This window comes from Erinaceus europaeus, chromosome 8, assembly GCF_950295315.1.
Source record: "Erinaceus europaeus chromosome 8, mEriEur2.1, whole genome shotgun sequence".
NCBI lineage: Eukaryota > Metazoa > Chordata > Mammalia > Eulipotyphla > Erinaceidae > Erinaceus > Erinaceus europaeus.
In genome coordinates this window covers 18,554,626-18,698,318 of record NC_080169.1, presented here as the reverse complement: position 1 = coordinate 18,698,318, position 143,693 = coordinate 18,554,626, and the positions used below count along the sequence as shown (strand labels likewise).

Sequence of the window (143,693 nt, the reverse complement as noted above, 5' to 3'; positions counted from 1 at the left end):
GAAAAGAAAGAGAGCTAGGGAGATAGCATAATGGTTTTGCAAAAGACCTTCATTACTGAGGCTCTCAGGTCCCAGGTTCAATCCCTTCTCAGTCAGAGCTGAACCGTACTCTCATCTCTCTCTGTGTATCTATCTCTCTGTCATTAAAAATAAAGAAAGAGAGAGGAAGAAAGGGAAGGAGGGAGGAAGGGAGGGCCAAAACATGAGGAGGAGGAGAGCTCTGTTCTCTCTGACCCCCTGAACCTCAGAGGAAGATGCGGGAGGAAGAGAGAATAGGTGGCCAGGGTAGCAGAAGCTCAGCTCGGCACAAGAGAACAATGCCCATGAGAGAACAAACAGCACAAGACAGATGCTTATCCAGAAGAACTGAGCAGAGGCCCCCAGAAATTCCTTGAAATCCTTGTTCAACCCCCTGAGATGCCAAAAATGTTTGGGGAAAGGGTCACTTCTGGGTGGGCTGGGATGGAGGGGGACAGGTCTTTACTATAAGCTGCTATGTGCAGCCCACATGCTGAGAAGGTTTTTCTCTGTCCAAAAGAAAGGAGAACACCCTTGCTGTTATGATTTTGCATCACCTCAAAACAATTAGTAATGGAAAAAACGTTTATTTCCCAAGGTCAGGGTCCCACTCCACATTCAGATTGTAGGCTCTCTGGCCTATTGGCAGAAATGGCCGAAAGAGAACCAAAGCTTGCTAAGCTGATTTTTATGAAGGATTAAAGCAGCAGAGCAGGTTTATTTAATTTCCATAATTTAAAAATTGTCAATTACATAAATTCCTTTCTAGAGCTACCAGGATGAAAACCATCCTGTTCATGAGAGGAAGAGAAATAAAATTAGAAAATAGTCAAACCAGGGCCAGGGAAATAACTCCATCTGTTAGAGTACTAGATTCACCTGTGTGAGGTCTCAGGTTCAATTCCTAGCACCACCATATGCCAGAGCTGAGTAGTAATCTGGTCTCTCTCATAAAAAATTAAATAAATAAATGTCTACACAATCTTGATAAAAAATAAAAAGAGCAAGAATAGAGGCATCAGACTTCCAGACCTCAAGCTATATTTTAGGGTTATTGTTACCCAAACTATCTGGTACTGGAACAAAAATAGATACACAGGCCAGTGGAATAGAATTGAGAATCCTGAAATAAGCCCCCACACCTACAGACATCAAAATATTTTAAATTTCTTTTATTTGGGGGGGGGGTTAATGGTTTACAGTCAACAATAAAATACAGTAACAAAAAAACACAGTAGTTTGTACATGAATAACATTTCTCAGTTTTCCACATAAAAATTCAAACCCCTCTAGGTCCTCTGACATCACGTTCCAGGACCTGAACTCTCTCCATCCCCACCCCCACCCCCACCACACACCCCAGAGTCCTTTACTTTGGTACAATACTCCAAACCCAGTCCAGGTTCTGCTTTGTGTTTTCTTATTTTTCAGCTTTTTAAAAATTTATTATTGGTGATTTAATAGTGATTGACAAGATTGTGGGATAAGAGGGTACAATTCATACAATTTCCACCACCAGAGTGCCAGGGACACAGAAGGTGGGAGGTCTGGCTTTTGTAATTGCTTCTCCACTTGACATGGACATTGGCAGGTCGAGCCATACCACCAGTCTGTCTCTACCTTTCCCTAGTGGGGTAGGGCTCTGGGGAGGTGGGATTCCAGGACACATTGGTGAGGTCATCTGCCCAGGAAAGGCAGGCCGGGTGTCATGGTGGTATTTTTCAACTTCTGTGTATGAGTGAGATCATCCGTGTTCATCCTTCTCTTTCTAACTTATCTCACTTAACATGATTCATTCAAGCTCTATCCAAGAAGGGGTGAAGAAAGTGAAATCTTCATTTTTAATACCTGAGTAATATACATGTATACATCCACAACTTATTCAACCATTCATCAGTTGTTGGACACCTGGGTTGCTTCCAGGTTTTGATTATTACAAATTGTGCTGCTATGAACATGGGTATACACAGATCAGCATGAGAAACTGCCGGGATAGCCTGAGGGTACTTCTTCCCGAGCTAGTGCTCTCTGGGTTGGAGAGAACTCAACTGGAGCCAATCTAGGCTGCTGTGTGGGAGAGGGATCAGGAACTCGTGCCGCACTAACTTTGCAGGAGATACACTCTGGAACTCTCGGAGCCGGAAAGCAATTTCCAAGTGTCTTTAATCAGAAGAGCAGCTGTTTTTATACTCTCCAAGTAGGGTGGAAACAGGATGTGACATAGAGAGGGTGGAGCGAAAAGTGACTGGTGGAAGATCAGGGTGTGACAAGGAGAGGATCAGGGTGTGACAAGGAGAGGGGGTGGAGCAGGTGAGAATTCTACCACTAAACCACCAATGCCCTGGAGGGAGTGTGGTGCTTTATGTAAATGTAAAAGTGATTTATGTAAATAGACCAAAGCTTTGAATGGGATTAAATCTATCCCTATATAGGCATATGGTTAAGCAGAAGCCAGGGGGAGCTGGCATACTATCCAACAAGAAACCATCAAATCTGCTGCAGAGAGGACCAGGGTGGGCTAAAATTCTAACCCCACTACCTCAGACAGGACCCAGTCTTGCTTGGAAATAGCGTCTTGACACAGGTCACCAAGTTAAAAATGGGGTTCTCCAGAGGCAAAAGGAGGTCCATCAATGGAGGAGTGGTATAGTGTTGTCTATATTTCTTTCTCTCCCTCATAAAAATATTTTTTGTGGGCTGGCAAGATAGCTCATCTGGGAGGTTGTCTGCTTTGTCCAGCATACAACCCAGGTTCAAGTCTGGCCCCCACCACACTGCAGGAAGCTTCAGTTCTCTGGGGTCCTTCTCTGTCTGTCTGTCTGTAACTGAAAAAGTCAGCCTGGAGCAGTGAAGAACTAACAACAGAAGAAAAACAAAACCGACTCAATGTGATCTCAGCCCTATGTCCTCCAACTGCCCCAGCAAGAACTCCCCAAGAGCTGGGAATCTTCAGGACGAGCAAGATAGCCCACCTGGCCAGTATACCTGCTTTGTTATGTCTGGGTCCAGGTGCAAGCCTGGCCCCGAACACACTGGGGGAAGCTTTGGTACTATGGTGCCTTTCCCTCTTTCCTGCTGTCTCACTATCTCCATCTCTGTCCTTGTCTCTGTCTGAAAACTTAATCCTGAAGCAGTGAATCCTGGCAGTGAGGACACACATACACACACACACACACACACACACACACACACACACAGAGAGGGGGAGAGAGAGAGAGAGGGAACAAAACAAAACAAAAGCAAAAGCAAAACTGGGATCCTCCTCTGTCATGCTCCTCCACATATCCCATGTTGCAGCTGCTCCTCTGGATTCTGCACACTCAGAACCACCACAGTCACCAGGTTCCCAATCATGAGCCTTCTTATTTTTTACTTTTTTTCCCAGGTGAAACCGCCTGCTTGCTTGGCTGCTCCTCCCCGCGCTGCCATGGAAACCAGTGACCCAGGGACTGGTTGCTTCTTCTCAAGTCAGAGGAGGTGGTGGCTCACCCCTCTCCCCCTCCCCAACACGCAGACCTGTGCCCAGGCCCCCCACACCAGGGGTTCAGATGCACTAGCTGGTCTCCCCAGCCTGCACCTTCCCAATTCTAGGAGCCCCAGGTGGAGTACCCTGAGGGGACTCATCCTGGCTGGTGGCTGCCCACACAGACCTGCTCTAGGGAGAGTCTCTCATGACTCAAAGCCCTTACTGCCTCCCCTGGCACCATTCCTTCTCTCTGCTCAGTAAAAGTAGGCATTTCTGGAGCCTTTGCAACGAACAGAGCACTTGACCTATATTACCCACAAGCCTCCTTGCACTGCAGGTTAGCAGTTATTTCCCATCACAGTGGAGGTGCTAAGGCCCTGGGAGATGAATCAACCTCTCCTGAGATCACAGAGCAAGTCAGGAATGGAGGTGGTCTTGCATCCAGGCAGCCAAAGCAGGACTCCCACCCTTACTGTTCTCTCCACCACTGTGAAGGCCTTGGATCCTGTTCCTGAAGAAGAGGAACAGAGGGAGGGGGTTGGGCGGTAGCGCAGCGGATTAAGCGCACATGGCACAAAGCTCAAGGACCAGCTTAAGGATCCTGGTTCAAGCCCCCGGCTCCCCACCTGCAGGGGAGTCACTTCACAAGCGGTGAAGCAGGTCTGCGGGTGTCTTTCTCTCCCCCTCTCTGTCTTCCCCTCCTCTCTCGATTTCTATCTGTCCTATCTAACAACAACAAAGTCAGTGGCAACAATAACAACAACGAGCACCACACAATGGGAAAAATGGCCTCCAGGAGCAGTGGATTTGTATTCTGCACCACTGACCCCCAGCAATAATCTGGGAGGCAAAAAAAAAAAAAAAAAATGGGAACAGAGGGGCAAGAAACCCAAGGGGCAGAAACCCTGAGAGTGAACACACATGGCTTGGCATGGCCTGAGAAAACTACCCCCAGAGTGGGCTAAGTTTCTTTTTCTCTGGAGTTCTTCACAAACTTCCAAGAGGAATCAGGAAATATCTCATCTGATAGATTTCAAAAGAGGGCAGGGTGGAGCAATGTGGCATCTCTAAGTCTCTCACCTTCTATCTGAAGAAAGAGGGAAAAAGGAGCTGGGCAGTGGCGCATCTGGTTAAGCACACAGCACTAAGCTCAAGGACCTGTGCAAGGATCCGGGTTCCAGCCCCAGGCTCCCCACCTACTGGAGGGAAGCTTCACAAGCAGCAAAGCAGTTCCGCAGATCTCTCTCTCTCTCTCTCTCTACTTTCCCCTTCCTCTCTTGATTTCTCTCTGTCCTAGCCAATAAAATAGGAAAAAATGGCTGCCAGAAGCAGTGGGATTCATAGTGCTGGTACCAAACCCCAGAGATAACTCTGGAGGCAAAAAAAAAAAAAAAAAAAAAAAAAAGGAAAGGGAGAAAGAGGAGAGGGAAGGAGAGAAGCAGGGCAGGGTAGGTGGGAGCACAGAGGACGACGGTCTGCCAGAGAGCAGAAGAATCACGCAGACACAGAACCCCCATGATAACCCTGGTGACTAAAAATAAAACTGCCAACAAGTGGAAACTCTCTCTGGGATGATGTAGCTGTGGTCATGCCTAAAAGCAGCGATTAGCTGACCAAGAATGGTCCCATGTAGCTTCACGTCGGTGATGAACTGTTCCTGGGTAGGCAGGCCATTTCATGCCTGGATGAATCTGTTTCTAATAACACTCACCCTAAGCTGGGCCATTGTCCAGCTGTGCAATAAAGGCTACATCTCCAGGGTACAGAGGGCAGCGGTGGGGATGGCTGATTTGTTCTCCAGCTTTGGGGCTCCCTGACTCACAAGTCAGCTCAGGGAGGGCAGAGAACTCAGGATTTCATGCAAATGAAGCTCAAGAAATAAGAAAACAAGAGCAAGGACAACCACTGAGCCAGAAAATGGCTTCATAAAGGAGCAAAGAGGGAGTTGGACAGTAGCACAACAGGTTAAGCGCAAAGCATAAGGACCAGCGTAAGGATCCCGGTTCGAGCCCCCGGCTCCCCACCTGCAGGGGAGTCGCTTCACAGGCGGTGAAGTAGGTTTGCAGGTGTCTGTCTTTCTCTCCCCCCTCTGTCTTCCCCATCTCTCTCCATTTCTCTCTGTCCTATCCAACAATGATGACATCAATAACAATAATAACTATAACAATAAAACAAGGGCAACAAAAGGAATAAATAAATATTTTTTAAAAAGATAGCTCATATGGATAATGTATTTGTTTTTTTAAAAAGGAGCAAATAAAGAGACCAGATGGTGGTACACCTGGTTAAGCACCCACATTCCAATGTGTAAGGACCTGGGTTCAAGCCCCTGGTCCCCACCTACAAGGGAAAAGTTTCACAAGTGGTGAATCAGGGTTGTGTGTCTCTCTGCCTCTCTATCTCCCTCTTCCCTCTCAATTGCTCTGCCTCTATGCAATAATAAATAAATAAAATAAATAAATAGAATCAGCGTATTGCACCAAAGTAAAAGACTCTGGGGTGGGTGGGGGGAAGATTACAGGTCCAAGAAGGATGACAGAGGACCTAGAGGGGGTTGTATTATTATATGGAAAACTGGGAAATGTTATGCATGTACAAACTATTGTATTTACTGTCGAATGTAAAACATTAATTCTCCAATAAAATTTTAAAAAAGAATAAATAAAAAGATTAAAAAGAATTTTAAAAAGGAGCAAGGAGATCATATTGTCAATGACAGACATATGTGCAGAGTGTGTGCGTCTCAAGCAAAGAATATGTCTATGATTAGCAGACCAAATTCATCTGTGACCCAGTACCCAGTGCATGACTCAGACACACTAAACATGAAACCAACGGTCCACCAATGCAGACTTTGGAAGACTAGGCAGAAATGAGCCCTGTGATGGAGACTAGGCCCCAGGAACTGCACAGGGACAGGAAATGTGTTAGGAGGAGAAGAGAGGGGCTGGGCTCAGAGAAGGTGCTTACACTGTGGCCGAGTGTGAGCAGTGTTCCAGGGCAGGTGGTCAGCTCGAGCCCCTCAAGCTGACAGAGTGACAGCACCTCTTCTCCCACCTGCTCTCGCCAGCACCTAGGTCTCTCTACATAGTAGCAAAGAAGGGCGGGGTCAGTGAGTGGGAGGACACCTACTTTGCCTTGTGAGTGACCTCGGGGCAAGCCAGTGGAGCACTATGGCCCTGGGAGAAACCTCAGCACTCAAGACTATCTTCTCTCCCTCTTTGCCCCCTACTTCTGCAAGATGCCCCGCCTTTCTCTGGCTCTGATAGTTATTAAAGTTCACTTGCTCTCTCTTTGGCAAGAGAGCTAGCTGTAAGCTTCCTGCAGGCAGAAACCAAGAATATATATGGGAGCCTAGAGAGGTGCCAAGCCTCCCTACACTGACTCCAGGGAAGTTTGTCAAACTGGGTTGAACCATGGGAGTGAAACCCTAGGCTCCCAGGGAATCTCATTATTGCCTGAGCAGGACCAGAAACGCCCACAAGAAAGGATGCCTTTGTGTCCCAGCCACTCTCACTGCAAGCTTCTCCCAAGAAAATGAGGGAGAAAGAGAAATCAGTCACCATCCAGAGCTGAGAACCTGCCTTTGTCTTTTTTTTCTTTTTAAGGCATGTTTGTTGTCATAATTAACCCCAGTATTTTAAGTTTCCCAAAAATGTGTCACCTCCAGTCTCGAGTGTCAAAATGCCTCAAGATCAAGTCCCTGAAGTAGCTTTGAACCTGTGTCAGCCTTCAGCACCCACACGCAGGCAGGCAGAGCAGGGAGCTAGTGGGGCGGGCGAGTGCAGGGGTGGTGTCAGAGCTCACCCTGTCACTCTGTTTCTGTATATATATATATATATATATATATATATATGTATATATATATGTATATATATATGCATATATATATATATGCAAAACAGTTATAAGAAGTAAAGCCATTGTCTCTGGTGCTCAAGCTCAATCGTGCAGAGATTCTGTCTTGCTGCTGCCTCAGTAAACCATCTGAGAAGGGCTTGTCTCCAAAATGCTGTTCTAGTCTAATAAGAAATAAGAAAGTATAGTATCATCTCCCTGCATCATCCTGCTGCTGCTCTTCAGCTTGTCTCCCCAGATATCTTTTTTGTTTGGTTTTAGTCCTACTGCATAATACTTTGCTCAGCAATGGTGGAGGTGGGGGTGGGGACTCGCTTTTAAACCTTGTAACCCTTAGAATTTCTCAACATGCAGGTTGCTTTCTGCCTTTTTTCTTTTTTTTTTTTTTTTTTTTTTGTTTTGTGTTTTTGCCTCCAGGGTTATTGCCAGGGCTCGGTGCCTGAACTACGACTCCACTGCTCCTGGAGGCCATTTTTTCCCATTTTTTGTTGCCCTGGTTGTTGTTGTTATTATTGTCATTGCTGTTGTTGAACAGGACAGAGAGAAATCAAGAGAGGAGGGGAAGACACAGAGGGGGAGAGAAAGATAGACACCTGCAGACCTGCTTCACTGCCTGTGAAGTGACTCCCCTGCAGGTGGGGAGCCGGGGGAGGGGGGGGGGCTCGAACTGGGATCCAAAGAATGCCAGTCCTTGCACTTCGCATCATGTGTGCTTAACCTGCTGTGCTACCACCCGGCCCCCTGCCCGTTTTGTTTTAATCTGATGATAGCTATGGCAAAAGAAAAGGGGGTTTTGAAGGGTCTTATTAAATATTTTATTTATTTTGGATACAGAGAGAAATTGAAAGAAAGGGGGAAATAAAGAGGGAGAGAGAGACACCTACAGCACTGCTTCACTACTTGTGAAGCTTTCCCCCTGCAGGTGGGGGTCAAAGGCTTAAGCAATTGCCCTTGCACATGGTTGAGTTTACTGGGTGTGCCACTATCTGATGCTTAGAGGGTCTTAACCTAGTAAATAAGTAGTTGGTCCCACAGTGTTTCCCATTACTTCTGACAATGCTCACAGGACAAATTCCCACCAGGGAGCAAGAGCTGTGCAATTATATGCACTCTGGAGACAGAGAACCAGGGGTGTTTGGAAGCTATAACTCTTGGCACCCTGGCTGGGTAATGTACTGGTAAATCCAAACATTGCGACTCCTGACTACTTAGAGCTACACATAGGTGGTCTAGATGTTCTCTGTCTGATATGTGTCTGCCTGGTCTTTCTTTTCAGACACAGGCTATTCCGCAAGCTCCCTGTCTAGCTAGGCCAGCGTGTGGTCAGAATTTCATGTTGGACTGTGACCTGTGGATGTGTGCCCTCTGCATCTGTAGTTAGATATGTGCATTCGGACATCTGTGTAGATAGGCATGTGAGCCCCCGTGTATGGAATGGGGGCAGAGTTTGCTGGTGCTCACTGAATGTACAGGCCCTCTGTATGCTTCTCACCCTGCCCTGGCCTTTATGTTGAAGCAATACAGCTGACTGGGCCCAATGAATTCATTGCAAACAGAAGCAGCTTCTGGGCCAGGACTCTGTGATGCAGCAGCTGTTGTAGACAGGGTATGTGTCTCCTGCCCTTTCTCATCTTAAAGCTCTAACTCCCCCAATGTGGCAGCCTTTGAGGGAGGAGCCTTTTGGAGGCTAATTGGCTTAAATGATGTCATATGGGTAAGGCATCCACAATGAGATTAATGCTCTATAAAAAGAACACAGCCAACCTCTCTCTCTCTCTCTCTCTCTCTCTCTCCATTGATCAGCTCTGGTTTATGGTGGTACAGGGGACTGAACCTGAGACTTCAGAGCCTCAGGCATGGGAGTCTCTTTGTATAATCATTATGCTATCTGCTCCCCCTCTTTCCCCCCCTTTTTTTTGTTCCTTTTTATTCCCTTGTTGTTTAAGGTTGTTTTGGTTATTATTGTTGTTGTTACTGACATCATTGTGGGATAGGACAGAGAGAAATGGAGAGAGGAGGGGAAGACAGAGAGGGGAAGAGAAAGACACCTGCAGACCTGCTTCACCACCTGAGAGGCGACCCCCCTGCAAGTGGGGAGCCAGGGGCTGGAACCAGGATCCTTACACTGGTCCTTGCGCTTTGCGCCATGTGCACTTAACCCACTGCGCCACTGCCCAACCCCCACCCTCTATCTCTAGCTCTCCCCTCGCTCCCCTCCTTACCTCCCTCCTTTCCCACACAGAAAGCCATGAAGTAGTTCCTCAATAAGACCAGCAAGATAGCTCTGTGCCTGCTCTGTGATGCGCTCAACTCAGGTCAGAGCCTTCTTCTAGCGTTTGCCCTTCTTCCGTAGCCAGTCAAGAGCGTCAGGTTGAGCCTGATGTAAAGTTTCAAGACCTCCTTTGAATCTGGAGAGGTGGCAGTCGTTGACTATGTGGGTCATAGTCTGTCTGGAGCCGCAGGGGCAGTTCGGGTCGTCTCAGGTCAGAGCCTGGGTCCCCACGACACTAGAGGAAGGTTTGATGATGCGGTGTCATCACTCCCCTCTCCGTCTTCATATCTGAAGAAAATGAACCTGAAGTGGTCAGACAGGGCAATGACAAAACCAAAACAGAAACCTTTCACTAGGGACCAAATCTGCCGGCACTTTGGCCTTGGCCTTCCCATCCTCTGAGTCAGAAATACTTATTCTTGAACCCACCCAATCTGTGCGTTTTTGCAAGAGGAGCCTGTGCTGGCTGAAACAGGTACAGAGACCATATACTAGTGTATAGATGTAAATCTAGCTGCAGCAGGACTTTAAAAAGACTTATTTATGAGAGAGAGAAGACACCAGAGCAGCACTCTGGCATGTGTGATGGATGATGCAGATCAAATGCAAGACCTCATGCTCACAAATCCAGCACCCTGCCCACTACACTGCCTCCTGGGCCACCAGATGAAGCAGTCTTGAGGTGGAAGAAAGCTGTTTAATTTATGTCAGATTGCGATGTCTAACTTCTTTTTTGAGTTATTGTTACTTTTTAACTATTATTTATTGGAGAGAGAGAGAAATCAAGCAGGTAGAGGGAGCTAGAAAGAAGAAAGGGGTCTGGGTTAAGCGCACGTGGCGAGAAGCCCAAGTACCAGTGTAAAGATCCGGGTCGAACCCCCGGCTCCCCACCTGCAGGGAAGGCGCTTCACAAAAGGTGAAGCAGGTCTGCAGGTGTCTATCTTCCTCTCCCCCTCTCTGTCTTCTCCTCTCTCCATTTCTCTCTGTCCTATCCAGCAACGACATCAATAACAACTATAGTAATAATAGCCATAACAACGATAAGACAACAAGGGCAACAAAAAGGGAAAAAACAGCCTCCAGGAGCAGTGGATGTGTGGTGCAGGAACCAAGTCCCAGCAATAACCTTGGAGGAAAAAAAAAAAATCTTTAAAAAAAGTAAATAAAATTTAAAAAGAGAGAGAAAGAAAGACACCTGCAGCACTGCTTTCCCCTGGTGAAGCTTCCCCCCTGCAGGTAGGGGTCAGGAGCTTGAACCTGGGTCCTTCAGCATTTTTAGTATGTGCCCTCACCCAGCTCTTGGGGTCTAACTTCTGAGTGTGTTAAACTAGAGAGATGTGGGTTTTACCTGCAGTCGCAGTAGCATTGCTCACCCTGTTCTGGGGTGCAGCACTGAACCACACAACTGAATGTCTCTCCTGCTGGTTGTACTGCCCTCGGAAAACCCTGCATGCACAGTAATGCCTGATCAATCCAAGCACCTCGTCCCCAGCACCTCGCCCCCAGCACCTTCAACAGTGCCCTTGTCAGTCCTAGGCGCCACCTCGCGGTCATGCTTGGGAACTGCACTATTTGGATCGCGGGAAGGAGCTCCGGGGTTTTTTTTATGATCAACTTTTCATCTCCATTCGTGATGGGGTGGGGGTGGGGGAGGGAATGCAGGGAATAATGGCCTCCTGGCTGGACACTGTCAGCTCTATATTCTTCCCCCATAAAGTCTCACAGAGATCGGACAGACACTCCTTTGCCCCTGTAGTCAAAGCTTGTAGAGGTCATAGCAAGAACGGGACTGGGTCAGCTGGGGAGGGTGGGGGTGTGGCCAGTATGTTAAAAACCTTTATAGGGGCCGGGTGGTGGCACACCTGATTGAGCGCACATGTTACAATGCGTAACAATCCAGGTTCGAGTCCCCCGTCCCCACCTGCAGGAGGACAGCTTTGTGAGTGGTGAAGCAGGGCTGCAGGTGTCTTTCTGACTCTCCTCCTCTCTATCCCCCTCTTTTCTCTCAATTTCTGGCTGTCTTTATCCAACAAATAAATAAAGGCAATAATTTTTTTTAAAAAAAACCTGTATAGATTAGGTCTGAACTCCACCACGAAGAAGCTGCATGACCCAAGGCAGTTCTCCCTCCACACTTAGCCTCAGTTTCCATTTCTAGCAAACCTCACAAAACTGCCATGGGGATTAAAAGTCTTTTTTTTTTTTCCTCCAGGGTTATTGCTGGGCTCGGTGCCTGCACCATGAATTCACCGCTCCTGGAGGCTATTTTTCCCCCTTTTTGTTGCCCTAGTTGTTGCAGCCTCGTTGCGGTTATTATTGCCATTGTCGACGTTGCTTTGTTGTTGGATAGGACAGAGAGAAATGGAGAGAGGAGGGGAAGACAGAGAGAGAGGGGAGAGAAAGATAGACACCTGCAGACCTGCTTCACTGCCCGTGAAGCGACTCCCCTGCAGGTGGGGAGCCGGGGGCTCGAACCGGGATTCTTAGGCCTGTCCCTGCGCTTTGCGCCATGTGCGCTTAACCCACTGCGCCACCGCCCGACTCCCGGATTAAAAGTCTTAAAACCAAATTTTAAGGGGCCAGGTAGTGAGGCACCTGGTTGAGCACATTTATCACCGTGTGCAAGGACCTCGGTCCTTCCGTCCTTCCGGTTCACACATGCAGGATGGAAGCTTTCAACAGTGGTGAAGCAGTGCTGTGTCTCTCTTTCTCTATCCTTCTTTATGTCCTCCTCCCCTGTGAATTTTTTTTCTGCCCTATCAAGTAAAAAATAAATTTAAAAAGGGGAAAAGTGGCCACCTAGAGCAATGGATTTCTCATGAGGCACTGAGCCCCAGTGATAACCTCGGTGGCAACAACAAATAATAAGTAAATAAGCAATCCAATTTTGAAAGGCCAAGGTTCTGTGAGTGACAGTGACAAGAGCTCAGCAAATGTCAACAGGAAAAAAAAAAAAGCCTCTGTGACACCACCTGAGTCTTGTAGCAAGATGGTGAGGTTATGTCCACTTTATTGACAAAAGCACTAAGTGACACATCTTGCGTGACTTGTCCAGGGTCCCTCAGTTAGAGGATGGCAGGACAGCCTAGTATCACTGAGTTCTGGTCAGTGAGCTCTCTTCAAGAGAAAAACAGAAGTCAGAATTAGTGACGGAAAGTTGAGCTCCAAAGAGAAGAGCAGACAGTTTTCTCCCTTTGTATATTTAGACTGCTTTCCCCAAAAAGTTGGTGGTTCAGAGAAACACTTACACCAGGGTCTTGGGTCTGTCTCTATTATGAGGCAGCTTCGTGACTGGTGGCTTTGGATGCATGACTTCCCCTCTCTGGGGCTCAGTTTCCTCCTCAGCAAAATGAAGGAGAGGTCCAGACAGATCACTGGTTCTCCCTCCTTGAGCTCCAAAAGCTACCCACCAGCCCACCCTGTGATGTCCACCAGGGGATGAGGTGACACCATTTGCCTTCAAGAACTTCCAGGTAGGGAATCGGGCGGTAGTGCAGTGGATTAAGTGCACGTGGTATAAAGCAAAGGACCACCATAAGGATCCTGGTTTGAGCCCCCGGCTCCCCACATGCAGGGGAGTCACTTCACAGGTGGTGAAGCAGGTCTGCAGGTGTCTATCTTTCTCTCCTCCTCTGTCTTCCCCTCCTCTCTCCATTTCTCTCTGTCCTATCTAATAACAACGACATCAATAACAACAACAATAATAATTACAACAGCAATAAAAAACAAGGACAACAAAAGGGAAAATAAAATTTAAAGAAAGAAATTAAAAAAAAAAAAGAAAAGAACTTCCAGGTAGCAGGCAGAAAGGACACAGGCATGGTGATAGACACAGATGGAAAGAATAACTCTTGATTCACTCACATGTGAAGAGATTAATGCTAATCCCCACTGGAACTGTAGCACTGAACCCAAAGAGGCCAGCCCAAAGGGCCAGGGAACAGCAGCCCCAGAGCAATGCAGGCTGTGGGTGTGGGGTGTAAAGAGGTGCTGATTTATAGGTGAGATTAAAGGATTAAAGGGGGGAAGCTTCAAAGATCCAAGCCGGGTGGAACAAGGGGAGAAGGCTTCCTGACAAGTCCTCTGGATTCAGAAAGAGAATTCTACCAGGGATACCCACTCCTTTCTGGGGAGAGGGGGCTCTGCGTGTGTGCTTTATTGTTTCGCTTTGGCTCAAGTTTTTCACCACAAGTGGGCCAAGTGGGAGACGTAATCGCAGGCCTTTCATAAACACCCAACGATGGCAAGACGAATGGCCTGGGTGGTGCCGAGGCTGTAAATTACAGCGGCATATCAGGGCAAAATTGAAGAGGGAGAAAAACAAGTGAAATTAATCTATGGGGACTCTGGAGCCATCTTTCTGAAGAAAACATCAGGATGAGCAAGCGATGACTCCAACGTCAGGCCAAGAGCCAAAACCCTTAGCTTTCGGCTCGTGGCGCTGAAACCATTGACCTTGAATTGCTTTGAGCTGAGTTCATGGCAGCGCATGACACGCTTGCCCTTGAATCCTGGTGGCTAGGATAGGACAGTGTACAAGGCCTTGATGGTGCAAATGGATGACTGATGGAGAATGCATGGCCTGACAGGCAGGTCTGAGCTCAGACTTAAAGCCATCCAACTTAGACCCCAACCCTGAATCTGTGTCTTTTTAGTAAGCCATGGACACTTGCTATGCCCTTCTCATCTGTAAAATGGAGAAATAATATGAATGGCTGTAAATACTAAATGAAATGCCACAGCACATGACGTTTAGGGTATAGGAAGTGCCTGCCGTTCCTTCTTGATTATCTCTAGTAGCTAAAGGAATTATCAGTAGTTGGAAATGGCACTAGGACATTACTAGTGGATGTAGTGAAGCTTATACACAGACTGAGGTATGAAGTTAACACTCCAGAAATAGAATATGTAAACCAATTTTAAGTCTATCAGTTAAAGTAAACAGGGCTTGGGCAGCAGCACACCTGCTAGAGTGTACATGTTAAAATGGTCAAAGACCGAAAAAAGGATGAATATGGGATGATCTCATTCATAGACAGAAGTCGAAAAGCTAGATCAGAGGGGAAAACACTAAGCAGAACTTGGACTGGAGTTGGTGTGTTGCTCCAAAGTAAAAGACTCTGGGGTGGGTGGCAGGGTTCAGGTCTTGGAACATGATGGCCGAGGAGGACCTAGTGGAGACTGTATTGTTATGTGGAAATGTTACCCATGTACAAAAACTATTGTATTTTACTGTTGACTGTAAACCGTTAATCCCCCAATAAAGAAATTAAAAAAAAAAAAAAAAAGTTCAAGGACCCATGCATGTACAAGGTCTCAGGTTCAAACCCCTTGTCTCTACCTGCAGCGGGGAGGAATTTCACAAGTGGTGAAGTAGTGTTGCTGGTATTTCTTTTTCTCTCACTCCCTATCTCTGCCCTTCTCTTCCTATTTCTCAGTCTCTATCCGGTAAAAAAGTGTGTGTGTGTGTGTGTGTGTGTGTGTGTGTGTGTGTGTGTGCACATATACATATATTTATTTAAAAGAAACTAGGACAAAAATTTCTTTTAAAACAATAATAAAACAAACAAACAGGTTTTTGCTATTTTTGTGTTTGAACAGAGCATTGCTGAATTCTTCTGACCTATGGTGCCAAGGATTGAACTTAAGACCTCAGAGCCTCAGGCATGAAAGCCTGTTGCATAAACTGCTATCACCCTCTCTCTTTCCCTCTGTCAACCCAATAGTTGTTAAAGAATCCATAAATAATGTGGTGTTTCTACAGAAAGTAAGAATAAATGAAAGTCCTCTCCATGTGTCAACCCAGGTCAATGAGCAGCTTCCACACTGGGAAAGCCACAGGCTGAGAAACCACTGGGGATTTATGAGGACGATAGCGCCATGTCGGTGTTCAGAGCTCTTGGGCCTCCTAGCTCACCTCTTCCCATTCACTGCTCCTCCTCAGACCTTGGAATGTGTCCACAGGTTCATCCTGAAACATGGCTGAGACACAGCCCTGGCTACCCAGCCCCACTGGGGATAAGTGAGCAGAGCCAGTCAGTCAGCTTTGCTTATGAGTGACACAGGTCCTGGGAGAAACAACCCCCCATGAGCCACCTCTTCCCCTCTGTGGGGCCATTATACTCACACTCATTGTTCTACTGAATGAGAGGCACACGAGGGGGTGAGGGATGAGAGTTGTGGTGGGAATCAAACTCCCACTCTGGGCTAAGAAACAGTCACTATCTTGTTCTCTCCCTTCTGTCCCAAAGGGACAGCTCTTTTTTATTTTTATTTTTTTATTCCCTTTTTGTTGCCCTTGTTTTAGTGTTGTAGTTATTATTGTTGTCTTCATTGTTGGATAGGACAGAGAGAAATGGAGAGAGGAGGGGAAGACAGAGAGGGGGAGAGAAAGATAGATACCTGCAGACCTGCTTCACTGCCTGTGAAGTGACTCCCCTGTCAGTGGAGAGCCGGGGGCTCAAACTGGGATCCTTATGCTGGTCCTTGCGCTTTGCTCCCCATGCGCTTTACCTGCTGCACTACCACCCGACTCCTGGGACAGCTCTTTAGGCCTTTCACAGGCAGAAAACCATGCAGGCCTTAGAGAGGCATTTTGTGACATGAGATACTTGGGCTTCACATGAGAATCCCAAGGTCCACGAGGTCTCTGGTCACCTGGTCATCTGGTGGGGTCCCTGCAGTTTGACCCCTCTCCAGTCATCACCCAATTAGTTTATCCCTCTTCACAAGGGTGAGTGCCACCACTGCTGTCCCAGCCAAGGTCCCCAGGGTAGAGGACTGAACTGACTCTTAGGCCACTCAGGCTTCAAATGTCTGATAGAGGTGGGCAGGAATGACTCGAGGACATCGGGATGCTTTAGGAACCCTAATGCGCACAGACATTCTGACTACTCTGCTGTTTCCTCAGGCCCTGTCTCTCAACACCAGCCCAGCTAGGAAGTTAGAAGCTGACTTCTCAGACACACAAAGGCTGAGAGACTGGGGCAAAACACCATCTGGGGCACCATGAGAATATCCCCAAAGTGTGAAGCTGGGGGAGCTTGCAGGCCCTCCCAGTGTACCAACACTGAAAGGGACATCTATTCAATGTTGAAAGAACTGCCTGATGAGAATATTCAGCAAGCAGTAACTAAGTCTTGCTGTTTAGAGCAAGAAACTTCAGACCTCACTAATTCATATTACCTAAAAAAAAAACGTGACATTCAAACTTGTGAAAACCCTGTGATTTGGGCAGTGGTGCAGTGGATAAAGCATTGAACCCTCAAGAATGAGGTCACAAGTTTGCTTGCATGTGCCAGCCAGTTATTCAGTCTCTCTCTCTCTCACTCTGTATCAATAAACCTTTTAGAAAAAAAAAAAAAAACCCTAAAATTTAACTACCTTGCTGATTCTCAGTCATGGTTCCATGAGTGACCTGTGTAATCCTGTAAGAAGATTAATAGGGGGCTGGAGGGGGTCGGGCGGTGGCGCAGTGGGTTAAGCGCACGTGGCACAAAGCACAAGGACCTGCATAAGGCTCCCAGTTTGAGCCCCCAGCTCCCCACCTGCAGGGGAGTCGCTTCACAGGCAGTGAAGCAGGTCTGCAGGTGTCTGTCTTTCTCTCCCCCTCTGTCTTCCCCTCCTCTCTCCATTTCTCTCTGTCCTATCCAACAACAACGACATCAATAGCAACAATAACAATAACCACAACAATAGTAAAACAACCAGGGTAACAAAAGGGAAAAAATGGCCTCCAGGAGCAGTGGGTTCGTGGTGTAGGCATGGAGCCCTGGCAATAACCCTGGAGGCAAAAATAAATAAATAAATAAATAAATAAATAAATAAATAAATAAATGTGTGCCTGGTTAAGCACACATACCATCTTGCGCAAAAATCCGGGTTTGAGCCCCACTCCCCACCTGCAGTGGGGATGCTTCACAAGTGGTGAAACAGGTCTGCAAGTGTCTGTCTTTTTCTCTCTCTATCTATCTCCCTCTCCTCTCTCATTTATCTCTGTCCTACCAAATAGAAAAAAAAAAAAAAGCTACCAGAAGCAGCAGTGAATTTGTAGTGTTGGTGCCGAGCCCCTGCAACTGGAAGCAAACAAACTAAATTAAATTTAAATTTAAAAAGAGATGACTAAAAATGACAGATCTCAGGGTCACACTGCAGATGCTCAAACATGTGTGCATTTCAATGCTTTTGGTGATAACCAGGTTAAGGAACCACTGCCCTGGTGCCCGTAGTGATCTTACCTTATTGCAGATAACTGGAAAGTCGGGGGTGGGGGGCTTGAAAGGGGCTGGGAACCTGGGAACCTGTATCTCTAACACTTTGGTCTCTAGGACTGCATCTGCAGTAGCAAGAATGCTGTCTGATCTCCCCCATTTCATTAAATAAAGGAGGAAGCTAAACTGGGAAAGAGAAGGAGATGAGGAGGATAAGTGGAAGACTTGCAAGAGCCTGGAGTGTAATGGGATAGATTCTCCACACAGACATCACAATACTTCACACCAAGTCAGGTGGTTAAGTATGAATTTTATTTAAGCCTACTCAGCTGAGGGTCCAGCCCAGGGCAGACTCACACAAGGAGCTACGCAAGGACTAAACACCTGAGCACCGTCACAAGCATCTTTTTATCCTGTTTGCAGCATATGCCAGCATTGCTTACAGACAATAGTTTTCCACAGGACTTGGCTTGTTTACCTGAAATTTAATGAGGGGGAGGGAGGGCTTTTAGGCTTGGGCCACATCTTGGTTCAAAAACATCTTGTTTCCCCAGAAACAAACATCTACCTTACTGATAGCAGCAGGGTGTATATATATATAGAAGCGAGAAGTTAGCTACTCCTACTCTAGGTCTGGTTAATTTGTAACATTTCTATTGTAGAAGTGAGACATTAGCGTTACTCCTACTCTAGGTCTGGTTAATTTGTAAACTTTCTATTGTTCTGGTGCCCAACCACCATCCAGGTCCAGCTTCTGAACTATGCTAGCCATTTCTTGATTATACCTGTAGCTATTTTTAACCCTCACATGAGCAGGAGAGATGGTGGAAAGATGATAGACGCCAAAGATGCGTCTTCACTTTCTTTCGTTACAGCACAACGTCTCACACATGCCTCTATCATCTTTCCACCATCTCTCCTGCTCAGGGCTCTTGAAAGCCTTCGATACCATGTTGAACTGCCTGCCCGGGCCAATTTTTTAATCCTGTTTTAGAGAAGAAAGAGACAGAGGAGAGACACTACAACATTTCTCCACCATCCATGGAGTTCTCCATAGTGCTCTCACATGCTGCTGTGGACTCAAACCCCCACGTCCTCTAACATGGCAAGGTACTGTGATCTGACAGGTGAGCTATCTCCTGCCCCCCAGATTTATCTCTCTTCTTTCTTTCTTTCTCTCTTCCTTTCTTTCCTTCTTTTTCTTCTCTTAATGGTATAATAATTAATGAAAGAGAGAGAGAACCAGAGCACCACTCTTGCACATGTGATGTTGGGCATCCAACTCAGGGCCTCATATTTGAAAATCTAACACTTTATTAACTACACCACCTCCCAGGCCCTCTGGATTATTTCCTTACCAGACCAGTCTTGGGTAGGGTTCAGTTCCACATGACAGTTGCCTAACAGAACAAAAGGAAGCACTGCAAAGCAGACTGGGCACTCTCACAGGGAGAAAGAAGAGTCCCTTGTACAGACATTGCCCAGCTTGACTGCTTACACAGCCAGACCCTAATCATCCCCCACGGACCCCCATGACCACTTTGACAAGACCCAATCTGAAAACTCCACACCAACTCCAGGCATTTGTACCAGAAGGCTCATTAAGCACCCCAATGCTCCCACACCCCACCCCCTGCAGAGACAACAGACAGAGTCACGCACACACACACCCCTCTGCTACAGTAAACAGTCTCCAGTGCCAAGACATCTCTCCCTAGGCGCCCTGCTGAGAACAGAGAAGCCCAGCACCCTGCACTTTCCTTGTACCTCTCTTTTCTGCCCTCGGGGTCACCTGATAGGTCTTCCAGGGGTACCACCAAGCAGACTCAGCCAGGCCAGCATTTATGCTAAGCTGGAGATACAAAGAAATGAACATTCCCGGGCAGCACTGATACCAAGAGCTGGTCAATAGATTCTCCTTCCCCTGTCCTAACTCCTATTTGTAATTGGGAGGTTTCCCTTTGTACTTCCTCACTGCCAACTGAGTAAGCCAGGCTGGCATAGCTTTTACCTCACCTCCCCACGGCACTCAGTCCTGGCACCACACCCCCTCTTCTTTCACTTCCTCCAATAAATTCACTGCAGGTAAGCTAGCCCAGGCCCTGCTTTTGAGGAAATCCATGCTGTGAGCAGTAGCAGCTAAAGCCTGCAGAGCAAGAGAAGGCTGTAGACTTCAGAGAGGGCCTGCAGTGACCCAGAACATTCCCTGCTCTCCCAGAGCCAGCAGCCTCTGCCCAAGGCTCATGCAGCTGTGCAGGGCTGTTCTGAGAGCAAATAACATCTTCTTGTCCAAAAAAAAAAAAAAAAAAAAAATCATTGAAGGCCCTTCGCAAGATGTTGGAAACAAGAGAATGAAAGCACTATAAATGAAGCTTGCTTAGCCTGTAAAAGGGAAAATAGGGCCAGGGTGGGGGGTGGGGTGGGGTGGGGAAAGCTTAATAACTGACCAAAACCCAAAGGCTGCTTTTCAATGTTTGTGGAGAGATGGGCTTAAACAGAGGCCGAAAGGGACAATTCACCCATGCTACCAAGGGGAAGGGGCATTTGTGGGTGAAGTAATGAGCCCTCAGTTTCCAGTGTATGATTGGAAAACAAACTCACTGGGAAATATTGTACATAGGATTAATTCTTTATATAAGAAACTTTAGAAACATTTCTGTTCTTGCGGGCCAGGTGGTGGCACAGCCGATTAAGTACACATAGCACTAAGTGCAAGGACCAGCACAAGGATCTGGGCTCAAGCCCCCAGCTCCCCACCTGTAGCAGGGGAAGCTTCACAAGCAGTGAAGCAAGTGTGCAGGTGTCTATCTTTTTCTCTCCTCCTCTAACTCCCTCGCAATTTCTCTTTGTCCTGTCCAATTAAAAAAAATAAGAAGAAGAAGAAAAAAATGGCTGTTGGGAGCAGTGGATTTGTAGTGTCAGCCCCAAATGCCAGAAATAACCCTGGAAGCAAATAATAATAATACTTTTTGTATTTGTTTTTCACTATCCTGAGACTTTTTTTTCTAGATAGAGACAGAGGGAGGGAGGGAGGGAGGGAGGGAGGGAGGGAGGGAGTGAAGTTCCCACAGCACCAAAAGCTCCTCTCAGTGAAATGGAGGCTGTGGTAAAACCTGGGTTATTTGGTAAACACACTATATAGGTGAGCTGTCTTGCTGGCTCATAAGAAGAGCCTTTAAGGTTGCTTCTTCTCTAGGCCCCTTTAAAAGTCACAAAGGGGCTGGGGAGATAGTTCACCCTATAGAGCACATACTTTACCATGTGCAAAGACCTAGGTTCAAGCCCTCGCCACCAAACAGGAGTACTATGCCAAGGGGAAGCTTCATGAGCAGAGGAGGGGTGTTGTGATGTCTCTCCTCCTCACTCTGACTCTCCCTCTCTCTCAGCAACAATCTTAAAACAGTCCACCAAAAGAGGTGGAATCACAAGCACCATGCTTCCAGTCCAAATGGGGGGGAAAAAAATAAAGATCGACTGTCAGGTTGTAGTGGACTCTGAGACAAAGTTTTCAGGTTCAAAAATAAAGATCAGTCTTTGCAAGCTGAGAGTTCCTGATATGAGTCAGTCCCCAATGAGAGAATATTAATTTCACTGCAACCTCCTCAACTCCCCTATTCCAGTGACACCCAAGTGAATTGTGTCCTGATATTTTTATTTTTTCTGTGCAAGATTGTTTTGTTGTGAGGTCTTGGCACCACCTAGTGGTTCATTTGCTTATTGCAACATATGCCTGGGTTAAAATAGCACTGAAAAACACTCTAAATGAAGCAATGATTCAATACTAAACACAAGCCTATGGGTGTGACTTAGTGAGACAAGATAGTCATACAATAATAATCAAAGCAGTCATGACTTCTCCTTCACAGGACTCACAGCCCAATGGAGCGAAATGGCAAAAACATTATTTGTTGTGCTATCTTCAGGAAATGAGCCCATTTTGTGAGAGAAAATGATGTCGGTCAAGACAATCCTTGTTTATAGGTTCCTTTGCTCATTAAAAATGCCAGCTACAAGGTTAGGGGTATGGGTTGACCTGTCAATGCCCATGCTCAGCGGAGAAGCAAATACAGAAAAAAAATCTCATAAAAATCTTTGTTCCATACCCTTGGAAGGATAAAGAATCGGGAAGCTTCCAATGGAGAGGAGGAGATATGGAACTCTGGTGGTGGGAACTGTATGGAATTGTACCCCTCTTATCCCACAATCTTGTCGATCATTATTAAATCATGAATAAAATAAAATAAAAACTGCCTATTAGTGAAGTGATCAGCCTCTTTCTTGTCTCCCGAGTATGAAAAGGGTTGGCTTCAGATTACACCAGGAAGCTCAAGGACATGGTCCAGGACAGCTCTTATGAATCCAAAGTTGAGTACACAACCCTCGTTAGTGACATCAGCAACTATAAGGGCATACTGGTGGCTCCAGAAGTTCCCCCAGATGATTCCCACATGCAGTTAAACTAATCTTGAAGAATACTCACCAACAGCAAGTCCCAAGTAGTTTACCTTCAAGAAATTGTTAAAGAAACCATGAATTAGGGCCAGGTGATGGTGCACCTGGTTAACTGTTCTCATTACAGTATACATGGATGCAGGTTCAAGCCCCTGGTCCCCACCTGCAGGGGGAAAGCTTCACAAGTGGTGAAGCAGGGCTGCAAGTGTCTCTCTCCCTCTCTCTGCCTCCCTTCTCATTTTCTCTTTATATAATAATAAAAATATTTAAAATTAATATAAAAGGACATACTTTGTGAAAAAGAAAGAAGGAAAAGAAACCATGAATTGTCAAAAAAAAAAAAAAAAATCAACCTGAAATCAGAAACCAACTTTCTGTGAGCTGAAGTCGCAACTCTGGTCTGATTCAGTGATAATGCTACCCCACCCCCCAAACTCCTGACTCTGTGAAGGAACAAAGGCAGAGTGACCTGAGACAAGAAAGACACCAAGGACACATGAAGTCAGCTCATGATACCCACCCTCAAATTGGTGACATCCCCTGCCCCCAAGGAACTGATTAATGTGTTCTATAGAAAATAAAATGACGGGAGTCAGGCAGTAGCGCAGCGGGTTAAGCGCACGTGGCACGAAGCTCAAGGACCGGCGTAAGGATCCCGGTTCCAGCTCCCCTGCTCCCCACCTGCAGTGGAGTCACTTCACAGGCAGTGAAGCAGGTATACAGTTGTCTATCTTTCTCCTCCCCTCTCTCCATTTTTCTCTGTCCTATCCAACAACAACGACAACAATAATAACTACAAAAATAACAAAAGGCTTTAAAAAGAAAAGAAAATGACCTTGATTGGTTGCCTTGGTGCATAGATAACTCAGTCAGAGCACTGCTAGTGTTGTAGAGGTTGTATATAAAATCTCTGTACCAGAATCCAAGCTTGGGGCCAGTTCTCAGAAAACAATCCAAAGACTCTTTCCAGATTTTAGACCCTCCTGTGTTCCAGTCCCATTTGATTCTTTAATAAACTCACTTAAATTCTCTGCTTTTTCAGGTGGGGAAGATAACAATAATGATAAAGATATTGTTATAAAGATAACAATAATGGCTATGCAAAAAAAAAGAAAAGAAAAACTCTTAACCGAGGCTCCAAAGTCCCAAATCTAAACTCCTGCACCACTATACCAGAGCTGAGCAATGCTCTGGTAAAATTAAAAAAAAAAATTCCCTGCCTTTCCTGTTAGCACAGCGAAGGTTGTGCAGGCATTAAGTGAGGCTGCTTTCCTTGCAAGGACAGACCTCGTCCCCAGGTGGAAGCTCAGGGTCACTTAGTGCTCATCAGTTCCCACCTGCCTACTTCATGCTGTCATTAATAAGACCACGGATGGCGCTGACACTGGAGATGTCTTTTCTGCTCCCCTCCCCCCCGCCCCATACTGGCCAAGAGACCTACAAAAGGAGTAAGAGTTATAAGGTTTCCTTCCACACCTCAATTATTCATTCATACTTTCCCAAGGGGGAAAAAAGGGGAGGGGGCTCATCTATGAAAGACAGTTTCCTGAAGCTATACCCTCTGGAATCTTGATTACATATTCCTAATATTCACTGTGAACCTGCAATGAGGGTATAGCATACAGCGCTTCCCCTGGATTTACTGAGCACCTCACAAAGTTAGGTGACTCACAAGGCATTCAAACTGTCACCCAGCTAGCTGAGCCAAAGTTGAAGCCATTTAGAACCTGGAAAACAAATGACTGCTCCAAGAAATACTCACAAATAAACACCAGGTGGTATTTAAATTTATTCTGCTTATAGATAGATATCACTGAGCGAGGCTGGTTTTTTTTCCAGTCTCATTTGTGTGGGACGCAAATACATTCATACATATTATTGAATACACAATATTCAATATACAGATACACAGTGAGAAGGAAAACATTAACCATTCCATTGGCTACTGTAACAATCTGATTGCTCCCCAGTACCTAACACCCCCTCCCGCCCCCAAGATACTTACTACCAGATCCTACTGCAATAACCTAATACATTTCCATGAAAGGATACCTCATTATGCATTTAAATATTCCTTTTAAATTTTCAAGATGTGTTAGAAAGGGTGGGAAAATAAGGAAATATTAGACATAGAAGACAACCAAAAGTTAAAACAAAAAATGACCTAGTTGCTCTACAAGAGACAAAAGACAACACCAACCCCACTCTTCCCACTCAACAGGAGAGCTTTTACACCCTGCTCAAATTCTCAGGTGGGTAATGTGACTGCACTGGTGCTTGAAAGCAGCATGCTGGGTTAGGCCAGCACCTCGCAGAGGTAATGAACACACCACACAGCCACATGTACTGGAGTCTGTTGCTTGAAAACACTGGCTCTACAAAGTGCTCTCACATTAGAAACTTCAGGAACAAAGACTCACACAATACTATAGCCAACAGGTCACCTCTTGGAGATTCAAAATGCACATGGAAGTGGTGAAAGGAAGGGTTCTAGAAACCCTTTTACAAGAAAACACTTGATAGAAACAGGCTGGAGGTATGGATCAAACTGCCAATGTCCATGTCCAGAGGAGAAGCAATTAGAGAAGTCAAACCTTCCACCGTCTGCATCCCGTAAAGAATTTTGGTCTATACTCTCAGAGAGGTAAATGTTAGGAGAAGATGACTACAGGGCTCTGAACTCCAATTCCATCAGGACCCAGAGAGAGAAAGAAAAAGAAAAAAAGAAAAAAAAAAAAAAAGGGTGGGGGGATACTCAGAATAGTAGGTGTGACTTTGAAAGAAAGAGAAGGCAAAATATATAGTTATAGAAGTAATAGTCACTCTATATCTATGATCTTGGGAGAACTAGTACAGTTTCCAATGGAGGGTAGTGGGAAAGGTATAGAGTTATATCCCTGCTGTCTTATACTTTTTTAAATCACACACACACACACAAAAAGTTAATTTTAACCCACAGCTTCCCAAACCTATCTAACCTTGGGATGTACTTATTTATTTATATATATTTTTAGGTAGCACATTTCATAGAACATATCTTGAGACATGTTCCTTTTTGGCTTCAAACTTTTTTTTTTTTAACAGAAACAAGAAAGCACAAAAGAAAAAAAAATCCTAGGATCACGTGTTGGTCAACAACAAAGAGACTATGGGGTCATAAAAATAGGACTCTATCTCTGTTTCCAGTCCAACACCAAGCCAGAAATGGAGTGTAAATGAAAAAGGCAGTAAAGTATTTTTCTAGGACTTCCCTCTTTCTGGGTAAAGTGTTAAATGTGCTGAACGAGGAGGAGGGGCATGGGGGTGATATTTCACATGCAGAGGCAGGTGTTAATCTTTCCTTTTTCTGTAACAATCAAACCATTAATTAACCCCTGGTTACTTATCACATGACAAAGATTTTCAAACTGACTTGACAAAGCTTTGTTCCTAGTAAAAAAGAAGACAAAGAAAGAGTGAGCTTCTGATTTACAGTGAGAACCACACAGACCAAGGTGGCAGTAGATAAACATGTTTGGCTAAATATGTCAGGTAATTTTAAACGACAGCAAGCACAAAGAGAAGCGAACAGCAAGGAGATTACTAGAATGCTGTAAACATTTCATTCATTTGCATAATATATCCCCCTCCCTTTTTTAAAAAAATGCTCGCTTCCAAGGAATTTTGCATATTTTTTAAACAGAAGACAAGGAAAACCAAGCTCTTTTCTGGGACTTGGCAAACTACAAGGATGAAAACGGCCCTCACACCTCAATAGCAATTCTGGCAAATCGGTACTGCAGAGAGGCAGGGGGCCTCAGCAGCACCAAGCCCCTCTCTGCTGCCTGCTGGCTGGACAGCGTGTCCAGCAAACCTGTCAAACTAACAAACCCCAGGGCTTCTCCATAGCCTACGGCCATGGAAAAATCACCCTGCGTGACAAAGCCGAGAAGAACTCGAGAGCAGTGAGAAGTCACAGCTGGGAGAGGACCGGGCCACAGGCCCTGGGTCAGGGCAAGCGACTCGCCATCAGGGCCCCTCCTTGCCAGGCCCTCAGATGCAGCCTGTCCTTGGGGCTGCCTGTTCCCTGCTTCCTTCTTTTCTTTCTGTTTCCGGATCTTGCTCTTGAATGGGTCGCTGTGCTTGGATTCCAGAGGCCCACAATAACCTCGATCCTGAAGGAGCTGTTGGAGGTCATCCTGGGTAGGGACACAGATCATGGTGTGTGGTTCAGGGCTGCCTTTTCGAAGCAGGGACAGGCTGACCCACACGAGGGCCCTAGGGAAGCAGTCTGACATGGACAGGCAGGTCTCTCTGGTCAGTTCTTGCTGCCCTCTGCCATGTGCTCGCTGGGCTGCCCAGCGGTTCCCAGAGCTGGGTCCACACCAGGCTGACAGCTGCCTCAGGACTCTTCTATTCCTACATCAAGTTGGAGATACAAGTTTAAGGAGATTTCATTCCAAGTAAATGTGCAATCACAGGACTGGGCATTGCCAGAGTTAATTGGACCTTTTTTCTTTTTAAATATTTATTTAGTCCCTTTGGTTGTTCTTACTGTTTTTTATTTTTGTAGTTATTATTGTTGTCATTGTTGTTGGATAGGGCAGAGAGAAATGGAGAGAGGAGGGGGAAACAGAGAGGGGGAGAGAAAGACAGACACCTGCAGACCTGCTTCACTGCTTGTGAAATGACTTCCCTGCAGGTGGGGAGCCAGGGGCTCTAACTGGGATCCTTAACGCTGGTCCTTGCACTTAGCCTGCTGCGCTACCTACTGCCCAACTCCCAACTGGGCCTTTTTTAATACCATATGTAGGATAGTATCAAAACTATAAAGATGTGCATTAAATCATTTTCTTAATTTTCCTCTTTTGTGGCCACTATTCTGCAACAGAAAAACTAGAGATATAAGAAGCCAAAAAAAAGAAGACAATGAATGATAGAGAATGTAAAACTGTAAAGGGTCATAGTAAAAGCTGATAGTTTGATGAAACAAGAAACTCTACAGGACAATTATACAAAAAGAATGAAAATGAAAGCATGAAGTTACTATACGGAAACGTAAGAATGAAGCAAGAGGGGCTGTAAGGACTTTTAAAAATCCAGGCAGGGGCCAGAAAGAAAGCTCCTCTAGATTGTGTGTCTGCTTTGTCATGAGCATGGCCCAAGTTCAAATCCAGCCTCCATCACACTGGTTAGTACTGTGTGTCATATTCATTTTCTCTCTATCTGAGAAAAAAAAAAAAAAGGCTCAGAGTAGGGAAGCTTAGTGCAACGAAAAAGCAACAAATGAGTAAAACTAAAAGCTTGAGCAAGGAGAGGTAGCTTAGCAGTAAAACACTGGCCTTAGAAGCATGAATTCCCAAGTTTAACCTTTGGCACTGCATCTGCCAGATGTTCTAGCCTCTCTCCTTTACCTATCCTCTTGTGAAAGAAATAACATGAATAACTTTTTTAAAAAAAAATTTATTTATTAATGAGAGGGATAGGAGGAGAGAGAGAAAGAACCAGACATCACTCTGGTACATGTGCTGCTGGGGATTGAACTCAGGACCTCATGCTTGAGAGTCCAACACTGTATCCACTGCCCCACCTCCCGGACCACATGAATAACTTTTATAAGTGCTTATGAGAGTACAGAATAAAGGGTAACTGAGAAGCAGAACTTCATACCCTGCAGCAGGTTTTAGAATGGAATACATTTTATAATTGTTTCCTCTAAGATGTGACAATATTACAAAGAAAAATCATCATGGGGGGGGGGGGACTTCATATGTGAAGCAGTCCTACAGGGGTCTCTCTCTCTTTCCCTCTCTATCTTTCCTCTTCCCTCTACATTTCTGTCTCTATCCAAATAAACAAAATATTAAAAAGAAAAATCAGACACAACTTTAGTTCATTCAAAAGAAGATAGAAACAAAATGCAATTTAGTCATTTAAAGTAAAGTCACTTGCTTAGAGCTCCTAGAGGTTGTCATTACCTAAGATCACATTTGTGAGGATACTGCACTGTAAGCAGAATAAATAAAATAGCTAATAAAGTAAAAGTGTCTTGGTGTAGCAGGGAGATAGCTCACCCAGTACAGTGCATATTTTACCATGTGCAAGGGCTGGGGTTTGAGCCCATCAGTCACACGGGAGCACCATGCAGAGGGGAACCTTTAGGAACAGTGGAGCAGTGCTGTGGTGTCTCCTTTCTGTCTCTCTCACCTTTCTATCTGGAAAAAGGGGGAAAGGGAGTGCCTTTGCTTACGTCCACTTGCTAATAATATTTAATTCTATTTTCAACTCTTATATTTTATTTGATAGAACAGAGAGAAGTTGAGGGGGGAGACAGAGAGGAAGAGACAGACAGAGAGACACCTGCAGCACTGCTTCACTACTCAGGAAGCTTTCTCACTGATGGTGGGGACCAGGGCCTTGAACCTGGGTCATTTGTCATTTTGCATGGTAATACGTGCACCAGGTTCATGGCCAGGTGCCCCATCACCCAGCCCCAACAATATTTTCAATCATTTGGTCAGTTATTATCAAGTCCCAAATCTAATGTTTGGGTTTTTATTTTATTGCCACCAGGGTTATCACTGAGGCGTGGTGCCTGCATGGTGAGTCCACTGCTCCCAGAGACCATTTTTTCTTTCTTTCTTGATTTGATAGGACAGAGAGAAATTAAGGGTAGACTGAGATGGTGAGAAAAGAGAGACACGTGCAGCACTGATTCACCACTTGTGGGGATTGGGGGCTTGGTACCAGGTCCTTGTGTGCCACCACTCAGACCCTCATGTATTACTTTAGATTTATCCTTCAAAAATACTGTGTCTATGTGTGTGTGAGAAAGACCAGAGTTACGCAGTGCTGGGGATCCAAACTGAGAACCTCGTGTATTCAAATCTAAAGTTACTTAGCTATTTCACTGGACCCGCTGAAGAACTGGCTTTCTCTTCCAGGCAAGCCCTAAACTCACTGGGACTTTACATTAAGGGGCAATATTAACAATCACATTAGTAGCCTGCTTAGTACTGAAGCAGGTGTCTTTATTTGGAAGTCGTGTGCACTTACCTGAGAACGCAGAGGCCACTGGTGGCCTCTGGGCTGCTGGCCTGCTCAGTCCTTGCCTGGTCTGGGCACTCTGTGTCCATGACGCTTTCGGCCTCGTGGGAGTCTTTAGTGGCTGGATCTGCACCATTGTCTGGGTGACGTGACTCTTCAAGTGCAGAGGCACAAGGCACCTGGGCTCTTTGGAAGTCACCCTCCTCACCCTTGAGACAGGAAATTCCATGAGATGCCTCCTGGGCCTGGACTCGTGACTCCCAGTCCTGGGTTAACTGCTCCCAGGGGCAGCAGAAAGGCGTCAGAGTGCCAAGCTTCACGTAATTGGGCCGTTTTGCAGGAGGATGCCTAATAAAAAAATCAAAAGAGCTGGTGTACTGTAACAAAGTAAAAGACTTTGGGTTTGGGGGGAGGGGAGGCAGAGGAGGACTTAGAGGGGGTTGAACTGTTATGTGGAAAACTGAGAAATGTTACACATGTACCAACTATTGTGTTTTACCATTGACTGTAAACCATTAATCCTTCATAAAGAAAATAATAGTGATAAAAATAATAAGGAGAAAGGAAAATAAAGGGGAAAAAAATCAGAGAGCCAACTTTAAACCATTTAGGCTGGTTACTTCGCAGGCTTTGACCAACTGGAAAATGAAAAACTGCATCCATGTATCAATGACTGTGCTGTAAAGTATTAACCTTCCAATAAAATAAACAGATAAATAAATAAAACCATTACAATCATTATACTCCACTGCAATTAAAAAGAAAAGTATTTTCCTAAGAAATAGGGTAAAGAATATTAACTAGCTCTTCTGGCCAGACTTGTCTCCTTCAGTTCTTCTTTACAAATATATTACAAATAACATGTCAACAGAATATCCGCATGTGAATGTATGTAAAACTCTTACTGAAGGTGTCTCTGTACACTTATTTACAAGGTTCTAGATCCCAAAGGCATGGAAAAGCAGCAGTGAAATTTCTCTCCTGTACTTGACCTTTTATGACTACATACCCTCCACACAGAACATATCATTATTAGTTTCTTTCTTTCTTTTTTAATTTTATTTATTTATTCCCTTTTGTTGCCCTTGTTGTTTTATTGTTATAGTTACTGTTGTTGTTGTTGTTGGATAGGACAGAGAGAAATGGAGAGAAAAGGGGAAGATAGAGAAGGGGAGAGAAAGACAGACACCTGCAGACCTGCTTCACCACCTGTGAAGTGACGCCCCTGCAGGTGGGGAGCCGGGGGCTCGAACCGGGATCCTTACACCAGTCCTTGCGCTTTGAACCATGAGCGCTTAACAGTATACAGTTTTGTTTTTTAAATTTTAGACAAAGGATAGCTTACCAGGTAGGGTATTTTTTACTTTTTTCCTTTCTGTTTTCACCAAACAGAATTTCTTGGAGGTCATGATATTGGCACATCATGAGGACTTCCATTCCTTTTGCAAAAGGCTGCACTTTATCCCACCATTTGACCATTTTGATTACAACGCTAACTGATTTATACCTTTCTCTACTGCAGGACACTGGGGTTATTTATTTGTTTAGCATTTGCTTCAATAAACAATGCTGCAGTACATGTCCTTGAACATATCCCACACGCAGTCTATCCACCCATGGAATATATCCCTGGGAGTAGAATTGCTAAGGCACAGTATTAGCATTTACATTTTTTGGTGTTTTCAAACTGCTCTCCCCAAGGGTGGTAGGTACAAATGGAGCTTCTTGGCAATGTAAGAATGAAGAAGAACGTATGAAGAACACATGAATGAGAAATGCCACTAGCTAGTGGCCAGGGCTTGCTCTGGAACTTGCTGACTTCAAGATTTCATGAACAACTTAGCTGTAGAACACTCTCTCTGCCCCCCCTTCTTTGATAGGAGAGAAATTGAGAGCGGAGAGAGAAGGGGGTGGAGGGAAGAGACCTGAAGCTACCCGGGTTATTCCTGGAGCTCAGGTCCCTGCACGGAGAATCCATTGCTCCCAGCAGCCATTCTTTCCTTTGCCTCCACACTCCCCACCCCGGCCCCTCTTCTTTTTGGGGGTAGACAGAACTTGGGAGCAAGAATGGTTGTTTCTGTGCCACAATGAGTGAGCTGCTGCTGGAGAGGAAACCTAAAGGCCCACAAAGCCACCTGCTTTAGAATCATATTTCTCTCTCTCTCTCTCTCTTTTAAATATTTATTTATTCCCTTTTGTTGCCCTTGTTGTTATATTGTTTTAGTTATTATTGATGTCGTCATTGTTGGATAGGACAGAGGGAAATGGAGAGAGGAGGGGAAGACAGAGAGGGAAAGACAGACACCTGCAGACCTGCTTCACTGCTTGTGAAGTGACTCCCCTGCAGGTGCGGAGCCAGGGGCTGGAACCGGGATCCTTATGCCGGTCCTTGCGCTTCACACCATGTGCGCTTAACCCACTGCGCTACCGCCTGACTCCCTAGAATCATATTTCTTGCAATAGGAATTATCATTAATATAATCCTAAATGGGGGGAAAAAATCAGGCCTCAAAATAGCACACAGAAAAAAAAAAAGATGATGTGTATCTATGAAATTGTACATAGAAAAGTTTAAAGAGTGGACAGGGGTAGACAGCATAATGGTTATGCAAAGAGACTCTCATGCCTGAGGCCTTGAAGTTCCAGGTTCAATCCCCTGCACCACCATAAACCAGAGCTGATCAGTGCTCTGGTAAAAAAAAAATAAAATAAAAATAAAAAAGAAAAGTTTAAGAGTATGAAATGATTATTATCATTCATTTAATAAACACAAAGTAGACCCTTATGCATTATGAATGCACAAGGAAATTAACACACAATAGCTCCTTACAGGGCCTATGCGTGAGCTATCTAAGGATGTATCCCCATTCACTCACTCCCTCACGCATTCCCCAGTCACTCAACAGGCAAGTTGAAAGCCAGGCGCTGCCTATCTCTATACCTAGAGCAGTGAAACAGATAAGCCCAGGGATCTTACTGTTGAGGAACTCCAGCATTCATTTACTCATACATCTACAATTCAACGAAGACAAGTTATGAATGTCCACTGTACACCACGTACTAGTAAGATACTGCAGACACAGCAGGTTGGTTTCTATCCTGTCGTGAGTCTAGTTATGTGAAACGCAATACAGGTTTCCACCATTAAAATGTACCTCACATGTACATTTCCTTTATTTCTTTTCTTTTTTTTTATTGCTACCAGGGTTATTTCTGGGCCTCAGCATGACCAATTCATTGCTCCCAGCAACCATTCTTTATTTTCCTCCATGACCTCCCCACACACCAAACACTCTTTTCTTTTTGGAGTAGAAACAGAACTTGAGAGAAAAGGGGGAGGTTGGAGGTGGGGAGAAAGAGAGATACCGGCAAAACTGCTTCACTACATAGGAAACATGCCCCTGCAGGTGGGGCCAGGTTGTTGTGCATTATATATAATGTGCACTCTACCTGGTGTGTCACTGTCCAGCCCCCACGGGTACATTTCAGTCAGTTAAGTATTCCCCTAGTGAGAAAAACGGACAGCAAAGTGTGAAAAACAATGCTTATCTCTCTGGATGGCAGGAATAAAGTAATATAAAGTATTTTCTCTTTTTCTTAAAGTTATTATTTTATCTTTATTTATTGGCTAGAGACGGCCAGAAATTGAGAGGCAAGGGGGTGATAGGGAGAGAGACAGAGGGACACCTGCAGCCCTGCCTCATCACTTATGAAACTTCCCCTTGCAGGTGGGGACCAGGGCCTCGAACCCAGGTCCTTGTGCATTATGATATTCGCTCAAACAGGTACACCACAACCCGGCCCCTAAAATATTTTTCTAAATTATTTACGTTTTCATTAAAATTGCATGCTTTCTTTTATTTATTTATTTTTTTATTTTAAATATTTTTTCTTGGTAAATAGAAAGCAATTTCGTTTTTATTTTTTAGTATTTATTTATTATTTATTCCCTTTTGTTGCCCTATTGTTGTAGCTATTACTGTTGTCATTGTTGTTGGATAGGACAGAGAAATGGAGAGAGGAGGGGAAAACAGAGAGGGGGAGAGAAAGAGAGACACCTGCAGACCTGCTTCACCACTTGTGAAGCAACTTCTCTGCAGATGGGGAGCCGGGGTCTTAAACTGGGATCCTTACACTAATCTTTGCGCTTTGCGCCACATGCATTTAACCCACTGTGCTACCGCCTGACTCCCTTATTTTATTTTTTAATCTTTTCTCTTTCTTTTTTTTTTAAATTTTTTTATTTGCATGCTTTCATTAAGATACCACAAGTATGTTCTATATGTATTATTTCTATAATCAGTTATTTTCTTTTTTAAAGCACAATTTCCATTTCGAGAGAGTAGGGGTTGGTAGTGCGAATCTATTAACAAGTGTGTGAAATTAAAGTCCACAGTTCAATATGCCAATATCAGTGGAAGCAAATCACCAAATCACCAGGGCTTGTCCTGGAATGGTCTATGAAGTCATATAAAAGAAAATCACGGGGCCAGATGGTAGCACACCTGGTTAAGCACATATTACAGTGCACAAGGACCTGGGTTCAAGCCCCTGGCCCCCACCTGCAGGGGAAAAACTTCATGAGTGATGAAGTACAGCTGTAGGTGTCTCTCTCCTTCCCTATCTCCCTCTCCCCTCTCAATTTCTCTGTCTCTGTCCAATAATAAACAAATAAACAAAAATTAAAAAAAAAATCACTAGGGCCCAAGTAATGTGCACCTGGTTGGGTGCACATTACCATGTTCAAGGACGTGGGCTCAAGTCAAGGATCCCCATGCGCAGGAGGAAACGTCACAAGTGGTGAAGCAGTGCTGCAGGTGTCTCTCTTCTCTATTTACCCCATCCCGCATCAGTTTCTCTGTATCTAATAAACAAATATTTAAAAAAAAACTGAATGCAAATAAAATCTTTAATATCTTGGTAATGCTTAAGGAAAATGAAAGCTCTTCATCACCTACTAAGAATCACTGGGGCTGAGCGATGGCGCAGTAGGTTAAGCACTTACACATAGTACAAAGCACAAGGATCCTGGTTGGAGCCCTGGGCTCCCTACCTGCAGTGGGGCATTGCAAGTCTGCAGGTGTCTATCTTTCTCACCCCCCCCCCACCTTCTCCTCCTCTCTCAATTTCTATCTGTCCTATCCAACAATAGCAACAACAATAACAGTAACAGCAACAACGATGGAAAAAATGGCCTCCAGGAGCAGTGGATTTATAGTGATAACTGCTCCTGCGGCTACAGACAGACTATGACCCACATAGTCAACGACTGCCACCTCTCCAGATTCAAAGGAGGTCTCGAAACTTTACATCAGGCTCAACCTGATGCTGTTGACTGGCTACGGAAGAAGGGCAAACGCTAGAAGAAGAAGTGATGACCCAGTAAGCCCCAGAGATAACCATGGAGGCAACAACAACAAGTCACTAAAGTCATCCAAACACTGGCCAGGGTGATGTCTCCTTACCGTCTGTACTTTTCAAGAAGACCCTTAGCTTGTTCTTCAGCAAACAGAACCCCAGCAGGACAGTCTGGGAAGTCACCGGGAACGTTGGGTGACCTTTTATACTGAGAATGTACTATAGTCTCCTTTAATCCCCCAACTCTGGCACCTCGGTAGACCTGAAAGAAATGCCAAAAGGATCTTGTCAATACACCAGCTTGCTTAAAGGTGCAATTACTAAACTGTTTGTATAAAGAAAATGGGACCTAAAGTCTGTCAAAAAGAGAGCAGATAAACACACAGTAAGATTGTAAAAATTCATGAAGTAAAGCTCCACTAACCGCAGTGCCAAGAACAGACAAAACTGCAAAAGATAGATATATATATATACACACACACATATATAGAGACATACATATATATAGTAAGGTCTGTAAGATTTAAAACAAAAACCTATCAAATGGAGTTAATTTACTTGACGGTCCATGCATGTTTCAAGCAGCTATAAAAACATGTATAGTAGTGAAAAAGCATGTATTGTAATTATGAGACACCTTATGACTAAGAAGTAGAATTATTTTTAAAATATTTATTTATTTAAATATTTATTCCCTTTTGTTGCCCTTGTTGTTTTATTGTTGTAGTTGTTGTTATTGATGTCATCATTATTGGATAGGACAGAGAGAAATGGAGAGAGGAGGGGAAGACAGAGAGGGAAAAAGAGAGAAAGACAGACACTGGCAGACCTGCTTCACCACATGTGAAGCGACTCCCCTGCAGGTGGGGAGCCCGGAACTCGAACCTGGATCCTTAAGCCGGTCCTTGCGCTTTGTGCCACGTGCACTTAACCCACTGCGCTATCGCCCGACTCCCAAAGTAGAATTATTTTTAAATATTCCCACTCCTAAGTGATTAACGAGCTGTTACATGTCTAGACATAATCACTAAAATTAATTATATGCATGAATCTAACAGACATATTATCTTTTATATTTTATAGCTCAAAGTGATATTTAAATTAGTCAATAAAAAAAAGCACACATTAGATTTTAATAAAAAGTTTCCTGCAGTTAAAACACTCAGCAAATAGGAAACAAAATAAGTCATGGGTGTCAGGCAGTGAGTGACACAGCCAGTTGAGAGCACACATTACCATGCTTTAAGGACCAGGGTTCAAGTCCTGGGTCCCCACCTGCAGGGGGGGAGCTGCATAAGCAGTGAAGCAATGCTATATCAGATATCTCTTTCTCCCTCTCCATCTTCCCCTACCCTCAATTTCTCTCTGTCCTATCAAAAAAATAACAATAATGATAAGCCACTTGTTTTTAAACTCTAACAAATATTTCCATGTTAGAAAAAAGGGGGGGGGGGAACGCCACATAAACATTCTGTTGTCTGTAGTACTGATCAAACCCTGACAAAATCTTAAAGGGTGGGAGAGACAACACAGTGGTTATGCAAAGAAACTTTCATGCCTGAGGCTCCAAAGTCCCAGGTTTAATCCCTCACTCTACTATAAACCAGAGCTGAGCAGTGCTCTGGTTAAAAAAATGAAATCAAAATTCAGGGGCCAGAGATAGCTCACCTAGTGAATACATGCTTTATCATTAAGGATTCAGGTTCAAGTTCCCAGCCATCATCACATGGGAGCACCATGAAAAGGGGGGTTTTCGTGAGCAGTGAAGCAATGCAGCAGTGTCTCTTCTCTATTACCCTCTATCTAGAGAGAGAGGAGGGAAAGAGGGGGAAAGAGAGGGGTGATGGGGAATGGCTCAGCAGCAGTCGAACCAATCAGGCTCAAAACTACCACAAAGCAGGGGCCAGGTGGTGGCGCACCTGGTGGAGCGCACATGTTACAGCGCGCAAGGACCCAGGTTCGAGCACCTGGCCCCCACCTGCAGGGGAAAAGCTTCACAAGTGGTGAAATAGTGCTGCAGATGTCTCTCTCCCTCTCTATCACCCCCTTCCTTCTCAATTTCTGACTGCCTCTATCCAGCAAATAAAGATTAAAAAAAAAGAAACTACTAAAAAGCTCTTACAGGGGAAAAGAAAAATCTTGAAAATTGATAGCACAAATCAGGTTAATGAAAACCTGGCTTCAGAGAGGAGGTATCCAGAGTTTCGATAGGAAAATAGAACTATCTCAATCTCCTCTTTCTGTGTGAAAGCTGCAGCATTTTTCAACACCTGATTTTTAACAGGAATGTATTTTAAATGTTGCAGCTCTTAACCGGCATCAAAATTAAACTTACAAATGGAATCCAGAAAGCCATGCCCCAGCCCTTTGGAAGCAGGACATCCCAGCCACTTCCCCAGCCTCGAAGGTCATCACCAGTCACTTTCCCAGGCTGCTGGATGAGAAGTACAGGTATCTTGGATTCATGAGAACCTAAAACAAGCTGTGATCCAGGCACCAGCAATTCACTTCTCTTCTGGTTTAAATCCTAAAGTGGAAGAAAGAATTCAAGACACACACCCTTGTCTTTGGGTATAAGTTACACGACCCAGAATCAAGACTTTCCTCTAGGGGGCAGGTGGTGGCGCACCTGGTTGAGCGCCTATGTTACAATGTACAAGGACTCGGGTTCAAGCCCCCAGTTCCCACCTGCAGGGGGAAAGCTTTGTAAATGAAGTAGTGTTGCAGGTGTCTCTGTCTCTCTCCCTTTCTATCACCCCTTTCCCTCTTGATTTCTGGCTATCTCTATCCAATAAATAAAGATAATAATAAAAAATAAAATAAAAGATTTTCCTTTATACAAGTGCTTTGGTAGAAATGTTAAATTAAGGCTGTTAGTAAACAAGTTATTTTAAATTGGGGCTAGGTGAATCAAAATTCTAAGACAATATACACTTGTTCTGTTCATCCAATATCAGCATTACTTTTACATTTTTTTAAATTTTATTTATTTATTTATTTATTTATTCCCTTTTGCTGCCCTTGTTGTTTTATTGTTGTAGTTATTATTGTTGTTGTCGTTGTTGGATAGGACAGAGAGAAATGGAGAGAGGAGGGGAAGACAGAGAGGGGGAGAGAAAGATAGACACCTGCAGACCTGCTTCACCGCCTGTGAAGCGACTCCCCTGCAGGTGGGGAGCCGGGGTTCGAACCGGGATCCTTATGCTGGTCCTTGTGCTTTGCGCCACCTGCGCTTAACCCGCTGCGCTACAGCCCGACTCCCTACTTTTACATTTGTAATACCCCACTCCTACATTTATTTTGGTTAGGATTTGTTGACGTGAATAAAAAGGTACAAAAGACAATTTCTCAAGGAGGGGCACTCCTGGGCTTTTGAACAAATTTCTTAGGTCTTAACAGATTTAAAATAGAAGATGCTATAAATTCTCAAGAGGAACAGAGAGATTGGATAATAACATTCTTTCTGACTTTTCTTAGAGGCTATAAATAGATACGAATAGGACAGTGAGAAGTCAACCCTCAACTCTGAAAGCTATTAGTCTGTTCCACACTAGGAGTCTAACTTCATGGATGCTAGACAGACCTGATTTCCTGCTGCCTTTGGTCAAACTTCTATTGCTATCAATATATTGGTAATATAAATGGTATTTGGTGACAAGTAGCACTTGACACCAGCTCTTTTCTAGCTGAACTCTTTAACCTAAACTAGACCCTTAGAAACTGATCCACAGATATCCTTCCTCAATTTCCATTTTCCCATCAACCAAGGAGTCGTCAATTTTACCTGGCAGGAGTAAGTGTGAAACCCTAATACCTCCACTTCATCCACAATACCAAATTTCACACCCCATCATCTCAACTTAAGATTATTTCTCAGCCTCATTAAAGGCCAACCAGCCACTGGTCCTAACAACCCCACCTTCCTTCCCCTCCCCAGTCTCATCCACCCTCCCTAGAGGGAGCAGAGTGAAATCTGTTTAAAACATCCTCAGCTCAAATATTTAAAATGCCTCAAGGACTTTCATATTATGATCCCTACTTTTCTCTTTAGCTTATCTCCTGTTCCACTCCCCCCCCCCATGCCCAATTTATTAGTCTACTTGGAAGTTCATGAATAATAGCATCCTATGCTTTTTTGCCTGGGCCTTTGTGATGCTGTTCTAATCTTTGGTCATTCTATCTCCACTGCAGCCTTGCCCCAACCACCTGTATACAGGAAAATCCTTTATTTACTTATTTATTTATTTATTTATTTAAATTATCTTTCTTTACTTATTGGATAGAGACAGCTTTGTTCCCAAGAAGTCTGGTTAATTCTAACCTAAAAGTCAACTCAAATATCATTCTCCACTCAGGAAGCTTTCCAGTTTCCCTAGTCTAGGGTTAATGCCCCTTCTCAGATCTTCCTGTGTTTCTTTGTACCTTATACTATCTTGTACTTCTCTGACCACATTCTAGTCACCTACCCCATCGCATAATACAATATCTGGCCCCAGGAGGAGCTCAATTCTTGTGAAATTAAAGATAACATTTAAACTGGGGGGAGGGGGGGCAGGGGAGAGACACACAACAATAAAACAAAAGCATGTTTAAACCGTTAGATTGCCATTTTAAGAAAAAGTCTCTACAATAACTTTTTAAAGAAACTATACTTCCCTTAGAAAAGACAAAATAATAGTATGTTATCATTAAGAAAGAGACCAATAAACTGCTTGCAAACTTTAAAGGGTCTGTGGGATTCTATACATATTAAAACAAACAAACAAACAAACAAAAACCTCTTATGGTGTCTTCAATATAAATTTAAGCCTATAATTCACAACTTTACTGAGAATCTTTACATTATTAGTTACCTGATCTGAGATTTTATTCTCTGTGACACTCTTACAGATAGCTTGGTTCCAAATAAAGCTATGTGTACACTCCAAGGGCACACCCTCCAGAAGCAGCTGTCTAACTTTCTCATCATCTAAGAAGGAAAAGAAATAACCTTCAAACCACAGTCTTCAGACCAAAGATACCAAACTATAAACATTTTCCAGTTGACCTTTTATTATAAGAAAGTATTTTACAAGCATTTATGTTACTTTTCCAGAAGCTACTGGACTAGAAATTAAGTTATTATTCTGTTGGTCCTATAAAATGAAACAGCAACAGTTCCAACTTATTTAGCACTTGTCTGGAGTGTGTGAAATAAAAACGTCACATTAAATTAACTCTAAATCATTGCCTAAATTCACATTTAAAGTAACCAAACTCTAGGAACATTGTACAGAGCAACAATTTCCTGAAATCAGACAGCACAAAGCATATTTTCTCCACTCGAGGGCTACTGATAACTTCCCTTGCCCGACCTGGTGAGCTGAATGATCCTTTTCATCTGCACTATTTCAAGTCTCATAATAACTCCCTCTCCCCCTACCTTGTACTTTTTAACAAAAGCATGGCTCAACTCTGGCTTATGATCATGTTGGGGATTGAGCCTGGGACCTCTGAAGCTCAGGCATGAGAGCTTTTTGCATAATGGTTATACTGTCTCCCCATTCCCCTTTTTTTAAATTGAACTAATAATTCATTTCTTCCTATAAGATGTTTTTGTATGCCTTTAAATGAGTAATATCCTGTGAAACATCATTTTATACCTTAAAAAAAAAAAAATCTATGCCATGCTAAAAAAATACTCTTAGTGGGAAAGGAAGAGGAACATAATCTCAGTTGTAGACATATTGATAGAAAATGAGATATTTTTTACATTCAGTCATTTAAATATTAGAGGTAAAAAGTCTTCCCAGTTTTACTTTGTTGGACTACAGATTTTTTTTAAAAAGTCAAAATTCATTATGAGTTTGAGTTTTGGGTTAATAAACTAAAATGCTAACAAAGGAAGGTCACTTACACATACCTGTGTGGTCTGAGGGCTGGAAAAAAAAAATGAGTTGGAAGCAACTGTCCTACCATGTGACAGATTTCAGGGGAGAACAAAGAGGAAATTAAATTGATAAAAAAGATCTAAAGAGAAAGCTCCTTAAAAACAGCAACTTTTATGTAGACTGCTCCTCCTCATGGAGATTATGATCAACAAGTTACTCTCAGGACTCTTGGCACACAAACATACGGAGACTTTGCTGCCAACACCAGCTGGGTCTCTTACAATTTAAATCAACTCTTGACACCTGAGGTCAAAAGCTCAGCTAAGGGTTCAAAAGTCACACAGCATGTTCAACAGCAGACAAGTTCTAGTTTCCATTACCTCCTTCTCCCCAGAATGCTCCCCTGTGGAGCAATGTTACAGGTTTTATGTGTGCGAATTTTATTAAGAGTTGCTAATAGATGAGAAGAGGTAGCTAATACTTTGGGTGCAAAGACGTAAGAAAGTATGACTTCATCTTCAGATAGTCTAATGTAGCAAAATAGAGAATACAATCAAAGAATGGAATATTAGTCAGCATGAAGAAATGAGCTACTAGGCCACGAAGACACAGAAGAAACCCAAATGCATAGCACAATGCAAAAGAAGCCAGTTTACAGATGCTACAAGCAGTATGATTACATCTTTTTTTTTTTTTTTTTGCCTCCAGGGTTATCACTGGAGCTCAGTGCTGGCACTAGGGAATCACTCCTCCTGGTGGCCATTTTTTCCATCTTATTGGATAGGACAGAGAGAAATTGAGAGAAGGGAGAGATAGATGGGAGAGGAAGAAAAAGGTGGGTACCTGCAGATCTACTTCGCCGCTTGTGAAGTGGACCCCTATTCGAGTCACTACCCTCTGCTACACTCTGTACTATGTGAGCTTAACTGGGTACACCACCACCAGCTCCCCAGTATGATACCATCTCAATGACATTCTGAAAAAGGCAAAACTACAGAAACTGTAAAAATATTCAAGAGGTGCAGGAAGGACAGGTAAATGAACAGAGCACAGCACATTTCTAGGAGTTATATGATCATGGCGGATACATGTCCATACAGATTAAAAAAAAAAAATCCAGTGCATATAATACCAAGAGTAATCCCTATTATAATTTATGGAGCTTAAATGCTAAGATATATTGATGTAGACCCATAGGTTTTATTTAATAAATGTATACTGTAGAAACTTCATGAGCAGTGTTACAGGGGTCTCTTTTTTCTCTCTCCCTTTCTACATATCACTGTCCCCTCTCAATTTTTCCCTTCCTATCAAATAAAGAAAAAGGAAGGAAGGAAGGAAGGAAGGAAGGAAGGAAGGAAGGCAGGCAGGCAGGCAGGCAGGCAGGCAGGCTACAGAGAGTAATGGCTATGTTGTATAGGCACCAAGCCGCCAAAATAACACTGGTAGCAATTTTTTTAAAGTTTGTTTCTTTATGCATCTCATATACCAATACTTCTTCAAAGAAAATAGCTCAGGTAAGTTTTAATGAACTAGCACAATGGTAAACTTTTATACTACAAGTTAAATCATGTTTTAATACAGGTTTTAATTGTCCTTGAGTTGTTTCATACTTAGGTAAAAGTCTTAGAAAGGACTTTATTTCTAACTACTTCATTTCAGACAAGTATCTGAGGCAGGAGAAGAACATAAAACTTAATGTTAGCTTTGAAACAGTAAGTTAGCATTTAATAGCACAGAGAAATGCTTCAACTGTCATGGTTGCATCTGACCTAACCGCTCTTAAAAAAAGAAATGAGGCAACAACTCCTTGATTAAAGTGTTTAGCTCCGTAATTAACTAACGTACCTATATATCTTCAAACTCTTCTCTCAGCCAGCCCACCTTTCATGAGAAATTCTGACAGTCATTTATTGCCCTCTTAATCAACTAACTAGTGGTAGAGGGAAAAATATCCCAAGTTGTTACACATGCAATATTATATGTTTTCAAAAATTTATAAGCTAATTAACCATGCTTCAAAACTGAGACTTGGCGCCAGGTGGTGGCCTACCTGGTTAAACATACACATTACAGTGCACAAAGGCTGGGGTTCAAGCCCTCTGACTCCCACCTACAGGGGAAAAGCTTCACGAGTGGTTGCAGATGTCTCTCTGTTTCTTTCTCTCTATATCCCACTCTCCCCTATCAATTTCTCTCTCTATCCAATAATAAATAAGTAAAAAGATCAAACAAACAAACAAAAACTATAAGACTTTATTGCTATTACTACAAGCCCCCGGTCAGACTAACATGCTAGACAGCTTCCACCTGCTCTTATATCCCCTCCCCGCAGCTTAACAAGTCCCTCAGGTCACAGCATCTACTGAGTCTAAATCAAGACAGCTTACACTGCAGCACCTGGGAAGGCCTTGCCAGGATTCGAACCTGGATCATCTGTATGGTGACACAGAGGCTTCCAATGAGCACAAGACCAGCTGCGGGTGCAGGTCCCTTCCTCACAGTTACAATTCTAAAATGCAAGGCCTCTTCAGACAAGCCGGTTTACAGAGAGATTTTACTAGATACTAAAATGAAAGAATTCAGAGGAGCAGGGGACGGGAACGGACATAATGGCACAGCCTTTTATTGTACAGCAAAAAGGTTATTTCCACAACAACGCCAGCTCCTGGGAACACAACCACTTGGTAGAGTAGGCAAGAAAGAGCTCCCTCATTTTTTTTAAATAAATATATATATTTTATATTTATTTATTTATTCCCTTTTGTTGCCCTTGTTGTTTTATTGTTGTAGTTATTATTGTTGTCATTGTTGTTGGATAGGACAGAGAGAAATGGAGAGGGGAGGGGGAAGACAGAGAGAGGGAGAGAAAGATAGAAACCTGCAGACCTGTTTCACCACTTGTGAAGTGACACCCCTGCAGGTGGGGAGCCAGGGCTTGAACCAGGATCCTTATGCGGGTCCTTGTGCTTAGCGCCACCTGCGCATAACCCGCTGCGCTACAGCCCGACTTCTGAGCTCCCTCATTTAAAAAAAAATTTTTAATATTCACTTATTTATTCCCTTTTGTTGCCCTTGTTTTTATTTTTGTAGTTATTTTAAAATATTTTTATTACTTATTTATTTTCCCTTTTGTTGCCCTTTTTGTTGTTGTTGTTGTAGTTATTGATGTCGTTGTTGTTAGATAGGACAGAGAAATTGAGAGGAGGGGAAGACGGGGGGGGGGGGTGGGAGAAAGACACCTGCAGATCTGCTTCACCATTTGTGAAGCGACTCCCCTGCAGGTGGGGAGCCAGGGACTCAAACCGGGATCCTTAAGCCGGTCCTTACGCTTTGTGCCACATACGCTTAACCAGCTGCACTACCACCCGACTCCCCAATTTTTTTTTTTTTAGAGATGTCACAAACAGAATTGTCTTAATGGAATTGACTGGTCAAAAACAATAAAAGAAACTATGAGTGTTTCAAGAACTTTACCTTGGCATTTTTCTGGATCAGGCAACACTTTGGACCTTCTTTGAGGTAAATTTATTCTCGGATCCCCAACTGTGAGTCCTAGAATAGTACCTGCAGGAATTTCTGCTGGCGATGCTACTCCTTTAAACAAAAGAAAAAAGAAAAAAAAAACACTTATACAATGTCACTCACAATACCTCAAGTTTTCTTTATTTTTAAACTAGAGCACTGCTCAGCCGGCTGGCTTACAATGGTGCCAGTAATAGAAACGGACACACTGGATCTTCAAGTGAGCTTTATATAACCACCATCCTATTTTCTCAGCCCCAATGCCTACTTTTCTAATGAAGTTTTCTTCTTAGCTATTTATTTGAAACTAGGCATCACTTCCTCCCCCCCCCACTGATACTTGTAAAGAATTTAACATCATGAAATCAAAAAATTAGGGACCAAAAGGTGGCATACCTGGTTAAACACATACATTACAGTGCACAAGAACTCAAGTTCAAGTCCCCAGTCCTCACCTTCAGGGGGAAAGCTTCACAGTGGTGAAGCAGGGCTGCAGATGTCTCTCCTGTCTCTTTCCCTCTCTACCTCCTCCATCACTCCTCTATCCAATAAGAAAGAAAAGAAAAATACTTTAAATAAAGAGTAGGTTGTTTCCCAACATGGACATGCTTTTTTTTTTTTTTGTCTTGTCTCCAGGGTTACTGCTGGGGCTCGGTGCCTGTACCACGAATCCACTGCTCCTAGAGGCCATTTTTTCCCTTTTGTTGCCCTTGTTGTTTTATCATTATTGTTATTACTGTTGTCACTGTTGTTGGATAGGACAGAGAGAAATGGAGAGAGGAGGGAAAGACAGAGAGGGGAAAGACAGACATCTGCAGACCTGCTTCACCACTTGTGAATCGACCCACCCCCCGCAGGTGGGGTGCCGGGGGCTTGAACCCAGATACTTGAGCTGGTCCTTGTGCTTTGCGCTATGTGCGCTTAACCTGCTGCGTTACCATCTGGCCCCCTGTTTTTCTTTATTTTCTTTCTTTCTTTATTTTTTAAGGTCCTGATATTTGAGAGTTCTTTTTTTTAAAAAATAATTTATTTCTTTATCGGGGAATTAATGTTTTACATTCAACAGTAAATACAATAGTTTGTACATGCATAACATTCCCCAGATTCCCATTTAACAATACAACCCCCACTATGTCATTCATCATCTTTCATGGACCTGTATTCTCCCAACCCACCCACCCACCCCAGAGTCTTTTACTTTGGTGTAATACTCCAATTCCATTTCAGGTTCGACTTGTGTTTTCTTCTTTTCTTAAAGAATTTATTTATTTATTCATGAGAAAGACTAGAGGAGAGAGAAAGAACCAGCCATCACTCTGGTACATGTGCTGCCGGGGATCGAACTCAGGACCTCATGCTTGAAGAGTCCAGTGCCTTAGCCACTGGGCCACTTCCTGGACCACATTTACCCCTCAGGTTCGGTGCCAGCATTACTACAGTGATTTTTTTTTTCTTTTTCTTTTTTCCTTTCTATTTTTATTTGATAGGACAGAGAGAAATTGAGATCGGTTGGAGAGGGGAGATACAGAGAGAAAGGCAGACACCTGCAGACCTGCTTCACAGCTTCTGAAGCATCCCCCCTTCAGGCGGGGACTTGAACCCGGACTCAACAGGGTACGCCACCACTTCAGCTCATGTTGTATTTCCATCAATAACTACCGTAGCCTTATACAAACTTACAATTGTACAAGAAAAAAATATGTAGATTATCATTTAATACCTGGCATAAGGTTTTAGTTTTGTTTTTCTGCCACAAGGGTTATCGCTAGGGCTCAGTGTCTGCACACCACTGCTCTGTGGCTTTCTTCTTGCACTCAATCTTTTTTATGATACAGAGAACAGAGAGAGAGAAACACCAAGACACTTGCAGTACTGCTCCACTGCTCGTGAAGCTTCCTCCTGCAGGCGAAGACCGAGGGTCTGAACCCTAGTTCTTCTGCGTTGTAATATGTGCACTGTCATCTGAGCTGCTAGGTAGAAGCATTCATCTATCACAGGATGCCACTTACTTAGAATGCTGACATTTCATTTGTCTGTTGTCATTTTTTCCCCCTTCAAAACCAAATTGAAAGTGCATATTCTATTCAGGTTTCGGCAACTTTCTTGAGTTGCTTCCATGCTCTATTACAACAAAAACTGTATGTAGGAAGACCAACTGCAAAATGTTCTTTTTACACTTTCCCCAGACTCCATTCTTTTTCAGTACATCCCAGTTACTCCCTCTGTGTACCTCCCAACAATTTAAAAGTGGCTTCTTGTCTGTGGTGAAGCGACACATTCTCAGGATTCTTGCAGGTCTCAATCCACCACTGGTGAGGTGTCTTCTCCGTGTCCTCTCCTCCCTAAAAATAATAATAACAACTTACCATCACCAGACAAATCTGACCTGAAACTTTTGTTATGGGTGGGATATCGGTCACCTACTCTTATTTTCTGCATGTGGGAATTAATGTTTTATGGAGCTAGGGGAATCACCACTATACTTAACACAGTAATGAACACCAAACCAACTAACTAATTAGAAGTAAGGACAGTTTTACACATCTCTCAAGACTTTATATATTAGGAAAATATATGCATGGTGTTCAGAGAACTACCTAACTATGCAACTCATGCCTATATTTTCTCCAACATAGCTCACCTGAAAGTGGTTTTGCTCCTGCAACTGCCAACTCACCACTATGAATTTAATAAAACCTTCATCAACAAAGGAAAAACAAACCAATACCTCCAGTACCTTTTGAAGAAATCTTCAGCTAAAAGAGAAAGAATTACTAGAGTACTCCTGGAAATTTCACCTAAGATAAACAAGTACTTGACTTGAATATTTTCTACAGCGTTAGAAACTGGGCAAGGTTTCAGGCACATTCCCAGAAAGAGAACACAGAACCATAATTCAAAGTTCAGCAAAGTAGTTGTAGCAGAGGAGCTGGGTGGTGGTAAAGCGGGCTAAGTACACCTATTACCATGTGCAAGTAACTGGGTTTGAGCCCCCATTCCCCACATGCAGGGGAATGCTTCCTAAGTAGTGAAGGAGGTCTGCTGGTGACTATATTTCTCTCTCCCTATCATCCCTTTCCCTTTCAATTTCTTTCTGTCCTATCCAATAAAAGGAAGGGAAGAAGAAAAGAGAGAAAGAAAGATGGTCGATTCATAGCGTTGACATCAAGCCCCAGCAACAACTCTGGTGGCAAAAAAAGTAGTAACCTTATGCAGCTATCAAGAACAATGAACCCACCTTCTCTGACCCATCTTGGACAGAGCTAGAAGGAATTATGTTAAGTCAGCTAAGTCAGAACGATAAAGATGAGTATGGGATGATCCCACTCATCAACAGCAGTTGAGTAAGAAGATCTGAAAGGGAAACTAAAAGCAGGACCTGAGCAAATTGTAAGTAGGGCACCAAAGTAAAAACCCTGTGGTGAGGGGTAGACATGCAGCTTCCTGGGCCAGTGGGGGGTGGGAGTGGGTGGGAGGGATGGGTCACAGTCTTTTGGTGGTGGGAATGGTGTTTATGTACACTCCTAGTAAAATGTAGTCATATAAATCACTAGTTAATTAATATGAGGGGGGGGAATTAATTGTATGTCTCGAAGTTTCTTAAAACACAAACTGAATCTTTTTAATATATAGGCTGTGTAATTGATATGCAGACTCTCTCAAAAGCCTAGACCAAGTAGATCAGAAGCAACCAATAGCACAGCTATATACAAGATACTGTGTACTGTACAGCAAACCCTAACAAAAGGACTTTTCAAAGTTAACCCAATTACCAAATAATGTGATGATAACATTAACTATTGATTGTCTTTTTGAACCCTAAGACAGCAGGAACCTCACATCTCCACTATAGAGCCCCTACTTCCCCCAGTCCTGGAACCCTTGGATAGGGCCCACTTTCCCATATACCTCTCCCAATCCATATCAAATAATAGCGCATCTGCCGATCACAACCTAACCAACGCAACGACTGCCACCTCAACATGCTTCTCTTCAGACTGTGTCCAGAGACTTCAGGTGTGGAATGACAACCCTTCAGCTTCATTACTTGGGTGAGACCTTTCCTTTCATAGTATACTCTAATTCCATCTCAGGTGGTTCACTTTCTAACAAAGTCCCATAACCTAGATATACACCAGTTTCTGTGAGAGAGAGCATATGTTCACATGTATCCATAAACTAATGCAAAATATATAGCTGAAAGCAGAAGTACACTAGAGTTTGCAGTGAGTACCTCCCTAACACTTCCTCTCCACTATTCCAAGCTTGGGATCCATGATTGCTCAACAATTTGTTTGGCTTCGTATGTTAACTCTCTTTTCAGTCACCAGGTTCCAGATGTCATCAGGATGCCGGCCAGGCTTCCCTGGACTGAAGACCCCACCAATGTGTCCTGGAGCTCCGCTTCCCCAGAGACCCACCCTACTAGGGAGAGAGGCAGACTGGGAGTATGGACCGACCAGTCAACGCCCGAGTTCAGCGGGGAAGCAATTACAGAAGCCAGACCTTCTACCTTCTGCAACCCACAATGACCCTGGGTCCATGCTCCCAGAGGGATAGAGAATGGGAAAGCTATCAGGGGAGGGGGTGGGTTATGGAGACTGGGTGGTGGGAATTGTGTGGAGTTGTACCCCTCCTACCCTATGGTTTTGTTAATTAATCCTTTCTTAAATAAAAAAGAAAAAAAAAAGTAGTAAGCTGTAACAAAAATGCCCTTTATCACCCAGAAACTTGGGTAGCACCTCTAACACCAAACTTTCTTTTGTTTAATTTATTTTTTATTTTCTTTAATTATCTTAATTTTATTTACTGGATAGAGACAGCCAGAAATCAAGAGGGAAGGTGGTGATAGAGAGGGAGAGACAGACCCTTGCAGGTGGAGACTGGGGGCTTGAACCTGGGTCCTTGTGCACTGTAACATGCGCACTCAACCAGGTGCGCTGCCACTTGGCCCTATATGAAACTCTCTTTACTCATATGAAGTAAATTTATTTTAAATTAAATTTGGGAGGGGGTCACCAAGGGAAAAGGGAAATAGAGAGGGGCCAGGTGGTAGCACACCTGGTTAAGCACACACATTATAGTGCACAAGGACCCAGGTTCAAGCCCCTGGTCCCCAGCTGTAGGAGGAAAGCTTCCCAAGAGGTAAAGCAGGTCTGCAGGTCTCTCTCAGTCTCTTTCCCTCTCTACCTTTCCCTTTCCTCTCAACTTCTCTGTCTCTATCCAATAATAAATTAAAAAAAATAATAATAATAAAAAAGTCAGTCCTATAAAGAGAGAGAGAGAGATAGAGACGTGTAGCAATGGTTCACCACTTGTGAAGCTGTCCCCTTGTAAGTGGAAACCGGAGGCTTAAACCTGGGTTCTTACACATAGTAGCATGTACCCTCTACCAGGTGTGCCACCACCCAGCCCCTTGTTTTTGTAAAATACAATTTTTCATTAATTAAGCTTAAAGGTATAAATCTACTTTGTTAGTCACAATAGTCACATTTTCAGAGCTCAGTAGACACATGTGGCTATTGGACAAAAAGATACATCATCCTCACAAAAAGTTCTGTTGGGCAGAAGCTAAGATATAGTGGACATAGTGTCCTTAACATTTTCAGGAGTCAGACTATTCAAATATTTTGAATATGCATCCAAAAAAAAAAATTCTCTTGGCCTGGGAAGTAGTGCACAAGCCTCAGACTCTCAAGCATGAAGTCCCCAGTTCAACCACCACAATAACCCGTGTCAGAGTGATGCTCTGGCTCTCTCTCCTGTCATTCAAAAAATGTCATGCACTTTCAGGGATGTTAGGGTCTACCTATTCCATGCCTATAGAGTAGATTTAAGTTGGTTTACGTTACTACATTCACCTAGCTTTGTAGTTCAAAGAGAAGTAAAGTAAAGTAAAGTAAAGATGTTAAAGTCTTGTGCGATACGCAACAACAGGGGAGAAAACACCTACAGGCCATGAATCCACGTTGCCACACTGTGTATAAGGCTTCACAAATGTGCTGAAGATGTATGACTAAGACAAAACATTATAGCGGTACTGATGCTTACGGCGTGAGCAGAAGCAGCCTTTAGTGCCTCGGTTAGGATGGAATGGGAAAGTGGTCCAATCAGCCGGAACCTGTTCATCTCCATTGTCAGATCACTGGAAGAGAGTAAAAGGTCTTAAAACAGAAACTTCTAACATACGCGACATCTGTGTTACTGGCAATAACAGAGCGAGCACGCCTTCACCAGACATTTTCCAAGCACGGTCATCCTTTGCACCTGATTATAATTCCTGTGGTCGGAGAGGTCCAAGAATATGGCTGGTGTGGATCTCTAGTTCCATCCCCGCACAGTTTTTTAATTGGCTTAGCATTTTCTCCATCGTCTTTCCATTTCCTTTTCTTGCCAGTTTTCTCATCAGGCAGTTCACTTTGGTTTCCTTCCTGGGGTGGTATCAGAAGGGGATCCTGAATGCAGACAGTTGATTCCATGTGTTGTGTACACTGGCACGTGACTTTTATTTCCTCTAAGATATCCTAGGGATATATTTAAACGTTTTACTTTAAAATTCTAGAATTGGTAATCTACTACAGTTTATGTATTTATTTATTTCTTTACTGCAGTGCTGAGGCCTCACACATGCATGACTTCACTATTCCCACATTGCTTTTTCAGTTAGACAGAGACTGACAGACCATAGCACTGAAGCTGACCCAGTCCATGGCTCTAACCAGGACACATGTAATGGCAAAGCTCACGCTCTGAAGACATTATAAGCCTGTGCTGATTTAATCTGTTAATTCCTCTTTAGAACCTCACATCTGTGTCCCTTCATAAATTAAGCTAAACTCACCATCATCAAAAGTGTTTTCTGAGTAGTACACAACACATAAACCAAAATGGAACCTCTAGATATCAGAGATTAATGAAAGTTCTGCCACTGCAGTTCTGGTCAAAATATAAAACAATTTAAAGTGGAAAATTACAGTCTGCTGTATGAAATTAATGAGTATATTAAAAGAAAAAAGCTGAGCTAAATACAGTATTAAAAATACAAAGTGTGGAGAGGGAGTAAATAGCATAATGGTTATGCAAAGAGACTTTCATGCCTGAGGTTTCAAAGTCCCAGGTTCAATCCCCCACAGCATCATAAGACAGTGCTGATCAGAGCTCTTATTAAAAAAGAATAAAAAAAAGGGGAGGGGGAACCAGGTGGTAGCATACCCAGTTAAGCACACACATTACCATGTGCAAGGACCAAGGGTTCAAACCCCTACTCCCCACCTACAGGAGGCCTCTCTTTCTCCCTCTTTCTCTCTCTCTCCCTCCCACCTCTCTCAATTTCTCTGTCCCACTTAATAAAAATAGAAAGAAAAATAAATAAAATACAAATTGGGGCCAGCTAGTGACAGTCCTGGCTGAATGCACATATGGTGACAAGGGACCCAGGTTCAAGCTCCCAGTCCCTACCTACAGGGAAAGCTTCAAAAGCAGTGAAACAATGCTGCAGGTCTCCCTCTCTCCCTCTCTGTCTCTCTCTCTACCTTCCCCATCCCGCTCAGTTTCTGTCTCTATCCCAAATAAATATTGTTTTATATTACATTATTACGAATCAGAATTATGAAAAGATTTTAAAAATACAAATTACTCCAAAATAATTTTTCATCTTCAAATAGGTTCAACAAACACCTAGAGACCAGTGAACCAACTCAGATACAGTGGAAGTGATTGTCTAAAAGCAACATTTCAAATCATTTGCCCAAGGCTGTTTTTTATCTCTATCTCTATTTAAAATCTTGCTTAAAAAAAAAAAAAGGCAATGACTTGAAATGTTGCTTTTAGACAAACATTTCTATAATCTGAGTTGGTTCACTGGTCTCTAAGTATTTGTTGAGCCTTTATGAAGATGAGAAATTACTTGAGTAATTTGTATTTTTAAAATCTTTACTCATAACTCTGATCCATAATAATGTATTTTTACAACAATATTTATTTATTTAGGAAGATGGAGTAGCAGCTCAAGAACGCATTACATGGCATACTTAAATGGTGCTCCAGGTTGGATCCTTGTTGGAAAGGACAAAATGCCTCAGAACAAGCCAAACAGCCACTGCTATTTTGTGTACTACTTTTTGCCGTGCATGAGACTCAACAGTCCCACCCTACACATACAAACACAGGAAAAAATACTAGTACTGAGGTTGCTCTCTATCTCTGTCTGAAAAAGAGCCTAGAGTGGTGAAGGCCTGGTAGGAAAGAATTCAAAGTTTCACTTGACAACTATAATTTACAGGTTACAACTTATAAATATACAGCTATCAATTTTTCATATTATTTAATTTTCTACTGTACTGATTTCTAACAGTGATCAAGAATGCAGTAGAAGTAATGGAGACCACAGCTGGGGCCCTAGTCAGGGAGTCCTGAGATTCCCAAACAGACATGATGGGCCTAGACCTCCAATAAATCCCTCTCTCCATTGTTACTGGTCATCTCTATCAGGAGCAACACAATAGATCCCTTTGTGGGACCCCATAGGACCTTGCCCTCAACTTGGATCAACAATGGTAGAGAATGTTCCATCCTCCAAAGGGAGGATGGACAATATACTCTATGCTACACCTGAGGAAGATGGGTCCTGAAATTGGGGCATCTTGGAACGTACCTACTCATAACCACAGAATGTGAGCTCAGATATACAAGGATGCAGAGGTCACATAGGCTCCTAAGCTGAATATGGGCCCCACATCACATCAAATCAATGGGGTTTATAGTTAACAATATTTATACACCTTTCCCATATTTGGGAGCTACTCTCTTCCCTGATTCAGCTTTCTGGTCCTTTTTCCAGCCATGACATCATCTCCCCAGACAATAACCTGGATCCACCTGCATAACAGATTTCAGGCTCAGGGGAAAAAACAAAACAAAAAACTAGTATAGACACAGGCCCTTTAGAATATAACTAAAATATGCCTACTAGCTATCTATAAACGGAGGACCTCCCCCTTCATCTGCATTATTCCAGCCTTTTAGGATCATGATTAGTCAACAATTTGTTTGGCTTTACATATTAACTCTTTTTAGCCACCAGGTTCCAGATGCTAGCATGATGCCAACCAGACTTCACTGGACAGACAACCCCACCAATGTGTCCTGGAGCTCTGCTTCCCCAGAGCCCCGCACCACTAGGGAAAGAGAGAGACAGGCTGGGAGTACGGATCGACCTGTCAACGCCCATGTTCAGTGGGGAAGCAATTACAGAAGCCAGACCTTCCACCTTCTGCACCCCACAATGACCTTGGGTCCATACTCTCAGAGGGATAAAGAATAGGAAAGCTATCAGAGGAGGGGATGGGATATGGAGTTCTTATGGTGGGAATTGTGTGGAGTTGTACCCCTCTTATCCTATGGTTTTGTCAATGGCTCCTTTTTAAAAATAAATGAGAGAAAAAAAAAAAAAGTAATGGACAAAGTGGCCCAGGAGGTAGCAGTGTATAACATGTTTAATTCATAGACATGAGGTCCCAAGTTTGACCCCGGACATCACGTATGCCAGAGTGATGCCCTGGTTCTCTCATTCTCTCCCCAACAAACAAACAAGTAAAAATCTTACCTGTTTCAGAGTTGGATGAAGCCAGATCCACAACTGCCTGCTCTCAGAATTGTCCCCAAGTGTCCCCTCAGACTTCCAAATAAATGTTACAGGGCCCAACATTGCTCTGGGGTATTTATGTGCCCGGTAAAGCATGAGACTACCTTGACGCCTTCCAGACAAACACTGAACTGCAGCAAAAGTCAATCCTGACATAAACAAAAATAAAACCCATTATTCCAGTTCTTGAGACTGCAGCATTATCTTGCCTATAACCATACCATGACATAATATCTGTCCCCATGAGAGATGAAAATCAAAGTTTTGATCATTACCTAAATCCAAGCCTGCCACATAGTTAAGTTCTCAGTAAATATTAATTGAAATGAATGGCTTAGTGAGATTTTAGTTTCATTCTGTCTAAATTCATGCCACTGGAACAATGGTTCTCTCATTTTACACCTGACAATGTCAGAATTACTTTAAAAATCACCCCAGTTTTCCTTACAGAAGCATACTCATTCAAAATCACTAACACAAAGGCTGGGGTAGATAGCACAATGGTTATGCAGACAGACTCTCATAGCTGAGGCTACAAAGTCTCAGCTTCAATCACCCACACCACTGTAAGCCAGAGCTGAGCAGTGCTGGAGGGTTGGGGGGTGATGGACTAACACACATGAACTCAAGACACTCACATGCACCCTGGCAGCAGACATTAAGTATGCCTAAGTGTGCAAAGACTGAAATGCAACTTGGCTTTGAAACAATTTACCTGTGTCTATGCTACACATGGGAGAAAGTGCCTTTAGTATTTCTTCTTCTTTGCCTTTCAACTCCAAGCAACAATAGTAGGATAAGTCCTGTGCAAAGAAAAGTGCAGCAATTAAATATTTAGAAAATAGTGTGGGTGGAAACTGGAAAAACTACACCAGAGAAACTTCTGGCAGTTACAGGCATAGACTACATTATTAAAGTTATTTCATAAGCCAAAAATCTGAGGCCTATATATTTCTCCTACATTAGCAAATATTAAGCCAGTCTGAGTAAAGTCAAAGCGAATTTGCATTTTAAATATGTACATTAGGGTCGTACTTTTCAGGAGAAAAAATGTGTGTTCATATGTAGGGTATGAAACTATTGCCTCTAAGCAAAGGATTATGCCTCCTCCAAATCTACCTAATTAAAAAGATATATATATATATATATATATATATATATATATTTTTTTTTTTTTTAAGCCTCAAATAACAAATGTTGGTGAGGATATGGAACCTTGTGCATTGCTGGTGGGGACACAAAATGATGTAGCCTTTCTGTAGTGTGGGAATGCCTCAAAATAAGCACACATAAGCAGGGTGGTGGCACACCTGGTTGAACACTTATGTTACAGTGCACAGGACCCAGGTTTGAGCCCCCAGTCCCCACCTATAGGGGGAAAGTTTTGCAAGTGGTGAAGCAGTGCTGCAGGTATGTCTCCCTGTCTCTCTTCCTATCTCCCCTTTCCCTCTCAATTTCTGACCATCTCTATCCAACAAATAAAGATAATTAAAAATATATATATACTGTGTATTCCAGCAATTCCTAGGACCACATCCGCGAATGATGTTTTGGGTTCTCTCTCATTCTCTCTCTCTCTCTCTCTCTCATTAAATCAAATCTTTAAAAGTCACATATCATCAGGGCCAGTCAGTGGTGCGCCTAGTTGAGTACCCAAACTACCATGCACAGTGAGTCCTCACTTCCTTCCTGCAAGGGGGGACATTTCACAAGCAGTGAAGCAGGTATGTAGCTGTCAATCTTTCTCACCTCTCTCCTCCCTCAATTTCTCTGTCCTAGCAAATAAAATAGAAAAAAAAAAAATTATCATGGCCCAGGAGACACAGTGGTAAACCTCTATCTAGACTTAGTCTGAGTCCTGAGTTCCCAGGCACAGCAACATGCCAGAATTGATGCTCTGGGGTGTCCCTTTCTTTTTTCTGCCATTAATGAAATCAATAAAAAATTTAAAAATCGGGAATTGGGCAGTAGCGCAGTGGGTTAGGCACAGGTGGCGCAAAGTGCAAGACCCGGCTAAGGATCCAGGTTCGAGCCCCCGGCTCCCCACCTACAAGGGAGTCGCTTCACTGGCGGTGAGGGAGGTCTGCAGATGTCTTTCTCTCCCTCTCTCGTCTTCCCCTCCTCTCTCGATTTCTCTCTGTTCTATAAAACAACAATGACATTAATAACAACAATAATAACTACAACAATGGCAACAAAAAGGAATAAATAAATATTAACAAAAAATTTAAAAATCATAAATTAACTTACAAAAGCTATTCTACATGAAATAAAGATTAATAAAACAGCAAGCAGGGGAGGCAGCACAGTGGTATGTAGCATACATGCACAAGGTCCTGCATCCTTTCCCCAGCATCAAATTTAAAAATGGATAAAGTCAACTAGGAAAACATACCTGAAGAAGACATCCATTGGTCATGGCCCTATAGCAAGCTCTGTGGCTCTTGACTGTTGGCCTCTCCCCCAGGCAGTAGCCCCACTTCTTAATCATGTGAAACCTTTTGGCATGCCAGATATGTGTTTCTAACCATATGTTCTTTTTCTGTCTGCGGTTAAATTCCAGCGTCCGGTTTATGTGACATCTTCGAGCTTTATGGCATTTATTTTTTGAATGTTCCTTTTTCTGATGAACTGCTTTCTCTGCCTATATTTTCAAGGAGACAGACTTGTTTATTCTATCACGAAACAAGATTGAATGTTAAGAATTCAAGCAATTACAACAATGAAAACAGCAAAGGCAACAAAAAGGGGAAATGAATAAGTAAATATTTAAAAAAATTAAAATAAAAAAAAGAATTCAAGCAATTAACTAAGTAAGAAAGGGATTCCAAATGCTATATTTAATAGCAGCTATAACAGCCAATAGTTTCATTTACTTGGAGAACAGGAAAAAGAATAATAATGATTAAGCCAACAATTATGCAAAATGAACATGCTGTTTTTTGGTTTTCAATCTAAGAAATCTGATTAGGGCATGGCCAGCAATGGCACAGTGGCTAAAGCCATCAACTCGCAAGCATCAAGTCCCAAATTTAAGCGCCACCAATATGTGTCAGTGTGATGCTCTGGTTGGCTCTCTCTCTGCTGACTTATTATTTATTTTAATACGCAAACGAATATTTTAAAAATAAATTTCCTTACATTGCTAGTTCTCCATTTCTTTTTACTAATAAAAATGCTTAGAATAAGGGAAACTGCTACCTCTTTCTGGGCCATCTCTTGTAACCGTCTTGGAAGACGTTTGACATTGTGGCTCATGGCTCTTCGTCTCATGTGCCGTGGCAGAGTCTGGAAGACCAGTGAATTAGAAGACTTCTGGGTCACTGCTTTCAACATAGCACTGATTTCAGCAGCTCGAGCTTGAGCAAAAGTATTAGCTGTAGAAAGAAAATAGACTCATGTTGAAAAGACAAGTCTCACAAATGGTACACATATGCCAACTGTTTCTTCAGTCTTCACTGGGCTTCATTGCTCTGGGCTAACTTTTTCAGATACAGAGAGGGGGATAAAGGCAGAAGCAGCAAGATCACAGCACTGAAGCACTGAAGCTTCTTTCAGCTCCATCGGGGATCAAACCTGAGTTGCGTGCATGGCATATATGTTTATATATAATTTATTTTAAAAAGGAGACATTAACAAAACCGTAGGATAAGAGGGATACAACGCCACACAATTCGCACTACCAGAACTCCATATCCCATCCCCTTCCCTGATAGCGTTCCCATTCTTTATCCCTCTGGGAGTATGGACCCAAGGTCATTGTGGGATGCAGAGGGACTGGCTTAATAATGCACCATCTGAACCTATGTTACAGTGCAATGATACTTCAATAAAAATTTTTTTTTAAAGTTTAAGGGCTGGGTGGTGGCACACCCGGTTGAGCGCACATGTTGCAATGTGCAAGGACCTGGGTTCAAGCCCCCAGTCCCCTCCTGCAGGGGGAAAGTTTTGTGAGTGGCAAAGCAGTGCTGCGGGTGTCTCTCTGTCTCTCTCCTTCGCTATCACACCCTTCCCTCCCTCTCAGTTTCTGGCTATCTCTGTCCAATAAATAAATATAATTTAAAAAAAAAATGTTTTAAAAAATAGCTCAAAAAAGCCTTGAATGAAATGGATTATTTAGAAGAAAAGCAGATTTGAAGTACATAAGCTTACAAGTCACCCACAACTGTTAGATTTAACACCAAAAGTGGCTATTTCATTGCTACAAAATTCTTTTTTTAATATTTATTTTATTTTCCCTTTTGCTGCCCTTGTTGTGGTTATTGATGTCGTTGTTGTTGGATAGGACAGAGACAAATGGAGAGAAGAGGGGAAGACAGAGAAGGGGAGAGAAAGACACCCGCAGACCTGCTTCACTGCCTGTGAAGCGACTCCCCTGCAGGTGGGGAGCCGGGGGTTCGATGCTATAAAATTCTGACACTATCTTCATATTCACTATTTTTCAAGTGTTCTACAAGGATTCGGTGTGGCCTTCCTAATTGGAAAAGAAAAAGCTAATGGCAAGTTTACAAATATTTTTTAAAGACATTTTTTGAAAGACATACTTATTTAGCAGCCCAAAAGGTAACACAGCGGTTAAAATGCTAGTCTTGGGCAGAAAGAAAGAAAGAAAGAAAGAAAGAAAGAAAGAAAGAAAGAAAGAAAGAAAGAAAGAAAAGAAAGAGCAGAGCAAAATAAATAGTGAACCAGGGTCAACTTAAAAAAACAAGGGACGGGGTAGACTTTTAAATATTTCTCTAAATATTTGTCAACAGGCCCTTTCAGGCCTTATACTGTCTAGATGGAGGGGAGGGGGTGTAACACAGGTCTATACCCCCAACCCCCATATATCTCTGTATTTCACATGCACACCTTATGTGGGCCTTCTGATCTTTTCATGAATTCTTAGAGAATTTTGGTTAAGTTCCTCATTTATTTATCATTTACCTTTTTTTTTAAGCATATTTTTGGTAAAGAAAACTGCTAAGAGTATGCCCCCCACCATATCTCTTTCATTAAAATAAAAATAGAGTAATGTCCACATATTTGGCAAAAAAGCAGAAAATAGTAAGGAACAAAAACCCGCTTGGAATCAAAAGCACTGTCGAGTTGTTTTTTTTTTCCGTATGTAATTATTATGCTTTTAAATGTTGTGATTATACTAATATATATATTAATATAGTCCTTTACTAAAAAAATAAACCTGTTTGTATGCCTGGGGAGTACAGGACAGTTAAGAGTACAGGACTTGTATGCCTGAGGCCCCAGTTCCACTCCCAACATCACCATATGCCAGAGCTGAGCAATGCTCTGTCTGGTGTGTGTGTGTGTGTGTGTGTGTGTGTGTGTGTGTGTCCCCTTTTTAATACTTTATTTATTTATTTTAACGAAGCATACACGGAGCCAGAGTGGGTGAGAGACTAGAGCACTCACTGCTCACTTCTGCTGTGTAGTGTTGGTGGGGATTGAACCTGGGCAAGAAAGTCTTCTGCATAGCCATTATGTTGTTTCCCCAGCCCTCTCATTCTTTCTTTTAAGGACATAAAGATATATACTTTTTTAAAATGGTTGTTGGGAAAGTCATGACATACATCTGTATACATCAATGTCAAACGTCTTCCAAGACGGTTACAAGAGATGGCCCAGAAAGAGGTAGCAGTTTTCCTTATTCTAAGCATTTTTGTTAGAAAAAAGAAATGGAAAACTAGCAGTGTAAGGAAATTTATTTTTAAAATACCTGTTTGCTTATTAAAATAAATAAAGTCATGAAAATATGTCATGACTTTCCTGACATATGATGCTAGGCTTTCTTTTCTAACTTTTATTTATTTATTTGACAGAAACAGATTGGGAAAGGGGAGATGGAGAGAGAGGGAGACCTACAGACAGCACTGCTTCACAGCTTCTGAAGCTTCTCCCTGCATGTGAGGACTGGGTGCTTGAACCTGGGTCCTTTTTCATTGTAAGTCTTGATTGTTCTCAGTGTTAAATTTAGTTTTTATCTTTGGATAATACTAGGCTGACAAAGTGGGGCAGCATTTAATATTTAAAAGGGGGCAGAGAGCAAAGATATTTTAAGATAAAGACAACAGTTGACAAGGATTTGTAAGAAAAAGGAGAGAAACTGAAGGGAAAGCAATAGGGGTCAAGGAAACTGTAACCAGAGCCCACGCCAGAGATGAGACAGCTAAAACTAGAGAGTGAAAAGGAGGAGACATGAGGTAGGTAGGATGACCAGGTCAAGACAGCACAGACAGCGCTAGAAATCGTGAGAAATCTGGCTGCACAGAAAGCAAGGAGTTTACTTCTATATAAATACCTACCAGTTATATACTTTGGAATCTCCTGAGAAGCACCTTCAGGACCAGCTTTCCATCCTCCCTTCTTTTTAAACATGATGTTGGAGGAAGACTGCTCATTTGCACCAGGGGACGAATGGTGGGTCATTTTGGTTTGCCGCTGTCGCCAAGATCCAGAATGAGACTCTAGGATAATTTTGAGGAAAAAGAAAAAAAAAGAAAAATGTCACCTCATTAGAGATAAGAATACTGGTAAAGAATTCACTGTCAGATGAAAACAGTGATGAGTTTTTTTTAATTTTATTTCCTTTTGTTGCCCTTGTTGTTTTATTGTTGTAGTTTTTATTGTTGTTGTTGGATAGGACAGAGAGAAATGGAGAGGAGGGGAAGACAGAGGGGGGAGAGAAAGACAGACACCTACAGACCTGCTTCACCGCCTGTGGAACAACTCCCCTGTAGGTGGGGAGCCCAGGCTCGAACCGGGATCCTTACGCCAGTCCTTAAGCTTTGCTCCACGCGCACTTAACCGGCTGCGCTACCACCCGACTCCCCATTGATGTGTTTTTTACTCCTAAAGCCACCTTGTAAGATGCTACTATTAGCTTCCCTTTAAAGATGCAGGATCTCAGGGAGGGCTATAAATTAACTTGCCCAAGGTCACACAGGCAGTGGGGTAGCATAATAGGGAAAAAAAAAAAAAAAAAAAAACAGAGAAAAATACCAGGGAAATATTCTCCATGTAAAACAGTGCAACCTAGATTTAAAGTCTAAGTTCCACGGGCCATCTTTGGCTCAATGACACAGCAAAATGCATTTTCCATTGAATAAGAACCTAGCCGGAGGCCCCAGCTGCCACGTGGGAGCTACATCCAATAGGAAAGTTGCCCAAGCAGTGAGGCAGCCACAGCGCCGCCGGTAGCTCTCTCCTCATTCTCTGTCTCCCGCCCCAACTGTCTCTCACCCTCTATCTAAAACTTATTTATTTGATGAAGAGTTCTATAGGATTGGTGAAATTGTACAGGCGCAAAGTACCTGCACAGCCCTGGTGGCAAAAAAAAAAAAAACATTTAAAAAAACTTAAATCTAAGTTCTCTAAAACAGTGCAATTCACATGATTTTGTACACTCGGGTCTTTCAATTTGAGGATCACTATGCTAACTTTAAGAAATAAAAGAAAAATCCGGGGCAATTTACACCATTCAGCTTTAAAGAAAATCCTTATCTGTGAAATCAGCAGAAAATAAGCAATGGGGGGGGGGGGGGGCAAGTGGTGGTACACTTGGTTGAACACACATGCTACAATGCACAAGGACCCATGTTCAAGCCCCATCTCCACCTGCAGGGGGAAAGGTCATAAGTGGTGAAGCAGTGTTGCAGGTGTCTATCTCTCTCCCTCTCTATCACTCCCTTCCCTCTCAATTTCTGGCTGTCTCTGTCCAGTAAATAAATATTTAAAACAATTAGCAATGTTCCTGCTTCTTTCCATTGCAGTGTTAATTATTATCATGCCCCTATAATCACATTTGCTCTTGTAAGGTTTTCAATAAGATATAAGATATGGATTACTGGGAGTCGGGCGGTAGCGTAGTGGGTTAAGCACAGGTGGCGCAAAGCCCAAGGACTAGCATGAGGATCCTGGTTCGAGCCCCCGGCTCCCCACATGCAGGGGAGTCACTTCACAGACGGTGAAGCAAGTCTGCAGGTGTCTGTCTTTCTCTCCCCCTCTCTGTCTTCCCCTCCTCTCTCCGTTTCTCTCTGTCCTATCCAACAATGACAACATCAATAACAATAACTACAATACAGCAATGGCAACAAAAGGGAATAAATAAATAATTAAAAAAATGTCTAAATACTTAAAAAAAAAAGATATGGATTATTGGGGTATGAATTCAGAGCTTACAAATGTCAATCAATAGCTTAATCAGAAGCCCCGTTTGGTTGCTTCCTTCTTTTTTTTTGTTTTTGTTTTTTAAATGAGGTTGCAACCAGGACCCTTTGCTCCTATCTGAGGTTCTCCTATACGGTACCTAGATTAAACCCAGGACCTCACACACATACATAATACTACTGAGTTGCCTCCCTGGTCCAATCTTTTGATTTTCAAAAATAAGTGAGGGCAGCGACTAGAGACAACAAACTACTGCTCTATAACCCCTGGCATCGTCTTGGTTCTGTTTCTGCTACTCCCATGTGGTGCTCAGCATCACACTCAGGGCCTCACGCAGGGCTCAAGAGGCTAAATCACTTCCCATGCCCTGCCCTCTGTTCTCCAAATCCTTTCCCCCATTTTTTTAATCACCTGCTTATTGTCTTCATTTTCTTACCCCCCCCCAAATCTGGCATTTTCTATTGCTGCCCAGTGAGCAACTAACACCTTCCAATCAACTTCTGAGAGTTCAATATCAGTGAATAGGATAAGACCTTTCTATTTCTTTAAGGAAATAAGAGCACTTTTAATAAATTTAATAACTGATAAGATAGTGAAATAAAACATCAGCTTTAAATAGTCACAATGATTATTTCAGTATTTCAAATAAGCTTTCAGCATTAGGAGACAGTTCAATTGGTAAAGCTTTGTCGTGTGTGAGGCCCTGGGTTTAATCCAGGTACCATATCGGAGAACCTCAAAGGGACCTCATGGATGGTGGAGCAGTGATTTGGTATCTCCCTCTCCATCTCTAAATACAGAAAATTCGGCTGGGGAGGTCAGTCAGCATGTAAGAGACCCTGGGTTCATTCCCCATGCTACATTAAATAAATAAATAAATAAATCAAACAAGGTGGAGAGGTAGCATAATGGTTATGCAAAGTCTTTCATGCCTAAAACACCAGAAATCCCAAATTCAATCCTCATTAAGTCAGACCTAAGCAGTGCTCTGATTAAAAATAAATAAACACTAGGGACTAGGTGAATTTGTAAATACAACATTTACAAATAATGAGGTTCACATACATATTTTAAATTTAACCCACTTACTAAGTGCGGTTAACTAACTGGGTGCGCCACTGCCCGGGTCCCTAACTCACTTACTATTTGGTTAACTATCAAAAGATGCTGACAGAAGAAATTTGATGCCAGGTACAGAGCACTTGATATGTATCTAACCTGATTTTTGAGTCTGGAAAGGCTTTCCGCCTCGATTATGATGCTTGCCACTTCTGTCAGCCACAAAGCCGGAGGATAATGTCACATTGGTGGGTTGGTTCCTCATTTTCTTAGCATGCTTTCTTTCTTTTGCATTAGACATTTCTGGGAGGAAAAATTATAAATTAAGTAGGATGAGAGGCAACTTATATCCAAAAGCCAAACTGGGAAATATTTTGTAATTCCATGCTGCCCTAAACCAAAGTTATAACTCAAGGAGCCGGAAGTAAGACAGCAAAAAAGTTCTTCACAGCACACAGGATAAAATGGAGTGGGGGAGGTGCGTAAACAGATTTTCTTATAATACTTTAGAAGCTGGTAGGATAGGGATCGTCTTCGTCTGCAGGAGAGTGTCCTGCACAGAGCACAGGGTTCAAGAAAACTGTATTTTTTTTTATTGATTAAGTGGACACACGCACGCGTAAAGGTTAAGAGCGATGCATTTCTGACACAGCATTAACTCTCAGCCTAAAGGCGAGCGCCGGAGTCCTTTGCTGGATCAAGGTCACACTTCAAGACCCCACTCACTCGGGGTCGGTTCAGACAGAAGAGGGTCGGGACGCGCGAGGAGGACCCCAGAGAGGGCGACAACCGAGGCACGGGAGGGGACACGCCCAGATCTCAGCCAGCTCCCCCGAATGACCTCTCAGTGAAGCAGAAGGGTGATGCATGCCCACTGCCAAGACGGCCTGCACCTGGGAAATGAAGGAGCCCAAGGGTTGGAGAGCAGAGGCCGAAGAGGGTGCGGGGCTAGGAAGAGGGGCCCAGGCCCATCTGTCAGGACAGAGGTCCCAGGGGTCCCAGGGACAGAACACGGGGAGGGACCTAGGGGAAGCCGCCATTATACAGTTCTCCCTACCTTGCAGACCCCCGCAGACTCCAGCCCCTCAAATCCTACCTGCCACACGCCCTGAGGTTGGATGCGGTGCTCCCCTAAGATGTGAATCAACCAAAGCTGCAAGCATACACGCGTGAGCCGGGGAGCGCATGCGCCAGAGACTCCAGCCTCCACGTGGCCGGGAGTCGCACGGAGACTACAACTCCCAGAATGCCGAGCGCAGCCGCCGGGGAGTTCTTTACCCGCGGGTCCGGGGTTGCCCGGAGAGGTGCGTGCGGCGCTCGTGTGCAGTTCTGTTTTCCCAAAGGCCGCTGCAAAAAAAAAAAAAAAAAAAAGACGTGAACTATGTCGTCCCTGGTCAGAAGAGTGATCAGCACCACGAAAGCCCCAGCGGCCATTGGTCCCTACAGGTAATGAGGCAGGTGGGAGCGCGGACGGACCCTGTTGAGGGTCCCTCCAGGGGTGAACTCCGGGGCGGGTTTTTGAGGCTGATCCAGACTCGCCCCCACGATCACTCGAGCGAACTGAAGCAAAAAGGCGAGGGGACGCGGGGTGGGGGTGGGGTAGGAGCCCGGGGGCACCTGTCCTCACCATCACCCCCCCCCCCAACTTGCTGCTGCCTCTCTGCGGGAAAACCCAGCTAGTCCACATACTTTCTCCACTTACGGCCTTTCTGGTTTTGTAGCACGTACTTTGGCAGACAGACAGACGTAGGTAGGCAACTGGTCCCTATTCAGGTAGCTGTTTTGTAAATGTCATTGTAAAAATAAAAGCCTGTAGCGCAGCAGGTTAAGCACACGTGGCGCAAAGCACAAGGATCCCGGTTCGAGCCCCCGGCTCCCCACCTGCAGGGGAATCACTTCACAGGCGGTGAAGCAGGTCTGCAGGTGTCTGTCTTTCTCTCCCTCTCTCTGTCTTCCCCTCCTCTCTCCATTTCTCTCTGTCCTGTCCAATGACTACATCAACAACAACAATAATACCTACAACAACAATAAAAACGACAAGGGCAACAAAGAGGAAAATAAATAAAATTTTAAAAATAAATAAATAAAAAATAAAATCCTATTGGCATAAAAAATCAACAACTCATATATATATATATATATATATATATAAATTCCATATTCAGTTTTTATTTATTTTTACTATACTGACAAAAGTAGTGCAGCCATCACCACCATAACAATTCAGAGCATTTTCCTCACATATACATCCCAAAGAGGAAACCCTGTTAGACCTTTTCTTGTCACGCTGGCCGCCCCAGTCCCTGGTTACCACTAATTTATGTTTGATCTCTATGGATTTGCTTGCTATGGACGTTTCTGATAAATGGAATCCTAGGGTATGTGGTCCTTTGTGGCAGACTTCTTTCATTTAGTATAATGTTTGGAACTTATCTTAATTCAAAGGAATAAGCCCCATCCGCAGATGTGACTGTCCTGGCAGGAACAGTTCTTCACAGAAATAGTTAAGAAATCCCAGCACATAGAAGGATACATTGTAATGTTTATTATGTATTGCTTGTGTTTGTTTTCCTCCAGCAAAACCAAATATAAATCACAGATCAAGTTATTTCTCTAAGATTACCTGGCATGCACTAGATGTAGATGAGTCAGAAATTCTGCTCTGTACACTTACTTATCCCCGCTGTCAGAAGTGTTGTTAAGTAGGAAGCTTAATTCCTTTTATTAGAAAAGTATTTTCTTAAAATGTCTGTATTGAAATATTTTTCCTTTTGAAAATGGATAGTGTCTTTTCACAGTTTGAAAAAATACTTTAACAGATATGAGTACCAGCTATAAGTCAAGCAAGAAGGCAGGGTGAAGGGAATACAAGAATGAATAAAAATTATCCATTATGAAAGAAATTCACACATGAGGGGTGGGAGTAGAGAGAAAAAAAAAAACATTTAATTTAGTGCGTGTTACATAGCAAACACCATGACAACCAACTTTCTCTAAGTTTGAACCCTTCTTTACCAAATAATAGTAAGTGAAGTTCAAAGTGAAGTTGTCCAGGGTCAAATAGTCTGTAAGTAACGGTGTTTGATTTGAGCTTTTCTATAGCACACTACCATAAAAAGTAACACGTGACAGAGCAGTAGTAATTTTCGAAGAGTTAGAAATAAAGTGCTGGGCAGGGAAGATAGCGTAATGGTTAAGTAAAAAAGCTTTCATGCACTGCCAGAGGCTCTGGGGTCTCAGCTTCAGTCCCCAGCACCACTATAAGCCAGAGCTGTTCAGCGCTCTAGTCTCTTCTCTGTAGCTCCTCCCTATCTCTCTCAGCCTGCCTCTCTCTCTCTGTCTCTCTGTCTCTCTCTCTCACTAAGGTAAAACAAAACATTTAGAGAGAGGGGAGTGGGAGTGAGAGTACTTGAGGCTCAAGGAAAAGATGGTGATTCAAAAGAAGAAAAGAGATTGTACTTTGGGGCAGAGGAGACAAAAAAATTCAGAAGTTTCCTTGTAAGAGATAAGTCCTTGAGCTGGATTTGAAGGTTGGGTTTACCATTATAATACTGTTGCAATCTTTTATACTTAAATTAATCTTCAACTGTTAAGTCATAGAGTGAAGAACATTCAAGATAGAGACTAACCTGAGATGACGTAATGGTGGAAGAATACACACCATTAAGATATATCCCTATTTTTTTCATTTATATTTATTTATTTTCCCTTTTGTTGCCCTTGATGTTCTTTATTGTTGCTGTAGTTATTGTTCTTGTTATTGATATCGCTGTTGTTGGATAGGACAGAGAGAAATGGAGAGAGGATGGGAAGACAGAAAGAGGGAGAGAAAGAGAGACACCTGCAGACCTGCTTCACCGTCTGTGAAGCAACTCCCCTGCAGGTGGGGAGCCAGGGGCTCGAACCGGGATCCTTATGCCGGTCCTTATGCTTTGCGCAACATGCACTTAACCGCTGTGCTACCGACCAACTCCCTGATATATCCCTATTATGAGACAAATACGGTACAGCAAAAATGTAAGAGAAAGTAGCATACTGAAAGTATATATATATTTATACACACACATATATATTTATACCTTTCCAAACCTATATTTAGCTTTGAGTGGTGCTGTCCCATTAAGAAGTTTTATGTTCACAGAGAAAGGTATGTTGGCTTTAAAATTCTGCATTTATATTAATGTCACTATAAATACCAGTGGTAGTAATTTTTACACAGTCTTGCTAAATACTAGATGATTAAACTACTGAGTTAACACATTACATATAGTAACGTAGCTTGTTCTCTCTAGAGGATACCTCAAATGTTGACTGTTAGTGTTGGATTCAGGCCGTAAATTCTACCTGGGATTGGTGATCTGGCTAATACTTTGAAATATTTTGGGTTGTGGTCCAGGAGGTGGCGCAGTGGATAAGGCATTGAACTATCAAGCATGAGGTCCTGAGTTCAATCCCTGGCAGAGTGATGTCTGGTTCTTTCTTTCTCCTATCATTTCTCATGAATAAATAAATTAAATCTTTAAAAAAAAAAGAGAGAGAGAGAGACATCTGTCTTGGTATCAATGCGGAAATAACAAGATTTTTTTTTTCTTATTCATTTTATCTTCCCTGTACTATGTTTGGAACTTGTCATAAAAAAATTTTTTTTTAAAAAATCCCCGTGGTTTGGGAGGTGGTACAGTGGATAAAGCATTGAACTCTCAAGCCTGAGGTTCTGAGGGAAAAAGAGAGAGAATATCAGCTCATTGTTTTAGATCACTTTATGGGGGAAATAGTGATTTACAAGATCATTGTTGTCACAAGTATACAGTTTCAGATCTCCCCACTATTAAGTGCTAGCACACCACACTCTCCACCAGCTTGTTATCTTCACTCACCATAGGGTGCTGGGTCCCCACCCCCTTCCCACCCTCCACCACCACCCCTGTTAGAGCCCTTGGATCTTCTGCAATAGACCATTGTTAAAGTTTCACCTTGTATTTTCCTTTTTATTTTTTTAAGGGACTATTTATTAACCAAAGTGAGAGGATACAGAGCCAGAACATCCTTCTGGCACATAAAATTGACCTTGGAACCACATGCTTGCAAGGCCAGCAACATAACTACTCTGCACCTTTTTTTTTTTTTTTCCACCAGGTTATCACCAGAGCTTAGTACCTGCATGATGAATCAACTGTTCCCAGCAGCCATGGTCATCTTTCTTTCTTTCTCTCTTTCTTTCTTTCTTTTCCAATTTGATAGGACAGATAGAAATTGAGAAGAGGGAGGAGAGAGAGAGACAGACAGACAGACACCTGCAGACATGCTTCACCACTCACAAAGCTCCTCCCCCCCACAGGTGGGGTCCAGGGGCTTGAGCCCAGGTCCTTGAACGTGGTAATGTGTGTGTTCAACCAGGTGCACCACCACTCACCCCCTCAGAAGCACCTTTACTTTGCTTCTAAAGTCCCACTTATGACTAAGAGCACCTAGCATTCATCAATGGATATTTTTTTTAATATTTATTTATTCCCTTTTGTTGCCCTTGTTGTCTTATTATTTATTATGTTGTAGTTATTGTTGTTGTTAATTGTTGTTGTCGTCATTGTTGAATAGGACAGAGAGAAATGGAGAGAGATGGGGAAGACAGAGAGGGGGAGAGAAAGGTAAGACACCTGCAGACCTGCTTCACCGCTTGTGAACTGACTCCCCTGCAGCTGGGGAGCTGGGGGCTTGAACCGGGATCTTTACGTCGGTCCTTGCACTTTGCACCATGTGCGCTTAAGCTGTTGAGCTACCGCCTGACTCCTTATTGGATATATTTGAAGACTCATTTGGAAATGAGATTTTGTGCATGGAGTTTGTACTGGGCAAACTTTGAAAATTCTGGGTCTTCTCCAGGAACTTTGCAATTGTGTTGAACTTTCATTTCTTGGCACTGGGATGGATTAGCAGTTGTTGCTAATTAGCTCAGCTCAGCACATTTCAGGAATTTCATCATCCAGGTGCTATCACATTGGCTCCCATTTTGCTGGTACAGCATCCAGGTAGTGACACTTTTTGTTACTTTCGTTTGCTTTCCCACCAGTTTTATCACTCTGATTCTATGCCTGCATGTGTCCTCTATCCCCAGTTTTATTTATTTATTCATTCATTCTTTAGAGAGAGAATGAGAGAAAGAGAGGGAGAGGCAAAGAGAAAAGAGTTATAGAAGCAGTGCTACTCTGCTCTTGAATTTTCCCCTATGCAAATGTTCCCATGGTGGTAGTTGGGGGCTTGAACCTGGATCCCCAGGCAACGCACGGTGCACGGTGTGTGTTTTATCAAGGTGAGCTGTCTCCTCACCCCTTTCACAGAACTTTGTGACTGCAGTTCACATGACTAGATTATGATATGAGAAGTATTACTTTTGAAAGTGTTATTACTCTTTGATGTGGAAGCAGAATTATAGACTTTTAAAGCTTCTAGAGATTAATGACTTGTCTATAAATAGTAAGTTTTTTTTTTTTTTGCCAAAGTACTACTGTCAACCTTCTAAATATTCTTGTGAACAATATTGTTGTAAATGACATCCAAAAAATAAGGCATTTATCAATGCCAAGGCAAAAAATAAGGAGTGGAAGCAAGGCATTTATACTTTTGCAAAAGGGCGTGCCGCAGCAGCTTACCTCTCCTCACCACTCCCATCTTTTATACCTGACGCAGAACTGTCTTCTCAGTCCCTGGGCTGGGCTTCAGAGCTCACAGTCTCCCTGTTGTCTAAATAAAGGAAGGAGAAAAAGAGTCTGAGGGTCTCTGCTGGAGCATTAGCAAGCACTGCAAGGAACTATTATCTGACCTAAAGAATACAAAACTACTGGCCACAGGTGGTCATACATAACAATTTATAAAAAGAATTTTTGTAATAACCAGTTGTTTTATTTGTGTCCCTTTTAAGAGAAGACCTAACTATCTCTTACAAATATCTTTACTATTTTATTTAAAAAAAAAAAGGGGGGGCCAGCATTCTACCAAAATCAGTCTACAATTTCAGTGCAATTCCTATCAAAATTCCAGTGGCATTTTTTAAAAAGTATTTTATTTATTTTTGAGATTCAGAGAGAGAAAGACACATAGAAACACCAAAGCACTGCTCAGCTCTGGCTTATGGTGGTGCTGGGGATTGAACCTGGGACTTCAGAGCCTCAGGCATGACAGTCTTTTGCTATCTACCCCCGCCCTCCAGTGGCATTTTTAAGCAAATTGAACAACTTGTCCAAAAATTTGCTTGGAACCTCAAAAGGCTATGAATTGCCACAGCACTTCTGAGAAAAAAAGGAAAAATATGAAGTTAATCACACTCCCCAATTTTGGTTTATATTACAAAGCAATAGTAATCTAGCATAGTACTAGAATAAAAATGGACACTTAGATCAGTACAGCAGAACTAAAAACTCTGAAATGAGCCTACACACATAGTATCACCTAATATATGACAAAGAGTCTAAAACCATTCAGTGGGGTAAAGTTCTCTTTAACACATGGTGCTGGGAAAATTGGGTAGCACATGTAGAAAAGTGAAACTAGACCACGACCTAACACCATACACAAAAGTCAAATTGGAATGGACTAAAGATCTGTATATTAGACCAGAAGCTCTAAAATCTACAGAAGAAAATGTTGGTGAAACTTTGCAGAACCTTCATATCAAACATATATTTGGAGACTTAACCCACTAGGCATGGGAAATGACACAAGAGTAAATAAATGGTATTACATGAAACTAAAAAGCTTCTACACATCAGAAGAAAACTACACAAGGATAACCAGGCAACTGAGTTATCCTTAGGAGAAAAATCTCTGTACATCAGACAAATGACTGATAACAAACATCTATATAGAATTATATAGAATTGGTACAGATCAACAAAAGAAGCAAAAATTACACAATAAAAAAGTGGGCCAAAGAACTAAACAGTTTTCTAAAGAAGAAACACACAAAGCCCACAGACACATGAAGAAATACTCCACTAGAAAAATGCAAATTCAAACTACACTGAGAGACCGACCATCTCACACCTGAGAGAATGGCTTCCATCAACAAACCAGAAAATGACAGGTGTTGGAGAAGTTATGGAGAAAAGGGAACTCTGCTACATTGCTGGTGGGTACAGTCCCTTTGGAAGACTGTATAGAGAGTCCTTAGACAAATAAAAATCAAGTACCTTATGATCCAGCAATACTACGCATAGGCTTTTATCCAGTGGATACTCAAGCACTAATTCAAAGGGACATATGCACCCCTATGTTCATAGCTGCATTATTCGCAATAGCCAAAAAGTGGAAGCAGCCTAAATGCCCATCCACAGATGACTGACTAAAGAAGTTATGGGATGGGGAGTCGGGCGATAGCGCAGTGGTTAAGTGCACGTGGCCCAAAGTGCAAGGACTGGCATAAGGATCCTGGTTCGAGCCCCTGGCTCCCCACCTACAGGGGAGTCACTTCACAGGTGGTGAAGCAAGTCTGCAGGTGTCTGTCTTTCTCTCCCCCTCTCTGGCTTCCCCTGCTCTTTCCACTTCTCTCTGTCATATCCAACAATGACGACATCAATAACAACAGCAACAATAAAAACAACAAGGGCAACAAAAGGGAAAATAAGTAAATATAATAAAAAAATTTTTAAAAAGAAGTTATGGGATACATATTCCATGGAATACCACTCTGCAGTCAAAAAAGATGATATTGTGCCCTTTGGGATAAAATGGATGGAATTGGAGGTGATTATGCTTAGCAAAGTAAGTAAAGAGATGAAAGACAACTACCAGATGGTTTCACTCATATGTGGAATATAGAAATTTGATTTATATGAACTTGCAAAAAAAAAAAAACCCAAACAAAACAGAAGCAAGCAAACTAAGACTTGTGAGAACTATGGTGGTTATCTTCAGGATGTTGGGAGGATGAGGACACAGAACTTTGGTGGTGGGTGTGGTGTGGAACTATACATTGTAATCATATAACAAACTATGAATAACAGGTTTTATATATATATATATATATCCAACCAATGACCCAATTAAAAAAAAATAGGGGCCAAGTGGTTGCACACTTGGTAGAGCAGACACATTACTATGCACAAGGACCCAGGTTCAAGTCCCTGGTCCCCACTTGGAGGAGGAGAGTTTCATGAACTGTGAAGCAGTGTTGCAAGTGTCTCCCTTTCTCTCTCCATCTCTACTTCCCCTCCCCCTGTCAATTTCTCTGTCTTTGTCTAATAAATAAATGTTTCTTTTGAATAATTCACATAGATCAGATGGCCTCAGTGTCAGGCCTTAAAGCCAGTCCCCCCCCCCCCCCCCATGCTCCATTGCTTGATGCTATGGTCTATTTACATCACCATTGGTTAGAACCTTTGCAACAGCTGCTATGGAAGCTTTCTACCTTTGGCTCTTTTCTTCACCCCCTCTCCTAGCCATTTCCTTTTCCCACTTGCCACTTCCGGTTTCTAAGATATAAAAAGCGTTGCCTCTGATCAATAAAGGCATTGCATTGCGTTCCTGCTCAGCCACAAGTTCCTGGTCTCTTCTCCGGAGATGCTAGCCCGGCACCTCAGGAGATTGGTATTTTTACTTTTCTGAGAATAAGGGACTGATTGGTGGTACACCTATAGAGTGTGCCTGCTACCATACCCAAGGACCCTGGTTCAAGACCGCATCCCCATCTGGAAGCTTCATGAACCATAGAGCAGTGCTACAGTTGTCTGTCTCTATCTCCTAAATAAATAAATGAGTAAATTATTTACTGAGAACAAATAAGTTTCTTTTTACTATCATAAAGTTTCTGATCAACACTACATAGAGACTTAGTTTTAAATATGACTTGTTGAAGATACTTTGTGAAGTCCCTAGCCTGGTCCTACATAGGACAGCTAATAGAGACTTAACTGGTGACACAATTGAATCCCAGTAAAGCTTGCACTTGAACAAACTAGGTACTTATCTGTTTGTAGAGCAGGATGAATGCCACGTAGTTGATAGTTCCTAGACTTTCTGAGTAGTTACTTAAAAAAAAAATATATATATATATATATATATATATATATATATCGGGAGTCAGGCGGTAGGTAGCTCAACGGGTTAAGCGCAAGTGGTGCAAAGTACAAGGACCGGTGTAAGGATCCCAGTTCGAGCCCCTGACTCCACACCTGCAGGGGAGTTACTTCACAAATGGTGAAGCAGGTCTGCAGGTGTCTATCTTTATTTACCCCATCCAAATGGAATTTAAGCCACCAAGTTCTATGTTAAACACAATCAAGTTTGTGTTATGTCTATTTTACCACAGTTTTTTTAACAAAGGGGGATGTGCTAGAGTCTTTCCTAGACATGAGGTCCTGAGTTTAACTCCTGATCCACATGTGCCAGAGTGATGCTCTGATTTGTTTTCCCTTGTTAATAAATCTTTAGTCCAAAATCTAATACATTTCCTTTAAAGTTGATTTGTTTGACTCACCTCGGGTCTCACTGTAGCTTGTTCTTTTCTTTCTTTTCTCCCTCCCTTCCTTTCTTTCTATTTTATTGGGTAAGATAAAGAGAAATTGAAAGAGGAGAGAGAAGTGTCCCCCACAGGTGGTAACCAGGCGCTCCACCCTGGTATTTGCACATGGGAACGTGAGCGATGAGCTGGACGCACCATGGCCAGGCCCTCTCTCGTTCTTTTTCTTGTCATTTTTATCCTAATTCTGAGTTTGAGCATCTTCAAAAAGAGTCTGTTTCACAACAAGGTTCTGTTCCAAAAGTAAGCACCGCAGGGGACTGGTTATGCAAACAGACTTGTGCTCCCAGGTTCATCCCCAGCACCACCTTAAGCCAGAGAGATGAGCAGTGCTCTGGTAAAAAATAAATATGTAAGGGAGTCATGTTAAGTGCGGGTTAAGCACAGGTGGTGCAAAGTGCAAGGACCTGTGTAAGAATCCCGGTTCGAGCCCCCGGCTCCCCACCTGCAGGGGAGTCACTTCACAGGCGGTGAAGCAGGTCTGCAGGTGTCTATCTTTCTCTCCCCCTCTCTGTCTTCCCCTCCTCTCTCCATTTCTCTCTGTCCTATCCAATAACAATGACATCAACAACAGTAATAACTACAACAATAAAATAACAAGGGCAACAAAAGGGAATAAATAAATATGTAAATAATTAAATATGTAAATAAATAACAACAAGTCACTATAGAAATAAAGTACATGTTAGCCTTAGTGACCCTTCAACAAGAGGTGATAGTGGGATGCAAATTGGTATGGCATTTTGTTGTTTTATAGCTTCACTAAATTTTATAGAAAATTCATTCAAGTGCAGAGCTCCAGGAGTTTTGATAAATGTATGATCCTATATCCACCACCGCAGTCAAGATTTAGAAACTTCCATTCCTCCAAACTCCTTGGTACCTTTTGTGGTAAATTTTCACCCTGATCCCTGGCCCCAATGCAGCTATTAATCTACATTTATTTATTTATTTATTTGTTTGTTATGTATTTATCTTGCCTCCAGAGTTATCACAGTGCCTGCACTACAAATCCATTGCTCCTGGCAGCTATTTTCCTCACTACCCCCCCTCCTGACGCCACCCCCACATTGTTGCTGTTGGATAGGACAGAGAAATTGAGAGAGGAGGGGAAGACAGAAGGGGAGAGAAAGACACCTCAGACCTGCTTCACTTCTTATTTATTTATTTATTTATTCCCTTTTGTTGCCCTTGTTTTATTATTGTAGTTATTGTTGCTGTCGTTGTCATTGGATAGGACAGAGAGAAAGGGAGAGAGGAGGGAAAAACAGAGGGGGAGAGAAAGACACCTCAGACCTGCTTCACCTGAAGTGACTCCCCTGCAGGTGGGGAGCCGGAGGCTGGAACCGAGATCCTTGAGCCCATCCTTGTGCTTGGCATTATGTACGCTCAACCCAGTGCCCAGTACCCGGTCCCCTTAATCCACTTTCTGTTGCCATTCTTTTTAAGAATTTCATATAAATGAATTCAAATAAAATACAGCCTTCTGTTGCGTGTGAGGTTTTTTTTTGTCTTTTGTTATCACAAATAACACCGTTCTTTCAGCATTAAGTTTTCTCTTGGGTAATTGCTTAGGGGAAGATTGCTGGACTGTATTAAGTGTATAAGGTTTTATAGAAGCACCAAAATTTTCCAGATAGCTGTACTGTTTTTGCATTTGAAGGTTGAAGTTGCTCCACATCTTCACCAACACTAATTATTTTTCAGTGATACATTGTTTGGTTGTGTCTTTTTACCAGAGCACTGCTCAGTCCTGGTTTATGGTGCTGTGGGGAATTGAACCTGGGCCTTCAGAGCCTCAGGCATGAGAATCGTTTTGCATAACCATTATGCTATCTACCTCTGCCCTTTCAATGATGTATTGTGTGTGGTGATACATTACTGTGGTTTGCTGCCCCAGTATGGTTCCGTAGCCCCCATGTCCACCTGGTTGATTCCAAATTATATTCCTCCATGAGGATAATTTCTGGAACCATCCGTTCCACCCCGGTTCCATGGCTGCCAGTTCTTAGCAACATCGCCCCGCCAGATATTCGTCGGGATGCGGCATCATCTAAGTTCATTTCCCACGTCTACGCTCGACCGGACCTGCCAATATACGCGGATATCTTCGCCCACCCTGTCCAACGCTTGACGTCTCGTCACCCAATCTGGTCCCCTACGCCTACACTGAACTTCTCTGTTCCAGTCTCTTGGAAACAGAGCTGGCAGTCAGCTGAGGTAAAGAACAAACACCTCATCACAGACCCCTGCAAGCGTCAACCCGGCTTTGACCTAGCACGTTATGACTGGGCCCTCCTCAATCGCTATCGAACAGGCCATGGCCGGTGCGCCGCTATGTTCCATCGCTGGGGAGCCAGAGACGACCCGAACTGCCCCTGCGGCTCCAGACAGACTATGACCCACATAGTCAACGACTGCCACCTCTCCAGATTCAAAGGAGGTCTCGAAACTTTACATCAGGCTCAACCTGACGCTGTTGACTGGCTACAGAAGAAGGGCAAACGCTAGAAGAAGAACTGTGGTTTGCATTTCTGTACTGACACATAGTGTTGAACACTAGTTCATGTAGTCTTTGGCTTGTTTTGTTTATTTGTTTTACCAGAACACTGACCAGTTCTGGTTTATGGTGATGAGGGGGATTGAACCTGGGACCTTGGTGCCACAGGCATGAGAGTCTCTTTGCATAACCGTTATACTAACTACCCCACCCTACCTTTTATCTTGTATATCATCTTTTATGAAGTATCATGTGCCTGTGTTGTTAAAATATAAACACAAATGAGAGCAGAGGGGCACACTCCATAGCCCCTCCCAGGTTTTACACCAAATGTTAGAAATAGGAGACACTAAATGAGACAAGTAGAGTCAGGTGTGTTCATTTAGGACCGGTTGAATTAGTAGCCTAGGGAGAGCTTGTAAAGTGCAGCTAGTGAGGGAGAGGGGGAGGCTGAGGAGCCCCTGCCAGGATCAGAGAGAAGCCCGCCCTGGAACAGGCTGATGAACCTTATAAAGGGTCTTGGTGGGGGTCGGGCGGTAGCCTAGCGGCTTAAGCGCACGTGGTGCAAAGCGCAGGGACCCGTGTAAGGATCCCAGTTCGAGGACCTGGCTCCCCACCTACAGGGGCGTCACTTCACAGGCGGTGAAGCAGGTCTACAGGTGTCTTTCTCTCCTCCTCTTCTGTCTTCTCCTCCTCTCTCCATGTCTCTCTGTTCTATCCAAAAACGAATGACATCAACAACAATAATAACCACAAGGCTACAACAATAAGGGGGAGGGGGAGGGAAAGTGGCCTCCATGAGCAGTGGATTCATGGTGCAGGCACTGAGCCCAGCAGTAACCCTGGAGGCAAAAAAAAAAAAAGGGTCTTGGCTATTTATTTCTGGCACAGGAAGGGTCACAGGATTTATGACCCATTTAGAGATGTTTCTGGTCAGGTGTGTCCATTGTAGGCAGAAGTAAATCTGACTGCATGGGCAAGGGGTCTGCTTGTTCTCAGCATGTCTCGTTCAATCTGTCTCAGCAAGATCAGTTCTTTCCTGAAAGTAGGGGGTCAGCCTCAGCATATTTCCTTCATATATTTTTATTTATTTTTTAAAAGGACCTTGTACTCTTTAGCTTATGTCACTGTGTCACCTATATTTTTAATTGAGTTGTTCATCTTCCTTTTATTTACTTATAAAAGTTCCCTTTTGGGGAGCCGGGTGGTAACAGCAGATTAAGCACACATGACGCAAAGTGCAAGGACCGGCCTAAGGATCCTGGTTCAAGCCCCCGGCTCCCCACCTGCAAGGAAGTCTCTTCACAAGCGGTGAAGCAGGTCTGCAGGTGTCTATCTTTCTCTCCCACTCTCTGTCTTCCCCTCCTCTCTTCCTTTCTCTCTGTCCTGTCCAACAATGACAACATCAATAACAACAAGAAAACAACAAAAGGGAATAAATAAATAATTTTTTAAAGTTCCCTTTTTGCTGCCAGGAATTCACATAGGCTTCACACCCTATCAGTTCTACCACTCCTGGCAGAGTGAATCTTTTTTTTCTCTCTCTCTTTCTTTTTTAAATTTCCTTTCTTTTTCCTTAATTTATTGGATAGAGACAGCCAGAAATTGAGGGAGGGGAGACAGAGAGGGAGAGAGACAGAGAGACACCTGCAGCCCTGCTTCACCACTTGCAAAGCTTTCCCCTACAGGTGGGGATCGGTGGCTCAAACTGGGGTCCTTGCACATTGTAACGTATGCACTCAACAAGGTGTGCCACTACCCGGCCCCTCTTTTATTGTTGTTGGAATTAATGGTTTATAGTAAACAGTAAATACAATTGTTGGTACATGTGGAACATTTCTCAGTTTTCTGTAAAACATTCTGACCCTCCCGTCCTCTTCCACCTCACCTTTTTTGTTTAAATATATTCTGTGCTCTGTGTATCCTAGTAAAGAAATCTTTCCTCAGTGAATTACATATTACATGCTGTACTTACACATTATATTTTTGTCCATTTCAGTCAAGCTGTGTTGGTCGGCAAGACAGTTTATGTTTCGGGACAAGTCGGTATGGACCCCTCAAGTGGACAGCTTGTGCCAGGAGGGGTGACAGCAGAAACCAAACAAGTAAGTCATTTCCACATTTTAGTTCCTAGCTTGACAGCTTTTTCATATTGATGAGTGCTAAGATCTATTGGGCTTATTTTTTTTTAGATATTCACAAAGATTTAAGTCAGTTTTTTGCAGTATGAAAAATGTAGCATATAGAGAACTGAAACACATGAACTTGTAAAAATAAATAAAAGAAACAGTCTTTATTTGTGAAAACTGTTAGGATGGGGTCAGGGAGACTGGGCAGAGAGCTTTTATAATGAGTGTGGAGTGGAACTGTACCCCTAAATCGTATAATCTTGTAAACCACTAATGATAATTTTTTAAAGATTTTATTTATTTATTAGTGAGAAAGGAGAGAGAGAGGAAGAGAGAGAGAGAGAAAGAGAAAGAAGCAGACATCACTCTGGAACATGTGCTACCAGGGATTGAACTCAGGACCTCATGCTTGAGAGTCTAGTACCTTAGCCACTGCGCTACCTCCCAGACCATGTAAACCACTAATAATAATTAAAAAAAAAAAAAAAAAAAAAACACTAAAAAAAGAGACAAGAGAAAATGGGAGATTTGATGACTCATTTAACACACACACACACACACAGGTTCCACCTTTTTTTTTTTTTTTTTTGCCTCTAGGGTTATTATTGGGGCCCAGTGTCTGCACTAGGAATCCACTACTTGTGGAGGCTATTTTTTCCCTTTTGTTGCCCTTGTTTATCGTTGTTGTTATTGTTGTTGTTGTTGTTATTGCTGTCATTGTAGTTGGATAGGACAGAGAAATCAAGAGAGGAAGACAGAGATGGGGAGAGAAAGATAGACACCTGCATACGTACTTCACCATATGTGAAGCAACCTCCTCTGCAGGTGGGGAGCTGGGGGCTCGAACTGGGATCCTTACTCTGGTTTTTGCACTTTGTATCATGTGCGCTTAACTCACTGTACTACCACCCTGCCCACAGGTTCTACCTTTTTATCACTCATTATAGGTGACTGTAAACCTCAGTTATTAAAATCAGATACACCTTGCTGTTTATACATGGATTGGGAAGTTTTCTTATCAGGTTCATTGACCCTTAATCAAAAAAATATTTAGCTCCAATACAGAAGTAAAAATCAGCATTTGGGGGACTGGCCAGGTGGGATTTGAGCCCCTGCTCCCTCACACAGGGGGGAAGATTCCTGAGCCATGATGTATATCTGTGTGTGTCTTTCTTTCACCCTGTCTCTCCTTCCATTCTCAATAGCTCTCTGATCTATCAAGTAGAAAGAAAAAAATGGTCACCAGAAATGGTAGATTTATAGTGAATGCCGCAGCGAGAACTCCGGTGGCAATAAAAATAAAAACTAAAATAAATAATAAAGTAATTTAAAAATCAGCATTAAGGGGATGCACTGGGTTAACACATATAGTCCTGAGGACAAAGTGAGACAAAATGGTTAATGAACAGGAACCAAAAAGTAGAAACAGAGCAGATGAGCTTGGCGACCAAAGGGTAGAAGAAAAATCAGAAGTCTATTTTAGGCATGTTTCTTGGGGCCCACAACAATGGTAGTTTTTACTAGAGTGTGATAGCTAGGAAGAAGTTGGATAAAAATGTCTGAGAAAATGATGTCCCAGTAGGGAAAAGGGCTAGAAAGTTGGAGTAGGGTAGAGAGTAGCTCCCATTCTTTTTTTTTTTTTTTTTTTTTTTTTTAATTTATTTTTTTTATTTAAGAAAGGATTAATTAACAAAACCATAGGGTAGGAGGGGTACAACTCCACACAATTCCCACCGCCCAATCTCCATATCCCACCCGCTCCCCCGATAGCTTTCCCATTCTCTATCCCTCTGGGGGCATGGACCCAGGGTCATTGAGGGTTGCAGAAGGTAGAAGGTCTGGCTTCTGTAATTGCTTCCTCGCTGAACATGGGCGTTGACTGGTCGGTCCATACTCCCAGGTAGCTCCCATTCTTAAGGCAGCACCCAATCTAAGTGAGCTGTTTTACTAGCCCCGTGGAGTGTTTTCATTTTTTTCCTCCCTCCCCACCCCCATGAAGTGTTTTTAAAAAACAAAATGGGGCTGGGAGTATGGATCGACCTGCCAACACCCATGTTCAGCGGGGAAGCAATTACAAAAGCCAGGCCTTCCACCTTCTGCATCCCACAATGACCCTGGGTCCATACTCCCAGAGGGATAGAGAATAGGAAAGGTATCAAGAAAGGGGATTGGGTACAGAGTTCTGGTGGTGGGAATTGTGTGGAATTGTACCCCTCTTATCCTCTGGTCTTGTCAATATTTCCATTTTATAAATATTTTTTTAAATGGGGAATGCAATTCTAATCCTTTAAATAACACTAACTAGGGAGTCGGGCAGTCGCGCAGGTGGTTAAGCGCAGGTGGTGCAAAGTACAAGGACCGGCAGAAGGATCTCGGTTCGAGCCTCCAGCTCCCCACCTGCAGGGGAGTCGCTTCACAGGTGGTGAAGCAGGTCTGCAGGTGTCTATCTTTCTCTCCCCCTCTCTGTCATCTCCTCCTCTCTCCATTTCTCTCTTTGCTATCCAACAACGATGACGTCAATAACAACAATTAAAACTACAACAACAATAAAACAGTAAGGGCAACAAAAGGAAATAAATAAATATTAAAAAAAAGAAAAAATAACACTATAATTTCACACATTTACTGAATAACTCTGTATCCAAAGCTAGAGAGCAGCACACATATACAGACATATACATACATCCAACATTTACTTGTATTGCCATTAGAAACTAATGGGAAAAAATCAGATCCATGTACTCTGTAGGAAGGGCACACAGCTCAAAGGTCTGTGTTTCCTGAACTGCAGTTCTGATGCCTAGTGCTTACCAATTCAGACTTACAGAGTTAGGAAGCCCACAAATTCTTCCTGCTTTAGCTTTATAAATATTGACTTTGTGGAGATCTTCACACATTAAAGACTTCAACCCAATATTAGTACATAAGATCACAACTTTGTATTATGTCTCAGGGAAAAAAAAAGAAAAACCCTCATTCATTCCACTAAAGAAGTACCAAGAAGCATTTCTCTTGTATAGGTCAACTAGAAAGTGTGCAGTGTTCTAGAAAGGGAGAGTTTTCCTGCAACATAAGCTATTTAAGAGGAAGGTATTAGTAAAGAAGATTCATTGAATCGAATGAAAGCTCAATACAACTTCAATGCCTTAGACTTTTTTTTTTAACTTGGTTCACAGGCTCTTAAAAACATGGGTGAAATTCTGAAAGCAGCAGACTGTGACTTCTCTAATGGTGAGCAACTTGGTAGTGCGTCACATTTCCGATTGCTCTTTGCCTTTCTGAAAATCCCTGGCACCTAACATTATGGCATGCTCTGGTTTTCTTGGGTTTTTCAATTAAGGATTTTATTTCTTGAGTGTATACATACTCTTTTTTTTTTTTCTATTACAGTGTTCTCTTTTCCATATTCAATATCATCTTATTAGAGGAATTTTCATTTACAGGATTGTTGGTGTCATAAGGGTACGTTTCCACATTTCCTCAAGACAGATGTCAGTACATTTCACCTTATATTTCTTTTTTTTTTTTTTTCCTTAAAATTATTTGTTTTTCTCAGCTCTAGCTTATGGTAGTACTCGGGTTTGGTGGCCTCAGGCATGAAAGTCTTTTTGTATAGTCACTGTGTGAACTCCCAACCCCTTTAATGTATTTTAATTGTAATGCAATTTTAATTGTATTTTAATTGTTTTAATTAAGATAGTCATGGAACCATGTACTTTTTTCCTAGGCAAAAAAGCAGACCAGGTCAGCTAATATTAATGTATATGTCTTCCAGTGGTGAAAACAACTGTTTTGCTGGCTGACATAAATGACTTCAATACTGTCAATGAAATCTACAAGCAGTGTAAGTAAATTGGTTTTATTCTTATTTTTTTTCTTTACAGAGAAATTAATCAGATTATCCTTAAAATTTTTTTATTATCTTTATTTACTTATTAGATAGAGACATACAAAGTTTGAGAAGAGGGGAGAGAGATAAAAAGGGTTAGAGATGGGGCTGGGTGGTGGTGCACCTGGTTGAGCGACATGTTACAGTGTGAAAGGACCAGGGTTCGAGTCCCTGGCCCCCACCTGCAGGGGGAAAGCTTTGTGAGTGATGAAGCAGGGCTGCAGGTGTCTCTCTGTCTATCTCCTCCTTGCCTCTCTATTTCTGGCTGTTTCTATCCAATAAATAAAGATAATTTTAAAAAATTCTTTTTAAAAGGGATAGAGACAGAGAGACACCTGTAGCACTGCTTCACCACTTGTGAAGCTTCCTTCCATTGTAATATGTGCACTCAGCCAGGTGCATCACCACCCAGGCCCAATCATATTATACTTAATGTGTGTCCATTATTAATTATGAGTGACAGGGGACACACACACACACACACAACATGCACACATTATAGATCTCCTAAAAGAACTGGTGTGATTGGAAGCTTATAGTATATCACCAAGAGATAGGCCCAAGACATTTCATTGGATTCCCTACATTAATATATATATATATCAGTTTTTCAGGGGTTAGGCAGTGACACACCTGGTTAAGCACTCACATTACAGTGCACAAGGACCCAGGTTCAAGCCCCTGGACCCCACCTGTAGGGGAAAAACTTCATGAGTGGTAAAGCAGGTGTCTCTCTGTCACTATCCAATAATAAGTAAATTAAAATATTAAAAGGGGGGGACCAGGTGGCTGTTCACCCAGTTAAGCACACACATTACAATGCACAAAGATAATGGTTCAAGCTCCTAGTCCCCACCTTCAGGGGAAAACTTCACAAGTGGTGAAGGAGGGCTGCAGGTGCCTCTCTCTGTCTCTCTACCTCCCCTTCCTCTCTCAATTTCTCTCTGTCTCTATCCAATAATAAATAAGTAAATAAATAGACATGTATATATGTGTGTGTGTATGTGTGTGTGTGTATGTGTATATATATATATATATATATATATATATATATATATATATATATAAAGTCAATTTTCCTAAAGTTTAATTTTTCAAACTCCATAGACCTTTCTCATTTATTTTAAATTTTATTGATTTATCTGATGAGCTAGAAAGAAATTGGGGGGTAGAGAGACATTGCTTCACCGCTTGTGTACCTTACCCCTTGTAGGTAGAGACTGGGGACATAAACCTGGGTCCTTGTGCATGGTAACATAAGCACTCAACCAAATGTGCCACTGCCTGACCCCTCTTCTTTTATTTTATTTTCTTACTTTATGATCTAATTATCTTCTCACCCGTCTCTCACAGAACTATTAGATAGTGGAATAGTTGCTTAACATTTCTGTGCTTTGGTTTCTTCACATGCAGAATGGTCATGGAGCCCTGTAAGATAGTGGCAGTACTTAAATGAGTTAATACAGCATTACTGAACACACTAGAATATGTACTGCTATGTTGTGAACAACCAACATTTATTTTAAATTTTTACTTGTTCTTATGAGCGAGACCAGAGTCTGCTCTGCCATTTGTAGTGCTTGGTATCTAACCTGGTGTCTCAGGGATGCAAACTGTATATTCTACCCACTTACTCACCTCCCAGCTGCTCCATTACTATTATTAACATCACTGTCCTGGTGGGGAAATGGGTATCCCTACCACCTGGTGAGACTGAGACAAGAGCATCATTCCTTATTCTCTCTTAAACAAATGGGTTGAGAAAAATCACAGTTGGCAGAGAAAGTACCTGCTAACATTGATGAAAATGGGGTGCTGTTCCCTATTTAGATAGCTATTTTGCAAATGACACTTGAAGAAGAAAACCCCATTGGCATCAAACAAGATCAAAATGTTAGAGTATATGTCTCCTCACTGGTTTTCAGAAAACTAATCTCTGAATATTGTTACTTCAGGGGGAAGAACCTTAGCCAGATGCAGGGACCCTGGACCCTGAGATCCATTGTGTCTCAGGGTTGAGAGAGAAAAAAATAACTTCAGACACCAAGCTGATGATCTGAAGAGATCTAGAGGGACACACACAAGATATCCCGAGGCAGGACGGTGTCCAGTGAGCAACCCGACCGGAACACTGATGAGAATATTGATAGAATCATGCATGACATCATCAAGGAACTAGGAAGGTCAAAGATATTTTTAAGTGAATATATATCAGAGAGTAAATGTCAAGGTACAAATAACAAGTAGTTTATGTATCATGTAGAAAAGTCAGAATGGTTCAAGTCCCCAGCTCCCCACCTGCAGGGGAGTCGCTTCACAGGCAGTGAAGCAGGTCTGCAGGTGTCTGTCTTTCTCTCTCCCTCTCTGTCTTCCCCTCCTCTCTCCATATCTCTCTGTCCTATCCAACAACAACGACATCAATAATGACTACAATAGTAAACAACAAGGACAACAAAAGGGAATAAGTATTTTTAAAAATTTAAATAATCATTTTTTTTAAAAAAGAAAGGTCAGAATATATTTCTCATAGGAAACCATCAGAGTGCAGGTAGGTGTGTTGAAAACTTAACTACACTTGCCATTGTCTAAATGGCCCTGTAAGATTGTGGATTGTAAGATTGTACCTAATGTCACTACATTAGGTACATTTCCTTGATATCCTAAGAAATACTGGGTTTACTGGGTCATCCTATATACAGTGCCCACACTCTCAGGGAAAATGCCAGTCTTCAGAGTTCATGGGGTAATTGTATGTTGCTATTATGTTTGGCCTCTGGGTCTATTATAGTTTAACTTATGACTTATTCCAGACCTCTGCCCCACAAGGTAGGAGTTAAAGGACAGCCTCATGGTATTTTTAGACAACCAAGTGTACCTGGTAAAAACAAGTAGGCATGTTCTTACAAACATGAAGGTATAGATAAAGAACCTGTAGGATTTCTAATGATAATAAATATCAGGAAGTCTGGGTCAGGAAACTCTTCAACAAGATTATTGATTGTGCAGTGTAAGTGAATAATACAGTGTCTAAAAACTAAAATGACATTTTTAAAATTTAGATTTCAAGGATTATTTTCCTGCTAGAGCTGCATACCAGGTTGCTGCTTTGCCCAAAGTAAGTTTTACTTTAACTAATGGACACAGTTTTACATCTCTACATTGGTTTCTGAATAAAACTAAACACGGTGGAAGGAAATGTTTTAAAAGAAAAATACTTCCTGCTTTCCAGAGACATAAAATCTAAAATGAAACATCCAGTACTGTATGCATGGGGGAAAAAATGAAAGAGATTTTGAACTTTTTACTTAAAAATTAAGACTATACAACAAAACCCGAGTTGTGAGAACAGGTAAAATAACAGTCGTACTGTTTTGATGTTTCTAGGGGGTGGTACATTGAGCTAAGTTCTTAACTTCTAAGGAAAAATTTCACTTGGCCATTTTATTTTATTTATTTTTTATTTCTTTATTGGGGAATTAATGTTTTACATTCAACAGTAAATACAATAGTTTGTTCATGCATAACATTCCCCAGATTCCCATTTAACAATACAACCCTCACTATTTCATTCATCATTTTTCATGGACCTGTATTCTCCCCACCCACCCACCCCAGAGTCTTTTACTTTGGTGCGATACGCCAATTCCATTTCAGGTTCTACTTGTGTTTTCGTTTCTTGTTTTTATTTTTTATTTATTTTTTTTTATTTTTTATTTAAGAAAGGATTAATTAGCAAAACCATAGGGTAGGAGGGGTACAACCCCACACAATTCCCACCTCCCAATCTCCATATCCCACCCCCTCCCCCGATAGCTTTCCCATTCTCTATCCCTCTGGGAGCATGGACCCAGGGTCATTGAGGGTTGCAGAAGGTAGAAGGTCTGGCTTCTGTAATTGCTTCCCCGCTGAACATGGGCGTTGACTGGTCGGTCCATACTCCCAGTCTGCCTCTCTCTTTCCCTAGTAGGGTGGGTCTCTGGGGAAGCTGAGCTCCAGGACACATGGTGGGGTCTTCAATCCAGGGAAGTCTGGCCGGCATCCTGATGACACCTGGAACCTGGTGACTGAAAAGAGAGTTAACATACAGAGCTAAACAAATTGTTGAGCAATTCTGATCTTGTTTTTCAACTTCTGCCTGAGAGTGAGACCATCCCGTATTCATCCTTCTGTTTTTGACTTACTTCACTCAACATGATTTTTTCAAGGTCCACCCAAGATCGGCTGAAAACGGTGAAGTCACCATTTTTTTACAGCTGAGTAGTATTCCATTGTGTATATAGACCACAACTTGCTCAGCCACTCATCTGTTGTTGGACACCTGGGTTGCTTCCAGGTTTTGGCTATTACAAATTGTGCTGCCAAGAACATATGTATACACAGATCTTTTTGGATGGATGTGTTGGGTCACTTGGCCATTTTATATTTTTTTAAAATCTACACCTTATATAATATAACAATAAAGTAAATAACACGTATTTCCATTCTTATTTTTTTTAATATTTATTCCCTTTTGTTGGGTTTTATTGTTGTAGTTGTTATTGATGTCGTCATTGTTGGATAGGACAGAGAGAAATGGAGAGAGGAGGGGAAGACAGAGAGGGGAAGAGAAAGACAGACACCTACAGACCTGCTTCACCACCTATGAAGCGACTCCCCTGCAGGTGAGGAGCCAGGGGTTCGAACCAGGATCCTTATGCCGGTCGTTGTGCTTTGCGCCACGTGTACTTAACCTGCTGCGCTACCGCCCAACTCCATTCTTATTTTTATTTATTTAGTTTTGCCTCCAGGGTTATTGCTGGGGCTTGGTGCCTGCACTATGAATCTACTGCTCCTGTGACCTTTTTTTTTTCCAGATAGGACAGAGAAATTGAGAGAGAATAGGAAGATAGAGATGGGGAGAGAAAGACACCTGCAGACCTGCTTCACTGCTTGTGAGGCAACTGCCCTGCAGGTGGGGAGCCGGAGACTTGAACTGTGCGGGTGCTTGCGCTTCATATTATGTGCACTTAGCCCAGTGTGCTTCTGCTCAACTCCCTATTTCAATGTTTTTTGTTTTTTGGGTTTTTTTTTTTTTTTTTTGCCTCCAGGGTTATCTCTGGGATTTGGTGCCTGCACCAATCCACTGCTCCTGGAGGCCATTCCCCCCCCCCCCGCCCATTTTTTATTATAGACAGAGAGAAATTGAGAGAGGAGGGGAAGACAGAGAGGGAGAGAGAAACACAGACACCTGCAGACCTGTTTCACACTTGTGAAGCAACTCCTCTGCAGGTGGGGAGCCGGGGACTTGAACCAAATCCATATGCTGGTCAGTGTGCTTCTTGCTGTGTGCACTTAACCCGGTGTGCTATGGCCTGGCCCCTATCTCAGTGTTCTTTTTTTTTTTTTAATTTTTATTTATTTATTAATGAGAAACATAGGAGGAGAGAAAAAGAGCTAGACATCATTCTGCTACATGTGCTATCGGGGATTGAACTCAGGACCTCATGCTTGAGAGTTCCATGCTTTATCCACTGCACCACCTCCTGGACCACTATCTCAGTGTTCTAATCTAACTGAAAGCCTTCCTGTGCCCCATAACCATGGAATATTCGTACTTCTGAATAATCGACTCTAATTCACTTCTAGTTAATGATTTTCCCTGGTAAATGGTACTATCTTTTCTTTTATTGTTACTTGAAATGATTGATCTCATCAAACTTATTAAGGTGTTTGATGTTGTAGAGCTCTGAACTTGGAATCACAAGACATGGGTTTGAACCACTGCCAGTTAGTTCACAGGACTAGTTTGGAAAGTATTCTAACCTTCAGCGTGAGATTCTGTGAAATGAGAAAGCACACTTGCCTAGCAGAACTTCTGTGATAATCACATGAGCTAATGGATGCCAATACGCTTTACATGTGTCACTAAACTGTTTACTCCCCCCCCCTTTTGAAATGTGTAATATTAAAAAATGCTGTCTATGGATAGCTTACTAGGTAGAGCTCATGCCTTAGCATGCATGAAAGGCTCTACATTTCTACCCTGGGACCACATGGAAGCGCTATAGGTGGTAGATTGGTATCCTGTTTCTCTGTGTCTCGTGCTCCTTCCCCCACCCCTACCCCCACTTCTCTAAGTAAAAGTAATGGAAAGATTGGGCCAGGAAGCCACTCAGCAGCATTACACTCCTTCAGGGCCCTGAGTTTAAGGGGCGGGGGGGGGTGGGGGGGCAGAGAAGAGATGTTGTATTGCATTGAATACATTTCTAATAAGTATGATGGAAGTCTCTGAATTTGTAAAATACAACTTGCTTTATTATTTTTCCTTACAGGGAAGCCGTGTTGAGATTGAAGCCATTGCTATTCAAGGACCTTTCACATCGATGTGACTTAGTGTGCCCAGTGTCCTTTAGTGGAGAATTTTAATAATACTCTCAAATTCACATCTTAATTTTTATAATTGATGTTGAAAAAAAAATCGAAACTATCTTACGTTAGTATAGAAATAACATTAGTATGGATAAATGAATACTAACTGAAGGCTAGATGATGAATACAGTGACAATTGCTTTAAATTAAACCTGAGCACACTCATATTACTGACTGTGAAAAAGAGGCATTCAAATGCCATTGCCAAAATAAAAGTCAAGGGGAAAGAACACGTAAGGATAATAAGTTGCTACTTCTGAAACATGATAAAAACCACACTTCATGCAGTTAAATCCTGCTGACTTAGTGAAATGAAATACTTAGTTCTTAAGTCAGATAGGTGACTCAAGTGTTGAAGTTTGGATAGTAAGAGGTAAAAGGTGAAGAAAATGGACCAAAATTTTGTGTAGATATTTTTCTAATGACAATAAAATAGCATCTGATTTTCCTTGGTGTTCTCTCATTTTCTAACAGTTTATGCATTCAAGTACATGATCGGTACCAGGGGTTAGCACGCACACACACACACACACACACACACACACACACACACACGGACCTGGTTTTAACTCCATAGGACCACGTAGGGGCATTGTGCAGTGCATCAATGCATCAATGGGAAGTCTCTTTCTATTATTTGGAAATAAAAAAGGAGCGAGTCAGGGCTGGATGGGGCACATAGGTTAAGCACACACATTGTGCACACGGACCTCAGCTGGAGTCTTTGTTCTCCTTTGAAGGGGGGACGCTTCAGGAGCCGTGAAGCAAGTACCGCAGGTGTCTCTGTCTCTCTGCCTTTGAAGACTAACTGAAGGCTAGATGATGAATACGGTGACAATTGCTTTAAATTAAACCTGAGCACACTCATATTACTGACTGTGAAAAAGAGGCATTCAAATGCCATTGCCAAAATAAAAGTCAAGGGGAAAGAACACATAAGGATAATAAGTTGCTACTTCTGAAACATGATAAAAACCACACTTCATGCAGTTAATTCCTACACTAATGCAGTTAAATCCTACTAATCCCTCCCCTTGTCAATTTCTCTCGGTCCTATCAAAGAAAAAAGAGAGAGCAAAACTATATAAAAGAAAAAATTTCTGCCAGAAGCAGTGGATTCATGGTGCAGGCACCAAGCCCCAGCAATAATACTACAGGCAATAAAAATAAAATAAAACAAAAATAGGGGCCAGGCAGTGGCACACCTGGTTAAATGCTCACAGTCCAGTGCACAAAGACCGAGGCCTCAGCCTGTGGTCCCCACCAGCAGGGGGAAAGCTTTATGAATGTTATGTTGCAGGTGTCTCCCTATCTCTTTCCCTCTCTACCTCCTCCTCCCCTCTCAATTTCTCTCTGTCTCTACCCAATAATGAAAAAATTAAAATAAATGACTCATCAAATCACAGACACACACACAAAAAAAAAAAAAAAAAACCCACAGAGGAATCTCAAATTCATATTGCTAAGTGAAATAAGTCTGAAAAGGCTCCATACTGCATGACCCCAACTATATGACATTCTGGAAAAGGCTAAACAATAGACACGTTAAAAATGATCAGTGAGTCAAGCCTCCGGCTCCCCACCTGCAGGGGAGTCACTTCACAGGCGGTGAAGCAGGCCTGCAGGTGTCTTTCTCCCCCTGTCTTCCCCTCCCTTCTCCATTTCTCTCTGTCCTATCCAACAACGATGACATCACTAACTACAACAATAAAATAAATAAATAAGGGGAGTCGGGCTGTAGCGCAGCCGGTTAAGCGCAGGTGGCGCAAAGCACAAGGACCGGCATAAGGATCCCGGTTCGAACCCCGGCTCCCCACCTGCAGGAGTCGCTTCACAGGCAGTGAAGCAGGTCTGCAGGTGTCTATCTTTCTCTCCCCCTCTCTGTCTTCCCCTCCTCTCTCCGTTTCTCTCTGTCCTATCCAACAATGACTACAACAATAAATAAAAAAAAAGCTGTAGTGTTGTTAAAAAAATAATAATAAATAAATAATAAAAAAGAAAACTTTAAAAAAAAAAAAGATCAGTGAGGGGAGTTGGGTGGTGACGCAGCAGGTTAAGTGCACGTAGCAGAAAGCGCAAGGACTGGTGTAAGGATCCCAGTTCGAGCCCCCGGCTCCCCACCTGCAGGGGAGTCGCTTCACAAGCGGTGAAGCAGGTCTGCAGGTGTCTGTCTTTCTCTCCCCCTCTGTCTTCCCCTCCTCTCTCCATTTCTCTCTGTCCTACCCACCAACAACGACATCAATAACCACAACAATGTTATACAACAAGGACAACAAAAGGGAAAATAAATATAAAAATAATTATTTTAAATGATCAGTGAGACTGTAGAAGGAGATGATTTAAAAGAAAAGAAATAGTTCCTGTTTTATAGGGATATAAAATCTAAAAGGTGGGCCTGGGTGGTGGTGCACCTGGTTGAGCACACATGTTACAGCGCTCAAGGACTCAGGTTAAAGCCTCTGGTTCCCACCTGCAGGGGGAAAGCTTTGCAAGTGGTGAAGCAGTGCTGCAGGTGTCTCTCTTTCTCCCTCTCTCTCCTACCCTCTCCATTTCTGGCTGTCTCTAGCCAATAAAAATAATTAAAAAAAAAAAACTAAAAGGAAACACACAGTACGATATATCTATAGTAAATTAACAGTAGTGGAGTCATAGAAATGTGGAGCCCCACAGATAAATAAGTTTTTAAGTACTTTACATAATGGTAAAAGAGCTACAGGTTGAGGGTTTTCCCATGAAGCAAAATATGTTAGGTGGCCCAGGAAGTGGTGCAGTGAATAAATCTCTCAAGCACAACCAGGTCCCAAGTTGAATCCTAGATATCAAATGCGTAAGAGTGATGATCTGGTTCTCTCTCCTCCACTCTGTCTTATGAAATAAGTAAGTCTCTATAAAAATAAAACAAACAGGGAGTCGGGTGGTAGCACAGTGGGTTAAGCACACGTGGCGCAAAGTTCCAGGACCGGCATAAGGATCCCGGTTCTAGCCCCCGGCTCCCCACCTGCAGGGGAGTCGCTTCACAAACAGTGATTCAGGTCTTCAGGTGTCTGTCTTTCTCTCCCCCTCTGTCTTTCCTCCTTTCTCCATTTATCTCTGTCTTATCCATCAACAAAAACAGCAATAGTAACTATAACAACAATAAAAAAAAAAAAAAGGACAATGAAAGGGAAAATAAAAAATTTAAAAAGTGGCTCTTTGCTGCATCTATAGTAACCAAACTGTGGGCATTCATGAAGGGCCCAGAGACGCCCTTTGGAGGGACTTCAACCACATCAATGTAGGGCTTAATAGCCTGGGAAAGCAGCTCCAAGTTGACAAGCTGTAAGGAAATGGAGACTGGCTACTGTTAGCACTATCTGCAGTCATGTACAGAACATGGTCAGGGGAGTTAACACTGGATTTCTGCTACAAAAACAAGGTCTGTGTATGCTCATTTCCCTGTCATTGTTACCTGATTTCAGGAGTGTTCAAATCAGAAATTTCTTGGGTGAAAAGTACACAGGGTTCGAATGAGGTCAAGTCTTGCTCAGTATTTCAAGCCCAGAAAGATGAATTCATTCTTGAAGGAAATAACATTGAACTTATTCCAAATTCAGTTGCATTAACTCAGCAAGCTACAACTGTTAAAAACAAAGATATCAGGAGTAGGGTGGTAGCGCAGCAGGTTAAGCGCAGGTGGTGCAAAGCACAAGGGCCAGCCTAAGGATCCCAGTTCTAGCTCCTGGCTCCCCACCTGCAGGGGAGTCGATTCACAGGCAGTGAAGCATGTCTCCAGGTGTCTGTCTTTCTCTCCACCTCCGTCTTCCCCTCCTCTCTCCATTTCTCTCCTATCCAACAACAACGACATCAATAATTACTACAACAATAAAACAACAAGGGCAACAAAAGGAAATAATAAATATTTAAAAAAACAAAGATATCTGGAAATTTTGGGGTTGTATTTATGTTTCTGAAAAAGGAACAGTTCAGTAGGCTGATGAATAATTTCTAAGTTGTCCAGTCACACAAACTGCAAAATAATGGGATGACTTGTCATCAGACCCACAGGTGACAGCTTAAAGATGCAACAAAAGCCATTGCTGGTGGTTTTTCTCTCCCTTCCTATCACCCCCTTCTTTCTCAATTTCTGGCTGTCCCTATTCAATAAATGAAAAAAGGAAAAAAAATAAACAACATATCAAAAGAATAACTCTTCAAGACCAAGTATAATTTATTTTTCGGATCACAATGGTTCAACATTCACAAAGTCAATAACTATAATCCATCATAAAAACAAAAAGAAAGGTAAATGTGGTCATATCAACTGATGCAGAAAAGGCATTTGATAAGATGCTATTCACAATCAACCCCCCCAAAATAAAATACCTCAGAGTGAATCTCACAAAGGAGATAAAAGATCTGAGTAGTGGAAACTATAGGATACTGTTCAAAGAAATAGAAAATGACACAAAGAAATGGAAGAACATTCCTTGTTCTTGCATTGGAAGAATAAAAATTATTAAAATAGCCATCCTATCAAAATCTATCTACACTTTTAATGTAATACCTATCAAGATCCCAATGGCATTTTTGAATGAAATTGAACAGCTTGTCCAAAGAATTATGTCAAGCTACCAAGAAATGAATATTCAAAGCACTTCTGAAAAAAAAGCTGAAAAAAAATGGACTTGACACGTACTCCAACTTCAGTTCATACTCTAAAGCAAAACTAATGAAAACAGCATAGTACTGGAATAAGAATTAACACCAGGACCTATGGAAAATAAAAGCCCAGAAATAATCCTGCACATATATAATCACCTAATATATGTCAGAGGCCAAAACCGTTCTATGAGGAAAAGTATGCCTCTATAACAGATGGTGCTGGAATAAGAACCTTGCCCTGGCACTGTAGAACAGCAATGGCAGAGATTGCCCCACTCTCCAAAGGAAGGCTGGGTCAACCTATTCTGCCACTTGAAGAAGACTAGTACTAAAATGAGAGCAGCCTAGAATGTTCCCAGCTGTGACCATGGACTGTGAGTTCATACTGACAGGGACTCAGAGGTTGCACAGGCTTCTGTGCTAAATATAAATATTTATTGGATAAAGACAGTTATAAATATGAGTATTTATTGGATAGAGAGTCATAAATTGAGAGTAATGGGGAAGGTAGAGAGGAGAGACAGAGAGACACCTGCAGCACTCCTATGCTACTTACTTTCTCCCTGCAGGTGGGGACCGGTTGGGTCCTTGGGTATTGTAACGTGCGCTCAACCAAGTGTGCCATCACCCAACCCCTCTCACTTTTCCATATAACAATTTAACCCCCTAGGTCCTCCTCTGTCTTCATGTTCCAGGACCTGAACACTCCCCCCCTCCACCTTATAGTATGTTACCTTTTCCTTTGATGTATTACACCAACTCCAGTCCAAGTTCTGCTTTGTGTTTTCCTTTCTGGAAACAGTATATATATGTTGAAACTAGAAAATATAAAGGATTGACTGTGAGGCTTTGGGAACGGGTTTAAACAATTCAAGGTTTATTTAGGGTGAGAAGCAAATATCTAGGTACTGCAAAATAAGCAATTATCATCAAGGGTTAAAAATACGCTAGGTTGGGAGTCCGGCGGTAGCACAGCGGGTTAAGCGCACATGGCACAAAGCGCAAGGACCTGCTTAAGGATCCTGGTTCGAGGCCTCGGCTCCCCACCTGCAAGGGAGTCACTTCACAGGGGGTGAAGCAGGTCTACAGGTGTCTATCTTTCTCTCCCCCTCTGTCTTCCCCTCCTCTCTCCATTTCTCTCTGTCCTATCCAACAACGACGACATCAACAACAAGTACAACAATAAAAAAAAAAAGGGCAACAGAAAGGGAATAAATTAAATAAATATTAAAAAAAAAAAAAAACGCTAGGTTGGGGAGTCGGGAAGGTAGCGCAGCGGGTTAAGCGCACGCGGCGCAAATTGCAAGGACCTGCTTAAGGATCCCGGTTCGAGACCCCGGCTCCCCACCTGCAGGGGAGTCGCTTCACAGGCGGTGAAGCAGGTCTGCAGGTGTCTATCTCTCTCTCCTCCTCTCTGTCTTCCCCTCCTCTCTCCATTTCTCTCTGTCCTATCCAACAACAATGACAGCAACAACAACGATGGCAACAATAATAACTACAACAAGGGTAACAAAAGGGAATAAATAAATAAAAATAAAATAAAAAACGCTAGGTACAGGAGTTGGGTGGCAGTGCAGCGGGTTAAGCGCACGTGGCGCAAAGCACAAGAACCAGCATAACGATCCGGTTAGATCCCAGGCTCCCCACCTGCAGGGGAGTCGCTTCACAGGTGATGAAGCAGGTCTGCAGGTGTCTATCTTTCTCTCCCCCTCTCTGTCTTCCCCTCCTCTCTCCATTTCTCTCTGTCCTATCCAACAACGAATGACATCAACAACAATAATAACCACAACAAGGCTACAACAAGGGCAACAAAAGGGAATAAATATATTTTTAAAATACGTTAGGTCCATAAAGTCCGTCATTAGTTATCAAACGTTCAATCCCATGAGCTAAACAATTACCAGCCGAGGTATAGGTTGCTTATGGCTGTAGGGGAGTCTTACAGCCGGCTGAGTCACACGTGTTCAGGTCCCAGGAGAAGTAGCCATGGCAGACACCTTGAATAGCCTCAGCCAAGATCTGTGTGTGACCAGAAGAAGAAGCAGCAGCCAAAGAGCTCGGACTTAGGGCTGGCTATGCATTTTGAGTCTATTCAGTCCACCCACAATGCCTTGTACACCCGCACAGACCGGATCCACCCACATCCACCTTGCCCCTGGACAGATCACTGCATGCTCTCTTGCCAAGGCTGACATCAGCCAAATGCTGTGCTGGACTTCCTGTGGTCGCCAGTATACTGCATCACCGTGTGTGTGTGTGTGTGTGTGTGTGTGTGTGTGTGTGTGTGTGTGTGTGTGTGTGTGTGTGAGAGAGAGAGAGAGAGAGAGAGAGAGAGAGAGAGATTGAGATTACAGCCATGTACACACGCCAACCTATATATGAAGAGAAAGAGTGAGTGAGTGAGAGAGCAGAAAAACCTGACTGTGTTAGGGACTGGGCTTGAACCTGGGTTGTGCCCATGACAAAGCAAATTCACTCTGCACAAGTGGTTTTGCACGTACGAGTGGCACACTGGATTCACTAAGCTGTTGTTCTTTCCCTAAGATCTTCCCCAGCTTGGCTCTTCCCATTTCCATGCTTCCTGTAATTTTCTGAGAAGACTCCTTTGGGAGGTGCGGAATGGGGACTCAGTTACATTGTGATGTGTGTCCACAAGGAGGCAGCAAACCCAGTAGTTGTGTGTAATCATTTTGTGGAATGAGAAGAGCTCAGGTATTGTCCACCGTGGATGTCAAGGTTAGAATTGTACATAGGATTCCAAAAATGTTCTTTCCTCTAGTGTGTGGTGTCCCCCCGCTTGGCTTTACAAGTCATTGGAATTTATCTATTGGTACAGGAAGACTTCATTGGGAACTTAGGAATTCCTGTCCTCGGCTGCATTCTGCTGTGTATCCACAAGATGGCAGAAAAACAGCAGGACTGAGGCTCCTGGGCCGTGCCCTAAGGACATTGTCCAGTGACATTGCTGGCAGGATTTCTGAGCATGCCCAAAGACCCTGGCCTATCAGAGAGCAGGCATTGACCCGAGGGCGGACCTCAGAAAACAGCTCGCCAATGAAAGCCAGATGCTCACTCTGGGGGTTTGCAGGGCAATCAGGGTCCAGCAGGAGATGTTCTGAGCAGACCTTACAGAGACTGTCCTAAGAGCATGAAGGGAGGGACGTGTGGGCGGCCCCAGAGACTACTGCCCAATCATGGACCATAAGCAGTAACCTTCCTGGGCGTGTCCTAAGCATTGGTCTATCAGAGCAAAGGCATTGGCCTGAGGGCAGGGCTGAGAGAGTAGGTCACCAATGTGTGCTCCAGGTGGGTATGTCCCTGGAAATGGGTCAGTAAGACTCCAGCTGAGTGGCTTTGCAGGCGGGGCTTACATATACCATCCAATGAACAGTGGGGCAGGCCGTGAATGGCAGATGACTGGCCATTCAATGACCTGGAGCTGTCCTTCCTGGGCGTGTACTAAGAATTGGCCTATCAGAGCACAGGTAGTGGCCCGAGTGTGGGCCTCAGAAAGAAGCCTGCCAATGAGACCTGAGAGACGGGGCTTAGGGGCGTGTGTATGGAAATAAGTCAAGGTCTAAGGATGGAACAGGGAGGTTAGGTCAACCAACCTGGATCTCTTGCCTGGACCGCCACAAAGACTGTTTCAGATTTCCACAGGTGAACATAGATTAGGAGTGGGCCTAGATCACAAGTGTCTGCCTCTCAGAGGGGCTAAGTTATAGATATTTTAAATGTTATCCTTTCTCAAAAAATCACGATGCAATTCTCAATAAATTTGCAGGGGCTATTGATGGCAATTGGAGGACATAATTTTTCTATTTGGTAGAGACATCCAGAAATTGAGAGGAAGGGAGAGCAAGAGAGGGAGAGAGAAAGAGACGCCTACAAAACTCCTTCACCACTTATGAAGCTTTCCTTCAGCAGGTGGAAACTGGGGTCTTGTACCAAGGTCCTTGTGCATTGTAAGGTGTGCTCAACCAGGTGCACCACCACCCAGCTACTACATCCCCACCCCAGTTTCACAGTATCATATGTGTATTCTGGATTAAAGTTGTTTTTATACATAGGAGACTTGTTAATGAAACTTTTTTTTTCCTTTGTGAGATTTCAACTAACAAAGAACCAAATCCATGAGTACTGATACCAACCACACTTTACTAAATGCCCAACACTCTTCTAATCCCTTCAGAGAGAAAGAATTCTATCCTTGAACATATTAGAAAAAATGAAATTTCTATGAAACAAATAAAGAACGACAGGCAATTGATGCTATATGTTATAGTTATTCAGATTAGATGGAACACAGTTGGAAGTCAGAAAAAATAAGCCAGTGGGCCTCGTGGGTAGAATGTAGTTTGAATGAATGAGGAAAAAGAATACTTCTTTAGAGATGTCATAGTGGTGATATTATGAGGACTGGAAGGTACTGGTTAGTACACATGTTCCCATGCACAAGGGCCTGGGCTCAAGCCACTGGTTCCCACCTTCAGAAAGCTGACTGGTCAATCCATATTCCCATCCTGTCTCTCTCTTTCCCTAGTGGGTCAGAGCTCTGGGGAAGCGTGGCTCCTGGACATATTGGTGGGGTCGTCTGTGCAGGGAGGTCTGGCTGGCATCATGGTAGCATCTGGAACCTGGTGGCTGAATAAAGAGTTAACATATAAAACCAAACAATTTTGTTGACTACTCATGAACCTAAAAGCTGTAATATTGCAGATGAAGATTTGGGGTCTCCATTTTGGAAAAAGTTAGTAGGTCTATTTTAAGTATATTCCAATGGGTCTATGACTTTACTAGTTTTTGCCTCAATAGATGCAGAGAAAGCCTTTGACAAAATCCAACACCCATTCATGCTCAAAACACTACAAAAAATGGGAATAGATGTAAAATTCCTCAAGATAGTGGAGTCCATATACAACAAACCTACAGCCAACATAATATTCAATGGACAGAAGCTGAGAACATTCCTTCTCAGATCTGGGACTAGACAGGGATTTCCATTATCACCATTACTCTTTTTTTTTTTTTTTTTTGCCTCCAGGGTTATTGCCGGGGCTCGGTGCCTGCAACACAAATTCACTGCTCCTGGAGGCTATATATTTTTTCCCTTTTGTTACCCTGTTTTTTTTTTTTTAAATCATTGTTCTGGTTATTACTGTTGTTGTTATTGACATCATTGTTGTTGAATAGGACAGAGAAAAATTGAGAGAGGAGGGGAAGACCCGCCCCCGTAGATGGGGAGCTGGGGGCTCCAACCAGGATCCTTACTCCAGTCCTTGCGCTTTGTGTCACCTGTGCTTAAGGGGCAGCGCTACCACCCCCACCATTACTCTTCTTTAATTATTATTATATTTTATTTATTTTCCCTTTTGTTGCCCCTGTTTTATTGTTGTTGCTATTGTTTTTTTTTTTTTACTGCATATTGAGCTATATGTAAAGTACTGAAATAGATGCTGTATACAATTCTTAGAGCTTAAGATGGATTTTTTTTTACAACTCCTTCCTCTATAAATTTAAAGTATAACTGTCAGAAAAAAGATTTTATATATAAAATATATGAAAATATTTGAATATAAGTAGCTGTTATATCATTGATAAGTCAGTTTTAATCATCAATGGTTTACTTAGGGTTACGTATCTTTTTTTTTTAATAGTTTATTTCTTTATTGGGGATTTAATGTTTTACATTCAACAGTAAATACAATAGTTTGTACATGCATAACATTCCCCAGATTCCCATTTAACAATACAACCCCCACTATGTCATTTATCATCCTTCATGGACCTGTATTCTCCCCACCCACCCACCCCAGAGTCTTTTACTTTGGTGTAATACTCCAATTCCATTTCAGGTTCGACTTGTGTTTTCTTTTCTAATCTTGTTTTTCAACTTCGGCCTGAGAGTGAGATCATCCCATATTCATCCTTCTGTTTCTGACTTATTTCACTCAACATGATTTTTTCAAGGTCCATCCAAGATCGGCTGAAAACGGTGAAGTCACCATTTATTTTTACAGCTGAGTAGTATTCCATTGTGTATATATACCACAACTTGCTCAGCCACTCATCTGTTGTTGGACACCTGGGTTGCTTCCAGGTTTTGGCTATTACAAATTGTGCTGCCAAGAACATATGTGTACACAGATCTTTTTGGATGGATGTGTTGGGTTCCTTAGGATATATCCCCAGGAGGGGAATTGCAGGGTCATAGGGTAGGTCCATTTCTAGCCTTCTAAGAGTTCTCCAGACTGTTCTCCACAGAGGTTGGACCAATTGACATTCCCACCAGCAGTGCAGGAGGGTTCCTTTGACCCCACACCCTCTCCAGCATTTGCTGCTGTTACCTTTTCTGATGTATGACATTCTCACAGGAGTGAAGTGATATCTCATTGTTGTCTTGATTTGCATTTCTCTGACAATCAGAGACTTGGAGCATTTTTTCATGTGTTTCTCGGCCTTTTGGATCTCTTCTGTGGTGAATATTCTGTCCATGTCCTCCCCCCATTTTTGGATGGGGTTATTTGTTGTCTTGTTGTTGAGTCTGGCAAGCTCTTTATATATGTTGGTTATTAAACTCTTATCTGATGTATGTCATGTAAAGATCTTCTCCCATTCTGTGAGGGGTCTCTTGGTTTGGGTAGTGGTTTCTTTTGCTGTACAGAAGCTTTTTAATTTGATGTAGTCCCATAGGTTTATACTTGCCTTAGTCTTCCTTGTAATTGGGTTCATTTCATTGAAAATGTCTTTAAAATTTATGCGGAAAAAAGTTCTGCCAATAGTTTCCTCTAAGTATCTGATAGTTTGTGGTCTAACATCCAAGTCCTTGATCCACTTGGAATTTACTTTTGTATTTGGTGAAATACAGTGATTCAGTTTCATTCTTCTGCATTTTCAACCCATTGTTTCCAACACCATTTGTTGAAGAGACTCTGCTTTCCCCATGTAATAGTCTGGGCCCCTTTGTCAAAGATTAGATGTCCATACGTGTGGGGCCTCATTTGTGGGCTCTCAATTCTATTCCACTGGTCAGTGTGTCTGTTCATGTTCCAGTACCAAGCAGTTTTGATGACAATGGCCCTATAATACAGTTTGAGATCTGGGAGTGTGATGCCTCCAGTTCTGTTCTTTTTTCTCAAGATTGTTTTGGCAATTCTAGGTCTTTTCTGGTTCCAGATAAACATTTGTAGCATTTTTTCTATTCTCCTAAAAAATGTGCTTGGGATCTTGATGGGGATAGCATTAAATTTGTAGATGGCTCTGGGTAATATATTCATTTTGATGATGTTAATTCTTCCAACCCATGAACATGGAATATCTTTCCACTTCTTTGTGTCTTTTTCAATTTCTTTGAGTAGTGACTCATAATTTTCAGTATACAAGTCTTTCACTTCTTTGGTTAGGTTTATTCCTAGATATTTTATTGTTTTGTTGCTATAGTAAAAGGAACTGATTTCTGGATTTCAATTTCTTCTAACTTAGTGTTTGCATAGAGGAATGCCACTGACTTTTGAATGTTAATTTTATAGCCTGACACCTTACTGTATTGCCTGATGATTTCCAAAAGCTTCTTGCTGGATTCCTTAGGTTTTTCCATGTATACTATCATGTCATCTGCAAATAAGGAGAGTTTGACTTCTTCTCTTCCAATCTGTATGCCTTTAATTCCTTGCTCCTGCCTGATTGCTATGGCAAGAACTTCCAACACTGTGTTGAATTGTAATGGTGATAGTGGGCAGCCCTGTCTAGTACCTGATCTGAGTGGAAATACTTCCAGGTTTTCACCATTGAGTATGATGTTGGCTGTAGGTTTGCTATATATAGACTCCACTATCTTCAGGAATTTTCCATCTATTCCCATTTTTTGTAGTGTTTTGATCATAAAAGGATGTTGTATTTTGTCAAAGGCTTTCTCTGCATCTATTGATATGACCATGTGGTTTTTGGTCTTGCTTTTGTTGATATGGTGGATCACAATGATTGATTTACGTATATTAAACTAACCTTGCATGCCTGGGATAAACCCCACTTGGTCATGATGAACAATCTTTTTGATATACTGCTGTATCCGGTTGGCTAGAAATTTGTTCAATATTTTTGCATCTATGTTCATCAGAGATATTGGTCTGTAGTTTTCTTTTTTGGTTGTGTCCCTGTCTGCTTTTGGTATCAGGATGATGTTGGCTTCATAGAAGCTGGCAGGGAGTATTCCAGTGTCTTCAATCTTCTGGAAGACTTTTAAAAGTAGAGGTATTAGTTCTTCTTTGAAAGTTTTGTAGAATTCATTTGTAAAACCATCTGGTCCAGGACTTTTATTTTTGGGGAGATTTTTGATAACTGTTTCAATTTCATTAGCTGTGATGGGCCTGTTCATGTTATCCACTTCCTCTTTACTTAGTTTTGGAAGTTGGTAGGTATCTAGGAAATCATTCATTTCTTCCAGGTTCTCTAGCTTGGTGGCATATAGTTGTTCATAGAAGCCTCGCATGATATGTTGAATTTCTGCAGTGTCTGTTGTGATATCTCCTCTTTCATTTACTATCCGGTTTATTTGGGTCTTCTCCCTTTTTTGTTTTGTGAGTCTGGCTAAAGGTTTGTCGATTTTGTTTACTCTTTCGAAGAACCAACATTTACTTTCATTGATCTTTTGTATGGTTTTCCTATTCTCAATGTTATTTATTTCTGCCCTAACTTTAGTGATTTCTGTCCTTCTGGTTGGTTTAGGATTCCTTTGTTGTTCTTCTTCTAGGTCTTTAAGATGTGCAATCAGGCTGTTTATTTGTGCCTTTTCTTGTTTCCTAATGTGTGCTTGTATAGCTATGAACTTCCCTCTTAGGACTGCTTTAGCTGTGTCCCAAATATTTTGATAGCTTGTGTCTTCATTTTCATTGAACTCTCGAAACATTTTGATTTTTTCCTTGATTTCCTCTTTGACCCAGAAGTTGTTAAGAAGTGTACTGTTGAGCTTCCACATTTTGGGACTGTTACTAATCTTTTGTTGATTGTTAAGTGTTAGTTTAATTCCACTGTGGTCTGAGAAGATGCTTGGGATGATTTCAATGCTCTTGAATTGGCTGATGCTGTCTTTGTGGCCTAACATATGGTCTATCCTTGAGAATGATCCATGTGTATTTGAGTAAAATGTGTATTCCAGTTTCTTGGGATGAATGACTCTGAAAATGTCCAATAGTTCTAGTTTATCTATCTCTTCATTTAGTTCCCTTATATCTTTACTGATTTTCTGCCTGGATGATCTGTCAAGTTGAGATAGTGGGGTGTTGAAGTCCCCTACTATGATTGTGTTACTCTTAATATATTGCTGTAACTCTTTCAGTAGAAGTTTGATGTATTTAGATGGCTTCTCATTGGGTGCATAGATATTAATAATTGTTAAGTCCTCTTGACTGACTGATCCTCTGAGCATTAAGTAGTGTCCATTCCTGTCTTTTTTAATCTTATCTATTTTAAAGTCTATCATGTCAGATATGAGACTAGCTGTTCCTGCCCTTTTTTGTGGGCCATTGGCTTGTATGATAGTTTTCCATCCTTTCACTTTAAGTCTGTGTTTGTCTTGTTGAGTTAGGTGAGTTTCCTGTAGACAACATATTGTTGGGTTGTGTTTTCTGATCCATCTTCCTACTCTGTGTCTTTTAATAGGTGAATTCAGGCCATTGACATTTATTGATATCAAAGATTGAAGATATTTTAACGCCATTCTTGTAGAGTTTTAGAGTGTTTTCATATATGTCCTATTTGTGGTTGTTTATAGGAGACCTTTCAGAACTTCTTTCAGGGCAGGCTTGGTGATGGTTGCTTCCTTCAACTGTTGCTTGTCTGAGAAGGTTTTGATACTTCCATCTAGTCTGAATGACAGTCTAGCAGGATATAGTATTCTTGGCTGAAAGCCTTTCTCATTGAGCACTTGATAGATATCTTGCCATTCTCTTCTGGCCTGTAGTGTTTGTATGGAGAAGTCTGCTGCTAATCTTATGGGTTTTCCTTTGTAGGTGAGTCTTTGTTTTTCTCTTGCAGCCTTGAGGATCCTTTCTTTATCCTTATTCCTTTCCATTCTAAGTATGACATGTCTTGGTGTCTTTAGGTCTGGGTTAATTCTGTTTGGGACCCTCTGGGCTTCTTGAATCTTTATGTCTTTGGTGTTGTCTAGACTAGAGAAATTTTCAGCTATTATGGCCTGGAGAATGCTTTCTTCCTCTCCTTCTCTTTCTTCCTCTGGTAAGCCAATAATGCGTATATTGTTTCTTTTGAAGTCATCCCATAGGACTCTGTTGTTGTTTTCAGCATCTCTTACTCTCTTTTTGAGATCTCTTACTTCTTTTTTAGTTGTCTCTAATTCATCCTCAATCTTGCTAATTCTGTCTTCAGCCTCATAGATTCTATTCTCTGTCCTCTACTGCTTTCTGGAGTTCATCTATTTTGTTGCCCTGCTCTGATACTGTTTTAGCTTGTTCAGCTAGTTGCCTTCTTAGCTCAGTGATTTCAGCTTTCAGCTCTCTAATAACCATGAGATAATTAGAATTTTCTTCCATATTCTCATTTGTTGTTCCTGCATTTATGATTACAATTTTTTCAAATTCTTTACTCACTCCTGTTATTATTTCCTTAGCTAATGTTTGGATGTTGAACTCGTTGTTTTGTGCTTCACCCTCTGGAGGACTTTTAGCTGGACTCTTGTCCTGGTTTGAGTCTCCAATATTTTTTCTTATTGTTTTAACCATTTTATGTATTATGTTATGAGTTCCCTTTATCAGTACTTTTCAAATTATTGATCACTATTGCCTGGATTGACTTGTGTCTAAGTAATTTAATTAAAGGGTTTACAGTGGTGGAAGTTAACAGTTTTTTCAATCCCTGAGTTGGAGCTCAGTGGTGTAAAAGCCTCTTTTTTTTTTTTTCTTCCCTGTAGGCTATGGGAGCCTGAGGGCTTTTAAACTATCAATAGGCTTCTTAGCTTAATCACTGACTCCTGACCAAGAAATAAAGCAGGGTGTGGCAGAGATAATCCAGAGGTTATACAAAGAGACTTTCACAGCCTCTCAGCTATGCCATCGAGGTATAGGTCTTCTCCTGAGTTTCCCAGTTAGATCTCTGTTCCCTGGTGTCCCTTCCTGTTGCTGCTCCAGATTCTGAGGGTAGTAGCAATGGTGACTCAGAGTTGCACTTGGTGAGTCTCTGGGGAGTCCTTTCCTCCCTTCAGCTGTCCCCTTGTTGTGGAGCAGACTGGAGGTGGTGTCTCCACTGATAAACTGTTGAACTGTTAGCAGTCACTTAATCTCTCCTTAGGCCCCTCTCTCCTCTCTGTCACCAGCCACGCGTGTTTGTACTCACGGGTGATTTACTGGGTTCCTGTGGTCATTCTAGTCCTGTCTTGTTTCGGTCCGGGTGGTCTCCTTTGGTATTCCTAGTTGATCCGGGAGAGGAGAAGAGAGGAGAGGAGAGAAGAGGAGAGGAGAGGAGAGGAGAGGAGAGGAGAGGAGAGGAGAGGAGAGAAGAGGAAAGGAGAGAAAGCAATCTGCTGCTCATAGCTCCACCTCTGGAATCCTGTTGTTGCTATTGTTATTGATGTTGTCATTGTTGGATAAGACAGAGAGAAATGGAGAGAGGAGAGGAAGAGAAAGATAGACACCTGCAGACCTGCTTCACCACCTGTGAAGTGACTCCCCTGCAGGTGGGGAGCCAGGGGCTTGAACCGGGATCCTTAGGCTGGTCCTTGCGCTTGCGCCACGTGTGCTTAACCCACTCCACTACCATCCAAGTCCCTACCATTACTCTTAAACATAGTACTGGAAGTGCTTGCCATAGCAATCAAGTAAGAGAAAGGAAACAAAGGAATACAGATTGGAAGGGGGAAAGTCAACCTATTTGCTGATGATATTATAGTATACGTAGAAAAACTAAAGAATCCAACAGAAAGATTCTGGAAATCATTAGGCAATATAGCAAGATGTCAGAATACAAAATCAATGTACAAAAATCAGTGGTGTTCCTTTACACAAATACAAAGTCAGAAGGGGAAGATATCTAGAAATGTCTCTCATTTGCTATTACAACAAAATCAATAAAATATGTATGAATAAAACTGACCAAAGAAGTGAGAAACTTGTATACTGAAAACTACTAGTTGCTATTCAAGGAAATAGAAAATTATACAAAGAAATGGAAGGATGTACCATGCTCATGGATTGGGAGGATTAATATAATCAAAATGAATATTCTACCCAGAGACATATACAAATTTAATGTGATACCCATCAAAGTCCCACTACATGGTTAATCTTTGAGAATTTCTATGTGCACTTGAGAAAGAAAAGCATATTCTTTGGGAGGGGGATGAAAGGTTCTGAATATATCTGTTAGATTCATCTCATATATGACTTCATTTAAGTCCTCTTATTCCTTGTAGATTTCTTGCCCTGATGAACTATCTCTTACGGTGATTGGTATGTTAGTCTCCTAATATTATTGTTTTGCTGTCAATCTCTCCCTTGAGGTCAATATGTATTTTTAAAATTTATTTATGTACACTTACATAGGGAGTGAATATATTGAGAATGATTGTTTTCCTGTTTGACTTTTCTTTTTATCAATTTGTAGTGCCCATGTCTGTCTCTTATTTTCTACTTGCAATGAAGAGCAAAAACTGTCTAGTTGTCTATATTATTTTTCTATAATATCATGGCTATAATACATATAGATTTCTGATATATACTGGGAAAATAAACACTATTTAATGTGTCCCCTTAAGGTACTAATAAATACAAGCACACATAAAGTCATATAGTACTTTCTGCATTAGTAGCCAGATTTGCGGCTAGGCATCTTTTGAATCTCTTTTGGAGCCAGCAATTATAGTGTCATCTCACTAATATGCAACTCTTTATAAAGTGATCATAATCTTATGATTGATTTATTGTTTCTTTTTTTAAATTTCTTTATTGGGGGATCAATGTTTTACAGTTGACAGTAAATACAATAGTTTGTATATGCGTAACATTTCTCAGTTTTTTTTTTTAATTTACTGATTAATTAACAAAACCATAGGGTAGGAGGGGTACAATTCCATACAATTCCCACCACCCAATCTCCATTTCCCACATTTCTCAGTTTTCTACATAACAATTCAACCCCCACTAGGTCCTCTGTCATCCTTTTCCAGGACCTGTACTCTCCCCCAACCCACCCCGGAGTCTTTTATTTTAGTGCAATACAACAACTCCACTTCAGGTTCTACTTGTGTTTTCTCTTTTGACCTTGTTTTTCAACTTCTGCCTGAGAGTGAAATCATCCCATATTCATCCCTCTGTTTCTGACTTATTTCACTTAACATGATTTCTTCAGATTCCATCCAAGATGGACTAAAAACAGTGAAATTAATATTTTTAATAGATGAGTAGTATTCCATTGTGACTTGCTCAGTCACTCATCTGTTGTTGGACACCTGGATTGCTTCCAGGTTTTGGCTATTACAAATTGTGCTGCCAAGAACATATGTGTACACAGATCTTTTTGGATGGATGTGTTGGGTTCCTTAGGATATATATCCCCAGGAGAGGAATTGCAGGATCATAGGGTAGGTCCTTTTCTAGCCTTCTGAGAGTTCTCTATACTGCTCTCCACAACAGTTGGACCAATTTACATTCCCACCAGCAGTGCAGGAGGGTTCCTTTGACCCCACAACCTCTCCAGCATTTGCTTCTGTTACCTTTTCTGATGTATGACATTTCACAGGAATGAAGTGGTATCTCATGGTTGTCTTCATTTGCATTTCTCTGACAAGCAAAGACTTGGAGCATTTTTTCATGTGTTTCTCGGCCTTTTGGATCTCTTCTGTGGTGAATATTCTGTCCATGTCCTCTCCCCATTTTTGGATGGGGTCATTTGTTTTCTTGTTCTTGAGTTTGGCAAGCTCTTTATATATTTTGATTATTAAACTCTTGTCTGATGTATGGCATGTAAAGATCTTCTCCCATTCTGTGAGGGGTCTCTTGGTAGTGGTATCTTTTGCTGTGCAGAAGCTTCTTAATTTGATGTAGCCCCATAGGTTTATACTCGTCTTAGTCTTCTTTGTAATTGTATTCGTTTCATTGAAGATGTCTTTAAAAATTATGCAGAAATGAGTTCTGCCAATATTTTCCTCTAAGTATCTGATAGTTTGTGGTCTAACATCCAAGTCCTTGATCTACTTGGAATTTACTTTTGTATTTGGTGAAAAACAGTGATTCAGTTTCATTCTTCTGCATGTTTCAAACCATTTTTTTTCAACACCATTTGTTGACTCATCTGATGACAATTCTTTCAAAATCTTTACTGACTCTTGTGACTATTTCCTTAACTAGTGTTTGGATGTTGACCTCATTATTAAGTGCTTCAACCTTTGGAGGGCTTTTAGCTGGATTTTTTGCTGGTTCATTTCTCCAATATTTCTTCTTGTTGGTTTAACCATTGTATAGAGTATGTTCTGAGGTCCCTCTCTCAGTACTTTTCAAATTACTGACCACTCTTGCCTGGATTGACTTGTGTCTAAGTAAGGTACTTAAAGAGTTCACAGTTGTGGAAATTAACTGTTGTTTCAATATTATTTCAGTCCCTGAATTGGAGCAAAATGGCTGTTAAAGCCTCTTTTGTTCTTTTTCTTCCCTGTAGGCTATGGGAGCCTGAGGGCTTTTTAACTATAAGTAGGCTAATCACTCACTCCTGAACAAGAGATAAAGCAGGGTGGGGAAGAGATAAGACAGTGGTTATGCAAAAAGACTCTCACACCCAAGGATCCAAAGCTTTGGGCTCAATTTAGCTTCTCTGCCAAGCCAGGCAGCACTGCTGGGCACTGTGAGTTTCTAAACAAGTCCCGTTTATAGTCTGTAGGTTCTGAGGCAATTATTCACCATGTTCTCATCAGAAGAACAATGTGGAAAGGCTCCCACCACATAGCCCCACTGCTAGGCCACCCAGGTGTAGATCTCCTGAGTTTCCTGGTCAGTTCTCTGTCCCCGATGTCAGCAAAGGGCCTCCCTCCTGCTGCTCCAGCCTCTGAGGGCAATAGCACTGGAGACTAGTAGTTGCACTTGGTGAGTCTTAGGGCAGTACTCTCCTCCCTTCAGCAGTCTTTTTGTTGGTAAACAGACTGGAGGTGTTACCAGCCGCTCAATCTCTCCTTAGGCTCGTCTCTGTCCACTAGCCATATGAGTTTGCACTCACTGCTGATTTGGTGAGTTCCTAAAGTCGTTCTAGTCTTGTCTTGTTGCAGTCCCAGGTGATCTCCTTTGGTATTCCTAATTGACCCAGGAGAGGAGAGGAGAGAAACACAGCTGCTGCTCCATAGCCCCGCCTCCAGAAGTCCTTTATTAAGTTTCTAAGACAATCACTTTGCGTTTGTGTTTAGTATTTGGCTACAGCTCGTTTTACTTGTTGTCACTCATAATTCTTTTATCACTTACTATTTAGTCAAAAAAGTTGATAGCTAAAGGGTCTATGCCTGTGTGGAAGAGTCTGATAAACAATTGCATAGGTATCAACCTTTGTAGTTGAAATTTTATTTACTATTTTTTACTCTGCGTATCCTGGGATGTACTACAAGGTACATAGCAGTTCACACTGTCTTTAATTATATAAGACAAAATTTTAACTTCAGTGCTGCTAGTATAATCTGAGCATATTCCAAATGACACATTTTGTGTTCACAAAACTGTATAACAAGTTAAGGACTGAGGAGATAACATAATAGTTATGCCAAAGAATTTCAGACCTGAGACTCGGTCCTTTCTCTTTGCACTATGCAAACATAACCTAGTATACTACTGCCCAGCCCCCTCTATGTGCTTTAAGTGTAGATGAGCAATGAGATTGAATGGAAAAGATTTATATGCCGTTAAGTTTACTGTGTGTGCTTAACCAGGTGAGCCACCACCTGGTGCCCCCTATATGCTATTAAGTTTATACATGTGCAACTAATCATTGTTAGGTCACAATCCTAATGGGAAGTGCCTTTTGCTATGCACTTTAAATTCAGGTGCCTAAGATAAATATCTTCAAATAAAGAATATGTGAAAATAAGGAGTGTTTTTAAAATAATGGAACAAAATTAGAAGAATGTGGCTGGGAACGATTGACTTCTGGTAGTAAGAGAACTATTGTCATGTTTCCAGGAGACAGTTCAGCAATGGAGCATAGGACTTGCATGCATGAAATCCCAAGTCTAATTGCTGGCACACATGCTCAAGGCTTTAATGGAACTACAATCTCTCATTTATAAAAATAAAAATAAAATTTTAAAAAGAAAAAATAGAATCTACAAAATATAGAGATACACGAAAAGGCTAGGACTTTATTTTACTTGGTGAAAAAATATATTTCATGAATCATAACCTAGTCTTTCTTAGTTCAAAAAAATGCTAATAACAATATTGTCAGTTACCTCAAGCCAAGGTCTGACTGGAGCTAGACTGTATTAAGGTGTCTTTACACAGGACTTACCAGCGTCCATTCCTATAGCTACCTGCTAGGGACACATCAGATCACAGTGCAGTGAAACAGAGGTTGTGTTCAAGTAGTTGGCTAGCCTACCATGGTGATCTACATACAGAATTTGAATGATACACAGTTTTATACTAATTTCACAGATTTATACACCAAGAGTGGTAGACTCAACTTCCAAACATCAGTGACTTTGATAACCCTGATGGCAAAAAAGTAATAATGAAATGTGACCACTTAGAAATTTGAAAAGATAATAAGCACTCTTTCCTCAAAGAAGGAAAGAAGTTCTGAACAATATCGCAGAGCCAAGGACTGACAGCCACATATAATCAGGCATCTGACCCGATTTGTGGACCACCGCTATACCGATGGCCCAAATTCATAGGAGCAGGATTGACGCATCTCATCATGCATCCACCGGTGGGGATAAATATCTAGGCACTTTCCCAGGAACCTGAGTGACTAGGCAAATATAAGACTCAAGATTTCCTCTCCCACCCATCTTCTCTTTTCTCATGAGTCTGTCTGTGAGACTGAAGCACACAAGATGAACAATTACAGACTGAGGTGTTTTTATTGTCCTTTGAAAATTCAGAATATGAAACACACAGAAGAGAGACAGAATCACAGGAGGAGGTGGAGCAAGGGGGAGTTTGGAATGAGGTAGTCAAGCTTGAGATGTGGAGAGAGGATATGTCTTCTAGGAGAGGCCCTCAGCTCTGGTTCCATGTCCATGGTGAGCTGAGTCCCAAACCGTGACCTAGTCTGTGAACTTGCAGACGTAGGGTAGTTCTAAATCACAGTTGAAATCTTTCCACTTCTTGAATCCTGGATGCAGAAACTCATGTGAACAGGACTGGTAGAAAACCCATTCCCAGGTTATAAATGCCTTCCTCCTCATCCCCAGTGTCTTACTCCAGAGGGAGAAGACTCAAAGATGACTCAAAGAGGTGAGACGGGACAGGAAAGGATAAGCCAATATTGCATTTCCCAGTTTTGCAGCCTCCCATGAAGGTCATGCTTCAACAAGAGGCATGAGGGGACAGAAAAGTATGGCCAGAAGGAAAGGCCCTCCGTTTCTTACCAGAGCTCTTTGTCACACCTCCACAGAAGCCAGGATATGAACCTGAGGGGGGGTATTTCTCCCAGGCACGGTAATTCAGCACATCAGTGCTGCTCCACTCCCAGCCGTTTCCATTGGGCTGAATGCCCTGCAGAGGAGTGGGTGCAACCTGGTTAGACTAATAGCCACCAGCACTGTCCTTCCAGGACTCCACTCTGGACACCCACTGAGCCTCAAGTACCACAGATCTTAGTTTGTATATACAGATGTCACATAAGACTGTCTACTAGATAATTATCCCTCACTCCTTGCTCCTAATGACAAACTTCAATCTCTAAGTCATACACACACACACACTTAAACTACTCAGAGTGCCATGACATAACCTGAACAACTGTTGGGTGTTTCTTTGTGATGAACCTCTGCTCTCAAAGACAGATTGTGCTTTATAGAGGAAAATGTTACCTATTTTTTAAAAAAAATTCTCTTCATGTTATTTATAGTACAGAAAGAAACTGAGAGGGAAGTGGAGACAGAGAGGGAGAAACACAGAGAGACACCTGTGGCCCAGCTTCACCACTCGTGAAGCTTTCCCCCGCAAGTGGGGACTGGGGGCTTGAACCTGGGTCCGTGTGCATTGAAATATGTGTGTTCAGTCAGGTGCACCACCACCCAGCCTCTGTGTTAATTTAGGGTTTATGTAGGACAGAACGTGCAAATAGTTTCAGACTGAGAAAACTGTATTACAAGACTTCATGACCTGAATTAATTGTAAAGCAATTAACCCAAATAGAAAAAAAAAAAGAGAGAGTGGTGGCTCTACAGAACTGTTTTCATGTTGCCTCAAGTTATATACTTCCTGCCACAGATACCCTGGATCTCAGAAGCACAGGATTCACCACAGTATTTCCAAGACTTAGGCACAGAAAATAGTCTTGTTAGAAACAGCTGCCTGAGAGTTGACATAAAGGGGACAATGGAATCTCACCTCTGTGGGGTCATGGAGCCCAATCCAGATAGTAGAGTAAGTGTTCAAGCTGTTATTGATCACGGAGGCCACAAAGGATCCCTCAGATCCACTTAGCACAGATACAAGATGTCCTGAAGGTCTCTTCTGACAGTCCATCTAGGTGGAGAGGAGAGAACAGGAGGACCTGAGAATTCCCCACTGGGAAGACAGGCCAGACTGAAGTGAGAAGAGGTGTGCATAGCAGGAGGAGGGTGCTCCTACACTTCCAAAACACACTGGAGTGTGGAGGCCCCACCTCCCTGGCTATGCAGTACACTTCCTGCCAAATCCATGTGCAAATCCAGCTACTCACATCTGCGTCCATCCAGGATCTGGGCGTCAGGTACAAGGCATAGCAGTGGGAGGCATAGGCCACTGAGCCCTGAGGACAGCTGATGCGGGGAGAGAGCACTTCCTTCTGGAGGTCTTCAGCTGAGGTGAAATCAAAGGACCAGAAATTGGTGGTAGGGTAGAAGATGACTACTTGTCACACCAGGGCTTGGGGAGATGACACTGCACAGCTGAAAACCATTCAGTCCTTAAAAACCCATTCCTGATACTGAACTGGCATACTGAGTTCCTGGCGGACTCTTTCTTTTTCTGTACTTTCCCATATCCTGTTGTCCAACCTGCCTCCCCTCTGAGTGATACTTTCTACAATGTGATCTGAAGCCTTGTCCTCCACACCTCATTCCTGACTCTCACACTTAACTTCTCACCCCTACTGACAGACAGTATCCGCAGAAAAAGGGACAACCATCTTACTCCACAACATGGTGACATTTCTAATCAGTAGCTAACAAAAAGGAATATTTGGGTTTTTTTTCCCCTCACACTTTAACTAGCTCTTCCTTTTTACATAATTTTTATTTGTTATTAACAGTTACAAAATTATAAGATGCTATTTGCTTCCTGTCCCTGAACCTTAGCACACTGAGAGGACACCATGCTAGAGGCAGGGAAGTCTCACCTGGGGCAGGGCGACATAGCAACACCAGGCAGAAGAGCAGCATCCAGGACACGCTGGGGAAGGCCATGACTGCTGGCATCCTCTGTGTGACTTGAGAAGGTAACTCTCACAGACACTAGAGGGAGTGCGATTAGAGAGACAGTGGGAGGGGCTGGGTGGTGGTGCGCTCACATTGCAGGTGACAAGGACCCAGGTTTGAACCCCTGTCCCTACCTGCTAGGAGAAAGCTTCACAAGTGGTAAAGCAGGGCTCTCTGTCTCTTTTCGTCTCTATCTTCCCTTCCCTTCTCAATTTCTGTCTCTATCCAGTAAATAAATACATAAATATAAGTATTCAGAGAGAAAGTGGTTATACAGAGCCCTTACTATCCCACTGCCTGTGCTTCCCCTAGTCTATTCACCAGGAATAAGTGGATCTTGGTAACACCCACTCTCTATACAGCTTCAGGAGACAAAGAAACATTTGCATCCTGAGGGCTTGCCAACACAAGCATTACTGGGTCTCAGAGCTTCTTGCTCTATTCTCTGAGAACAATAGTCTCTTCTATAATAACTGCCAGGTATAGAATTAAAACCCTAGTCCTGGGTTTCATCTCCCTTGACTCTCACTTACCTGTCTTGCAGTTTTCAGAAATGTTGTGTCAAGTCAGAAAAGCTTGGACTTTTATAAGAGGATTTGAGGGAGGGGCACTGGAAGGAGTAACAGGAATGTGTGGTCTGCACTGGGATCCTGGAAAGGGTTGAACATTTGCTGGGGGAGATTCCCACCATGGGAAGGAGACTCTTCCCAGCACAGCTTGGGAATTGCCACAGATGCTGCCTCCTTGAAGGATCAGGAATGATCAGGCCAATATTTCCCCAGAAATGTGTGAACTTAGCATTTCTCACTTTGGCAAGGGCCTCAGACACAAAGTATGTTTTACATATACATAGAAATGATTAAAGGTGAAGCTATTTATACTATCCTTATGAGTGCTTTCCATAGGCATACATATCTTTTTATTTTTCTAATTACATAAACATTTCATGTTGAAAGGTGGTGAATTTTAGTGCAAGTATCCCACATAGGTGAAGCTATAGAAGGATCTAAAGGAAGATCATTCAATTTTCCTTCACACACAGTGGTACTGAGCTTGGAAGAAGTTTCAGACAATAAAATAGGTGAGCCAAGATCTTAAGGAAAATTAGGTGAACGACTGGCTTTAGCATTCCTTTGGGAAGAGGCATTTTCCTGTTGCATAACTTACAGAACAGGTGACAATAAAGGAAGTAAAAATAAAAGGCAAATTACAGGTCTCCAGTTCTGTCAGTGCATAGATGACAGAGGACTAGAGAAAGGGACGGATCAGAGCAAACACTGTAGACATGAAGTTGAATGTAGACATATGATCCTATGTCGCCTATTGGTTACAGGTTTTTCTGGTCTACAAATGGACTACATCAAACTGAAAAGCTTCAGCACAGTCAAGGAAGCTATCGTTTAAATGAAAAGACACCCTATGGGTATCTTTGTCTGATAAAGAACTAATAATTTGTCTGATATGAATTTGGCTAATATTTGTCTGACAAAGGGCTAATAATTTCCTTTGTATGATCATATCCTCTGCCAGGATTCTCTTACATTTCTCTCTCATGAGATGATGATATAATACATATTTGTAGCTTTAAATTCCTATATTTGGAGACACCTGATGACCAAGCAATAAATAACTTTCACCACTGTGTAACCCCAAATTAAGAAATATGACTTCACTTAAGTGTCTATCTTCCTTATTTCTTCCCCTGGCATTTTCACCATATGCTTTAAATTGATTTGACAAACTGCATGACTGGAATATCATACTTTTATTTGTGAATTTTCTTTTTTTAAAATTTATTTCTTTATTGGGGGATTAATGTTTTACATTCAACAGTAACTACAATATTTTGTACATGCATAACATTCCCCAGTTTCCCATTTAACAATACAACCCCCACTATGTCATTTATCATCCTTCATGGACCTGTATTCTCCCCACCCACCCTGGGTGCATTGGTGCATTACGCCAATTCCATTTCAGGTTCTACTTGTGTTTTCTTTTCTGATCTTGTTTTTCAACTTCTGCCTGAGAGTGAGATCATCCCATATTCATCCTTCTGTTTCTGACTTATTCCATTCAACATGATTTTTTCAAGGTTCATCCAAGATCGGCTGAAAATGGTGAAGTCACCATTTTTTACAGCTGAGTAGTATTCCATTGTGTATATATACCACAACTTGCTCAGCCACTCATCTGTTGTTAGACACCTGGGTTGCTTCCAGGATTTGGCTATTACAAATTGTGCTGCCAAGAACATATGTGTACACAGACCTTTTTGGATGGGTGTGATGGGTTCCTTAGGATATATCCCTAGGAGAGGAATTGCAGGGTCATAGGGTAGATCCATTTCTAGCCTTCTGAGAGTTCTCCAGACTGTTCTCCACAGAGGTTGGACCAATTGACATTTCCACCAGCAGTGCAGGAGGGTTCCTTTGACCCCACACCCTCTCCAGCATTTGCTGCTGTTACCTTTTCTGATGTATGACATTCTCACAGGAGTGAAGTGATATCTCATTGTTGTCTTGATTTGCATTTCTCTGACAATCAGAGACTTGGAGCATTTTTTCATGTGTTTCTCGGCCTTTTGGATCTCTTCTGTGGTGAATATTCTGTCCATGTCCTCCCCCCATTTTTGGATGGGGTTATTTGTTGTCTTGTTGTTGAGTCTGGCAAGCTCTTTATATATGTTGGTTATTAAACTCTTATCTGATGTATGTCATGTAAAGATCTTCTCCCATTCTGTGAGGGGTCTCTTGGTTTGGGTAGTGGTTTCTTTTGCTGTACAGAAGCTTTTTAATTTGATGTAGTCCCATAGGTTTATACTTGCCTTAGTCTTCTTTGTAATTGGATTCATTTCATTGAAGATATCTTTAAAATGTATGCAGAAAAGAGTTCTGCCAATATTTTCCTCTAAGTATTTGATAGTTTGTGGTCTAACATCCAAGTCCTTGATCCACTTGGAATTTACTTTTGTATTTGGTGAAATACAGTGATTCAGTTTCATTCTTCTGCATGTTTCAACCCATTGTTTCCAACACCATTTGTTGAAAAGACTCTGCTTTCCCTATGTAATAGTCTGGGCCTCTTTGTCAAAGATTAGATGTCCATAGGTATGGGGCCTCATTTGTGGGCTCTCAATTCTATTCCACTGGTCAGTGTGTCTGTTCATGTTCCAGTACCAAGCAGTTTTGATGACAATGGCCATATAATACAGTTTGAGATCTGGGAGTGTGATGCCTCCAGTTCTGTTCTTTTTTCTCAAGATTGTTTTGGCAATTCTAGGTCTTTTCTGGTTCCAGATAAACATTTGTTGCATTTTTTCTATTCTCCTAAAAAATATGCTTGGGATCTTGATGGGGATAGCATTGAATTTGTAGATGGCTCTGGGTAATATATTCATTTTGGTGATGTTAATTCTTCCAACCCATGAACATGGAATATCTTTCCACTTCTTTGTGTCTTTCTCAATTTCTTTGAGTAGTGACTCATAATTTTCAGTATGCAAGTCTTTAACTTCTTTGGTTAGGTTTATTCCTAGATATTTTATTGTTTTTGTTGCTATAGTAAAAGGAATTGATTTCTGGATTTCAATTTCTTCTAACTTAGTGTTTGTATATAGGAATGCCACTGACTTTTGAATGTTAATTTTATAGCCTGACACCTTACATTTGTGAATTTTCTATTCTATGTCCCTGAGTAATGGACAAAGGGGTGACCTTAGTATTCAAACAATTTCCCCTGACAAATCGCAGTTATTGATAAAAGCTGCACCAGATTTCACAAAACCTGTTCCTTTAGTCCTGAAGCTTACTAGCTGGTGAGCTGGCAGGGGGTTGCCATTTTACACAGAGTGAATGTTGAAATATATTACAAATAATATAAGGATGAAATATATTACAAATAATAACATAATTAATATAGAACATTGTCTTAATCTAAGAGAGATTAAAATTAGTACCAGCCACAAGCTGATCCACAGTTTAGTTTCTAAGTCTAGCGATCAACCCTTGACCCCTCTTTCTAGAATGAAGCCTAGACATAAAAATGGATAATCTTTCAGTTCTGATTTGTAGCCATAGTCAGTCTGAAATTTAATATAACAACCTGTCCCACATCTATATATGGATGGCTTAAGATGACCAGCCCAATGTGTCCCAAATCCTCACCTCTCCAGAGCCCTACCCCACTAGGAAAGAGAAAAACAGGCTAGAATATGGATCCACCTGCCAATGCCCATGTCCAATGAAGAAGCAATTGCAGAAGCCAGAATTAGACCCTTTTGTACCTCCTAAAGAATTTGGTCCATACCCCCAGAGGAGTAAAATGTTAGGGGAAGATGACCATAAGGCTCTGGACTCTCCAATTCTAGCAGGACAAGAAGAGTGAAAATTGGGGAAAAGGAGGGACACTCAGAAGTAGGAGTGAGACTTAGAAAGGAAGAGAAGGAACGTTCCAAGCTGCCCCAATTTCAGGGCCCATCTTAATCAGGTGGAAGATAGAGTATGTTGTCCAGCCTCCCTTTGGAGGATGGAACATTCTCTACCATTGTTGATCCACATTGAGGGCAAGGTCTTATGGGGGCCTACAAAGGGATCTATTGTGTTGCTCCTGATAGAGATGACCAGTAACAATGGAGAGAGGGATTTATTCCAGGTCTAGGCCCATCATGTCTGTTTAGGAAACTCAGGAATCCCCGACTAGGGCCCCAGCTGATGGGGTGGCCTGATAGTGACTAAGAGTCATCATTAAAGTATGCCATTCTTTTGCCCTTATTCAGCTTTTGCAGTCCTTACTTTTATAAGGTTAGCTTTGGAGTGACGAAGGAAAGTGTAATAGGAAGTAGGTGAGGAGGGTATTTAAGTCTAAGTAGACACTATTTCATTTGGAACTTTAAGGTGTGTTTTTAGGTCTTTCTACTACTTGCTGCATATATTGACACACTTCAGACTACTGTGCACTTTTGCTTTCAGGTGTATATTTTGCTGTAACAGGACCACAGAACGTGAGCTCAGATCTGCAGGGATGCAGAGGTCACATAGACTCCTAAGCTGAATATGGGCCCCACATCACATCAAATCGATGGGATTTACAGTCAACAATATTTATACACCCTTCCCATATTTGGGAGATACTCTCTTCCCTGATCCAGTTCCTGGTCCTTTTTCCAGCATTGAAATCATCTCCCCGGACAATAACTTGGACCCACCTGCATATCAGATGTGAGGCTCAGAAAAAAAAACCAAAAAACTAGTAAAGTCATGGGCCCTTTGGAATATAACTAAAGTAGGCCTACTAACTATCTTCAAAACGGAGAGCCCAAATCTTCATCTGCAATATCCAGCCTTTAGGTTCATGATTAGCCAATAATTTGTTTGGCTTTATATGTTAACTCTTTTTTTAGCCACCAAGTTGCAGATGATACCATGATGCTAACTGGACTTCCCTGGGCAGACAACCCCACTAATGTGTCCTGGAACCCGGCTTCCCCAGAGCCCTGCCCTGCTAGGGAAACAAAGAAACAGGCTGGGAGTATAGATCCACCTGTCAATGTCCATGTTCAGTGGGGAAGCAATTACAGAAGCCAGCCCTTCCACCTCCTGCACCCCATAATGACCCTGGGTCCATACTCCCAGAGGGATAAAGAATAGGAAAGCTATCAGGGGAGGAAATGGGATGCAGAGTTCTGGTGGTGGGAGTTATGTGGAGTTGTACCCCTCTTATCCTATGGTTTTTGTGCGTGTTTCCTTTTTATAAATAAAAATTTTTTAAAAAAGAGAAGGCAGATAGGAAAAAAATGAGCAAATATATATAATTATAGATAGTTATAGAAATAATAGTCAGTGTGTATATGTGATCTTGGGAGAACTACTGCAGTTTCCAATGAAGGATATGGGGACAGAGAACTCTGGTGATAGGAAAGGTGTGGTATCATACCCCTGATATAAAAGAAACTCTGGTCAGATGAAACTGTTTGCCAGGAACACACATAGAACTGAACAGTCTTGGTGTACTCTAGAGATAAGTAGTAACAGGCAACAGGTATGCTCTGCTAGAGCCAGGAGATAACTTGGTGGTCTTGATTAATTATAGAGTAAGTGTAACTTTAAACTAAAATAGCTTTCTTTCCATGTACTCAGTATAAAAGAGATTGTGCTCGTAATAAACTTTACCTAGGGTCTATCCTTGGTCTCTGCCCAATTTCATTCAGCGCTTCTCCACCTTGGGTCCCCAACTCTTGACACCAGGTGAGCTTTCTCACGGTCCCCTACAGTTTACTTCTAGTAAGTTTATATACATATAATTTACATAAATACTGCTTATCATGATTCTAGTTCATAGTGATGGTGAGAAACACTCAAGTGGTATGATTGAAAAGACATATTCAAGTCAAATTGTAACTTTATTTTTTACATTTAATAAATTCAAAAAGTGAGTTATATACTTATATATCCATATATCCTCCACTTAGAAATAATAATTATTATCATTTATGGCTAGTTTCTTTGTATGTCTTTCACTCCTGCTTTTCCCTCATTCTATCACACACACATACTTTTTTTTCTTGAATAATTTGAGTTAAAATTGTAAAGATCATAGCTTTCCTATAAAAGGATTTTCTACTTAATATAACATTATCAACCTAACAAAACCAATAGTCTCAGAACTTCACATATTGGTTAATATTTACAATTTTGAGTTACACCTCAAAAAGCTCTACTAATCAGTGTCCAGTTAAAATTTAGCCAAGGAAGATGCAAGGGGAAGTATAAATCCTGGTTCTGGGAAACAGCTGCTGATTTGAAAGAGGCAACATCTGTGGTCATTCCCAGTCTTTGCTGGAAATGATCTCTTCTCCATGGCAGGAATTTCATAGAACAAATGCCATACCCTTCTCTGGACAGCTATTTTTGCTTCAAATTCTTGTTATTCCTTGGCAGTGCCCCCCCCCCCCGTCTTCTTTTAAAAGTTAGTTCTTTTCTTGTTTGACAACCCATCGGAGGTTCCCGCCAGACAGGTGAGTGGCAGCTGAGACTCTGTGTCACACATTTGGAGGGAAGTATTGGAGGTCACTGTTCTCAGAGAATACAGGGGACTTAACACACACGGAAAGTTGAGAGGAGATCTCAGAGAGTACAGCACACAGATTTTTACAATCTCTCCACAAGTATAGTAGGTGATAGATGTCAGAAATTGTAATGTACGCCTAGAGGAGCAGAGTAAGGTGTTTTTGTCTGGTTTTGCTTCTGCAGTACTGAGGTCTCCCTATGCCCTGTCCCTCTCTACACTCTGCTAATGTTCCAGGGAGACTTCTCAGGCAAACAAGATTCTGCCTCCATGGCTTCCCTCACAATGTCCTGGTTGCTGCTCTCCTGCCTGATGCTCCTATCTGGGGTCCAAGGTGAGATCCTTCTGCCTGTCACTGGATTCTTTGAAAATATCCAGGGCTCAGGACAGGAGAGAGGCTCCCTGTGACTAACGAAGTGCATCCTCTCTCCTCTCCATTACAATGCCTGCTTTTCCTCCACCATCATCCCTTCCATCAGGAGAGATACTGGTGGAAGACACAAAGTGGATAAGAAACAGTAGAGTGAGGTGATGTCCCATCTTTGTAGTGGGACCCTATGGTGGTAGGTGAAGATTATAGTGTGGGGGTCCAGGCAGTGTTATACCTATTAAATGCTGACATTACAATGCACTTGGTCCCCACCTGAAGGGGGAAAGCTTCGTGAGTGGTGAAGCAGGACTGCAGGTGTCTCTCTGTCTCTTTCCCTCTCCTCTCAATTTCTCTCTGTTTTTAGTAAATAATAAATCAATAAAACCAGTAAAAATTAAAAGATTAGTGTTGGTATGCTTCTGGATTCTGCTTGTGAGACCTTCTGTTTTTATCATCACATTGCGTTCGCTTGTGTTGCTTGCGATGTATTCTGTTTGCACGTCCACTGTTGGCTGGGCACCCCCCTGCCTCTGGGATATTGGTTGGGTCTCCCCACCCCCACCCCTGGGACATTTGGTTTAGTCATGGCTGGTTCGCACTTCTTCCTTCTCCCCGCCCTCTAGTACCTATTTGCTTAGTTCCTGACTCTTCTGGGGGAGGAGAGAGATGCAGGACAGAATTGGGCTGTGATCAGATTAGATTAGTATGTTGAACCGCATCCCCGCTCGTGAATAAAGATTGAACTGCGTTCTCAGCTCAGCCATGAGTCTCTGGTCGTCTCTGTCTCCCACCCGCAAAGCCAGCCTGGCAAAAAACGACAGATTAGTGTGTAAAATCAATGAGACAAGGAGAAAAATGACTTAAGCCCTAACAAGCAATCTTGAATATTGAAGAGGAATTATTTTAAATAAAAATAAATAAATAGAAAGAAAGAAAGATGGGAAAAGCTAAAAGAGATGGCAGTGTTAAGTCAAATATCAATAATCCTGAAAGTTTAGAAAAAGGTAAAGGCTTCAGCTGGGATTTTGTATCTTTTGCTGCTTGCCAAGCACTAGCCATACCCATTCCCACTCTTTCTTTCATTTCATCTCTCCTCTGTATCCCATCTCAGGTGAAGACTCCCAAGAGTCCTCTCCCCGGCTCAGCTGTCCTCAGGGCTCAGTGGCCTATGCCTCCCACTGCTATGCTTTGTACCTGACGCCCAGATGTTGGATGGACGCAGAGGTGAGTAGCTATACTGACCAGCAGGTGTTTCGTGGGATATTTCACTGGGCACATGGGGGGGGGGTAGCTCCATTCTATGGGGTGTCTTGAGGAAGAAATGAATCACTCTTATCTTCCTTATTCACATGTCTCTCTTCCCCTCCTTCTGCTGTGCTTTCATCCCAGTGTCTCCTGAAACTTTTTTTCTTAATATTTCTAATATATTTATTTACCTATTATTGGATAGAAATGGAAATTGAGAGGGCACAGGAGATACTGAGGGAAGGGAGAGAGAGAGAGAGAGATGCAGTCCTTCTTTAACACTCATGAAGATTTCCCCACAGAGGTGGGGAACAGGGGTATGAACCCAGGTCCTTGTGCATTGTAACAGGTGTGCTCAATCAGGTGCACCACTGCCTGGCTCCTCCTTAAACTTTAATTTAATTTAAGTTTGTTTTGTTTTTTCCTTAAACTTTTTATATCTCCCTTCCCAAACAGATAAACTGTCAGAAGCGACCTGCAGGACATCTTGTGTCTATTCTCAGTAGGTCTGAAGGATCCTTTGTGGCCTCTCTGATCAAAAACAATTTGAGTAGTTTCTCCTACATCTGGATCGGGCTTCATGACCCTACAGAGGTATGATTTCATCTCCATTTTTTTTTGAAGTGTTACATTTGCTTCTTAATATAATTAACTTTCAATGAATACATATATATTTATTAGTCTGATAGGACAGGGAGAAATTGATGGGTGATAGAGGGAGACAGAGACACCTGCAGTACTATTTCACCACTTTCGAAGCTTGTTCTCATCCCCCACAGGTGGGATCTGGGGCTAGATGCTGGGTGCTTGTGCATTATAACATGTATGCTTAACCAGGTGTGCCACTGCTCAGCACAGATGAGGTGTGCCCTGATCTTCTACTCATTAAATTTCAAAGTGTCATAGGTGCCATTTTTATCTAATCTACTCTCCATCTGTATGACATACCTTGGATAGATCTGGATCCCAAGATGTAGGTGGGAGGGAGGCAGGTAATGGGGAAAACATAAGTGAGCTAAAGTAAGAACAAGAGCTAAATTCTGTGGAGGCCCCTCTTCTGCAACTAAGTCACTCTGCCTCTTCTAAAACGTTAACACAATCCACACAGAAATTCTTGTAAATCAGTTCTCTTGGCTTTGTAGAATTTGACACAATGTGCTAAATCAACTCTAAATCAAAGTAAGAATTGTTTCTCCCCAGGGAGTCGGGTGGTAGCGCAGTGGGTTAAGCGCATGTGGTGCAAAGCACAAGGACTGGGGTAAGGATCCAGGTTTGAGCCCCCTGCTTCCCACCTGCAGGGGAGTCGCTTCACAGGCAGTGAAGTAGGTCTGCAGGTGTCTATCTTTCTCTCCCCCTCTCTGTCTTCCCCTCCTCTCTCCATTTCTCTCTGTCCTATCCAACAACAATGACATCAATAACAACAATAATAACTACAACAATAAAACAAGGGCAACAAAAAAAAGAATAAATAAATACTAAAAAAATTTTAAAAACATTATTAAAAAAAAAGAATTGTTTCTCCTTACAGAACAGACTTAGAGACTCAAAAGGTAATCACAAATGTAATTCCAGTTGCTATTTGGTCTGTATCATGCCATTATGAGTGGTCTTATTGGTCTTTATGACTTTTATAGTTGAAATTTTTCAAGAGAAATAGAAATTATTTTTAAAAATTCCCAGAGGACAGCTCTGATGTATACCAAATTCATGCCAAAATAAATGGTATTTGAGAAGGAGTCAAGGATCTGGAATGGGGTCATTTCTCTTGACACAACTACATTCTGTATCCTCACAGGGTTATCAACCCAATGGACTTGGGTGGGCATGGAGCAGCACTGAGGTGCTGAATCATCATGCTTGGGAGAAAATCCCTCCTAGCTATCCTTATCCTGGCTACTGTGGAAGTTTGACACAAAATTCAGGTAAGAAATAAAGAAATCACCTTCTGGCTATACTATTCCACACCCTCAAAGTCCTTTTTCTGAGTCAAACTTGTAGGAGATTCTCCTGAGCTGAGAAATGCAGTATTGCTTATCTTCCCAATCCCTTTGTATTTTTCCTTTCTTTGTGTTTTCTTCTCCTGAAATAGGACACTGGTGATGTTGAGGAAGAGGTTTCAACTGGAGTTAGAGGCTGTCATAGCTCACCATTAGGCCAGCAGCTAACAGTTGTATTCACATGAGCTCTTTTCTCTCTTTCTAGGGTTTCAGAAATGGAAAGATTTTGGATGTAATCTGGAATTACCCTATGTCTGCAAGTTCATGAACTAGGTCAATGGCCAGTTAACAACCTGATTTGGCTCTGCACTTCATCATGGACAAATAACTAAATTTGAAGACCCATACTTATAGAGACTGTTTTTCTCCATAAACCCACCATGACTAACCTCATTCTGACCTTTCGTTTCCTCTCTGTCATTTCTGTCTTCTGTATATTCAGAGCTTGTTGTTTCAAAGAACAATAATACAAATTTTATTCTGTAACTGTCTTGTGCATTTCAATTTCATAGATAGAAACTATGAAGAAAATGGGTGGGAAAGGAAATGAAGTGAGTCTTTTCTCTGCTCAATTTGACTTAAGACCCTGTAGAGAAGTTTACCTGTGAGCCAGTTTATCAGGACAAGTGAGCCTTTCCAGCTCATGGTAGATTTGGATAGTAGATGTATGAAGTCTTTTGCTCACAAATTTCCCCAGGCCAGGTCTCTGGTTATGCACTATAACCAGTCTCAGGGTATCCCATGATGTCTCAAACAGTACTCTTAAATTTATTATGGTGAGTGTAGAGATTATTATTTTTTACAATTTTTTTCTTTTTAAAAATATTTATTCATTCATTCATTCCCTTTTGTTGCCCTTGTTTTTATTGTTGTAGTTATTATTGTTGTTACTGATGTCGTTGTTGCTGGATAGGACAGAGAGGTCAAATTGCCTCTCCCCCTAAAACAACAAAAGACCCAACTGAAGCCATAATCTACAGCTGAAAGATCCACAGCCTCAGATGGGTGCTCGAGTGTGGTTGGGACGAAACAGGGCATGGGTTGCAGAACAAACAGCAAAGTCAAATCAGAGCTCCAGATGGTGTGGGCACTGAGCTGCGCCATTTTGGTGATTTCACTTTAATCGCAACAAGCAAGTAACATTGTTCCTAGTGCTGGAAGAAAAGAGACAGGGGCTTAAAACCTCTCAATCTTTATTTTAGCTCGGGGGTGTGGGGGGTGAGGGGTGTTAGCCTTCCGAACTTAAGGCAAGGGCACAACATAAAACAGGGCATTTGTGACCCCAAGACAGCCCAAAGTAATCACCTCCTCCCACCCCATCCCATCTGCTGCAGGCCATACAAACAAAAGAAAACTAGAGATCATAATACCATAACCTGCTAATATCAATAACCATCACAAAAATATGCACAAGCAGAGAAACAGAACAGCCAACCATGCCATATCAGTCAGACAGAAATGAAACAGGAAATCCAAGGAATTACAGATTTTGAGAGACTTTCAGAAACAGAGTACAGAAAGCTCATTATGAGGACTCTCCAAGAATTAAAACACACAAGAGAGGAACTTATAACAGAGTTCACTTCTTCTTCTAGTGTTTGCCCTTCTTCCGTAGCCAGTCAACAGCATCAGGTTGAGCCTGATGTAAAGTTTCGAGACCTCCTTTGAATCTGGAGAGGTGGCAGTCGTTGACTATGTGGGTCATAGTCTGTCTGTAGCTGCAGGGGCAGTTCACTAAGAATCTTCAAATCTTGAACGAACTTCAGTCAGAACTCACTAAGCAGTTAGGAAGCATGAAAGAAAAAATTTCAAACAGAACTCCAGGGAGTAAAAGACACTCTATGCAGTCCATGCCCAGGTAGAAAGCTTAGGAAGTAGACTCACACATTCAGAAGAAATAATCTCCAATCTAGAAGATATGGCCAACCCACTCTTCCAATTCAAAGATGAGAGAGAGGAATGGTTCAGAAAGACTGAAGCAACTCTCTGTGAAATTGCAGACTCTATCAAAAGATTGAATAGAAGAGTGATAGGTATCTGAGGAGAAGTACAGGGCCAAAGGCCCAGAGTCCATTTTCAGAGCAATTTTAGCTGAGAATTTACCTTACTTAGGAAGCCCTCAGAACACTCTTATTCAAGAGGCAGAACGATCACCCGGATTTATAAATACAAAAAGACCAACGCCAAGGCACATTATTATAAAACTATCAAAAGTCAATGACGAGGAAAAATTTTGCTGGCTTGTAGAGAAACGAAATAAGTTACATACAAAGGCAGAGATATAAGACTTTCATCAGATTTCTTTTCACAAACTCTAGAGGCAAGGAAAGGGTGGAATGACATATTTAAAGTTCTAAAAAAGAGGGAATTTCAGCCACTAATATTCTATCCTGCAAAATTATCCTTCAAATATGAGGGAGAAATAAAGGTTTCCTCAAATATTCAAGAACTAAAGGAATTTGCCACAATCAACCCCACCTTACAAGAACTACTGAACCTAGTCCCACAAGAAAGGAGGATGTAAAGGAATACATGTTTCAAATAATAAGTTGCAGATGTTACCATGACTCCCCTGGATAGATGACCTCACCAATGTACCCTGGAACCTCATCTCTCCAGAGCCCTGCCCCAGTAGGGAAAGATAGAGACAGACTGGGAGTATGGATCTACCTGTCATCACCAACAGGAACAACATAGTGGACCCCTTTTTGGACCCTATAGGACCTTGCCCTCAATGTGGATCAACAATGGTAGGGACTGTTCCATTCTCCGAAGGGAGGTTAGTGCAGCCTAGAATGTTCCTAGCCATGACCACAGAATGTGAGCTCATGCACAGGTTACATAGGCTCCTGTTCTGAATATGGGCCCCAGATCAAACTGATGGGGTTTACAGTTAACAATATTTAAACACTTTTCCCATATTTGAAAGTTATTCTCTTTCCTGATCCATCTTTCTAATCCTTTTTCCAACTATGACACCACCTCCCCCAGAGAATACCTTGGGTCCATCTGCATATTAACTGTCAGACTCAGGCAAAAAAAAATAGTAAAAGTCAATGGGCTCCTTGGAATATACCTCCTAGCTTTTTCCAAAATGGAGACCCCAAATCTTGATCTGCAATATTCCAGAATTTAGGTTCATGATTAGCCAGCAATTTGCTCTGTTTTATACTTTAATTCCTTTTTCAGCCACCAGGTTCCAGATGCTACCATAATCCCAGAGGGATAAAGAATAGGAAAGCTTTCAAGGGATGGGATGGGATACAGAGTTCTGGTGGTAGGAACTGTGTGAAATTGTACCCCTCTTATCTTATGGTCTTGTCAATATTTCAATGTAATAAATAAATAAAAATTTTAAAAAGAGTGTACTAGAAATTACTTTCATTCTACAGTCATCTCACAAGGGGGATTGTCAGCAGTCTGGCACATTAGGCACCTTGAACAGTCCAGTTCTGTCTTTCATGCAAAATAGCATCATATCTCCACTTTAAACCAGACCCTTCTAGGAGCTATCACTCCCCCCACATCTTTCTCCCTTATGGAATTACTCAACAGCAGTTATCCTTACGGTTTGATTGACTTAATTGCGACTTTCTCTGATGATTGTCATTACCCTTTGTGGAATCACCACCTCTCCAAGGTATGGCAAGGAAAGTTTTTCCTTATCTTTATTCTCCTTGTCAAATGACTCTGAATTTCTTCGAAATGTCATGGCTAAGGACAACCACCACCCACCACTGCTATTCTTCTCTCCAGTACAATCAGTATCCTCACTTCTCTGAAATACTTAATGTTACTACACTTGTGTCTTATTATCTTTCACTATTTGTTAATTTTAACAGAAAATGAAAAATTTTTAAAGTGTTCTAACAAATTCCTGTAAATACTTAATATCACATTTTGTGTCAAGATTCCCTGCCAAGAAAACCACACAGGCAGTACAGACTTGACATATTCCCAGGGGAAGTTTGCTCTGCTAACTAGAAAATGGCTAACATCTGCAGCAATTCTCAGGCTTTACATAGAAATGGCTCCTAATCTCCTTGAGCCAAGACAAGAATGCCCCATGACTCTTATACTGGTTAAATAGCCCTTATTCATTTCAATGCCCCTCCCACCCATCTACTTATAAAAGTCCCCTCTACAGATCTGACAGAACTTCACAGATCCTTGCATGACAGGTAAGTGGAATTTGAGAGAGGAGACTCATGACAGTGGTTCTATCTTACATGTTGGGGAGAGGTATAGAAGACTCCCAGCCCTCAGAAGGCATGGGTATTCTGAGACTCAGCCAAGGCCAGCATATGAGGTGTCCAGGCTATTGGTGTGTACCGAGTTTTCAATCTTTTTCAAGACTGTAGAAGGGGATAGATGTCAAGAAGATCAGTTTATTCCTAGCAAACTAGGCAATGGCAAAGAAGCAGTAGACCTCTTGCGTCTGTAAGCCCTTTCCTGTCCCCACTTCTCCATTATCTCTGATTACCTCATCAGTTACAGACACGATGATGGCCTTCCCCATTGTGTCCTGGGTGTTCCTCTCCTGCCTGATGTTCCTGTGTCACACCCAAGGTGAGATGTCTCTGCCTCTCATACTGGATTGTTTGTAATGTTAAGAGCTAGGTAGACTTTTTATTTTCTTCCTTGGAAGGAAGAAAATAAAAAGTCTGGATATGGGACCGATTAAGTGAAGGGAAATTTTCTTCTTTCAAACTTTGTTGAAAAGCCCAACTCTTCCCCCTCTCTGGAATGACAGTAGGAAATTTAAATTTTCTCTTTCCTCATATCTCATTACTGGCCTTTCACATTTTCACTCTGCCCCTACTAACTTAGAGGTTGCTCAAAACGGGGGAAGTTATTTAATTCCACGGTTGACAATCCACTTCACAGCCTCCCATTCCTAGTCATTCTGAAGGAAGGGATGGTGGCCATTGAATCTTGAAACACAGGCAGTTTTCTTGAGAAAAAACATGCTCTTAAGCTGATGACATATGCCTTTATTTAAAAGTGTGGTAAAGTTGAAGGTGACATTTCATTTATTAAATGACACTTACTGTCATTTCCCAAGCCCTGAATTCACAAACATTCTTCAAGGTGCCTCTCTCACCCTGGCCCATTATCTCCCTCTAATGTTATCACTCCACTTACTGTTTCAACTACAGGTGATGAGTCCCAGAAGGAACAGTCCTCCCCACGGATCAACTGTCCTACAGGCTCCAAGCTTTATGCTTCACATTGCTATGCTTTGTTTCTGACACCAAAATCCTGGATGGAGGCAGAGGTGAGAACCTGGGCTTCTAAGGAATTGTTTTAATGAGCTCTGGATTAGAGACCCGGGAAGAGGTGAGTGTAGGGGACAGTTTCCATGTCCTGGAGTTCCTGGGATAACCCCAGGAACTGAGTAAGTGCAATCATCCTTTGCATATAACCCCTTCTCACCTCCATCTGTCATGCCCTTTCTGAATCAATATTAATCTCTGCACCTCCATTTCTCACACAGCTGAACTGTCAGAAGCAGCCCTCAGGACACCTGGTATCTGTGCTCAATGGGTTTGAGGCCACCTTTGTGGCCACCCTGATAAAGAGCAGTGCCAACAGTTACAGTTACTTCTGGATGGGACTGCATGACAACTCAGAGGTGTGTTATATCTTTCATTCTCTGTAACTTCCCGATACTCAGTAACTACTAGATACATTTGTCCCTAATGCCTGCACAGGAAATATTCCAGATAGTGTTCAACTTCAGAGATCTAGTGTGTATTTGGTGTAGGAGGATTAGTTAAGACCAGAGGAGAAATTTGATGTGTGTATGTTTGACTTATCTTGAGTCAAACTTAAAAATGTTTGAGTTTTTTACACAGTCCAGACTGGAGGCCTTGTGTGCTTCACAAAGTTCTTACTCATTTGCTGAGGAAATTGTCCATGAAGAGATGATGCATCTTTTCTCCATAGATTCAGAGGATCACCACAAATAAACCAGCAATTGTTCATCCAGAAACATGTTAATCTAAGTAGTCCCATTGTGTGTGTGTGTGTGTGTGTGTGTGTGTGTGTGTGTAGTGAGTGAGTGAGAGAGAGAGCAAATTTGGGCTTTGAAATTTTTCAAGAAGAACTAAGAATTATAGAGTGTTTCCCAATGCAGGGGCTTTATTGCTAAGAGCATAAAAAGAAAAAAAAAAACTATGATGACTAGGAGAAGATCAGTGGTTCAGAGAGGACAGGAAATGACTATAAGAATGGTTCAGTTTCACCAGACTCTATCTTCTATCTGCTAGGGTCAAGAATCCAATTTATCTGGATGGAAATGGAGTAATAATGATTTTACAAATTACAATGCTTGGGAAAAAACTCCTCCCACCACTTCAAACTCCTTCTGTGGGACCTTAACACGAAACTCAGGTAAAAAGCAGAGGGGCAACCTTCAGCCATTTTTTTCCCACTATTTTATCCCACATTTCTGAACCCAATGTACAGAAAAAAGAAAAAAATCTACATCTGGGACATAGGCAAGTTTTGCTTGTCTTCTTCTGTCTCTTCTTCTTCTGTCCTAGTTAGAAGAGCCTCGTTAGCCTACAGGGTCACTATAAAGATAGGAAGAAGAGGGTTTTGAATGCAAGTCTAGAGTCTGGGACACCTTTCCACTGGGTTCATAGTCTCTCCTAGCCCCATTTACACAAACTCTTCTGTCTCTCCAGGATTTAAGAAGTGGAAAGATTATAACTGTGATTCAGCATTACCCTATGTCTGCAAGTTCAAAAGCTAAGTCACATGGGAAGTCCACAGGCTGAGTTTGGGCCAAGAGACCTAGTAAAAGGAAAGAAACTCTGAAGACTTCTCATTCGAAGGAATGTCTCCTCCACATGACCAAACCTAACCACCTGATCTGGACATACTCTTTCCCCACCTCATGTAATCATGTATACTCCATGACCTGAGTTTTCAAAGAGCAATAATAAATTCAGTTGGATGGTTTACATTGTATGTTTACAGGTAGACTTGTAACCACATTTGTACCCTAGTTGATGTAGAATTTAAGTTAGAACATATGAAAATGTGTTTTCCAGTATAGTACATGACCTTCGTATTTCCCCATACCAGGTCCACATTTAATGGACACAGTCAGAATTAGAGACTCTGACCATGTTTAGAACAGGACTTTTACATTGGTAAAAACAACAACAACAGGGTTTTGTTTGTCTGTTTGTTTTCTCAATGACTCCTCTATTCTAGAATATTACCTGGATACTGTGATAAAATAAATGAATAAAAAATTGAATGGAGGGACAGCAGCTAGTGCACCTGGTTAAGTACATGAACTACCATGCATGAGAATCTGAATTTGAGCCCCTGTACTCCACTTGCAGGGGGGAAGCTTCAGAAGCTGTGAAGCAGTGCTGCAGGAGTATCTCTTTCTCTATATATACCTATCTCCCCCTCTCAATTTCTATCTATCTCATGAAAAAAAAAGCCAAGAAAATAAAGAAATCAAATGAATGATGAAAAGTACAGAATGACAATTGAGCCACATTTATTGTGACTAGTCTCCAAAGACATGAAAGCAATCCTTTAAATTGCTATGTATTTTGATATCTTTGAAATGCTGGCCTCACCTCAGTAGGAGAGGTTAGTAAATCACTTCTGAACCTGAACTAGTACACTAAACCCAAGACTGACATTTTTTTAGATGCCAATATATCCTCTAGTCTCAAGCCATAAAACTTTCTAAATTCAGTCAGTACTGGATTGGGATGTCTTTGCCTGGCAGATTTAGACTAACAGATTTTGAATGAAAAACAAATGGTACTATTTGAAATAAAACCCCTATCACTGACTTGTCATGTTATCTATCTATGTATTCCTTTGCTTATCACCATATACCAAGCATCCCCTCGCCCACCTATTTTACCATATAGTTCTACTCTGGCGTAAAATTCGCTTGGTTAGTTTTCTATTCCTAATCTAGAAAAATGTTTTCATGTTTAAAATATGCTCCCCCCAAATAGATTTAACAGCAATACTGTCATGCCAAGGTATTGCCTATCTCTCTCTCTCTCTCTCTCTCTCTCTCTCTCATACACACTCTCTCTTGGACTCCAGGGTTATCGCTGGGACTTGGTGCCTGTACTACAAATCCACTGCTCCTGGAGGTTATTTTTTCCCCTTTTGCTGTCCTTGTTGTTTATGGTTGTTGTTGTTATTGCTATTGTTGTTGTTATTGTATAGGACAGAGAGAAATTGAGTGAGGAGGGGAAGACAGAGAGGGGAAGAGAGAGACACCTGCAGACCTGCTTCACTGCCTGTGAAGTGACTCCCCTGCAGGTGGGGAGCCAGGAATTCAAACCGGGATCCTTAAGCACTTGCTATTTGCGCCATGTTCGCTTAATGCGCTGCGCCACTGCCTAGCGTCCCTATCACTCTCTCTTTCTCAAGATTTTATTTTAATGAGAAAGACAGGGGAGAGAGAGAGAGCTGGAGAAGTCAGAAGGAAGTGCCACCCTCGTCCTGGGGGTCTAGCACTGGTGTGAGGAGCAGGACTCTGAGCAGCATAGGGTTCAGGGGACAAGCCCACAGCCACTCCCCAGGGAATGTCTGCAACCCCACACTCCTGTACCCCTACCTGTAGCCGCCCAGTGGCAGGTCCAGCACCACGCCCAGCACAGGCTCCAGAGGGAGTGGTCAGCCAGGGGTGCATCCCCCAGAACTCCAGCCCCCCCAGCCCTCCTAGATCCCCAGTCACCCTCAGCCCTCCAGAACCCCCCTAGTACCCTAGCACTGCAGCCCCCCAAACACCTTCAGCACCCCCAGCTGCAGCTGCCCACCATCCCCAGCCTCAGTGCCAGGCCCTGCAAAGGCTCCAGTCTCTCAGTTCCTTGTGGGGAAGGCTGGCACACAAGCCAGTGCCCACTTGTGTAGGTAGACTCACATTGGGTGTGCAAGACTTTTAAGCACAGACTCTGAGGCCCTAGGTTCAGTCCCTGGCACTGCCACGAACCAGTGCTGACCAGTAATCTGCTAAAGTAAAATAAAAGAAATTAAATAAATAAAATGTGTGGCTGGAAAATTAATCATTTAAAAAGGAAAAGAAGCCAGTGCCTGGGAGGGAGTGCCCTTGCCCTCCAGCTGCTTCTACATCTGTCTGTTTGTCTGTCTACCTATAGGTCATCTGTCTACTCATCTACCTCTCTAGCCATCCATCACTCAGATGTATCAAGCAAGCTCCACAAACCTGTCATCCATGTATTTCTGTATCATGTACCTATGCCTGCCATCTATTGATACATCATCCGCCCTTCACCACTGCCACATACCTGTGTTGCAATGGGAGGAGAAACCAACCCAGAGCATAGTTCCCTGTTTCCCAGAGACTTCTCTCTAGTCACTGTGGGGAAACAAGGGGGCCAGAGACATCAGGCTCAGGTAAGCAAGAGAAAATTTGCTAGGGACAGACACCTGTGCACGGATGCAGACAGGACCCCTGGTAGGGCAGAGGGGCAGAAAGAGCAAGAGGCTGAGGAGGCTAAAAGGCTGAAGAGCAGAAGGGACCCTGTTCTATTTCAGAACTCTCTACAGGCAGGCACACAGGTCTCTGGGGTTCTGCAGGCTTTCCTTAGCCCCCAAACACCAACATAGGGCCAGAGTCTCCTCCCTCCCCCCACCCCCACCCCCACCTCACTTAGGGATGGCGAGAAGGTGTGGGCTCTACCCAATGGGCAGACAGGGAAGGGCTCCACAGGCCTCAGGGCTCTGGAAACCTCCTCAGCACTGTCTTCAAGTAGGTCCAGGCTCTCTGTGGCTTCCTCCCTAAGGTAGAAGATAGCATTTGCTGAGGGCGTCCCAGAGAGGGAAGTTAGGGCTCTAGAAAGTGTGCACCAACAAACCTCGCTGTGAGAGCTCCCCACTGTGGTGTGTGCACTGAACCAGGTGCACCACATGGGAGTAGCATGATAAGCATCAAAGGTGGTCCATGGATGGTGGAATGGTGCTTTGGTATTTCTCTCTATTTATCTCCTTATCTCTCATTTCCTTTCTCTCCTTCTACTTCCCACTTTATAAAATGGAGCATAACAATTGGTCTAGGGACAATTTCCTATATCCATGAGAAGCAAATGAAAGAAAAGCTTAGGAATAGGGAAGTGGAATGGTGCATCAGTCTATCACAACACTTCAATGTAAGAGCACTAGGATTAGATTCCTGGCACCTCATATGCCAGAGTACAATAGTGTTCTTCTGGTCTTTTTCTTTTCCTCTCACTTTCTCTCACATATACGCCTCCATAAAACATATACCTAAATGTTTTTGAGACAAACATAAAACTGAGTTCATTCTTCTGTAGACCTGAGCAAATCACTATGGCCAGGAGAAGACTACCAATTGCTATTTAAATACAGAATCATTGTCTATGTTTTAATCAATAGTATAGCACAGAGACTATGTTATTTTGAGTAAATCCCCTGAGTTACACACTATTCTGGATCCCTGAGTGCAACTGGCTTTTGATTAAACCTTGGGGAGGTTCAACCTCAGAAGCAAAATGGGTTTTCACAATGGAATACTTGATTGTTTTGCTGTCTTTTTAAAAATTATTTTTTATTTATTAAAAGGAAACATTGACAAAACCATAAGATAAGAGGGGTACAAGTCCACACAATTCCCACCATCAAGACTCCGAATCCTGGGGGTCGGGCGGTGGCGCAGTGGGTTAAGCGCATGTGGCGCAAAGCGCAGGGACCGGCGTAAGGATCCCAGTTCGAGCCCCCGGCTCCCCACCTGCAGGGGAGTCGCTTCACAGGCTGTGAAGCAGGTCTGCAGGTGTCTGTCTTTCTCTCCCCTTCTCTGTCTTCCCCTCCTCTCTCCATTTCTCTCTGTCCTATCCAACAATGAACATCATCATCAGTCGCAATAATAATAACCACAATGAGGCTACAACAACAAGGGCAACAAAAGGGGGGGAAAATCGCCTCCAGGAGTGATGGATTCATGGTGCAGGCACCGAGCCCAGCAATAACCCTGGAGGGGGAAAAAAAAAAGACTCTGTATCCCATCTCCTCCCCTGATAGCTTTCCTTTTCTTTATCCTCTAGGAGTATGGGCCCGGAGTCATTATGGGATGCAGGGGTGGAAGGTCTGGCTTCTATAATTACTTCCTTGCTGAACATGGACGTTGACAGGTCGATCCATACTCCCAGCCTGTCTCTCTCTCTCCCTAGTGTGGCGGGGCTCTGGGAAGCATGGCTCCAGGACACATTGTTGGGGTTGTCTGTCCAGCAAAGTCTGGTTGGCATCATGGTATAATCTGGAAGCTGGTGGCCATTCCAGAGAATTCCAGTTGTAAGCTGCTTTTTTTTTGGAGCTCACGATAGGTGTTGTTTCCAGATCGCCATCTTGGCTCCACCCCCTCCCTTGACTTTTTTTTTTAATCATCAGGTGGATCTTTTTTTTTTTTTAATTTCTTTATTGGGGAATTAATGTTTTACATTTGACAGTAAATACAATAGTTTGTATATACATAACATTCCCCAGTTTTCCATATAACAATACAACCCCCACTAGGTCCTCTGTCATCCTTTTTGGACCTGTATTCTTCCCATCACCCACCCCAGAATTTTTTACTTTGGTGCAATATGCCAATTTCAGTTCAGGTTCTACTTGTGTTTTCTCTTCTGATATTGTTTTTCAACTTCTGCCTGAGAGTGAGATCATCCCATATTCATCCTGCTGTTTCTGACTTATTTCACTTAACATGAATTTTTCAAGGTCCATCCAAGATCTGCCTAAAACGGTGAAGTCACCATTTTTTACAGCTGAGTAGTATTCCGTTGTGTATATATACCACTGCCGCCAACCACCCAACTGGGGGCTCAGCAGGCCGATCCAGGGAGAATGAGACTTATAGGTGGGAGGTGGATTCGGCGCGACAGACAACACTGAGACACATGAGTTTCAATGCTGCTGCAATCTTTTACTGATATAGAGATTCTTTTTATAATAGCATAACAAAGAAGCATAAATCAAAAGCTGGCCAAGTCAGTTGACCACAAAGTACGCAGGGTACATTTTTTATAAGTAACACAGACAGGAGGAACTGAAGGCATACAACTACCATCAAAACGAAAGCACAGCCATACTGTTCTTTCATGGGTTATTAACCATATCCCTTTGGTTTCAGACAAAAGTCAATTTATCAGTAAGAACTAAATGCTTTCACTGCTCTCATTTATCCAAAAGGCTATTCTTTCTCCTTCCAAGCACTGGACCTTAATACCCAGAATAGGGGAGGCACTAGTGGGAACACGGCGCCTTGCTCTGATCCTTATGCCAAACTCACTTTCCTGTAATCTACCTAAAACAATATGCAGGTGCATTTCAGGGTTGCTATGTAACATGTTTCCTGGGAAAGCTAAAGGACCATTGTCTGTATGATTGAATGTAATATTTCTGAGAATAGTGCTCAGTCCTTGCTCAACCTGGATAGCCAAGTCATTGGGGCTTGAAGTGCTGGGATTTACTGTTGTAAGGGGCTTTTCATCCAGTGGGGTCCCATCTGGAATGTCCAGACTAGACTTGGGGGGTTGCACTGTAAGCGTCTCCGGAGTCTCCTGGACATTCCCTGGGTGGCCTGCATAAAGCATGATAAACAACAACAGTAAGCTTTCAGAAGCGAAACCAAGTCCACCTAGCCATCCAAGGCCTTTCCGCCAACCGGGAGACCCAGGGATCCGTCCACACAAATATCCAGGCTTCTGTCCACCACCTATCTTGGGTACGGTCTTCCGTACAGGAGCTTGTAAGGCCCCTGTCCGGTTCCCCAACCAGGTCACCCGCACTGTTTTGTCACACCGCGGTCGTGGCCTGCCTATCTGGCCAGACAGGTGTGGCATACCACAACTTGCTCAGGCCCTGGGCCTCAGGCCTTGCTCTGGGTTGCTTCCAGGTTTTGGCTATTACAAATTGTGCTGCCAAGAACATATGTGTACACAGATCTTTTTGGATGGGTGTGTTGGGTTCTTTAGGATATATCCCCAGGAGAGGAATTGCAGAATCATAGGGTAGGTCCATTTCTAGCCTGCTGAGAGTTCTCCAGACTGTTCTCTATGGCCCGACTCCCTTAAAATACAATTTTATTGACTTACAATAGTATATAAAGTACGTGAGTTTAGACTTGCAGTCTGTTTATCTAAGCTTAACACAACCCTACTGACTTCTGGTGATGACATCAACTACACTGAAAGAGAACAGAGGCTTTCTGTGGGTCCTGGGGGAGTAGGTCTGTCAGTGAAGCCTCCTGGCTGACTGGCAATGGTTTGGAAGGTCTGCATATTTGCTCGCTGTTCAGTGTATTTATCAGTCAGGTGTTAACGTTCCTAGTAAATCTCTTTTCCTCTCCAGGAATTTGCTGTTGCCTAGGGGGTGGAGCATTCTTTCAAGAATCTGCCCCCAGGGCCTGTCACTAGGAATACTGCAGTCCAATATGGTGCCCACCTGTCCTTCCCTTAGCAAGGCTGCTGCCAAGACTCCTCCCTGACTTGTAACTTTTAGTTTCTTTCTTCCTACTCCTGGATTGACTTGGTTGCCAGCATTTTTATATACTCTGCCTTCCTTGTTCATAAGATTAAAAAATTATACCTTGGAGATCTCAATCCAGTTTTGACTTAAAGAGTGCAGAGAATTTCTTCTTGTGGGGAGGCTTCTCTCTGTGTCCTCACTATCTGTTCCTTACTATGGAAAATTGTCTAAGTTTCAGGTCCATTACTATGCACACTTTCCATACACTGTTGTAATTTTGCTATTATTATAGAGGAAGGAAAACGGGCCTTCTTTATTTCATTATCTATGCACACTTTTAATTCCTTGCTGATATTGTGTTTTTTAAATATTTATTTATTTTCCCTTTTGTTGCCCTTGTTTTATTGTTGTAGTTATTATTGTTGTTCTTGATGTCATCGTTGTTGAATAGGACAAAGAGAAATGGAGTTAGGAGGGGAAGACAGAGGGGGGAGAGAAAGACAGACACCTGCAGATTTGCTTCACTGCCTGTGAAGTGACTCCTCTGCAGGTTGGGAGCCGGGGGCTCGAACTGGTGATATTGTGTCTTATGATATCTTTTTGCACCATGAAATTAGCTCTTCGTCAGACAAAGACACCCAGAGGGCGTCATTTCATTTTAATAATAGCTTCCTTGTCTGTGCTGAAGCCTTTTAGTTTGATGTAGTCTGTTTGTAGACCACAAAACCTATAACCAATAGGTGACATAGGATCATATCTCCAACTTCATGTCTACAGTGTTTGCTCTGATCCATCCCTTTCTCTGATCCTCTGTCATCTATGCACTGACAGACCTGGGGAAATGTAATTTGCCTTTTGTTTTTATTTAGGTGGGATTCCTACCTCTCAACAAGACAAACACAAACTCAAAGTGAAAGGATGGAGAACTACCATACAAGCCAATGCACCATGACAAAGGGCAGGAACAACTATTCTCAATCTGACACAATAGACCTTAAAATAAGTAAAATTAAAAAAGATAGAGATGGACATCACTTAATGCTCAGAGGATCAGTCAATCAAGAAGACTTAACAATTATTAACATCTAAGCTCCCAATGAGAAGCCATCTAAAGACATCAAACATCTACTGAAAGGGCTACCAGCAATATTTTAACAGCAACACAGTCATGGTAGCGGATTTCAACATGTCTTTCTTTTTAACATCACTACCCTTTTATTTCTAAGTAACAGAAATCCAACTCAAACTAGTATAAGTGGGGGAGGGGCACGTTCACAGGCTCACAAAATAGGGAAATCCTCAAAGAGTACTGTGGGCTTTAGCTCACACCTACCAGAAACCCCATAGCTTCAGTGTCTCTTAGGAGACGTCTGAAGCCCTGATATATAGACTAGCAGGGTTTTAAAAAGGCATCATTTTCTCAGAGCTCTGGCAGAGTCTCGGAGAAGCCTCTGAGTGAGCCAGCTCAATTTAGAAGCCCATTCCTAAACTCATCACAGCAGCACAGAAATTAAATGTTCTTGCCAGGCAGTGAGTGGCGCATCTCGTCTTAACCAGTTGCTCCCATTACAATGCATAAAAACCCAGGTTCAAGCCCCTGGTCCTCACCTGCAGGTGAAGGGAAAAAAAAAACAAAACCTGTGAATGTTCTTGTTTGAAGGAAAGAAACTGAATCAGTAGTTTACATTTTCCCTCCATGACTTGGGAAGTGGTGCAGTGGACAAAATGTTGAACTCTCGAGCAGATAAGTTCAGTTTCTGGCATCATATAAGGTGGAGTGATGCTCCAGTTCTTTCTTTCCTCCTCATAAATAAATAAAATAAATATGAAGAAAAAATATCAATGGTATGAGTTTCAGAGTACTTTTGAAAAATATTTCTCCCCAAAAGAATATTAAGTCTAGTCTTAAGGTTGACTGTCCAACATTCAAGATTCATGAATGGTGAATCAGGGCTGTAGGTATCTCCCTATCTTCCCCTCCTCTCTCAATTTCTGTCTGTATCCAACAAATAAATAAATATATTTTTTAAAAAGAAACACCTTAAAAAAAGAAAGGAAACCAGAAATTAGATGTTCTCTCAGCCTGAGTCTCAGAGACATAGTTATAGGTAGGACATACCTTCTGTTTAAATTTTATTTCATTTGTATTTTACTTATTTGCTTATTGAATTGGGACAGAGTAAAAATGAGCGAAAAGCAGGAGATAGGGAGATAGAAAGAGAGACACAGGGAGCACTGCTCCCTCACACTTGAGGCATTCCCTCCCCCCAAGGTAGGCACCTAAGACTTGAACGTGGGTTCTTTAATGTGGTAACTCAACCAAGTACACTACCACTTGGACCTGGAGTGTAACTTCTGATTTATTCCCTAGAATGAAAGGGGTGGAGACAAAATGCTAGTCCTCAAATTTATTGACTTCTTAGTGTCTGGATTGGGCTTTTGAGTCTTCTTACCCACTGAAGGAACATCATTCATTTTTAAAAATATTTATTTACTTATTTTCCCTTTTGTTGCCCTCGTTTTTCATTGTTGTTGTAGTTATTATTATTGTTGTTGGATAGGACAGAGAGAAATGGGGAGAGGAGGGGAAGACAGAGAGGGGCAGAGAAAGATAGACACCTGCAGACCTGCTTCACCACCTGTGAAGTGACTCCCCTGCAGGTGTGGAGCTGGGGGCTTGAACTTACTCCAGTCCTTGTGCTTTGTGCCACCTGCGCTTAATCCGCTGTGCTACTGCCTGATTCCCCATCATTCGACTTTTTAATATATTTTTATTTATTAATTAATGGATAGAGACAGAGAGAAGTTGAGAATGGAAGAGGGAGGTAGAGAGGGAAAGAGATAGAGACACCTGCAGACCTGGTTCACCACTTGTGATGTTTTCCCCTTACAGGTGGGGACCAGGGGCTTGAACCTGGGTCTTTGCTCACTGTAATGTGTGCACTTAACCAAGTGCATCACACCCTGGACCCCATCATTAGATTTTGTTAAATGTGAAAACACATATTGGTTGACCTTTCAAACATAGAGAAATAGCCGTCTCTTTGAAGTGTGCTATTGAAAGCAAGATGAAAAAGGCCACGTATTTCCTCAATGATCATACTTTGACAGTGTGTATTACTGTTGTTATTGTTATTAACTGCCATGTCAAGACATTGAGCATCTTGTTATTTCACAGATCACAAGCCAACTTGTTAATTCTTTTTACTTTAAACAGAGAAAGAGAGGAAAAGGACACCACCACACCAGAGGTTCCCCTGTGCCACGACTCTTTCATGTGGTACTGGGGTTTGAACTTGGACGACACACATAGCAGAAGGACCTATAGCTCCCAGAGTGTGTAATTTGAAAACATATTTTTTTCTGAAAAACACAACATTCTAGCACAAAATTAATGTTACTTCAATGAAAATTCAAGTAAGACTAAACCAAGAACTTTGTAATTCTTTATTATTTCTAAAAACATAATTGTTCAATCAAAATCATAAATATTGAACTCACAGTATAAATTTACTTCATAAAAACTTTGGCTAGATTTCACTGCTCAAGTAAATTATATTAAGGTCTGAGAAAAATGTTATAGTCATATGTGACATATATTAATAATCACTTGTCACCAACAAGCATTATAGAATGTAGAATTTGTATTAAGCTCACTAAAGTATTTTTCCTGCTCAGGAGATCTTACAATCTTTTCACACTCTGCTATTTGGCCAGTGATTAGAATTAAATAAAAATAATTCCAAATAAATATCTAGTTTTGAAATTTTTTTCCTATGACACCAAAATTACTTATCATAAACTGCAATCAGCTGAGTACTAACATACTTAGGCATAGTTGTTCTCTGTGTAGCCCTAATAAATATTTACTGATATAGCAAGCATTAGTGAAACATTCTACACAGTCTGTTGTTACTTTCAGTAGATTACAGTGTGAAAAAATTCAGCAGTGTTGTGCTTAGTAGTTCAATAGAGTTAAAGTTCTTTTAGTAGCTGTGTTTTGGCTAACTTGTTATTACAACACTAAATACAGAAATTCTTCATATACGTCAGCATGATTTTTGATTGGCTGATTTATGGGTACCATTTTCTATATTTTAAGAAAATAGTTATTTATGAAAATGATAACTAGAGCACCACTCTGGCATATGCAATGCCAGACTGAGAGCTTGGGACCTCATGCTTCTGAGTCCAGCATTCCATCTACTGCACCACTCCCTAGGCTGCTAGATTCCTCTTTTAATGGGATGTTTATTCAGGTCAATATCACATTATTCAACGGGATTTAGACTAACATAATATATACTAACATAATATATACTGATCATTCTCCTGTCTTCAGAAACTATCACAACATGACTGTGATGTCTGAAAACTTCTTCCATTAGACATAGAAATAATGGATAATGAATAATATGATTGTGAGTCTGCAATATATCAAATATTGTCCCCCCCAAAAAAATTTACTAAGTGGTATTATTAAAGTAAAACAAAATTTCTCTAGCTTGACACATGTAAATATGGATCCATAATAATTAGTAATACCAGGAAGTTCCCTAACTTCCATTGAAAGTAACAAGAACTAAAGAAGTTCAGGGGGCCAGGCAGTGGCACAATTGGTAAAATGCACAAGTTACAATGTGCAAGGACCCAGGTTCAAGCCCTTGGGCTGGACCTACAGGAGAAATGCTTCAGTGTTGCGGGTGTCTCACTCTCTCTCTCCCACTCTCCTCCCATCCCTTTCCCTGCTTCTATCATAACTAAAATTAAAATTAAAATATAACTAAAGGAAATTTTAAATGAAATTCCACAACTGCACTGTTTTCTGAATTTTTTTCTCGACATGTCTCTCACTGTTAGGGATAGAACATACTGGAACTATCTTAACAGAACACAAACTGTAGTGCAAAGTGGCTAGACAGAAACCCAGGATAAGAAAATCTTCGGGGGTCGGGCGGTGGCGCAGTGGGTTAAGCGTATGTGGTGCAAAGCGCAGGGACCGGCATAAGGATCCCGGTTCGAGCCCCCAGCTCCCCACCTGCAGGGGAGTCGCTTCACAGGCGGTGAAGCAGGTCTACAGGTGTCTAACTTTCTCTCCCCCTCTCTGTCTTCCCCTCCTCTCTCCATTTCTCTCTGTCCTGTCCCAACAACGAACAACATCAACAATGGGAATAATAATAACCACAACGAGGCTACAACAACAGGGGCAACAAAAAGGGGGAAAATGGCCTCCAGGAGTGGTGGATTCATGGTGCAGGCACCAAGCCCAGCAATAACCCTGGAAGAAAAAAAAAAGAAAAGAAAATCTTTCCTCGAGGGTAGCTTTTTCTCTGTAAGCATTATGAACAGTTTAAGTCTTTTATCCAACATGTGCATTTTGAATCTGGAAAAAAAGTTGCCAATCTTCTCTCAGTGTTTATGGATTTAGAACTAGAAAACAAAAGGAAAAAATACCAATGTATAGAGTGATGGTTTTACATACACTTTTCACAGGGTGCTACATGAATTATCATTTGTATTTTTAAATGTGGCTATGTAAATACAAACTTATATTTTATTTGTTTTTTATTTAATTTTTTTTTTTTAAACCAGAGCACTGCTCAACTCTGGCTTATGGTGGTGTGGGGTATTGAACCTGGGGACTTTGGAGCCTCAGGCATGAGAATCTCTTTGCATAACCATTATGCTATCTACCTCTGCCCTTTATTTAATTTTTTGATTACCAGGGCACTACTCAGCTCTGGCTTATGGTGGTACTGGGTATTGAACCTGGGCCCTCTGGTAGCTCAGGCATGAAAGTCTTTCTTCATAATGATTATGCTATCTCCCCAGCCCCAAACTTATGGTTTAACATATACTTGTTAAAACTATATGTACAGTAGCCTTTTTTTTTTTTGGCAAGGGGTGAGGGTTGGAGGGAGTATACACAAATAACATTTTCTTTTTCTAGAAGGGCTAAAGCATGGTAAGGGAGAACTTCACTGCTTATTGTGTACCTCTGTGTATTGAGTTTCCTTACAGATACTTATTGCTTTAATTTGTTTGAAATCAATTGTTAAAGTATTTGGATGTACTATTTAAACTTTGAAATATCCAAGGACTGTGCACAATTTTATTTTTGCCTCCAGGGTTATTGCTGGCATTAGGTACCAACACTAAGAATCCACTGCTCCTGGCAGCCTTTTGTTTGTTTTTCATTTTTGACTGGATAGGACAGACAGAAACTGAGAGGGGAAGGGAAGGTAGAGAGAGGGAAAGAAAGACCCTTGCAGACCTGCTTCACTGCTTGTGAAGCGACCCCCCTGCAGGTGGGAAGCCAGGGGGCTTGAACCCTGATCCTTGCACGGGTCCTTGTGCTTCATACAAAGTGCACTTAACCCCGTGCACCACTGCCCATCCCCCCAGTTAATTTCCTTTATAGATTTTTGAATAAAAACCTACTAATAGTATCCAGAAGAATAAAAGGCTTTGCTCCCCACCTTCAGGGGGGAAGCTTCACTAACAGTGGAGCAATGCTGCATGTAATCTCCATTTCTTTCTCTTTCTACCTCCCCTTCCTCTCTCAATTTCTCTCTGTCCTGTCAAGTAAAAAAGAAAAAGAAAGAAGAAAAAAAAAAAAAGTCCACCCGGAGCAGTAGATTTGTCACGCAGACACCAAGCCCCAGCAATGACCTTGGTGGCAATAAAAATAATGATGACTAAAAAGTTTTAGGCATGTGTGCTAACTCATTAAGGAGGGTTATACGTATGACCCTGGCCTCACCACACTAAGGGAAATTTTGGTGCTATGGTGTCCTTTCTTCTCTCCATCTCTCTTTCTATCTGAAAAACTCATCCTGGAGCAGTGAAAGCCCCACCAACACCCCCTCCCACTAAAGTTTTTAAAGTATAAAACACCACTAAA

General features: G+C 42.2%; 5 protein-coding genes across 6 annotated transcripts; 3 read left to right on the top strand and 2 right to left on the bottom strand.

Annotated features, from left to right (window-relative positions):
• Positions 1–24,047: 24,047 nt before the first annotated feature.
• POP1 (POP1 homolog, ribonuclease P/MRP subunit) lies at positions 24,048–64,110 on the bottom strand. The gene is made up of 16 exons (XM_007532323.3): positions 64,020–64,110; positions 63,083–63,226; positions 60,001–60,162; positions 56,900–57,075; positions 56,094–56,342; positions 54,414–54,501; positions 53,660–53,847; positions 50,323–50,579; positions 50,107–50,200; positions 46,286–46,397; positions 44,008–44,127; positions 39,514–39,629; positions 36,996–37,187; positions 34,768–34,922; positions 29,312–29,650; positions 24,048–26,674 (listed from the first exon to the last, which is right to left on the bottom strand). The coding sequence occupies exons 1-16, from the start codon at positions 64,108–64,110 to the stop codon at positions 26,020–26,022; spliced, it is 3,138 nt and encodes a 1,045-aa protein (XP_007532385.2). The 3' UTR covers positions 24,048–26,019.
• RIDA (reactive intermediate imine deaminase A homolog) lies at positions 64,094–88,807 on the top strand. 2 transcript variants are annotated; one of them, XM_007532745.3, is made up of 6 exons: positions 64,201–64,369; positions 77,933–78,038; positions 81,239–81,293; positions 81,838–81,906; positions 85,011–85,066; positions 88,263–88,807. In XM_007532745.3, the coding sequence occupies exons 1-6, from the start codon at positions 64,305–64,307 to the stop codon at positions 88,317–88,319; spliced, it is 408 nt and encodes a 135-aa protein (XP_007532807.1). In that variant the 5' UTR covers positions 64,201–64,304; the 3' UTR covers positions 88,320–88,807. The 2 variants fall into 2 exon arrangements, with proteins under 2 accessions (XP_060051986.1, XP_007532807.1); XM_060196003.1 differs by lacking the exon at positions 81,239–81,293 and having other exon boundaries at positions 64,094–64,369.
• Positions 88,808–110,130: 21,323 nt separating this feature from the next.
• On the bottom strand, positions 110,131–112,650 carry LOC103121763 (regenerating islet-derived protein 3-gamma-like). The gene is made up of 5 exons (XM_060195695.1): positions 112,534–112,650; positions 111,877–111,995; positions 111,543–111,680; positions 110,576–110,702; positions 110,131–110,319 (listed from the first exon to the last, which is right to left on the bottom strand). The coding sequence occupies exons 1-5, from the start codon at positions 112,610–112,612 to the stop codon at positions 110,252–110,254; spliced, it is 531 nt and encodes a 176-aa protein (XP_060051678.1). The 5' UTR covers positions 112,613–112,650; the 3' UTR covers positions 110,131–110,251.
• Positions 112,651–121,161: 8,511 nt separating this feature from the next.
• Positions 121,162–123,737, top strand: LOC103122131 (regenerating islet-derived protein 3-gamma-like). Its single transcript, XM_016192071.2, has 4 exons — positions 121,162–121,271; positions 121,749–121,886; positions 123,088–123,214; positions 123,495–123,737. Exons 1-4 carry the CDS (start codon positions 121,260–121,262, stop codon positions 123,560–123,562), a joined length of 345 nt encoding a protein of 114 aa, XP_016047557.2. The 5' UTR covers positions 121,162–121,259; the 3' UTR covers positions 123,563–123,737.
• A 3,959-nt stretch (positions 123,738–127,696) lies between these two features.
• LOC103122123 (regenerating islet-derived protein 3-gamma-like) lies at positions 127,697–130,225 on the top strand. The gene is made up of 5 exons (XM_007532719.2): positions 127,697–127,858; positions 128,449–128,567; positions 128,787–128,924; positions 129,562–129,685; positions 129,982–130,225. Exons 1-5 carry the CDS (start codon positions 127,792–127,794, stop codon positions 130,047–130,049), a joined length of 516 nt encoding a protein of 171 aa, XP_007532781.2. The 5' UTR covers positions 127,697–127,791; the 3' UTR covers positions 130,050–130,225.
• Positions 130,226–143,693: the final 13,468 nt, after the last annotated feature.

Excerpts from the sequence above, each read along its gene's own strand:
- RIDA (XM_060196003.1), top strand. The coding sequence starts at position 64,109 with ATGCGCCAGAGACTCCAGCCTCCACGTGGCCGGGAGTCGCACGGAGAC. Across the intron at positions 78,039-81,837 it reads TGACAGCAGAAACCAAACAA|TGGTGAAAACAACTGTTTTG; the intron begins GTAAGTCATTTC and ends TATGTCTTCCAG. Across the intron at positions 81,907-85,010 it reads CAATGAAATCTACAAGCAGT|ATTTCAAGGATTATTTTCCT; the intron begins GTAAGTAAATTG and ends TTTAAAATTTAG.
- POP1 (XM_007532323.3), bottom strand. The coding sequence starts at position 64,110 with ATGCGCTCCCCGGCTCACGCGTGTATGCTTGCAGCTTTGGTTGATTCA. Across the intron at positions 63,227-64,019 it reads AACCTCAGGGCGTGTGGCAG|AAATGTCTAATGCAAAAGAA; the intron begins GTAGGATTTGAG and ends TTTTCCTCCCAG. Across the intron at positions 46,398-50,106 it reads AGGCTGCTTCTGCTCACGCC|GGAGGAGAGGACACGGAGAA; the intron begins GTAAGCATCAGT and ends TATTATTTTTAG.
- LOC103121763 (XM_060195695.1), bottom strand. The coding sequence starts at position 112,612 with ATGCCAGCAGTCATGGCCTTCCCCAGCGTGTCCTGGATGCTGCTCTTC. Across the intron at positions 111,996-112,533 it reads GCTATGTCGCCCTGCCCCAG|CTGAAGACCTCCAGAAGGAA; the intron begins GTGAGACTTCCC and ends ATTTCACCTCAG. Across the intron at positions 110,703-111,542 it reads GGCTCCATGACCCCACAGAG|GGCATTCAGCCCAATGGAAA; the intron begins GTGAGATTCCAT and ends ACTCCTCTGCAG.
- LOC103122131 (XM_016192071.2), top strand. Across the intron at positions 121,887-123,087 it reads GGCTTCATGACCCTACAGAG|GGTTATCAACCCAATGGACT; the intron begins GTATGATTTCAT and ends GTATCCTCACAG. Across the intron at positions 123,215-123,494 it reads AAGTTTGACACAAAATTCAG|GGTTTCAGAAATGGAAAGAT; the intron begins GTAAGAAATAAA and ends CTCTCTTTCTAG.
- LOC103122123 (XM_007532719.2), top strand. The coding sequence starts at position 127,792 with ATGATGGCCTTCCCCATTGTGTCCTGGGTGTTCCTCTCCTGCCTGATG. Across the intron at positions 127,859-128,448 it reads GTTCCTGTGTCACACCCAAG|GTGATGAGTCCCAGAAGGAA; the intron begins GTGAGATGTCTC and ends TTTCAACTACAG. Across the intron at positions 128,925-129,561 it reads GACTGCATGACAACTCAGAG|GGTCAAGAATCCAATTTATC; the intron begins GTGTGTTATATC and ends TCTATCTGCTAG.